Source organism: Aptenodytes patagonicus, chromosome 6, assembly GCF_965638725.1.
Source record: "Aptenodytes patagonicus chromosome 6, bAptPat1.pri.cur, whole genome shotgun sequence".
In the NCBI taxonomy this organism is placed as follows: Eukaryota; Metazoa; Chordata; class Aves; order Sphenisciformes; family Spheniscidae; genus Aptenodytes; species Aptenodytes patagonicus.
The window spans coordinates 23,211,873-23,340,615 of record NC_134954.1 but is presented as its reverse complement, the minus strand read 5'-3'; the positions used below and the strand labels follow the sequence as shown (position 1 = coordinate 23,340,615).

Sequence of the window (128,743 nt, the reverse complement as noted above, 5' to 3'; positions counted from 1 at the left end):
CTGCACATCTGTTTCAGAGAAAGCTGAATAAAGAGGGGTCATTTTTTGAAGAAGGAGAGAAACAAGGGCAAAAACTGCTTTATGGTCTCTTTACAGCCATGAAGCACCACATGATAAGTTCATGTAATATTTATGTGCATCCACATATTTAGAGCATGACAGGGATCCAGTTCATTCTTAGTCTCCCACGTCTTCTCTCGTCCCTCTCCTATCAAAAAACCAAGCCAAGTCCTATTCAGTAATACTTGTGTATGTATTTCTATAGTTATTAGTTACTTGCTAAGCATCAACAGATATCTTGTACTCCACAAAGCACAGAGGTACGTTTAGCGTCCTCCCTCTGAAAGGTTACAGTGTACAGTCACAGGTTTTCATTACTCCTGTGCGTAGTGGGTAACAAAATTCAAGGGAGGAACATTCCTAAAATAATCTGAGAATGATTTTGTCCTAAATAGGATAAATCATTGCAAACTCTAATTCAGAAGTGAAAAAACATGGAGACGAGTGCCAGGTCTGAGCAAAAGGACAAACTGCGCACTAGCTTGTATCACATAAAAGGAGAGCTCCGTATAAAGATCCATTGGAGTGATCCTGGCCACAGTTTTTGACCAATAAGTATAAGAAACCCACTCGAAGTTTATTAGGGAAATGAAGTCCTGTACAGAACACTCAGAGGAACACACAGGTGCATCACACGTTAGCAAAAAGCCCCTAACCAAATGGGTTTTTTCAGGCATGGTAGGACGTTTTCTCTAACGTTCAGCAAGCTCATACATAATCCCATCTCAGAGCTGTGCCGAGATTCTAAATGAAACGGGGATTCTTCCTGTGTGTTTCTGAAACGGAAAAGGACACAAATCGCTATTCAAAATCCATTCCACATAACAGGTGCACAGGATGTTTTGAAGAGATCTAATCTGGATGTTTGTGTAGTTCAGAGGAATTGGTTGTGGGCTCCCAGAAGACAAGACAGTGCTCAGAAATACATTATGCAGATCTTCTAAAAGAGATTATCCTTTTCTTATGTGCTTGTTGATTAAAGATTAAATAGCTTACATGAAAAAATAAATTTCAATTATCACCGTTCTTCAGAATTGCTTCCTCTCTTACAATGGCTGTGGAGATCACATCTTCCTTGGAGCTATTCTATCAGACAGCCTGAAGAAAAGGAATTAAGCCGAAGTTAGATTCTAGAGCACCAGGTGGAAAAAATACTGGCTTTTCATACCAACATGATCTAACTTGTTCTAAAGCAGGTTCATAACTCAAGTATTTAATTTTGAAAGGACTGAACTGGTTATAATGGAAATGCAATCCCAGTCCCTACCAAGGAAAGGTCTGTTCCTGAACACAGGAGCTGCTTTCCAGGGATGCCTTCTCAGTTCCCTGCCCACTCTGTGACCGCAGAGGCAGAGCAGAGGGGTGCAGATACATGTCCAATGCTACACCTACAAAACAGCTGGGAGAGACAGCCTTCAAAATACCCGAAGGAAATGCAAGTAAACGTCTGGTTATTTTTACAGGAATAATATTTTTTGCCCTAGATGCAAGAATGGAAACTGTGGGCCCCAGGCTACATGACTTGTGTCCATTTGCAGAGTACTTTCATCTGGAATGAACAACAAAAAAAATGAATGGTAGTGGAATATTTTAAATACAATTATTTGTATTGCTGTAATCAGTATCTTAGAAACCATGCTAACATACACAATGTGATTGAGCAGCATTCAACTCTGGCAAAACTTTACCGAAGACAGTTGTTTTACATCAGTGATAGATTGGTTTCATTGCATACTATAAACAGTCCCCATTTTTTGGTCTTTTGAGTTTGGCATGAATTCTAAGATGACAATTACAGGAAAATAACAGAAGCCAAGTCATGTCACCTAAGGAAGTTTTCATCAATTTCTGCAGTCAATATCTTGACTAACCTGTTCCTCAGTCAGTCTGTGCTCACTGTCTCTTAGGTTCTTGTGGTTCTGTTTCTATGATGAGATACTTCAAAGCAGGTACTTTGAGACATTATTTCCAGTTCTGCAGATGCAACAGAAACATCGACATTTGTCTGCCCACTAACACGAGGTCCATACCAATAAGTCTCTGCTGACAGCACAGACTCTGATGGCTGAAGGATCAGACTCCCTCTAGTAGGAGCACAGGACTTAAAGGATTTTTTGGGACCTGAAACTCCTGTGTACCAATTAAGAGCAATCATGCGATAACATCTTTTTCATAAATTTTACCATCATCTTAAAACCAGCAGAATTTCTAGGACCTGCTACTTTCTAGAATTTCCCACTGGCGGTTTCCCAGCAGTTGTGAGAGCACTTGCAGCATCTCCAGACCTGCATGTACTTCACAATAAAGGCTCAATGAGTCCCTTCAAAGGATCATGTTCATCTGACTAGGAAAACTAGTCAAAGGACTTCCACGGGTTTCTAGAGATCAGTTTGATCAAATGGATATGCTAATATAATAACTGAAACGGCAAGTTCTCCGAGGACTGAAATTTTCTGGTACTGGATACTCCTAGTATGTCTCCACTGCTGGCTTTTGCCAGTCCTCTGCATTCTTGAGCAAGGCAGTTCTCCTTAAAAAATGCCTTTTCCCCAAGTACCATGTAAAGAAAGTGATTTCACTACTGCTTATTCAAAATGGGTATACTTGTAAAATAACACTGAGGGCTATATAACATTTTATTATTCTATGCACTCAGTGCGTCACATCATTTTGAGATACAAGAATAAAACGCAAGCTTTTCATTCTTTATCTAGCTTTGCTATAGAGTAGCCTTTTTGGCATAAGGTCCAACTTGTTGTAAGGAAAAATATGATTCTGTTCTCTGTGTAATATATTTATTGAAAAAAACCACCTCTCTGATACAATAACTTCATTGGCTGCATAGCTGTTCCCGTAAGAAGCCTATCTGTTTTGGTTCTGCTAATTATATATATACATCTGATCTAATGGAAATAATTTCTACCAGGAACGGTGTATTCCTAACAAGACAATCTGACCTTCACAGATTGGGATCTTTCCAGGTCTAGTTGCCTTAAGCAAGGACAAAGAGTCATTGCTGTTCACAGCAGTTTTGCTAACTACTACACTGATTTAGCTTGCAAGCATAGCGAGTATTGTTCTGCAAGTCTAAAGCACAAGGTTAAGGATATAAAAGTTGTAACTGCAGCAAAGAATAGTGTAACAATATAGACGTTATTTTAAACAACACAGCTTCTGTTTTGAATGGAGACATGAACTGCAGATATAAATTCTACAACAGATCTCAGTCCAACAGCCAAAATAAAAGCAGGGGGACAGTTTCAAAATATAAAAAACAAGGAGAGTACACAATGCTTAAGAAAAAACTCAAGCGAATGATTCGTGGCAAAAAGCATCTGTGTTTTTGCCTGCTGAAGAACAATGCACAAGAAAAAACAATTCCCTCATTTTTATTTGTGTTTCAAATTACATTATAATTTGTGTATGTTTTTTCCTCTGTGTTTGTGCTGGGATGATGAAATACTCAATATTCAGAGTTAGACTGGGATGGTTAGTTGTGGTCAGAACTGAGATCTCTTTTTTAGCCTTCAGTTTACTGAGGTACTCACACAGATTTGTCTCACTTAAAGCAGTCTTTTGAGCAGCCTCGTTGACTTCAGCCCCATTAACTGCTCAAAGCTAGGAATGCACTTTAAATGCCTTCAGTGCTTTAAGTGAATTAGGGCCAAAATTAGGAGGAGGGACTGAGTAAGCCAGCAGGGCTGTAAGCCTTTCCGGAAGACAAAGCAATTTTAAGGGGAAAAACAGTACTGATGTTTTCGAAAATATTAAATTCTCTCTTCTTCAGATCCATGTGGACTTTGCCAAAAGAAAAAAAGAAAGCAGAGGCTGCTGTTGGATTCATTGGCTGGCTGGAAGTCATGAATGCCGTCGTTCACGAACTCCTGCTGTTCCCCAGCGTGGCCGCACATGCCGCTGGCCACGGGGAGTGGTGAGAACCCTCTGCAGGCTGCTTGACTGTTTTTGTGCCAAAGCTTTGGTGAAGGGTTGGAAGGAACAACGCCCCTAGCTGTGTCCAAAAGTATCCCACCTCATATTACAAATACAAAGTGCATTATTCCACTGATGGCTCTCTTTTGACTATTCCTTCAGGCATACAAAGGAGTTGTATGAGCCTGCCATGGTTTGAAAGAACTGACGCCATCCTCGTCCAAGCCATTTAACTGCTTCTGCACCAAAACTGTCAGGGAAGACCTCGGGACTTGTCGGTGCTGCTGCATCAGCGGGCGCCTTTGCCACATGAAAAACAGGACCTGCAGCATCTGCCCTCGAGCACTGAGGGGACCAACAGCTGAGCGCTTGTGAAAAGTTAACGGGCAAGGGGGTGATTAAAGCCAGAGTCCAATCCAAAAGAAAACAAGAGGAATCAAGCCAACACTAGTAGAAATATATCTGTACAGCTCTTCAACAGGTAGACTGGTTATACAGGAGCTTTCCAGCTGGCTAACCTAACACCAGGACCACAAGGCCGACAGATACATTGCCACAACATGTTGTTGGTAACTTGTTTTCCTGTAACAATAATGGGCACAGATCTAACATCAGAAATTACAGCATCTCCGCATCTCTCAACCCACCACTCTCCTGTGTTTGTACACAAGGGGTATTATGGTAAACAGAAATACAGGCTGTGCTTGTTCAGAGATCAGTCACAGACAAACATCTCAGCTTCGTGAGCTTTGGGTTTCCTTTCCCTGACTTGGTGCTGCTTTCTTAGACAATAAGGTAGGGAAAGATTTAGCTATAAACAATCATGTATCACCTCAGTAAGAGGCAAACTCTTCCCCTTTTGTACCAGAGACAGGATTTCTTCGTAGCACAGTCCTCTCTGAGGAATGCTGGGAATACAGTAGGGAAAGCAAATATCAACTGCTTGGTAACACCACCACATGCATTTGCTATGTGACTTCTGCTGAATCTGAGTGATTTAGTATCTGATGTTTGGGAAGCAACTGTCAGAACACCTCATTAAAATACCACCCGTTTTGCAAAGAAAATTGGCAGTACTTGTTGTTTAACTAGCTAATATGTTTAGAGTACATTCTAATCTTCACAATTTCACCAGTACCTAGATATCAAATATTAGAATGTCAAATTTATATTTTTGTTAGCCATGCTTCTAACATCTGAAAGTCTACATGCAGCATTCAGTAGATTGGCAAAGAAATGCTTTCAGTTTTACAAATCCTATATGATTCATATAAGTAACTGTAGGCTACACCGCTTTATATTAGATTAGAGGGACATATCAACTTATCTTCACAAAAGGAATGCTCCAAGTAATAAAATCTGTATAGCTTTGTAACACTGGTACTCATTTTTTTAAAATCACATTTCTTTCAATTGAGCTTTTTCCTTTAAAAAAAAACCCCTGACTTACTAGAAAATCAAAAGCCATTTTATATGCCTTGAATTGTTTTATTACTTTGCCATACTCTCTTGTGACCTGCAGACTAACATGTGAGAAAGTATCAGATTATTGCATTCACAAAGTAGATCTGTGTGGGGAAAATTTGTCTAATGAGATGCATTTTATTAGTCACACCAATCTTAGCATTTGAAAGCTCCCTTAAAAATTGCTAGAGATTACTTCCACTCACATTTGCATCATGAAAGTAAAGACTGATTGTTGATTTGATAACTATGCAACTGAAGACCTGAAAAATTCTATTTATTAAGCTACTAAATATTTAATTCCACACACTATTTCCTAGGGCTCGGGGTATACGCGTCATTTCCCTTGGCAGAGCACTTCAGCTGAATGCTGCGAGATCTGATTAAAAAACCCTGTAAATATAACAGAGAAATGGCACTATCAGTGTAGACATCTATGTGTGCAATGTCATTTCTGGATTAGTTCCCCACTGGTGTCTAAAAATAATGTGGGTAATGATGTGGGGTTTGTCTTTGTATCGGTTCATTTCAATGGCTGCTGAGTGATTGGTAAATACCTTTCTAGCTGGCACGGGGATAATTGCTGTGAATAAATCTGCCTGACATAATTTATGAGAAACCATCTCAGCTGGATTTCTTAGTACTGAGCTTTAGACAACTGGAAGGCGAGCTGCACTACAAAACCATGTCATGCGAAGCAATGCCAGATTTCAAAGCTGCCACTTCAGTGGCCGAGGTCTCAGTGAGCACTGCAGCCTGACCAAGGTTTCCAGCCTATTCCCCACAGCCTGCCAAGACTGCGGGCAACTGCCCACCCTGCGGCACGTGGTGGGGATGGCACATGTGAACAAAGAGCCGGGCATACTTAACCACAGATATTTGGAGACAGAAAGCAGCTCTGGAGCCCTGTCCAACCAAATGCTGCGCACCTTCGCCTGCTGCTGAACTGAAGGGCACGCAGGAAACTAAACACCTCCCAGGAATAGCTCAGCAACCAAAGCTGCCCAAGCTCAGGGTCAGCGACAGGACAAGTTTCAGATATTTCATATAAAAACTTCACTGAATTTCTTCCTCTCTAGTGGTAATTATTCAGGAAGGAAACCCAACCCGTAATACACCATAAATCACCATGGGATTTATGATTTGGGAAATGTCAGCTTCCTGAAGGATGCATTTTATGATTTATACATTAGTGTAACCTGTTGGTGTGGCTTTTACTGTGACAGCTGAAGAAAAATTGGCATTTTCCTCACAATTTAAAGGCATTTAATGTGTCACTTGGATTTGCACTGAATCTTAACTTCTTGACCGAGCTGCTAAGCCCAAGTTAAAATTCCAGCCTTACCATGCTGCATTTTCCATGGGATTTTTCTGCTATCACAAAAACATGAAGTTTATAATTATTCCATTCCGTTTCTTTGGATAAGAAAAGTTAACCTGTAGTGCACCCTATATGCAGCAAACAGCTTACGGAAGAGGCCTTGGTGCAGGCGCGGGGAGGCATGTTTGGCAGTGGCCAGGTGCCAGAGTCGTAACCTCTGCCACTGCTCCATTCTGCTGGCAAAAAGGTGAGAGGAGCCCCCAGCCACCCCCAATAGAAGGACAGACCCTGTACTGTTTTGCAGTGGTTGTGGCCATGACCTATCTTCAAGTAGCCAGCTGTGTTCAAGACCCTACATCCTCCAGCCTTCCACTGACACTGGTCTGAAAAGCTTCCTCTGGCTTCAGATCTGCTGGAGGTAGGGTACCGGGCAAAAAGAAAACAAGGCACACTGCCATTTTCACTATTTTTGGAAAATTCTTTCCAATTCCCATCCTAAAGACTAGCATTTAATTGATGGTTGCAGGGACAGAGCAGAAATGAGGAACTTCATGTCTGACTTGCTTGGAGAAACCTGCACGCACAGTGCTCTCCCTGCTCGGGCCAGTCCCCAGCTCCAGCCACCTCCCCTGTGCCCAAGGGCAAAACAGGGAATGCACAGGAGCTGCCCCCTTCCCCTGGCATTGCCTGCGGCACGAGGGCAGAGGTGGAGGAAGGTGAGCCAGATGAATGACTGCATGAGCTGCTTCCCAACTGATTTCTCCTCCTTTTGCCCAGTAGGTACACTCCCCTCTTTCCCTGGCTTGTAAAGGGACTGTTATTGCAGGTGGAGTTTAAATTTTAGTGCTCAGGATACATTTTTACCATTTCAGACTCAAACAGGCAGGAAAAGCTTTCTTCAGAGGGTGGATGAGGTGGGGAGGCAGCAGTGCAGGAGGCCAGGAGCAACGTGGGACACTCCAACAATGGGTACCTATAGCAGCCCCATAACTGGGGATCATTATTCTCAAGCGCTTGGGTTTTACCATGATGCCCTGGCTGTACCCAAAGACATGGAATCAGCTGTATATTAAATGACACTTTTGGTTGTTCCCCTGTTCTAACTCCTGAAAAACAAATAACTGAACTGCTCAGCTGTGATGAGTGTTCCAGTTGTTGGTTCAGCCCTGAATTTCCTGTTTGAAACCAACTTACTTATCTGAAGATATTGCATTCAAAAACAAATGCTGGCTTGTATGATTTCAGCTTATGTTCTGAGCAAAGTCATACACAGGCTGAAAACATTTTTATTTGATCTGTGTCCTCCGAAAGAACATTAGATCATGCCAGCAAGGAATACAATGGCAAAGCACAAACTGGCTAAAGAAAAAAGGATATGTTCATTAACATAAATTGTTAAAGACTTTCTAAAATTCTGTGTTTATCTAAGATTTAAATAATTTATTTCTTGATCTGACCATTCCAGTTAACCACAAACACTAGATAAAATGGAGCAAGATTATTTCAGTGTCCTCTTTAGAACAAAATGAAGGATTTCTTCAGAATCTTTTCTACATTTTCCCATGCATTAGAAAACTACAACACAACTGAGTATAAGCCAGCCCTGGAATTCGTGCCCTAAAGTCACCCACCCTAAACCGCACCTTCCCCAGCAGAAATACCTACAGATACCTTGCTTTTATCTGTACATACGAGAATTCCCTTTTCTTAAAAACTGGAAAAAGCAAGCCTCAGCAAGGTCGGCAGTTAGTGAAAGGGGACAAAATTCAAGACCAGAAGAGAACAACTTCTGATAAAGCAAAAACATACTAAGGTCAGCAGAGATACACCGAACTGTACCAGCTGAGACTCAGCTGTAAGGAAACAGCATTTATATGAGTGGTAGAGAGCTCCGCACACTGTAAACTTACCACTTCTGAATGCGAGCTGAATCTGCATGATATCAATGCAAGATTTGACACTGTCCTCCTGGAGGGACTGGTTCAGTGTTCCACCGCGTTTTGTAGGCAACTAATCAAGTCATTTTCTCCCTCCTTTTCCAGGTGACTGGCATAAGTTTGCCTGGATTCTATGCCTCGGTGGAGATGACCCCTCCTTTTGCAGTCCGTCTACTTGTGGGAGAACATCAGATGGATCTTTGTTCCTTTCCTTTTCTATAGCTTATATTTTCCTTTTTAAATGAATCCTCTGTGCTGGGGAAAACACACGGTTTAAAAATTACCAGAACAAACCACTTAATTCAAAAAAGCTTTGCAAGCCTTGAAAAGCCATTAAAATGTTACCAAGTTTTATCCAACCAGAAATAAAGTTCGCAAAAACATTCAAAAATTGACACTTCCACGCACAGATCAAAAAAAGTATCTTATTTGTAAGAACACAGCCAGCTTTACTAGCTAGATACGTACTGTAAACACCAAGTCCTTAAAGAAAAGGTAGTGTGAAGAGCAGCAGCTCCTACACTTGTGCTGCAGTACCCTCTTGCGACAGACAGGGCAACTTCAGATTTACAGGGAACCCAGAAGATGCTCTACTGCATCAGTCAACTGAGGCACGAGCTATATCCACAGAAAAAAACTGTGGGTTGCTTTTTTGGGGGTTTGTTTGTTTGTTGGGTTTTTTTAAGAAACTAAATATGCTGTACTTAAAACTTTTCTCAGGAAAGATATATTTAGTGTTTTGGGGTTTTGAAAAAGCTGAGTGTTTCCTCACTCTGGGGTGTCTTTGCCCCTATTCAAATGAATCCTACTAAGTTACAGGAAACGAAGCAGGGCGCCTGAACCTCGCTGTCCCCAGCCTGCGGTACCTGTGTGGACAAGCCAAGAGATGCTAAAAAGTGATTGAGCACTGGCATTTTGGCTACTGCTCACATCACTTGAGTAATTGGGAGCAATAGGTACAGGTAGAAACACGGATTTTGGTGTTCATTTGACATTAATCCTCCCCCACCTTTCTCATTTCTGTAGGTTCTTTACTGAGAACATATTTTGCCCCAGACTGAGCTCCCAGAATTTGCTGATTTTTACTTTCTGCACCTCAGAAGCCAGTTCTGTTATTGATCACAAAAACGGGGGTCAACAATTAGCCTCCTCTTTTCCAGAGCAGCCATAGATTGTATGCACCAGTTAAATCTGGCTCCTACAACAGGTTCAGGCTGTTTCCTAAGCATGAGCCACACACCCGCCTACATCTTCTCACCTCACTTTGTCCATGGTACACAAAACTCATGATATTTGTTACTGCTCAGGTTAGACTGAACTGTTGGGATCACAGTAAATCATCCAACTTCTCCAGGACTTCAGGAGTCAGGTCCCACTACCCAAAATCTTCTCTCCTGCCGAGTCACCCTGGGATGGCTGCATCAGCCTGTGCGCTCCCGCTCCGGGCTGGGGTGGGTGGTTGCCAGCAGATGGCAACCCCTTCCTGCAGTCTCAGGCAACCACCAGTGTGTCTCAGGCGTACAGGCTGTTTGGAAAAAATAGATCTGAATGATAAAAAAAAATACAAATTAAGTGTTTCTATAATGAATTATATTACATATTATTTACATAGGAGAAATATTATTTTGTCCTGGATTTTTGGACACAAACCTCTCCTCTTAGGATACAGAGCCTACAGAAGGAAAACAAAGAACCAGTTCTCCCTTCCTCTCTCACCCACCTATACACACAGATATACACTCCTAGCAAGGTTTTGTTTCTTAAAAACTTGAGAAATGGTTCCTTTTCCATTCTCTTAATGATATATCATAGTCACAGACATCAGAAAATGATTTAAAATAATCACCACGTGAGAAAAGATCCCAATTTAACCACCATTTGGTAGACAGCGCTCTCTGCAACAACCCTGCCTTGGAAAATGTTTCCGTGAGCCACATTTCTGTTACACCACTTCTCTTAACTCCTCCCTTGTTTTTATGGAGCAAAGAATAAACGACAGAACTCATCTGTCTTTCCTCAAAGAATCAGCACGTTTTGCAATGCACCCCAGATGACAAAGGATGTCACACGTAAAATTTTGCCAAAATTGGTGTTATTTTTTGCTATTTTTACCATTTACATATGCTTTTCTACTAGCATGTTCAGAGTAAATGTTGCACATGGTCATACATATGGGATACACACAATGATAGCATTTTGCATGCTTTCATTGCAATGCCAACCTTTTAACAAGCAATTTAACTCAGAGATAACTTAGTTTTATTAAGATAACCACTTAGTAGTCGCTTCAGACAGCGGAGGTGTAAGACACTCACTGCATTGAGCAGGGACTGCACATGTTCTGCTTTCTGAGCTCCAGCCCAGCCTGCAACAACCTGCGGTTCCTCTCCTTTGCCAGGCTGCTCTGGCAGCCCTTCCGCAGCCTTTGCTCCAGCACCCTTCTCTGTTTTCCAGTTCTACATCTCAGCCCGAGGGGCAGCAAGATCCTGCGTAAGACTACACATTTGGTGAGGGAAATAGATTTGAATACGCTTCTCCTACCAAAAAAATTTTACATTTTTTTAATAGGTTATTCTACTTTGTTCTATACATTTATATGCAATCAAGTAAATATTTGTGATGTTAACGAAAGTGGTAGCAGTGGCACAGACTAGAGAAGCAGAGTAATTTGGCTTTACCTTGCCAGCGAAGGCAGATGGGTTTATAAAATCCTCATCCAAAACATAAAAGGCCAATGGTCATTTTTGCAAGGCCTTACTTAGACACAGAAACTCACCACTTTAATTACCCTAGTTTAAGTGAATTGCTGCAAAACGCAGAAATTATTAGTTCAGTAAAAGGGTTTCCTCAGATTCAGGTTACTCTTGTTTCATTTATACTAAACTGAAATAAGCTATCTTTAAACCTCAAAGTGCATGTGACCTTATGTAATTGCTTAAGTGCTTTAAAATCATGCTGCAAGTAAAAGGGCACACAGAAAAGCCCAAAGGCTAGGACAAAAAGGAAAAGATGATATTTTTGAAGATTTTTATAGGGGAATAATCTCTAAAAATAGCCTTTTAATAAGTTATCTTGAAGTTTAAATTTAAAGCAAACTCCATGGAGAGATTGCATATGGACTGTATTCAGTGTGTGGAAGAAAACAACCCTTCTGGGAGTATAAGCAGCTATACTAGATTATATTATTGGCAGCTAACATGAAGTTCCTGTTTTCTGAGTGTACCTCAGAATTACTTATCTATTTTTATCTGACCACCAATGCCTTTGCTAGTTCAGCAGATGCTCTGAACTAGTCATCAAGTTTTCTAGGTTACAAAATCATCAAACGTATTGAAGTCAAAATATTACAGGTGTTACATGGATAGTTACAAACACCAACTGCCAGCAATAGTTTAGAACATACTAAAACCCCAAAAGCAGCACAAATTCACTTACTTTTCCTCTCCAGAGAAACTGATGCTGCTGATAATTGATTCAAGTATGTTCTAATACTAATATTATCATCTGTTATTCATGCAAAATGAGAATTCTAAAATCCCAATGCTTATTTTTATATGAGCATACACGTGGGAAGAAAATACAGAAAATAGTTTAATTTCAAAATATTTTTGAATTTTTCAGACATTCCCTAAGTGGACTTGTTTTTTTCCTGGTAGCTATTTCTGAACCAGCAACGCAAAGTTTAAATGCTGTCAGATGCCAAAGGATGTTTTCTTCTAAATGAATGCTAATTAAATTAGTAGCATAGGTAATTATATTGAATTTAAATTCTGTATGTATTATGTAAGATTCAAGCTGAGACAATTAATATTCAGTGTCATGTTTTTATCTTTCTGTGTTGATATATTAACATATATTTAATTGTGCAAAGTTATTAAATTAACGATCCATAATGTACTGATCATCTCCTTGATGACTCTTTCTGCAGCTCCTTTGCCTTGAGCTATTGATTGTGAACCTCATTGTGCCAGGTCCTCCTCCATCTAATGAAGACTGGTGGCCACATCCCATACATAACATTGCATTGTACATCAATCAGTGTGGTAGAAGAGTTTGCATGTCAGTGCAGGATTTGGTAATATGGCTCTATACACTTTTAAAATAAGCTCAGGTGAATTAAATATGATCCCAGAGAATTCCCATTAGAACAGTGTCCTTCACACACAGCTTAAATTAATCTTTGGATCATCGCTTCTGCTAAGAACTGTCACAAACAATGCCACCCTCTTGTCCTTGCCAACACAATTCTACAGCAGCAGCAGCACTTGTGAAAGAACAATTCTGTCCAAAACCCCCATATGCTGCAGATGCAATTGTCTCCTTGGGGAAAGAACAAGGGCAGCACAAACCATAACACTGAGATTTTAGCCAAATCATGTCATGACCTCAAATGTGGCAACGCACATGGCAATGACAGCATAAAAAACCCTACTTAAAATAGAGTAAAAATAGTCTTAAAAGCCTATTCTTTGGCCTTTGTCCTGTGCCTGACAACTGTCTACATGCCAGCTATAGAGAGAGGGGGCTTTCGTGACACCAGCTCATCTCAAACCGGCCACATGTCATCATGTGGAAACAATTTCCAGCCACTATTTGGCTGGACTGCATTATGGCAACAACAGGTGAGAAGCGCTATTCCTTTTACTCATTGTCAGGGCTACTGGGGCACAAGGCCTCTTGATTGATTTGGGGGGCTAATGACTGACAATGTGTCATGTTTCAGGCTCATACACAAGACTTGTTGACATACAGTATATTTTTAGTTGATCTATTTTTAAGTTAACTTCTGTATTGCGCTTACTGCTGCAAAATCCCTGAACTTCATTCCACATTGCAGTACTGCCACCTTGCACCCCAGTCACTTCAGGGATACTGTTCCAAAAGCATGAAGTTATGTGTATATATAATACATATATGTATATAAAAGTCACTAAGATCAGAGGTTTGGTCTCTTTATGCTATGCCCTGGACTCTGGAATTGGAGTGATGACATAAGAAAACCTTCACACTGAGACACCTGAAAATATTATCCTAGAAAATGTCACGCCGGCCGCGCTGGCACCCAGGGCTCGGTAGCTGGAGCGGTTGCAACACAAGCTGTGATGGCACAGCACAGCACATCCGTGTTCCTGTCCGTCCCGTGACAGCACTGCATGACAACGCTGCACGCGAGCCGCTCTGCAGGGCTCCAGTAATACCCAGTTCCTCTTCTTGAAGTGCTGTTGAAATGTCAGTGTAAGATATGATTTATGTACCTGTACATTTGTAAGACAGCCCAGCCTCATTCCATAGAGGGTGAAAAAAACTTTGGGAGGCAGCAAGCGAGGCTTACGTTGCTCTGAGATTGCAAAATAAAGTGTGAGATCACCTCTGAGCCGAATGGCAACTTTCTGGAGAGTACCCAAGAATCTGAGCCCTGGAACTGCACTGGCAACCTATGTAGTTCCCTCTAGCCTCCCCAAAGTAGCCAATATGCTTTAAAATGTCAATAAATTAACTTTCTCCTATTAAAATAAAAAAGCTTGGACAACTCTCTCCAGGCTAGTAAATAATACTGATGAAAGGAGCTATTTTTGGAGTTCTTGACTGACTTTTGTGAATAGTATAGGAGAGCCTAGGCTTTAAACAACAACAATTTCTGTTCACTCTGGCAAATCATTTATTTGCTTCCTTTTCTGGCTGGGAGAAAGAGCTCTCCCCCTGTTCATCCGAGTATATCCACCAAGCTCATCACAACAGCATCTGACCACAGCAATATCCAACCACAGGATAACAGTCTATCGGCATCCCTACCAATTACAACTCCCAGACACATGAAAGCAAATGATCCCATCAAATAAACAGCCTCATCTTTAAATACTGCATCTGGAAATGCATTTTAAAATTTAGTATGAGATAATATTAACAAATTCCCAGTATTGCACTTATCCCTTATTTAAAAGGCTTAAAATATTTTATCCCCTTCTCCTTGTATAAACCAATTCAAGTTATATAATGTATGTGGATTTACTTTGACTCGATTCCAGATGGCAATATATTATTAAGCCAAGGCTGTACAATTGCAATTTGGTGGAAAACAGGTCAGGATTTTATTACACGTCAAAACTCTCAAACTGCTCTGAATATTTCAAATTAAAAAGGCAAGTAGAAAATAACCCTTGTGTTGGAAGGTTCCTATTGCATTATCTTGCTCATGAATTTATACTGGGTGCATATTTTATCAGTTCTTTTGCTACTTTTCAGCATCCGTACGTGCAATTAGTTATGACAAATCGTGGGACAAACCAGGGCTGGGACCGCACAGATACAGAAGGAGCAGGGTACCAGCACCCTGGCAGCTCCTGCTCTCCCCACCAAGTGAAAGAGCTTCAGCTCAGATCACGCAATGAAAAGACAGTTTCAGGTGAAGAAGGAGCAGAAAGGCAAAGAAGGCATGCAGAGCAAGATCCTACATGCAATGGGCTTGAAGGCTTGTTGGTACCGACTTTGTCTCCAGGCAGGACATTTAAGTCTGACTGTCAGGCGGATGTACGGTTCTCAAAGTTCATTAAAAAAAAGAGAAGAGATCTCTGGAGCAAAAGAGGCTTCCTTCCAGCAATCTGAGGAACATAGTTGCCTTTTCACTCTCTGTCAACATCTCCTTTGAATCAAAAAGCACGCAGAAAGTCAGACTGCTAATTTCCCCTACCAACTCAAGATCGGTCCTCAAGAAATCCACTAAATCCATTAATTTCCAGTCTTATCCTTCTCTTAACAATGCCACCTGTGAACTGTATCAGTGGGCTGCTTGTTTGGACAGATTAGTTCGTCTTATGCTATTACGCTGCTCAGCTACTTCCTGGCCTATATTAATCCTCTCTCTATTATTTTTCTAGCGTAATTAGTGCTGTTAACTAATTTGCTGTTAACAGTTGGTTCCATGTTCATTGAAGGAGATACCAGAACTACGAAGAATCTCTTTGACTCTCCACTGCCAATTTTAAGATTGTTGTGGTTTAACCTGCAGGCAGCTAAACACCACACAGCCATTCACTCACTTCCCCCCACCCCCCACAGCGGGATGGGGGAAAGAATCAGAAAAAAAAAAAGTAAAATTCATGGGTTGATATAAAGACAGTTTAATAGGACAGAAAAGGAAGGGAAAATAATAATAATAATGATAAAAGAATATACAAAATAAGTGATGCACAATGCAATTGCTCACCACCCGTCAACCGATGCCCGGCCAGTCCCCGAGCAGCAGTTGCCGCCCCCCGGCCAACTCCCCCCGGTTTATATACTGAGCATGACGTCACATGGTATGGAATGTCCCTTTGGCCAGTTGGGGTCAGCTGTCCTGGCTGTGCCCCCTCCCAGCTTCTTGTGCACCCCCAGCCTTCTCAGTAGGTAGAGCATGGGAAGCTGAAAAGTCCTTGACTAGTGTAAACACTGCTTAGCAACAACTAAAACATCCGTGTGTTATCAACATTGTTCTCATCCTAAATCCAAAACACAGCACTGTACAAGCTACTAGGAAGAAAATTAACTCTGTCCCAGCCGAAACCAGGACAAACATATATCAAGGAGTCTCTAATAAGCCATGATAGTCATTGAAATCAACCAGCATATTGGCACTTCTCTGATTTTTTCTTTTGGGGAAAAATATCATAACAACATAGATCTTCAACTAAATACAGATCTTAAATTATGGGACTGTCTTTCAGCAAACAATATATCCCAAAACTATACATGGTAGCTGACATTTATGTTCTCATACGCATATCCATTAGTTTCACCACTTTAGGAGCCACCTGAAAACTATTAATGCTGTTAACAGCTAGATGTAGGATCAGTTCCCTGGGGTGGTTCTTCATACTCCGCTGCATTATGCTATAGGGCATAATACACTTGGCACAAGACAGCTTTCACATGCCAGGCTCCTTGGACAAAATACAGTCTCATTGTGCACAGAAAGTCAGTAAGGTCATGTTCACAGATCAAACTGCAAAGGAAAGAGAAATCCAGCTGGACCACTTACAAAATGAAAGTCTTTTATACGTCTGATTCATACTCCCTCACACAAAGAGTATCTTAAATACAAATAAGAGTATGTAACATAAGGAGTTACCCAGAATATAAGCAACTACTGTTTCTGAACTATCCCTTACTATACCATTTTATCTTTGTGTTGTCACAGTGTTGTGTGTATTGATTTCATAAGCAGTAGCTGCTCCAGGAAAAAAAACAAAACCAGATCATTTCATTTCTTATTAAATCTCTTTCCCAACTTGTCTTCTGAATTATTCGTAATGGCCTATTTTTGAATGATCCCTCTACACATTTTGATTTTGATACAACCTGCACCTGTGATTGCTCCCCTACAACATTTGTAGTATTGCTTTTTTAAGGAGAAAAAAAGGACATTTTTTTCAATACACTGCAAGGCTGATCATCTAATGTGAAAAAAAAAATAATGAATGCATATAAAACCTGGAACACTGTCACTCCTGGTTCCAGTAGGCAGTAGAACGTATTACAGAAAGTACCACATTATCTCATATTATCTAATAAGGTAGGAAGACACTGAACACCATATACCCTGTTTTACGCAAGCTGACAGCATCACTGCAGCTAATTTTCATGTCTTCTCTCTAAAGCTTCAGCGGGCGAGCCCAGGGCCCTGGTATCGGGGGCAGGTAAGGGGAGTTACTGCCGTGTCACATTTTAAGGGAATGCAGAGACAGAGCTGCTCTGCTACAGAAACCAGCTGAAAATACATTTCTGTCCAAAACAGAAGGAAAGACAAGGCTGTTCAGAATCAAAGGGGTTCTGGGTATGTACTGGTTTGGGCTGAGTTCCGTGGGAAGGAAGGAAGACAAAGCTCAGCAGGGGACAGATGTAGAGACAAGAAGCAGCTGGAGGAGCAGCCGTGCTTGGCCCTGCAAGAGAGGACTCCACAGGAGAAAGGCTGGATGAAAGAGTCATGAGTAAGAACTGTTTGCCACTTACTTTGTGTATTCTGGTTAACAGAGAAATGGCATTGCACCAAAGATGCATTGATATACCCGATACCATCACTGATTTTTATTTTTTAGGGGAATAGCCTGCTAGACCTGCTTCCCCCAGTTTTGGCTAGCTACGCAGCTCAGAAAGGAGATATGATTGTCCCAGGCAGGAGTGAAACAGCACCAACCCACACCTCGCCACTTCTCAGGACAGGGTGAGAAGAGTTCTTCCACACAGTTTGTGTCTTCTCAGCAATGATGGGATGCTTGACTCCCACACCAAGGTTATGTCAGGCAGGAAAAAGTACAAAATACCTCAAGGTAGCAAAATAAAGGTTTTAGTAGCTCTGTCAACATTATCTTAAACAGTAGAGTTGACTCAGGACAAAACTGCTGAAGTGAAGCAGACAGCTCCCTACGGAGAAGAGACGGGGTGGTAGCGCCTCACATCTTTGTTCAGTTGTAACAAACGATACTTGAAACTGAATAATCAGGCTACTTCCAGTGCAGTGTCCCGCCTTATTTTCAAGTACTGCCAGTGGTTCCTTGGCTTTATAAAAAAGCATGCATAAACCCCTCCCATCTGCAATTAAAATACTTGTAGAGTAAGTGTGGCTCAAGTCTGTCTAAACAGTTGTCATTTATTAACTTATGTTTTATGGCACTAGCACTACTGCTACAATAAGTTAGTCATTTATTTATTCCTGACATTTATTACGCTGTCATAAAATTCAGTATTCTGTATAGTACAGAGAAAATAATTGTCCCATAGCTACTAAAACTTCATGTGTAATAATTTTCAGAACCAGGTGATTATTGTGTAGGCTAAAATCTTACAGAACTGTAGCACTGCAGTGGTACTGATGATCGTTTCCAAATAACTTTAAAAATCCTATTCAAATTCATCTATATTCATCACATTCATTATTTGTGTCTCCTGATATGTGAAAACTCATTGCATCACAAATTAATGGCTTTTCATTGCCACAAATGCATTTCCCCCAGCGCATCTCTGGAGCATCTTTGCATACATCACTACAGTGATGAATTGATCCCTTATACCGCTCAGCTAGTTAAGGATTGTTGCCACAACCAAGACATTGTAAACAATCTTTCTACACGCAAGTCAGACTTGCACATTCTCATTTTTTTATGCACCATCAAATCACCTTCTCAAGGAAAACCACATTTACTGTACAATCTCAGTAAAACATGCTTTGCTACGTAATTCCTCGTTTCCTGGCTGGCACAGGGGAAAGGTGCTGCTGCATTTCCAATGAAGCGCAGCCTGAGGAGTGAGCCAGTTGCTGCACCAATTAAGCTAAGGACTAGAAGCAGGAATCCTCCTATGGGCTCTTATTATGGGACAGATTCCACTGCTGTTTCACAGAGACTATTTGCTCCACATCCAGGAAACATCTCCTCTTCAGTCTGCTTTCCCCACAGCCACTTCAGCAACCTGCCTGGATCCTGACGCAGATTTCCTCCAGAAAGGGAAGCCCAGGACTGCCAGAGGTGAGCGTTCCTGCTGGGACCTCCAGTCAGAGCAGCTCAGCTCCCTCAAGGACTTACCGTGGAGACTAAAATTACTGACTGCACTGATCCCCAGCTCTTGAGAGGACTCATCAGCAACTGCCTTGCCTGTTTCATAAACACGTGACTGAAACTGAGCTTTTAGTTTGAATTAGAAATAAAACCACCAAACATTTTTCTCTGCTGCCATATCCCAAGATTAAACACACTACAACCCCCTAAAGCAAATGCCGTGGAAATAAATTATCCTCTCTGATTCAGTAATACTTGAACGTGTATGTAGGGAATCAAGTACTATAACAAAGTTGCTGATCATCTAACAAAACTAAAGCAGGACCATAGTTAGTATGTTTGGCAAAATTCTTAACCTGAGACCCATGAATCCTTAACAAAGTCAGGCTTCACTGCATTTATCCATCAAAGCTCTTGCCTCTAAACGGGGCTCGGCACACTGCAATCCTATCAAAATAGTAGTATTAAATCATGGGAAGTTAGATGATACAGACTTTTCAATCCCTATCCAACAGTTCACGGATTCAAATACATATGACAAAAGACATGTTCCACCATCTTTTTCCACCTCCTCAGTTACTGTCATTTCCAGGTACAAGTCCCTCCTGCCTTTGTTTTAAAAAGCAGCGGGTGCCTGTCTGACAAGAGCTGCCATACCTGCTGATTTTATTGGCACATACCTTTCATATTCAGAGCAGTGGCTGTGGGAGAGGGGCTTTTGAAAGTTAGCCTTTGTTTCCAAATGCAGATTCATTCATGTTTATTCCACTGAATTTTAATCTAAAGTATAATATTCTGCATATGCCACTCTGATTCTTTTTTCCAGTTTCCAGAAAGTTAAAAGATTTGACAAGGGGCCAAAAGAGACAGAAGTGTCTGAGCTAGTTCCAACTGCACCTAGGGAGCTTCTGCTTTGCTTTACGAAGCTCCTGGTCTCCATAGTTACAAAAAAGTTGAAAAATAATGACCAAGTGTTACCTTAAATGATCCCATCCAGAATGAAAAAATAAAAATGCTCAGAAACTCCCAGTCTGACAGCCCGCTGGAGCGTGACTCCGCTTCTTTCCACTCCTGTGGGCTAACTCCATCCCTCTCTGGATTAGTTGATGCTGGACACTCCCCACTTTGCTCTAGGCAGAGCTAGGATTCAACACATCTCTCTTGCAGCCCAGGATGCAGATTACACTCCCGTGCATGTGCCAGTCTTATTAGGTTTTAATAGACATTATTCGCTTCCTTTGGCTGCCTCAAACCACACAGCTGACAGCTTCGACTTCACACCTACCCTAACACCGTTAGCTAGCAATAGGCACGCAGGAATCGTGCCCAGGCACTGCTGCCATCTCTGCTCTCCCTGCTGTCCTTGCTCAAATCAACAATCTGGTCGCCTGGCAGCTGGGTCCTCCCTGCAGCCAGCCACCAACACCGCCCCAGGCACCCCCAAACCCGGGACAGCCTGCACACTTGTTCTGTGCTTGGGTGGAATAAAAAGCCCAGACAATTCACACCTCTGTGAGGGGCAAAAAGTGACATAAGCTAAGGGACCAGTTTCAAAGCTCCAATAAAGCCCTCTGTCAAAAACAGAACTGGAGGCTGTGATCTGTTAATTAGGCTGATCAAACAGAAGCTAAAATACATACCGTGGAAAGCTAAAGCCACCCTGCAGCTTGCTCCAATACAGATGAAATTTTGTTTTCATTTATAGAAGGACAAAGAACAAAGTCTCTGTCTCAGACTAAAAAAAACCCCAAATAACCAAAAAAACCACAAAACCCAAACCCACCAAAAACCCCAAACCAAAACAACAAAAAACCAAAACCCCAGAACATTTCAGAGACACCCCTGTTGTGCCCCACAACTGCTTGCTCTCTCAGCTGCCCTGGAGCAGCAGGAGCTGTGATGAAGCACAGATGGGAAGAGACTCCTACCGCAGGAAGGACTGACTAACTCCCGCAGACACATGCACACCCAGTTTGGCACAAGGCTCATCTGTATTATAGTGTGTTCAACCCCTCTTTGGCTCTTTCTGTCTGCACCCCGGGGTGTGAATACAAGCAGGAGAGACGTGCTTCACCCAGGGTGGAGGGGAATTGCCCCCAGAAGTCTCCTGCCAGAAGCTAGTAGCTTCACATGTACCACCAAGTAGAGGACATTTGGTCTCTGGTTCTTAAAGATGCTTGCTGTATGCTTTGGCAGATCATTTTTGTTTTCCTACTAGCAACACTAGTTGCTGATGAACAGGTGTATTAAGTCTTGACAACATAATAAATTCACCAGTGCAAAGTGACATACACCAGGGCTGCCACATAGAGAGGCCATATGGATAGGCCAGTGTCAAAAAAAAAAAAAAAAAAGTCCTCAGATGAGGTCTTTTCCAGCAGGATGTTTGCTGGCTGAAGGGGACATTTGACTGGAAAACAGCTTGCTATATTATTTTTCTAAAATCAACCAGAAGTTGTTCAATAACTGTTGGTTTTGGTTTTGTGGGTGTTTTTTGTTTGGGTTTTGGTTTGGGTTTTTTTAGCTCAGTAGCCTGTTTCACAGAAAAGGTATTACAAAACACTTTCTACAACTTTTCCTCTATAGTGTGGACTAGCAAAAAGGAGAGGAACCATGACATAGATGACGGAGAAGAAATTCTAAACAAATTTTGACACCAGAAAATATGTGACTTCACTAAATCTTCCAAACCTGACACCTCTAAGTATCTCCAAATAGATCTATTAAATACATTGAGGTTTGAACCAGTCCCATGGAAATGAAAGGATCCATTTCAGTTTAGAATAGCTAAGAGTATTATTCAGACTTGCACTGACAGGGAAGTAAAAATCCCAAACTGCAAAAGGCAGTAGAATGACAATACAGTTGCTGACAGAAGTCTGTTCTGCAAATATGTGATAGTCCCTGCCAGTGTCTGCAGCAAAGACGTCTGACAGTTGACATAAACTTGCTGTGCAAAAGTCACAAAGCTGGATCTATCCTTAATGTCCGAGCAAGCAACTCATTAAACTTTAATGAATGTATGTTTGGCAGCTATTTAGTTATTCTGCCCAGTTCCATAAAGGCCTTAGTGTTGCTCAGGGAGCCAGCTTAGAACCCCAAACAGTTTCTGTCAACATCCTACCATGCTTTTGCTGTCAGCTCCATCCCATTCCACTGCCTTTGGCCTTTGAATACCTGTTAAGCTCATTTGTACCCAAGAAGCAACAGAGTGGTTTGACAGCGATGGGAGATGACTTTATCACTATGGAAGAGAGCAGCAATAGGATTAATTTCTTACTGAATTGGTTTCAGAATTAGTCAAACTGTTATTTATTTATTTACTGATGATGATGACTGAAATATTATGATAACCAGTTTGGATTTCCCAATTATTTTTCCAGATAAGGTCTCTTCTCTGCAGGAGGAACAGGAACACAACCTCTTACCAGCTCTCAATTTTCACTCATCCCAGCAGAATCTCATGGCAACCTTTTGGTTTTGTTGAAGAGACCATTCAATCAACTATTCTCTTGTCCAGCAACTTTTCTTCAACTTCTTTGATGGAATAGGATAAACAATCATAGAATATTATTAAGGATATATATTTATCCCTTGAATTTTCTCTAGCATTTTTAATTTTTTCATACCACTGCTTCCAAGAAAGGTATTCCCACTACACCAGCAGTGATTTTTATGGCAAGTGATCAGGTTAATTTGTCTATTTTTGGGAAAAAAATGTTTAAATTGATACCTTCTTACATGCTTTTCTTTCATGGCTTTTCCCAGTAATGTTCTCTCTTCTGCCTCCTCTCCGTATCATTTTGTGATGAACCAAGCTGCAGATAACATTTGATCTACGCAGACTACAACAAATCGTGTTTGCATTGGGCCAGATAGCCAGATTTTTCACTACTACATACAACATAATAAAACCTGGCTGCTCTTGGCCAGACAGTCAATTATCTAAATTGAGTTCTAACTATTTATTAACAATCTTCTATTCATCTTTCATTCTGTTTCAGATTTCTCCAAAATCTTTCCCTGTGTGTAAGACTACGTGATTTGTATGCACAGGCTGTGCAATTGAACAGATGGATCTGACAGCAATGGCATATTCTTCCACAAAAATGACAGGATAATAAGTGGAGATCTTGTTAAACTTGGCTACTGTTAACATAACTGTTTGTTTACTAATATTTCACAGCAAGTCAGACTTACTGACAATGCTTTACTTGCCAGTCACTGAATGTATTGGCAGCTGCTTTTTCTTCAGCTTAAAGAAATAAAGAAGAAAAAAGAAACAACAGGACTTTCTAGAGGTAGTCTGGCTTTTTTTTTTTTTCTTAAACATTTCAACTGTCATTGATCAGTAATTGGAATCAAATATATACAGAGAAGCAATTCAGAGCAAAATCACAATACCAAGCAATCTCTTAGAAGTGAAAAACCAGCTTAACTTTTTTTTTTCCTTAGGGAAAAAAGCATCAACTATTTCAGTATGCATTTGTTTTCAACAGGAGACCAGACTTCTATTTAAAAGAGAGTAGCAATGCCAAGTCCAAAAATAGAGGGATTTAGCAGGCCTGGAATCTGACAAACAACACAGTTGAAGGTGTACCTCCCGACTTGTGCTTTCTCTGTTTTTCAGAAGAATTGTGTTCAAGGTAGTCCATAAGGAGTTTTAAAACATTTTGGAATATTCTCCCCGGTCTTTTACTGGAATGGCATAAGTGAACACAAATCCTTTTGGATTCTTTAGTGGTTCTGGGTCTAGGCTGAACCTTGCTATCCTTTCTCTGTTAATACCCATGTAAGAATATCCCAGCCTCTCCCTTCCTCTAGGCCCACCACTCAAGCCATCATCATCATACACACACAATGCAGGTGTAAGAACAGTCACTTATCTGAATGCAGTAGAGCTGTGGCTGCAAACCAGGAAATTTTCTTTGTAATTTAAGGAGATATTGGAGTATTAGAAGACTATTGAGACAATATATTGTCACAAAAGAATGAAGATGAGGATGTAACCTGTTCTTTAGCACTCTGTGCACAAGTGCTGCAGCAGGTAACTCCTGCCCTTAGAGTTTCAATTCCAGCTTTGAAAGTTCAATTCACATTCAGAGGAAGCCATAAAGGCTTTAATGGACTTACACACTGAGTAATCCTGCTTAGTTCAGTATAATGTGATAAAAATATTGTGTGCTTTCTGTTAGGATTATTATTTTTATGTCTAAGTACCAGTCTGTTGTACTCTTATAATGATAAAAACCTGTTGCTCTAAACCAATGTGCAACTTAAAAAGTATAGGCATGAAGCAAATTTCCTTCTGTCAACATCCTGAGAGTATAAGAAAATAAAGATGAGCTCCCCCACGCCTTTCCATATTTGCTCCATCTCTGGAAGTGATAAAATTCCAAAACATAAGGCCTGCATTTCAGGGACCTCACAGCGAACGTGGGCGAGTCAGGGCCAAGCTGGCATTAGAGGGCAGAGCTGGAAGGGTCTGCCTCCTCCTTGCCAGGGTCCAGCTCCTGGAAAAAGGCATTAATATCTTCTAATAAACTTGCTCTCCATGCTTATCAGAAACAAAGAAATCTTCTTCTCCCTCCGTCAAATCCCTTGTTTCTTCTCCTTTGCCCACAGAGGCTAACCTGGCTCTTCAGTACTTGTGTTATTTCTACTTGACTAGCCTGACTGCATCCAGAGCATTTTGATGCATGCACAGGGGAACGAATACCTTTTGGGTGTCTAGGTCCAAGGTGACAAGAGATCACCCAGCAAGCAGAGACTTTTCCAAAGATGCTGCTTAATTACAAGTCATTAGAGAGGTAACAAGTCTGTAGCACCTCAACAACAGTTTTCTTGTCACTATCACATCCTTCTCCTTTACTTTATAGGGATAATTACCTGCAAACTTTCTTTTTGGGAATCCCTTCTAATAGGGGATAATGCAGGCATTATCTTTCAGCATAGCCTGCTTTGATAAGAACCAGCCTTAAACTCACTGGAGTTTAGCAGCAAGCACACATCATCCTCCCTTTCCTCCTTTAGCAATACCTGAAGCAGAAATTCATACCATTCAGAATTATATACTAGCTTGTATTACCAACATCCTACCCACATACCACCACACTGGTTTTGGTGCCTTGGCTCTCTAAGGCAAAAAGATAGCATTTGTCTGGTCTTATTCCTGCTGCATAGGTGATCAGATACATTCTTTTTACTAAATGAAAGGATAGTCTCATTTTATTCATCTGACAAGAACAATCACCTCCTTCTGCCCCCTTCTAGAGTCATAAGGGAGAAAGAAAGATTGTTGGAGACCTCGCCAACACCTACACTGAATACGATGAGGAACCCTGGAAGCTGATGGAGCCTGGGGCTGCCAGTCTGATATGAAACTGACCTCCTTGACAAAGGATTTTCCATACATGCAGCTCCTTAGCTACTGAACTACTCGGGATTACACAGCAAAGTTTTGTTTGGCAGAAACTATAAATCTTTCTAGAACATATATCCATTCAGCAACTGCAGTCTCTGGACTGAATGTTGAGCCTGGCAAGGCTTTAATAGATCAGAAACCCAGAATTGCCATGCTTACAGCATTATTTTCTACAAGTCATACCAGCACTTTCTCCACAATTCTTTCACTTTAGAACAAATAAAAATATATTTGATGTGTACGACCAACGACTAAGAATTTTGATCTAATTTATACTGTTATATAGCTCAAACAAAATACATAAAGTTATTCCTTGTTTAAAGCTTCACATTCAGAATCAGAAATCGGCCGTTGCTTGTATTTATTCATCCTGCTAAGCATTTAGCATCTCTATTAAGTGCAACAGAAGGTGCTGCCAAAACCGTCGAAGAGATAGAAACCATTTCTTTCGGCACTGGACTGAATCCCTCTGCATGATTCCTAGCAAAGACCTACAGCAGTGAAGGGCTTGCATCCTACTGGCCTGATAATGTATGAACTTGAATTACTGGCAAAAGAAACACACACTTTCACATCTTTTGAGCAAAAAAGAAGTGCTTTTCAGCAAGGAAATAAAAGGGACAATTTACTGGACATGTGTGCATCAGGCCTTTTCCCTTCACTCCTGCTGTCAAGTCTAGCAGTACTCCTGCTGCAAAGCTGGCTCAGTACTGTGCTTGGCACGGAGAGACTGAGCATGGAGACCAGAGGCAAGGGAGACTGCTGAGGATTTATCTTTCAAATTAAAAACTATATTAATGAGTAAATCTTGTTTTATCTCATGAAAGCACATATTGGCTTCAGGGACATCCAGAAAGTTTAATTCCTCCGCAACTCACTCTCACACTGTTGTGGATGGGGAAGGATCCCACTGCAACAAAGGTCTTATGGCTCCAGCATTCCCACAACTCGAACGTGGGGTAAATCAATGCAGCAGCTTTAACTCTCGATCACCTGGCATTACTTACGTGGCTCAGACATTTTTGTCTTTGTCCCCTTTACCCCTTGAAGGATGCTGGCAGCCTTATCCCAAACTGCTCTCAGATTTGGTTTTTTATTCCATCAGCAGATCCCCTGTGTTCGCTTCAACCTTTCTAGTTGAGGACAAGATCTCTGGCAAACAGCACACGCTTTCTGGTGACGTTACATTTCTTCATCTGGTGAGATAACATGACAACAGGTTCTCTCTGCTCATGCTTCATAAATACCCTCAAACACTGTGCACTTTGTGTGTGTGTGCAGGACTAAGAGAGCCAGCGCTGCGACTACTGGCTCTGCACTCCAACTTCAGAAAGCTAATGAGTACCCAATTAAAAACAATCACCTTATGCACCCTGCGCATACAGCCAGAGACTGAAGAGCCTCCTCCATAGGGCAATATGCATCCAAGTGGTCTGAACCTTTACCCACTGACTACATAGATCAAAAAAGAAAATCGTAACGATTACCTTCCAGGATTAGGAATGCAGCTGATTAATGCGAAAGCCTCATTTTATGCAAATGCTATGCATAACTAGGTTCTCAGTCAAGCTATAGGAAAAAAGTGGGAGTGCAGGTCAATATCGCTACTATTTATTTAAATTAATTCAAAACAGCACTTGCACCCTCACCCTTAAGAAGACTAGGCCTATATTTTAAATATTTAACATCTTGGTCCCAAGACAAAATAAATACAAGGGTATTAATTACCATCTTCCTTACTCAGCATCACCTTTATTTGAAGACCAGATATGGAAAAGTACAAGAAACCTGAAACGTGTTTTAAATCAAACTTCCATCTCTAGTGTTAGCCTTTTGAACAGCTTTAAAAGAACTGACTCTGGGTAAGTAGTCAAGAAACAGACTCCCATCCTTGCATACATCTGGGGAAACTCCATCAATTTCAGTAGTTACACCCTGGATCCACACTGGCTCAAAGAACCCAAATTTAGCACTTGATTGTATTCCCTTGTTCCGCTGAACTCTGCCCTGCAAGAGGATCCACTTGGATGCAGCTAATTTTTATTTTACTGAAAAAAAAAAAATTAGTAGTGCTGAAACTAAAAAAGTCAAATTAACATGACTTGCAGACTCTGCAACTCTCTATATTGTTTTCTCAGCAGTGTTAATTTTCAGCAGAACTTCTCCACTGAATTTAAAAGTGTCACTTTAGACTAATACATCTTTAACTGAAATAAGATTTTGGCTATGTTTAAGCACTAAAAGAAAGAATCCACTTTAAAAAGCCTGTAAGTCAAATGAGTGCTTGAAAACAAAGTATGAATTAATCACCTGCTTCAAGACATCTATTTCCCTTAAAAATGTGCTTCCTTAAAGACTATTATTCCTTAAAACGGGATCGCATAAATAGTGTCTGACTTTACTGACAAATTTAAGTCTATATCCAGGTGTACTTAAATTAACCATCCAACTAATGCCATTACAGAACACTGCATGAATCAGGAACAACAGAGCTTCAGGGAAATAACTGTCACACAAAGGCGATGGAGCAGATTAATTCAGTGCTTTATCTCCAGCACTGGTCGTAACAGGGAAACAACACAAAGTCCGATGCAATGCTGCATGAATGTTTTGTCCGAGTTGGGAGGCTTTCCTCCTGAAACCTTCTGCTCTCTTGTACCACCGCACAGTGCAAGTGGGAACGGGCAAGGTGCCCTTGACCATCAGTGCCGCAGCCTCCAGGAAGCATGTCACACCACTCATGGAGTACAGAGATGTTCCAGACCCCTGCATTGACCTAAACCCGAAGTTTTGGGCTGTTAGACACCAGAGTTCCCACTCATGGTGTCATTTTGTACGTGGCCATGTTCTCTGCGTGCTGGGATTAGATCTTACTGTTTTGAATATGAAGGAACTATTCCCATGTCTTAGTCTGAAATGGAAGTTCACATTACTTTTAAGTGCACCCACCAGGAAAAACAGGATTTATCTTTATTTGCAAGTGGCTCCGCAAAGTAACTTGCACAAATTCAGAATCTCAAACTCCCTTAGACCATTTTCACCATTCCTTACCCCACGTCTTTGCTGTACACGCATATACATAAACCAAAGCAGCAAAGGCAGGCATTAAATCAACGTAACTCCACTTGCAGAAGAGGCTGACTGTAGTCCTCAGGCTAGATCTGGACCCTAGAAATACTGTTAGGGCTACAGCAGTGACTGAGTCAAGTCATACATAAAGACAAGTCTCTGCTGCAAAGGGTTTACATATTAAAAACCCAACTGTTCCTTAAGCAAAGGACTAATAAAGCCACTGCAATAGCTACAGCTGCCCTCCCTCCCTTCCCTTCCGTGACCCATTCTTATACATACAAATAGATACTTGTACATCTGACATGAAAGTGTTTGCAAACAGAGAGCAAGAGAAGGTGAGGTAATTCAGCTGTAAGCTGTGCCTGGACTGCGAATTCTCCTGTTCGGTCCACAGCTATACCAGATACTAAATTCACATACTAAAGAACACATTTCAACTTCCATGGCCTTTTACAATTAAAAAAATAAAAAATAAAAAAATCCATGCTCAACTAGGCCAGCGCAGGCACTGCCCATTTTCATTTCTTTGTCTGTCAACACGGGACTTTAAAAGATAATCTCTGGTAGAAATTCAATTTATTTCTCCTTTTGCATGCCTAAGCAGATCTGTAATTAGCGCAATCACTTTGCCACACTGTCTCATATGTGTGGACTGAGGGTCCTGAACATTGTTTTCCCTGTTGCAAATAGGAACAGCATTAAAATCTTATCAAAACAAATCCAAATGAGCATCAGTCCAAGAATAAAACTGATCCAACATGCTTCTGAGGGAAATTCTGGCTGTTCTTTCTATGGCTTTCACTTTTTAAAAAATGAAATATTTTATTCTTTTACAACTTAATCTTATTTAAGATGAGAATGGGAAACTAACGAAGAAAGCTCTCTGCCCAAAACATTTTAGGGTAAAAAAATACGTTTCTTACTAGAATGATTTATGATCCTGTAAACAGTAAAATTTGCATAGATGCCTGTTCAGAATGAGATCAGAAAGAAAGACTCAAGGAGGAAGTAGGTACCTAAGCCCAGGGATCTGACCTGTCATTTGAGCCCCTGGTGTGCCTCAAGCTGGGCTCTGGCACGCAGCAGAGCCTGGGATGTAAGGATACCTCCCCAGCTGCTGGCGTGCTCCCCACATGCCCTGCTTTCCCCCCCATAGCCCACACCATGCCCCAGAGCCATGGGGCACACTCAGGGAAGCAGTGCCCAGAAGTGCTGCAGCAAGCCCCAGTGCCCTGCGGCACCAGCTCTCAGTAATCACGGTGATGGACATGGGCAGAATGAGGCACACTAACGACCAGTCACCCTTCTGCAAGGGGAGAGCAACAAAACCAGCCTTGGGCTTGTTAGCATCCAAACAGCATCCACACATCACGTCATGCTTGCCCCTCACAGTAGGAAACTTCGCAGCAGCTGCTTCAAGAACTGCAGTGAAGAAAAACTGAGGGTTTGTTGTGTTATGGTTTGGTGGTTTGGTTTTTTTGGGTTTTTTTTAACTATCTTGGAAAAGCTGAGGCTTCTCTGGACAGCAGTAACCTCACCTCGAGCACTGGGCAGCTCTGCCATCCTTTCAGAGCTGTACAGGCGGACTTTACAAAACCTGATCTTGAAAATACAGAATTAAAATGTTACTCCTAAATGATGAGCATGATTTATCACCTTATCTGATCAACTATATCGGTCACGTCACACCACCTCAGCACTGCTAAAATGCAGCATGACTTGCCAAAACAAAACAAATGCTTTCAAAAATATTGTTCAACTTATTTACTTCTGTTTCTCAGGCGTTCTAATGCCTGAAGTGAACGCTTTCCCCATCCCATTGCCCACACATAAATCACTCCTCTGGCTACCGCTTCACTTCTTGTTTGATACATCAGTGGTGAATCTGACTGGGCAATAAACACCTCCTCAGCCTGTTAGGATGAACAGAAGAAACAGAAAGACTGCCTAACAGGTCTTTTCACCTCTTTGCAGTGCATTTCTATCAGAACATAGGCTCCTCTGCCAAGAGCGAAGAATGTGAAATTGGATCCCTAACACTAGGAGTATTTTGTACTGCTCTTAAAAGCAGGGGCAGTAGATATTCCAGTAAATAGTCACATAAAGGTAACTAGAGACCCTTTTTGCTTTTGAATTATAAAAAATAGAATTTCTTAAAAGTAATATTCCAATCTCATTTTTGCTGCTATTAACTGTTCTCTGCAGATTCTTGAACAGATTAATTTATGCATTCTTTCATAAACTAGAAAAGTAATTTAGGCCTGCTAACCCAGGATGTGAACCACTAGCCTTTACTAGGTGAAAATAATTGCTTATTCCCCTCTTCTGATTTTTCCTGCTAGGCAATAAATGTATGCATTAGATGAGAAACGGTAAACACACCTTCAGCATTCATAACATATTCTTGCTTTTAAAAATATTTGGCAAGACATACTAGAATAGTACAGAACCTTAGTGAAGTAAACAAATTGTTTCTTCCAGCTAATTTAACATGCAGTTAGGATGGAAGACAGCTTGAAAAGGCAGTTTTAGAGGAAAAGAATCCGTTTTCAATTGCTATCGAAGGTATAGGAAACAAAATACTACAGAAGTTAGGAATCTATTAAAAAGCTTTTTTTTTTCTTTCAAGAGAGAGAATTTGAACTGAATAATACTTTTGTTTAATTTTGTGTTCTGTTACTTCATGACCGAGCTTCTGAAATAAGAGTATGAAATAATCAAAGGAGTTATTTGCATTGTTCTCAGCGCACTGGCTTTTCACTTTCATAAAGGTCATTCACTCTTTTGCAAAAGAGAGAAATAACACCCCTTTCAGCAAATGCATAATCTTAACGTGGTCAAAGTTTCCAACAGCACTTAGCCGTTCATGCAATTTATTTATAGCTCCCTCCTTCACTGTGCAAAAGAAATCTTGGCCCTGGCCATTTGATTGATTGTTTAGGAATAGACATACACAACAGCTTGTCATTATTGGTAAGAGTTCCCAGCAATCAATTATTCTGTTCAGAATTAGGAAAAGTGACAGAAAAAATAGCAAATGAAAACATATTCAAATCAACAGGCACTTGCATCCAAGAGTTTAAAAATAATTGGCTGAGGGAGAGAGTTAATTTTTCAATTTTCAACTGTTCAGAAAGTTGCACAGGGCTGAAATAAAATTAATATGTACCGGTATTTAAAAGAGTAAATGCAACAAGAGAGAGAACTCTTGCCTAAGAGACTGCTATAAAAATTGGGCAAAGTAATGAAAGTAATTAAAAAAAAAATTAAGGAAATATTTATTTAGAAAGAGTTAAACAAGGGTAATGTAATTAATACCAAACAAAACGGGACTAAAGAAACTATATTTACCAGACATCTTGGTTTTTATGAATTATAACAGTTCAGTCCATACAGGTAAGAGCGATGATGATAATGTGTGTTTAGTCTTCCATAAAGCATTTAACCAGATGCTTCATGATATTTTCATCAAGAGACTTAAATGATACATGATCATTATGACACTTGCTAGAAGAACACAAAGCTGGTTAGCAGCCAGACCTCCAAATGGAGCTACAGACGCAGCTACCTACTTATCAGCGGTGAGCAAGAGCATTTGTATTGGAGTCCTGTAAGACTTAAGACATTGACCCTGTGCTGTATTGATGACCTGAGAAAAAAAAAAAGTGTTAAATTGGTTATGATTAAGGTTTGCAGAAGACAAAAATTTGAGAAATGCAAAATAATAAACAGCGCATTTCTGAGCTGGACAGCAAGGAAAAATACACATTTCAATGAATCTCAGAAGGAGAAAAATGTAAATTATATTTACAAAAGTAGACCTCCACCCTTCTAAAGAATTAAAAAAATGGTTGGGAGACATGATAGATACCCACTGAACAGATGCTTCAACTGCAATTCTGCAGCCAAAAAAGATTAAATACCCTCACATTATAAATATAAACACAATCTGGTACAAATCATGTTATCTCCATGCTTTCCACTGACATAACTGCCCCTGACATTCTGCAACTGGTTCTGGCACCTACGGTTCTCAAACAGTGCTGGAAACTTTATAACCTTCATGGGAGACCTCCAGGAATGAATAAAATATTTTAAAAAGAGAGACTTCAGGGGTTTGATCCATGTAGGATGTCAAAGAGAAGGCTGTGACTTCATGTTTATGAGAGAGAAACTTGTGTGGTAAGAGCTGTTTCAACTGAGCAGTCAGATAAAACATAATTTCATGCTGGAAAGTGAAGCTAGACAAACCTTAACCAGAAATACTTGTTTTTAAACAGAGAATAATCAGCATTGGAATAAGTTGAAGTTTGCAACAGGTTCTGCACCACAAAAGCCTTCACTACACGGATTTAAAAAAGGTGCAGCCTTGTTCATACATGGTCTAATTAATTTTGGGGAAGGACTAAAAAATGAATGGCCTTATGAATGTCTGAACTGCAGATCACTGGTCTGTTCTATCCATATATCTAAAAATCCTGGCTCTATACAATGCTTCTTGTAATCTATGTACCAGATGCTCACAGAGGTTTAAAGACTGAGATGAGGTCAGAAGTGCTTGGATTTCTTGATACAGTGTCCCTTCATTTTATAATCCAATACACAAGGCTACTGAAGCAAGCATTCTTAGTTTTCCAAAATTGTCCCATTCCAACTGTTATTCAGCATCACATTTTAGCATTGCTGTATAAAGCATATTACCTCCGGGTTAGATTTTCTCTGACACTGCAATCATTTCTGCAGCACAGATTCACAATGAGACAAACTGCTTTCTATAATTCTGAGAGTATCACCACATTAGACCACGACTATGTCACATCACACCAGTTCTGGACTCGTATTACTAATACCCACCAGTGATACCGCATCATCCTCCAGATACGGGAGGATTAGCAGTTTTCAGATGTGCCAGGCCACCTTCATGACAGGAACATCGCCACTGGAGCGGCTGGATTGGCAGCATGCTTCCAGGCTCATAAAAGCATCCCAAAGAGGCTGCCCATTTCCTTCTGGAAATTGGCAGCTACAGAATTAGACTGATCCCCAGACTGTCGTGCAGCAGTCAGCGAGCCCGGCCTCAGCATCAGTTATCCCATCCACTCTCACACAGCTGCTTTCTGGTACACACACAGCAGCATCAGCGATTCCCAGAGGTGTGCATGGACCAAGTATGCCATATTTTCAAGTTTATGCCAAGGATCAGAATTTCACAGAAAAAGTGGATGGTATTTAACCAAAACACACTGCTTTAACATGCCAATAAGTTTATATCTAATAAGGCAAATTTATCCCTAGCATAGCTCCCCTGATCAGACCTTTTAGTTATGCCAGAGATGTGTTTGGCCCAGTACTTAAAAATGAGACGCTGCCTGCAACAGATTGGTATTATACACTAATTACAGTTCTCATCACCATAGGAATGTACTTTTGTTTATATCCCTTCCACTCCATGAAAGAAAATGAAGCTTACTCAGTTAAACTAAAAACTGAAGATATAATAGAAATCTCGAATAGATATAAAAGCCACTGGAATTGAGAATATAACCTGGTACAGAATGCAGTACATCTTTAAAATAATGGGTTTACACCAAGTCACTTCACTGCAGGGTGATGTCTGCCCATCTCCAATTCATCTTAACCTCCCACTTAGCACACAAAAAAGTACTAGCTTATAGTTTGTCAGATAAACGATGTTCTTAACTTTCTGTTCCATCTTTTGTCCTTGCCCTACATTTCTACTATTTGTAAGTTCCAGATTCAGAAGCAATATGGATAGCTTTAAGCAAAGGATAAGTTGTTGTTTATACACACTCTCATCTGGAAAAGAAACAGAAATTTAACTTGAGGTTTCAAGCATCGTTGACATCTGCTGATAGAACGGTTCCTAATTCTGTGAAGACCTTAACCAGATACTTAACAGTAAGCATAGGAATAGCCTAATGGCTTTGGGGATTAAATATACTTTCTGACCTGATATACAAAAAGAAACAGGACTGCACTTGAACTGGACCCTACGCCAGCTGGCAGGAAAACAGAAGGCAGGTCAGCCCTGGGAAGTATTCTTCACCTGCCTATTCTGCAAGGGTAGTATGGATTCTGCTCCTCTGATCTCAAGTTCTTCCTTCCAGAGTCTGAATACTCTCCATTTCTAGTAAGTTAAGAGAGAGATGGTCAAATGATTCTCTTGTAAAGACACCTGGTGCACTTGCTTTAACATAAAATACTAATTTTAATCCAAATGTATTATATGTGCAAAATAATACCATTGACTTTTTAGTACTTTATTTTTACTACTAATCTTTTTTTCTTTTATAATTATGAACATAAAAGCAAGAGACAATGTCTCTGACTTTGGCTTAGGCCCCTCTCCAATTCAAACATTTTATACAGAACACTTGCTTCCAATATTCAGAATACTTCATCACAACATCAAGCTTTTCTGTGCAGACGTAGCTGGTAACACAAGTATCTTCATGCTCCTATACTCACCACTTGCGATTTCTTGCATTCTTCATGCACCAAAGACATACATTCAAGGACCAAATCCATTTCTGAATACAACCTATCAAAATTAAAGTTCTGCAGACTGAAAACTTCTCTCTTATATCACCTTTGCAAACAGACATAAAAATAGTCTGTCTTACCAGTTTTCCATGTCCAGGCCCACAAACTGCCCTACAGATTACTCAAGAAGAGAAATTAATGGCAGTTGACATAAGTACTCTTTGCCTTCTCACCTGTGCTAGTTCACAAGAACTTTGAACATCTTGAATACTCTTGAAAGTTCTTCAAGGCTGAGTATTCCAGCACTGAGAAGTTAGAAGGTTTTGGCACACCCCAATGCTATACCACCAAAAAGAAACTTGTGCAAACAAAATATAGTTTGAACCTCAGTGAGACAGAAAACACAACACTAAGCCCAGTGAGACAGGAAAAACTACCGAGCCAGATCTTCCTTTGGCTTGAGTCTACACTATAGAAATCCTGCCCTGTTTCACTATTCAAATTTCACTTTCACACAAAGAACTGTCCCCATCTGAATTAACTTCTAAAATTAAGAGGAAAGTGTAAGAGATTAAGTCATGAAAGACCACTGTAATAATCTATTCTGCCTGCAACAGACTGGTATTATACACTAATTACAGTTCTCATCACCATAAGAATGTACTTTTGTTTATTATGTTTATTATGACCTCCTGCAGACACCATACAATTTTTCTAAATTAATTCCAATTAAAGCTAGAAACAACCTTCAAGTCAAGATCAGTTTTTTCATCTTTTGCGATGGAGATCATATAATTTGCTCAATTACAAGGCACTTTGAATGGCAGTTATTTCTAAAGAATGTATAGATTCTACTAATACAAATAAATGTATCTGGATACAGTGTGTGAGCATCTGTGGCACACAGCATTCAGCAGAGCAGATCACAGCCTGCACACATCCATTCTTTCACTTTGAAACAGTCTCTAAACTACCACAGCAGACAAGCTACAGGCAAGTTGAAAGTTGAAACCACCCCTCTCTCAGGAAGTACTGGCCCAAGTTCCAACACTCCAAGGCACAGAATTTCTGAACTTCCCTGAAGTTAGAGATGGCTTCAATCACACCTTCCAAATTGTATCACAAGTACTGAGATAGAAATTTAGGTCCAAAGCTTAAGGGATTAATCCAGTATCTGGTTCTGTTCCTCCATGGAAAAATGCTTTTTATTTAGAAAACACACTGTTCTCTCCCAAGTGATCGAAACAACAGCCAGTTGCATCCGTTAGACCCTTAAGGGAACAAAATGGGAATATGCAGGCAGTTAGATATACTTAATAAACATGGCTTCCTATCCAGAAAAGAGAAAGAGCCCAGCTACAGATTTCTAGCTAAGAACCATTACCATCATGTGAAATGACAGAATTTTTTCCCTTTCTAATACCTTATTGCAAGCTCATGACAAGACAGATGTCTGCAATCACTAACTACTGCTAGTTTAAGTGTAATTGTATTTGCTACAGTTTCAGTAAACATGTAACCAAGTGCTTACAAATCTATTTTAATGATGTTTTCAAGAATAATAATACTCCGCATTACAAAAGAAAGGAGGTACATCTTTTACATATAAGAAAAAACTTACAGCAAAGGCAAAGAATATCTTAAAACCAAAATAAAGCTATGTTGTTCCCTACAGGGAAGCTTCAGGTGTTTGAGATTACTCACTCAATTCACTTGCAGCATTCATAGAAAAAGATGAAGACGGACAGTCAAAATACTTACTCTACCACGTCAGCTTTAAATACTCCACTGACTGTCAACAATTTAGCAATAAAATTAAAAATATACAGAAAACAGATCTGCTACTGTACTGAAGCTACATACACAACCAATAGCAAAAATACATAACAAAATATGCAGAAATTAAGTGTTTTCCACTCATAAATGCAGAATTACTCCCACATTCCACTCTGTCCTGTGAGCAAAAAGGAAGACGGCTGTTATTATACCTCAGAGCGGGCAGAAGACACATCTACACATTACTCACAAATTTGGATTAACCCTAATTCTACAAATTGTTTGCAGTAGAATCATGGTTCATACATGGAAACACGTAAAATTAATATTAACAATTAAGTACAAGTCAGAGTGAAAACAGTGATGCTAATGAAGGGTCTCATTCTGAGACCACTGCTTGTTGGGCAGAATGAGTCCTAGTTCAGCAGTCTAACCCCAAGGATGTTACCAATAACAGAAAGCACTATGCTTAGCAGAATTTGCATGAAGGCCAAAAGTGATCACTAAAAATGTTTTTCCCAACAGCAGGATAGGACATCAGGAAAACAGAATATTATTGTATTCATTGCAACGTTAGGCTTTTGAGCAGAGATGTGCTCAACTTAAAAATGACATGCATTACAAATACAAAATGCTACAAATGCTTACTGCATGCAAATAGTCCCCAGACTACTTCACTTTATAATTTCTAAATCAAAGTAATACATACATAAGGATGGAACATGGTTTCTATTTACATAAGCTTTGACAGGAAAGGGCACATTAAATCATGACTGAATCACTAGCATGAAATTGCATTTCTAAATAATTTAAACACTCAAAACAGTATTTCTTGCTAAAAATCCTTCATTTCAATGAAATAGTTTGTAAACATTGAAGATGTACATTTATACAATCTACAGTCTCAGCAGGAAATAAATTTCAGGCTTATCATCGCTACTGGGTTCCAGCTGCAGAACAGAATCGTGTGTATACAACTGGTCGCTACAGCCGTAGTACAAAGCAGCGCATGCACCCTCTGGTATTCCTCGGCCCTCCACGTCCTCCCCAGGGAAGCCATTCAGGTACCTAGCTATGTACGAGCCCGTTGAATGCCTGTTGATAACATGAGGAGATGCTGAGGGCTTGTTCCGAAGGACGACTCCTGCTATGCTACTTGTGTTAGAATATTTTTGCTTGCTGGCAGCCTCCTGCCTCTCCTTGGCACGGCTGGCTATATTCCGCACTCTGCTCTGGCTTCTGGACGAGAGTTTTCTGACCAGCGCTTTTGGGCAGTCTTCATCAATCTGCCTGGAGTACAGCGTTTGACGGCTGTCCTCCTGGTCCAGGGATACCAGCTTCCTCAGCTGTTCTGTCAGAGCATCTGTAGAATGTGGTCTCATATTCTTCATAGCAGCAAGCTTCTTGTCTCTCATGCCTGATGAGATAAAGCTCTTACTTATGTATTGATACTTACTTTCAAAATTGCAGGAAATATCCTCTGATGTCAAGTCACCAAGACTCTTGGATTTGCAAGGGCTAGTCTGCTTGATGGCTGAAGGAGATGGGAAAGCCAAAGCATTTTTGAGCACTGGTGAGTGTATATTGAGCTGGGATCTTTTGGAGGTACACATTACGTTTTTATGCTTATCTGAACGATGATGATACAAAAAGCCAACATTTTCACACGTTGGAAAAGGAAGCTGACTCCCTGCAGTCCTGAAGTTATCCGAACAGTCCAGGGCAGCAGCACAAAGTTCATCAGTTGTACTATTCCCAGAGGTCCTCTCACCACCATGCCCACTGTCCTGTTTTTGCCTCAGTTTCAAAGGGGAAGCCAACTGGCTCATGTCTTCCCTTTTGTACTCGCATGCAGTTACCAAGAGATCTTGAGAATCCCCATCTACTTCTACAAGACTGCTGCTTTCTGAATTTTCACCAGTGGGAGGGTCAACAAGTGTCTCCTCAAAGATGAGGCTATTGAAAGCAAAAGAACTAGCAGATTCGGGGGCTTCCCAGCTTGTTCCACATTTTCTTTTGGGATTTGCATTTAGCAAAGAGAGAGGTGAAGTACAAGGACAGCTAGGCAAGTTATTTTCTATACTGTTTAACTTTTTCTTGCAAACTAATTCACTATGGGTCTTACATTCAGAAGTTGGCGTAAGAGTTGCCTCATGGATAATTGTGTACACAGAATACTCTGCAGTCTCAGGGCTGGAGAACACGGTAGTATCTGGAGTTGAGAATAAAGGGGATTTGATGGATTTTGTGGTAGTAAAGTTGTACGTACATGGACTGTTAAGATCTGCAGTAAGCATGTATGGGTGCGTAGCCATCACACTGAAGGTCTGGCTGCTAGCGCCATGGAGGCTTGAGACTGCAGTAAGATTAGTTTGGTCATCTGTGACATCAAACTGTCCGATCAGAGCTGAGACAGCGCTATCCATCTCGCTCTCATTTGCTAAAGAAACTTCATCTATAAGGCGAGAAATGTCAGTGTCTTGCATGGTTAAAGTGGAGTGCAAATCGGGAAGATCAGAGCAAATAGTAGAAGAAATATCTGTCAAAGAAAGAGGTGCTGCAGTGCTTTTCTTGATGATATCATATTTGTGATTTTCCATCTCTACTTTTTGAGAAAGGGAAGTCCCCACAAGAGTTATTTTCTCCTCTTGAGACCCTTTTGTGTCATCTTTTTTATTGTCTGCACAGTTTTTGTCATTTGTTTTTTCTGTGGAAATTTCAAAATCAGAGCCCTGCATTAGAGGGACAGTTTCATCAGAAAGACTGTTCTTCTGATAGTCTATGAGGTGATTTGTTTCGGCTACACCACTTGCAAAAACTAAATTTTCAGGTTGCTCCTGTAGAGGTGGTACTAAAGAGTCAACTGTGGTCTCCTTCTCATCATTCTCCTTCTTAAATTGAGATGCCAAATTTGAAGTATTTGCTGTTTTCTCAGAACACATAAAACCAGATTCTTTCAAGTTTGTTTCCTTCTCATTTGTATTGTCATCACTGTTGGCTAAATTAAATAAGAAACATATTAGTTCCATACAATATTGTGTTCTGTTTATTAACAACTATTTTGTCCTTAGACAGACAAATGGAGAATGCAAAATTAGGTACAGTTGTGACAGAACTTAATTATGGGGTTGTGCAGGTTTAGTACAAGTTATCTGTGTGATATGAATAAATGGAAAAATACAACTGCAGGCACTTCATTGAAACTTCCTTTGAATGTCTATTACATCAAGCATGTGATGTAATATTTGTTGCAAATAATGTTAATGAGGTACCATATTGTAGCTTGCACATGGTATTACCTTCAGCTGTGTTCCTATTCAGATTTGTACTATAAAGAAGCATGGCAATAAAGACAGAACAAAACAGCTCTGTTAAAAACCATAATACTGTGAAACGAGATGCATGCTTAAAAGAGCTGAGTAAAAAGCATCAAGTAGATGGACTCCAGTGTGTTTTTACACGTAGCCATTGTAAAATGTTACAATTTAAGGATTTAATTTTTGATCTACCAGCATACTGCATTCATAAGAGCAAGATTTTGAATTCCATGAAAAATATGCATTAGAATTTCCTCCACCAAATCTTCTTAGTTGTCTTTATATACCAAATCCGAGCTCCATGACTCACTCTTTTGGAGCTTTTAATTAAGCAGGGACTATAGAAGTAAGCTTGGCATAATATATACTGCTTCTAACATTCGCTAGAAATCAGGTACCCTAGGAAGAAACAAGAGAAGCCCTGATCATTCATTAAACAGTGACTGAACGCCCCCCGGTAGAGTAAGAGCTATTTTTAACAAACATGGCATTAAAAGGCTGATCTCCAAAATCTGAAAAGTTCTCCAAGCTTTCCAGTGTTCCTGTATAAGGATAGAATAGATGTACATTTCTTTGATTTATAGATTTTTTTCTTCTATAAAGAACAGAGGAGAAAATGGACAGCATGCTGTCCACTTGGCATAATTCCAATTGAGACAGTAGAGAAATGTTCAGCTGTAGTATTTTAGCAAGAAAGATCTCTGTTGGACAGCCAGCCCTTTCCATTCTTCATGGCACCCTGCAGTAATGAACACTTCATCTGACTAGTACCTCCCCACGGCTGAAGCCACCTCCCAGTCTAAAATATTTGGGCTGAACTTACTTTCTGAGAATACCCAAACTTATTCCTGTATGTGCACAAGGCTGTGTTGTACCTTTTCTTATCATGATTCAAGGTAAATGCTTCCACAAAAAAAAGGGGCCCAAGTTGCTTTTCTTTATGTCCACCACTAAGCCATGGATGGCCCTGCAGCACAGAGAAGGGAGAAGGTCCCTCAGGGACAGGAGAGGACTCCATCTGGAATTTCATCTTCTTCATGTCTCATTTCTTTATGTCTAAGGCAAGGCCTACAGAAACGCCAACAGACAGGATCTAGTCCTCTCGTAGTTAGAAGAGGCAGGATTCACTCCCTGTGACAGCTTTTTAGGTCATTTCACCAGGACCTGTGTTTTCTGCAAAGGTTATTTTGCTATAAGTGAATACCTGTGACCTCCAAAAAGTGTGGAAGTTTCTTCTAAAAGAATTTTTTGTCTTTGTCTGTAGCATCTTTAGGAAGAAATATCTAAGAAATTATTAAATTTGTTGCAAAGAATGGCTGAGCTGTATCATCTTCACAGGCTTATCAAGAGGATCTTTCAATTTAAAATACAGCATTTCAGAGTTAACTTCCTTTACTAGGAATGTCCTGTCTACAGTTTCGTCTCAGGGTGGCAGAAAAAGAATTGGTTTGATTTTGCTTGCTGTTTCTCCTAAGTAACTTCTTTTACAAGACGATACCCAGATTATCTGTTCCTTCAAAGCCACTAAGGGCAAGTAGAACAAAGGTGGCTTAACAACACGTTCTCATCTGTGCCTGGTAGTTCTCCTATTTTAGGGTGGCTCCTGTGGTTGGTGGAAGCTGCTGCTCCACAGCTGAGAATATCCAGAGCAGCATTTCCATCAACCCCCTGGCCAAGAGAGGTTCTCGGTGTGCTCTCTGCATCTTACCAAGGAAGACAGACTGTACTTCTGGCTGTCCTGCACCAGCTGAGGAAGTGCCCTGCAGAACTAGCTGCAGAAATGCTGCTCTGTCAGAACTGACTAGAAGCTGAGGATCTGGCTAGCTCTGCAGCCTCATGGGGACAGCCTGTACGAGTGTAGGCGCTCTTCCCAAACAAACAAAAACCAGTCCTGGACTAGGGACAAGCTCAGGGTGGAGACACCAGGTCTAATGAATTGCAGCCATTGTATTCAAAGCTTCCTAGACTTATTTAAATATTCCAGTAAATCAAATATTAAGCAGGTCAAACACACTAACTCTCCTGTAGCCATGGGAATAACTGGATTTCAAAACCAGGACTATTATTGCTGAAGACATTTACATAAAAGCTATTTTAAGAACTAAATTGTATTGTGCATCAATAATATAAGATCAAGATTTTATCCTAACACATGCTTTCCATATAACCTAGGTTACTTAATTTGATTAATTTAGGAGGAGAATATCGAGACTGAGGGATACAAAGTTTGACCTACTTTTACCCCTTTTACATCTATTTGAAAGCCTGCATTAGTCTTTACACACACTATTCCCAAAAACATATGCTGCATGCTGTTCTTCATCCTTGAAAACGGAGAGAGAAAACCCACCATGCCAGCAGCTGTTTTCAAAAGTAAACAGACAGTAGCAAACCAGAAATTGATGAAGGTTGGTTCTTAAATTACGAAAAGAAATCTGGCAAGTGTCCTTTTAAGAGCACTTCCAGAAATTATTGTAATTCATTTGCCTAGTTTGGAGAGTAGACAGCTTTCCAGGGTGTCACTTATCAAAGAGTTTAAGGAGCTGTTAAAATGCTACAATCTTAAGCATAGGTGATTTTGCCCAGTAACTCTTTGAGTCAAATAAAACTACTTGCATAGGGACTGCAGAACTAAGCCTTTTAATAGACTATTTCAACTCACTACATCAAAAGTGATTTTGGAAGCATCTTACCAGATGAGTTTTCTTTTCCTTTGGCATCTTGGGCAGTTTCACCTTCTGGGCATGGCAGTCCTACAAGAAGATATTTGTCCACAGGCATAGAAGCAGGACGTGCTTGCAAACTCCGGCTTGTACGCCTTACAACTCCCTCTTTGTCTTTCAAGTCTATTGGTTCAGATGCACTGTCTTTAATTTCAGTAGCTTCCAGAAAACCCATCTTACTTTTCTTTCTACCTTTTGCTGGTGCACTGGCTGTGCGCCGGAGAATTCGATCGCCAATAGATCGCTTCCGTACATAGTGCCCGCTGGTTTCAGCAGAATTGTGCTTAGGATTCTTGTTAAACAACCCTCTGAGTCCTATCAGCTGCTTATTCTGAAAGGACAAGAATAACCACAGTTTCGAGTGAGTTCAGACTATTATATAATGAGAACAACAAAAAGGGCTGCTTTCAGAGCATTTATGAATGATGAAGACAAAGTTAAAAATGCAGCAAAGCAAAAATTCACACCAAGCAATTCACATCTACTCTGACCTATCAGAGTAGGTCAGAGGTCTATTAGGTCTCCATGAATTCATGCATGTCTGTATTTCTCCTCATTAGGATGGCAGCCTGCCACAGTTACAAGAGAGGTTTGCTCAAAGCCTCCTAATCAGAGATGACAAGACTGTAAGAAGTGTACTGCAGTGACAGGCTACACATTAACTTGGGAGTTTTATGCATGGGCTTCATCAAAGCAATATTCAAATGTTTCAGTGTCTGAATGAAGAATGATGTAAGTTTGGTAGTTGCAGATCATGCGAATAAGAACCATTCGAGAAATCTGTACCCAGCAAGTGCAAAGTGCATGCTAATGAAGTCTACCTTTGTGGCTCCTAGAAAGTGCAATATTGTGTAACTGGGATTGAGGATTAAAGGGCTCCACTGAAAGGCAAAAAAACGCAAATACATTTGGCTAATGTTTTCAAGACTGAATAGCAAATAAGGTAGTAGTACATCAGCTGTAAATATAACCCCTCTACACCAAATAATTTAAAACTATTTATTAGTCTAATGTCAGTCTCTCTCAGAAGCTTGACCAGATATCCTCAATTAAAAGGATACAAATGTGCATTCAGCCTTTGTTTATACATTGGAAACAATAATATAGCCCATCATTAAGGCAATATCACCAAGTCATAGAGATCAAATCTCAATGGGTCTTTTATTTCCCCCCCCTCTTCTTTTATCATCATTTGTCTTCCCTATGAAGCTATTCTTTTACTATTTTTCTTGACTATTCTTTGAAGAGCACATGAGCCTAGAGCAATAGCCAAACAGGCTCCCCTGCAGACTATCACCAAAACTGTATGTGATTTCACACATGTACCCAGATGTGTACAGATCTAGGTATATATTGCAGATGCATTCCAAGCTGTTTACTATCGCTTTTCTTTTTACACTGATTTTGGAGTAATGAAGTCTACCTTGAACACTAAAACCTTGTCTTTGTGCACAGAACATGCATGAGTTGGGCACGGTCAGTACTGTTCCCTCCACCGCCTCGCTGCTGTCCTCCCTGGCAGGAGGAACACTTGTGGAGGCAAGAGCAGACAAGTACATTGAAACGCTGGTCCCTGCGCTGAGACAAGGATACCAAGAGTGAGACATCTGTAAACCATCTAAGTGGTTTACAGAGCCATCATTAGATCATTCACTGATCTAATGGGATCAGTGAGGATAAAGGTAGTGGAGTTAAGTGAGGATCTGGACTATACCAAATCTCAGCCCCTAAGCCTTGTCTCTGTTATTTTCTATCTCTGTTCCACTGAGCCTTCCTTGGATTCCACTGAGCTTTCCTTGGTAATCTTGCGGAAAAGCAAAATGTATTCACTAAAACCTAAAAGATTTAAAGCTTAAATTAGCTGCTAAAAATAGCTTGTCAAATACCATATTCTGGTGCAGTTACAGTTCTCAACATTTACTTCTAAAATAAAATTAGTTCAACACACTGAAGAAATGTACTTACTGTATCTAGACGTGATAATTATTAGGTGCTAACAGTAAGAACATTCATAAGTACATGCATGCTAAGACTAGAGTAATGGTATGTTACAGTTTCCTTGCTGATCACCTGCAAAGAACCCACACACATGCTATAAGCTACATCCTTCTGCTTCCTGAGCACTCTGACAGAAGCGTGCCTGCGCTGTAATTGTGGTATCTCAGCTGGATAGAGCCAAATGTTTTACTGGACACGGGTGTGCTGTGAACGGGTGCCCTGGCTCAGTGCTCCTCAGAGAAAACACTATGAATAAGGAATTGCAGTTTGCTTCCTTGAGCATGCTGATGCTTAGCAGTGTATGGAGATACCTATACAGATATGAGTATAAATGAAGACAATCAAGTTGAGGGCAATAAAGAATCAGACATTGTGCTTTTTCATTGCTGTATGATCTGAATAATTTGTTTAAACTTTATTACTGATCAGTGCCAGAGAGCGCTAGGTACTGCTAATCCAGTGTACAGAATGCCATGAACCTAAGCTGTAAGAATCATTTAGAAACCACACAAATCCTCTGAGGTTCTGTGGTACATTTAAATCCATTTTTATCAGAAGAATTAAAACAAAAACAAGTCATAAGAGATGTAAATTTCCAGATATACCTACCTTTCCATAGATCTCATTAATGGTTATATGAACAAATATAGATGCTTCTGTCAGTCCTTCTAAATACACATGACGATAACCTAGTAAAACAAAAATATTGCACCACAAATAATCAATAGTTTGCATTTTATGCACAACTGGCAATGACTGTCTATAAAAGTGAAACATATACAGTAAGCCATCTTATGCCTTTAGTAAAACTTATGTTCTCACAGGTTTTCCAAGCCCCCCAGCACAAATTGCCTCCAAGTTATAAATAAGACACCAGTAGCAATTTCCAAAAGCATAGACGCCCAAACTCCTTCAAGTAATGGTGAATATACCACCTTAAGATACCAGGAGAATTGTCCAAGCTCATACATGAAGTCTCAGAGATATAGGCATATATCCTATGTTGATAACCTCATCTTCAACTTTAAGTTCAAAGGCGTTTGTTCTTCAGTTAGATCTCTAAGTCAAGGAAAACAAATGGGACTAACCAGGCACAAGACTGCTAAAGGCCAGAGTTCTTTGTCCAACAAAGTCTCGCCCAATAGGGTCATGGTCCCAAACAAGAAATCGCACCAAAGCTATTTCAGGCATGTGGATGGTAAAAGTGAGTGTTTCCTCCCAAACAGGATTAAACCCTGTAAAACAAACAAATTTTGGGAAACAAGTCCATAGCAAGCGCTAGCCTCAATTCTCATGATGCATAGCAGGAGGCGTAAGAAACAAGCAGACCAAACACACAAATGAATACTCATTGCTCATCTAGATCTAGATGCTCTCAATCTCCATTCTGTAAGTAATTAAAAGTGAGAGATCTCTCTCTTGGACTGCTTTTACAAACAAAATGGTTCTGGTTGGGTAGCTGGGAGGGATACCGAGGCAAGCTGTTGTTTTGCAAAACTATGGTAGGCTAAAGACAGACCAGAACAAACAGGAACCACTCCCTTTTTTCCCCCCTCATGGTTTTGCAACTACCTATGAGAACTGACGGCCACCTCTCCTGCTGCAACAGACTATCCCACTCTGTTATTCATCTCCTTCCCATGAAGGCTGAGGTGGCAGTGAAACTGCCTAGGACATGATTTGTTTTCATTTCATTTGAAGTTATACATATGTTTTATATAATTAAAAAAAATATTTGGAACTTCTGCATAAAGGAGATTTAAGAACAATCCAGGAGAAAGATATTGTGTTGAACAGTTCTTGTCCTTCACCTCTTGCTTGTCTGTCTCCCTACACTAGAAATTCTGTCTACAAAGCAGAATTAATTTGTTAAAATAATAATCACTTGATTTCATCAGGTAAGAAGCTTTGCAATTTGGAAAGTAATAACAGATACTGAATCATTTATAATTACTTAATATTTTACTCTAAGAAGAGGCAATCAGCTAGATTGTCTTACCATTGTCGTCAACCACCCTGGTTTGATCTTTACAGCAGTCAACAGGTAACCCAATAATTTCCACCTCAACAAAGGGATCTATTATCTATTTTTTAAAAAACAAAGTATTTTAAAAGCAAGCCAATGATACAAGTGAAGGTCATTTTTTAAGGAAATTCATGCAGAGAGTTAATTTAAATTCATATGAGAATTCGAAAACCTTTGATTCACATGAATTTTCAAGCGGCACAACCATTAGAAATGGCTTCATGAAGTGTAGGTTGATATACAGTTTGTAGTAGTCTTAAGAGCTATGGCCAGCTATGACTAATTTTCAAAAAAGTGAAGTCACCCTCAAAATACAAAACAAATCCGTTCTTAAACATCATGTGTAGGATACAGACTCTGTGGGAAAATGTAGTATTTAGTGACCAAAAGCTTGACAATATCTGAAATTTATTGGTGTATTTAAATAAGGAAGAAGTTTCTTTGAGTCACACGCTGCCATATCACTCCAGGACCTCTCATGGAAGCATTTGTTGGTATCAGAGTATCTTACCTCTCCTCTGTCTCCTAACATTGAGTCAGGAGGCTTAGGCAGCTGCTGTCCACTGATGATTTTCAGAATAAGCTGCTTTTTAGGACTGGCAGGAAGTGGATCAGCAGAGTAGGGGTTGAATGTGCCTAGAAGATGACAAGGAATGAGAATTGTAATGAAAAAGATACACAGAATAAATATCACCCCCCAAGATGCATACATATAGCCAGCCATAAGCAAGTAACTTACAGAGCATGCGGCAGCTGTTAATGAATTTTAAAATTCCATTCCACTTTCTTACAACCTTTACTGAGCTGAGCAGTCCTTGTTTACATGATTACAGGACAGAAAGGACCCCTCTAATAGTAGGGTTTTGCAAGATTAAGACTCCTTTGAAAAAGAAACTTTCTTCTGTAAAGTAGTAGCTTCAAAAAAAGCAATAGTTATAACCCAGATCAGCACTCTGATAGTGTTTCTTGCACAGCTGCCCAGACATTAATGAGAACAAGCAACTAGGGTTGAGTAAGCTGCTTCCTGCAGCAACAGTGCATGCTTCAAGTACCCAAACTCCCTCTACCATTTCTCAAGTACCCTTCAATCAATGCCACTACTTCTTATGGCCACATTAAGAAAATTACTTAGAGATGTAGGGGCACAATCAGATCCTAAGTCCTTGAAATATGGAAGGACTGTCATTGCATAACACTGAAAACCACTGACTCCTGTTCTAACAGCATTTTCAGGACTGAACCAATTCCTTTTAAAGAGAACAAAATTCCACCGACTTGCTTGAGAGCTGGACCAAGTCCTGGGTATTTGGTCCTGGGCCACTGCATACCTTGTTCTTCTTGCTTGCAGTTGGCTATCCTAGGACACCCTTTTCTTTTTTTTAAACATGTATTAAGACGGAGCCCTCAAAATATATCTAGAGTAACAGCAAGAGATTGTATGCTGGTACTTACACCGTCTGACAGTTAGACACCATTTTTTAAGGACAAAAAAAAAGCATTCTGAAGCAAAATAAGCTTATAAATTTATGGAAATATGAAAGATTCTACATATGTTCTTATTTTTCTTTCTTGTGTCTTGGCAACTTCACCACGAAGACATTTTCTGAAAGGCTTGACACTTAACAGTAATAAATGTATAGTGGGCCATTACCTTTGCACATCTGCTGAGGTTTGAGGACATAACCACAGTTGCCGTTTACCCTAAATTTTGCATCATTTAATTGCATCACGCGTCCCTCAGATTGGTAGTTTAATGCCACTGTTGAAAGAGAAGACTCAGGTGTAAGGTATTTACTTCACACATACACAAGAAGTGGGAAGTTAAGTTATTCATGCAACACCTACCTAACTGGCAACCAACGTTCCAGTAAGGTAAAGGATTGAAATTGCTGGAGTCAATCCGATAGGCTGATGGATAGACCCTTGTAAGCTGTTTCTGGTTGTAAAGCATAAACTGCTCAGCCTTCTGCTGCACTGCTTGGTGGGCTCTTGTTTCACTGAATGACAGCACATTCCCTGTTGATCCTGTGTGTATTGTTAAATCAACAAACAAGTTACAAAGCAATCCCAGGAGACAGGAGCCTGAACTCAGACCTCAGTTGCACTGGTATTAATCAAGAGGAACATTAGATTTAGTCCAAAGTTACGACGAGAAATTGTCTTGTCACATGCAAGTCGTACATTGCATAACTGAAGGGCACCAGTTTCCCCTTCCCCTTTTGCTCTACCCTCAAGTCTCCAGACTTACAAGGAAAACCAAGCAAGAGCTTACACTAATTGCTAGGGCCTTTTCTTCTGCAGAACCCCAGATATGATTGCTCTGAAGAATCTATAGAGAAATCTACTAATGGCAGTATGATCAAAACTATCTTACTGAAGAGCTTACAGTTGGGAGAAAGATGGGCCCAGCAGGGTTCTGATTTTGCTCTTGTCCTTGTTACACATTAATAGATGCACTCAACACATTTGTCTCTCACAGAGGTTTCTGCAAACTCATCCTTTCTCTAAATAATCCAAGCGATCTTTTCCAATTCATAAGTCTTCCCTCTGAGTATTTTATCCCCTTAGGCAGACCCCCTTTGATCATCTCTGCTGTCTGGGAAAAAGACTGACCAGAAGAGTTTCCTAGGCAAGAGTGCCCAACTTCAAGGGAGCAGTTAGACCAACTCAACTGTACCATCTCTCCATGCCCATCTCTTCAGCTAGGATCAAGAAAGCACATGATCTAGATGAAAGGCAGCTGCAGTACTGTGCTCTGATGAGCAGGCCCTCCTTTCCAGAGGGCCGCGAGCCATCAGATGGGTTCAGCAGTACCACCTAACTGCAGATGGACGGGCGGAAAAAGCTGAGCTGTCTCAGCTCAGAACAACGAGACTGAAACTTTACAAGACTATGTTCTTGTAGGATTTCTTGGACTGTTTCTCCACACTGCTTTCACCCTCCTTAATTTCGCTCATTAAATTCTATTAAATTAGGAATTAATTTTATAGTAATTACAGAATTTCACACAGTTTGTTCACATACATTTAGTGACCTTTCCCACAAATCCCTCTACAACTTTCTCCATTTCCATTTTGTCTCTAACATGCTTAGTGAAACAACTGCACACTTTCTGAACAGGTAACACATCTATTTATCACAATTCAAATCTATCATGTTACTAAATGCTACTTAAAATTGATAATGTTAAAAGATGATGACAAATTCCATAAAACTGTGAAACCAGGAAAGGGTTCTCCCAAAAAAGCTTCATTTTTAAAATTGCTACTAAAACATGAATGTCATAATATTTCCTAGGGAAGGAAAAGGTGGTGCTTTACTCTTTCTCCATATTTAAGTAAATGGGACAGGTAACTAACTACTCTGCTTTTAAAACATCTTTGAAAAACAAGGGAAACCTTGAGAACACAGACATGTTTCCTATCCAAACAGAAAAGTGAAAAAGGCATGTGTAAGTCTCATGCCAGCAGCCTTACCATCATCTACTATATCCTGGGCTGCCACAGAGTTCGTGTACACCACTAGGTCAGACAGAGCTCGGCACAGCTTCACCGTTTTTCTTCGACGAGCCAGTCTGCTGAGTTACATTTAATACATAAAACAAACTGGGAATTTTTCAATATTTAAAGCATATTTCAATCCCCCTTTCTGTTCTTTTCATCAATAAGGAAATAAACAACAGTGAACAGAGAACCACATGTGGCAAACCTCCTTAGAGAGGGCTCCAAGATGACTGTTCCCCTTGTACCTCTATAGTCACACTACACAAACAAAATTTTTCATTTAAAACATAATGAGATAGATAACTGGCTCTTCTCAGCAAAAACAAGGCAGACAGCTTTGAGCTGTATCTGAAAATGGAGCATTTTAGTGACAAAAAAATACATTCTCAATAGCACTTTTTTGATTGCTTTTTCTTTACATTCTCAGATGTAATAAAGTTGGCTGGGCTGTGATGTGCCCTTACTTAGCCTAAACAGTTTTCTTTGAGCACTATTTACAGCATGCAAAATGCAGATTGGCATTTTTCCATTAGAAGAGTATTACTATCACACTTCTTTTCAGTTTAAGGGTAATTGAGTTTGCAACCTATGAAAACTTACACAATCAAAATATCGGGCTCCAGCAGTCACAGCAAAATATACCCCAAAAGCAATGTCATAAATGACCTGCTCTTAAGAACAGACTTCCCTGAGGCAGTGACATATAAATATTGGCAGTAGTAACATGCCTCTAGCTTTAACTGAGCTGTAAAACTATGGTAATTCATAGCTCACCTGTGGAGCTGCCCCATTTCCTTCCCAGAAGAGTTTTGCTGGCTTTCTTCATCATCTGATGCACTATGGTATTTGGATGCTGCCTTCACAGCTTTCTGTCGGGAAAGAATCAAGCGCAGCTGTGTCAGTTTATGGAGTGGTTCTATAAATTCACATTACTGTAATTAACATCAGGTGGGTGGGTGAGCTGCAGCAGGTTTACAGCACAGGACCAGCATCCTACAAGGACACAGAATGACCCCTGGGGGTTTGACAGCAGAAAACCCTGCATGGTACATCAAATGTTTCCATACATGTGGAGAAGGAAAGCCAACGCAAAGCATCTGTGCCCTGATCTCACTCCATCTGATTCCAAGGATCCAAGCCTGCAGCCATGGAGCAGGTTTGTCTGCTGGCTAGCAGACAAATACAAGCCTGAAGATAATTTATTTCTGCAAACTGGCCAGTCCATTGCAGGCCACTGCGTATTCTGCAGTTTCCCTCCCCTGCTCCCGCTTGATGTGAGAAGACAACATTGTTCCACTGTCTCCAGTACACTGGCACTGGTCCTGCTGATATTCTAATGGATCATATAATATTTAACAAACAGCAAGACACAGTAGGATCTAAATGTAGAGTGCATTGCTTCCACCTACCTATGCTCCCCCACCCCCCAATTTAGAAAATTTAACAAATTCATTCATGGAGTTGAGAACAGAGTCTGGGCAAAATTTTCAAACATCTTTCTGCTGCCTTTTGAGCCACACATACAAGCATTCAAATGATTCTACTTTATTACAGTATACAGTAAAGAAAATAGCTATGATAAAAAGATTAAAATCACGAAAGTACCTTTTTTTCATAAGCACCTATTATTTAATAGTTTCCAGTTTCAACAACATTACATCTTTTGTAACAATAACTATAGCTTCAAGTCAGAGTTTCTTCAATTCCCTTCTCATCAAGAGGTAATTAACAATATAACAGAGAGCTCCTTAGCCTTTTGCTCATATGGCTAGATGCTAATTGAGCACAGAATTCTTTTCTCCTGCTGTGATACACCAATAATGTACATAATTTAGTTTTCTGTGTTTAGTGCCGAAATAAAGTTGACTATATTGGAAATCATTTGCATGGTTCAGTTTTGGAATCTGAAGGTCTGTACCGTGGATGTTTCCTGCAGTTAACTTGCAGGAATGGCCAGCCTTAGGGTCTTTGTCCCTCCACTGGCAATTTTTAAAGAGTTTATACATGGATACATTTGGCAGAAAAGCTGGCTGAAAACATTACAAGTCAATATCCCTGGGTGGATAATTCTGTACCTGCAAAAATATCAATAGTAACCATCCTTCCCAGGCATTCCTCTAGCTGGAAAGGCATAAGGGAGAAGTTACTGAACAGCCCTGTTGCCTCAGTCTACAATACAATCATTATTAAAAAAAACCCAAAAAACTATATACACTCATTTTTTTCAGCAGAGACGATTTCAATCCTTGGAGAAGTAAGGAGGGGGCGTCAGCAGAACTGCTACCTTGGACTTCTGGAGGGCAGACTTTGGCCCGTTTAGGAGATTGACAGAGTCCCTTGGGAGGCAGTCCTGAAGGTCAAGGGAGTCCAGGAATGCTGGACATTCTTCAACAAGGAAATCTTAAAGGCACAGGAGCAGGCCATCCCCATGTGCCGAAAGACGAGTCAGTGGGGAAGACAACCAGCCTGGCTGAACAGAGAGCTTTGGCTGGAACTCAGGAAAAAAAGGAGAGCTTCTGACCTTTGGAAGAACTTAATCTGGCTACTGCCATAAAAGACAATAAAAAAAGTTTCTCTAAATACATTAGCAACAAAAGGAGGGCTAAGGAGAATCTCCATCCTTTATTGGATGTGGGGAGGAAACATAGTGACAAAGGATGAGGAAAAGGCTGAGGTACTTAATGCCTTCTTTGCCTTTGTCTATAATAGTAAGACCAGTTGTTCTCCGGGTACCCAGCCCCCTGAGCTGGAAGACAGGGAGCAGAATGAAGCCCCCATAATCCAAGGGGAAATGGTTAGCGACCTGCTACACCACTTAGACACACACAAGTCCATGGGGACAGATCGGATCCACCCAAGAGTACTGAGGGAGCTGGCAGAATTGCTCACCAAACCACTTTCAATCCTTTATCAGCAGTCCTGGTTAACCGGGGAGGTCCCAGTTGACTGGAGGTTAGCAAATGTGACGCCCATCTACAAGAAGGGCCGGAAGGAGGATCTGGGGAACTACAGGCCTCTCAGTCTGACCTTGGTGCCAGGGACGGTTATGGAGCAGATCATCCTGAGTGCCATCACACGGCACATACAGGACAACCAGGTGATCAGGCCCAGTCAGCATGGATTTATGAAAGGCAGGTCCTGCTTGACTAACCTGATCTCCTTCTATGACAAGGTGACCCACCTAGTGGATGAGGGAAAGGCTGTGGATGTGGTCTACCTAGACTTTAGTAAAGCCTTTGACACCATTTCTCACAGCATTCTCCTGGAGAAACTGGCTGCTCATGGCTTGGACAGGCATACTCTTCACTGGGTAAAAAGCTGGCTGGATGGCTGGGCCCAGAGAGTTGTGGTGAATGGAGTTAAATCCAGTTGGCAGCCGGTCACAAGTGGTGTTCCCCACGGCTTGGTATTGGGGCCAGTTCTGTTTAATATCTTTATCAATGATCTGGATGAGGGGATTGAGTGCACCCTCAGTACGTTTGCACATGACACCAAGTTGGGTGGGAGTGTTGATCTGCTTGAGGGTAGGAAGGCTCTACAGAGGGATGTGGACAGGCTGGATCGATGGGCCGAAGCCAATTGTATGGGTTCAACAAGACTAAGTGCCGGGTCCTGAACATGTGTCACAACAACCCCATGCAACACTACAGGCTTGGGGAAGAGTGGCTGGAAAGCTGCCTGGTGGAAAAGGACCTGGGGGTGTTGGTCAACAGCCAGCTAAATATGAGCCAGTAGCGTGCCCAAGTGGCCAATAATATCCTGGCTTGTATCAGAAATAGTGTGGCCAGCAGGACTAGGGGAGTGATTGTCCCCCTGTACCCAGCACTGGTGAGGCCGCACCTCAAATACTGTGTTCAGTTTTGGGCCCCTCACTGCAAGAAAGACATTGAGGTGCTGGAGCGTGTCCAAAGAAGGGCAATGAAGCTGGTGAAGGGTCTAGAGCACAAGTCTTATGAGGAGCAGCTGAGGGAACTGGGGTTGTTTAGCCTGGAGAAAGGAGGCTCAGGGGAGACCTTCTTGCTCTCTACAACTACCTGAAAGGAGGTTGTAATGAGGTGGGTGTCAATCTCTTCTCCCAAGTAACAAGCGATAAGACAAGAGGAAATGGCCTCAAGTTGTGCCAGAGGAGGTTTAGCTTGGATATTAGGAAAAATTTCTTCACCAAAAGGGTAGTCAAGCATTGGAACAGGCTGCCCAGGGAAGTAGTTGAGTCACCATCCCTGGAGGTATTTAAAACGTGCAGATGTGGCGCTTAGGGACATGGTTTAGTACTGGACTTGTCAGTGCTAGGTTAATGGTTGGACTTGATGATCTTAAAGGTCTTTTCCAACCTAAACGATTCCATGATTCTATTAATGGGCTTTCCAACATGCTATATCCATTAGGATAACTAGTTGAAGTAATTAAATTATTGACATACTTTCCAGCCCTCAGTGTAACCAGCAGTTTTTAGTGGCTGACTTTTGTCTGTGACATCTCATTCCACAGCATTTGTTTTCCTATCAGCGAGCACAGGTTACAATGTGGTGTCCACTATCATGCATAATAGGTACTTGCAGATCTCAACACAAACTGAGTGAATAATGTGCACTTAGCTAAAGCTGCTGAAAGAGGTATGACCACTTTAAACTGATGTAAGCTTATAATCGAAGTGTAAATGTGAGTCCTGGTATTGTCTGCCTAGAGAATTTTTGATGGCTCCTAGCTGGCTTCAGGGCAGATGAGCTGGTGGCTGATTAAGTTCTATGAAGTATTTCATAATTGCTGTTTTTCCTAAACTGCTGCCCAGATTATCAATTACAGAGTGTAATCCGTGCTCTGATGCAGCTTTCACCATGGATAGCACTGAAGAGGAATACAGGTGTCTAGTAGCCTGAGAGCAGAGGAAGCCACTGGTGGCACAGTGACTCAGCTGTAGACCTGCCACATGCCTCTCTCACGACAAGCCTATCTGCTGATTTACTTACTTGGTATTTGCTAATTGACTCTGGGAGGAAGGAAACTTTCAGTTGAATCAGCTCATGCTGAGGCTACATGTTCAATAAATCCAAGCCTCGAGGCACTGTGGAAGTGTGGGAATAGGGGAGGCGGATGACAGGAACACATTTGTCAGGATATGGGAATGGGAGAAAACATGGGCACACTATCCCTTTTGGTGGCCACTATCTGTCCAGCTGTAAAATGAAACCTCACACTCATTTGAATTATATTAGCTCTTGCTTGGTTCGATAGAGCCACCACAGTGAAGACCCAGCGAAGCAGACAATTTGACCTAGCAGCTACACAAATGTATAAATACTATATGCAAAACCACGAAGAGATCAGAACACATTTTTACAAAGCAGGAGCCCAGAGCCAGTACTCAGTCACAGCAGTCCCTTAAAGTGAGTGGAAAGACAGTAAAAGCACACTCTGCCTGGCACTGCTCAGGGTATGAAACAGGGTAAAACTGGACTGTGAATGAAACAAACATTGTCAGCTGTGTGGACAGAGGTCTGGAAAACAAGAGTACACCAAGGCATTTGTCTACATTGTTCTTCTGCTGCAAGTTTGATCAGAAAATCAGCAATTCCACATCACTAGTAAAGATGATCTTTTTGGTCAGGCAAGATGTTTGAGTTTGCATGATCATTTTTAAAGGGTTCTCCATACTGCTAGCAGCTATATTCTTCTGAATAGCAATAAATATACCAAGTGTAATCACGTAGTCTTTCCTCACTGCCCCCATACACACCATGCTTGTCTCAAGCAATAAAATATACCCAGTGTCTCTAGAATGCTGTCAGATCTAGAACATCAAACTGAGTCTCTCATTTTACTTACTTTGTGTTTACCGAAGTTGCTCATTAATGATCGACTGTGAGACTTTTTTCCACCTTCTTTTGTGTCCAGGTTCTGTGCAGAGAGAGTGCAACAAAAAGTGTGACTAAATACCTTCAGAAGTACCTTTAAGGAGTCTGCTACAGTCTCTAAAAGACATAGTTTCAACCTAATATAAGTTTTCATATATAAGTATGTCACCCTGATTCACTATTACAAGAGTATAGTGATTGCACATGAGAACAAAATATACTGATCTGTGAACACAAATTGAAATCCAAAATCTCATTACAGGACTTTTCTAATTTCTTTATATACTTGATAGCTTAGCAATCCTCTAACAGTAAGGAAAAATATTAACACTAACACTCAAGACAACAACCAGCCATGTAGAAAAAACAGTCTAGAAAAAACAGACAAGCAACAACAAAACACAACAACATTTGAAAGTGTACTTGAAAATAGCCACACAGGAAAAGCAGGGGGGGGCAGCCGGCCGGAATCTCCCCTAACAGATAAATTTGGACTTTTCATAGGCAGCCTGAAGTCAGAGTTTCACATTTATAACCAGGCCCCTAGACATCGGTCTGATAATTCCTGGCAGCATCTAGCTTTTTCTGTCAGAAAAACACATCCCTTCATCTTCTAAAGAGCACAACAAAGACCTAAAGGTGCTGAAGAATATTCCCCCAGTGTTTCAGCAAGTCCTTTGAACTCAAGTTACTCCCTGTTCAGTGCTGAGTTGGAATTCACTTCTGGCTATCATAACAATAAGGGCACTAGATGGTTTCTTCAGGTCCAAGAAAGTCAATAACCTCTGTATCTACCTTCAAAGGTTTGTTCCTAGCTCACGCTGAAAGTCTGTAAAACGTAGAAGAAAACCTTAGCAGATAAAGTACTTGTCTCCCTCAGATAAGAGTGAGAGTTGACAGTTTCAACAGCAAATCCAAACTAGTATCAGGCCTGCCTGACAGTACCGTACACATTGCCTTCCTCCCTCCCCACAAAAAACCCCATTTGATAATTACTGGAGATTAGTACATAAACTTGCATTGTGAATGCTTTTTTGCCCCCTTTTATTTTTAAATAATAGCAAGTCTTTGGGAAAATGAAAGGCACATCAGTGACAAAGTAAAGGAAAATGAGATTTGACCAGCAAAAAGAAAAATTTCCCAACAGATCACTTTCTGGGACATGAATTACACAGTAACTACTAGAAAAGAGCTTTACAACACCACCAAACAAAGCTAGCTAATGAGTTACAGAATTACCAAACCATCACAATGTTTAACCATTTAGTTTTCTCCCATCCAGATCAACAGTTGATAAAAATTAATTTTCCAGTTGTTTTAACTTACTATTACTAATTGTTCAGCTCTATATTACTTTAAGACCCTTGAAAACAAGTCACATACAATCAGTCTTCACAGAGGACTGTTGCAGCAAGGGAAGAGAACTCTAAATGTCCCTTAATAATGTAAAATAAGTCAATTAGAAAATTCTATGACTTTATGTTATTAACTGACAGATGTTTTAATAACACAGTTGCATTACTGAAGTATTTTCAGTATTCTGGTCATGTCAATGACATGTAATGGGTAATCTCAGGCATCATATCCAACACAAACACCTTATGGAAATTTGTGTTCTTTAAACAAAACTCCCTGGCCCCTCAAATGCTAGCTAGGGGCCAATCATTTCTCCAGATACCAGAGGACATACCAAATGTAATTATTCTAACTCAAAATAACATTGAAATGGCTCATATCTGATCATATTTACTAACATGGGGAGTTTGCTCTCTGAAATCCCACTTTTCTGACCTCATGAAGGCCAAAGGGAACAAGCAAGCTGACTCTGTTCTCACACTGCGAAGCCACAGTCTGAAAATAACCCTTCCGTCGGGTCAGATGGCTCCGTCCTTCGCATTCTTACAGCCTCTTCCCACCACAATGCAGCTTTGACCAGATGTCTCAAGCATCAGCACAAGCCGAGTACATTTTCTGTAGTCAAGCCTGGCTTCAGGCAAAACTCTCATAGGTCCAGCCTTGGAGAAAGAGATTGATAAGAACTACAGAAACCTTACAGAGTGGGAAGATGTGCAGAAAGCAGAGGTACATGTACTTGACCTTTAAGACTACACTGGTTACAAAGCAGGCACATCCCCCACAGAACGATTCACTCTGTAATTTAACATAACTGGGGTTTGCATCCGGTTGAGGTGAAAGTACAGTAACTGTGGATTCAAGGTACTAACTGTCTATTGACGTACTCAAAATTCCGACACATTTTACTGTTTTACAAAAATAGTTTTATGTCAAAAAGGAAAAGAAACATACCATTCTTGATATAAAACAGTCTGGGCATGAAAAAACAGAACCTTGCTTAGGGCAGTAAAAGCACAATCCTGTTTAGTGCTGTACAAAACAGCCATCAGCATTACAGTCAGACAATGCTTTCAGTTATCACGGCCAGTCTTGACAGGACTAAGGCAACAGAAAAAGGATCTTTCCCCAATAACCTAGACACAAACCAAATTGTTTGACACATGCTTGCAATATTGGTACTTACTGAATTAGTTGCTTCCAAGTCTTACAAGGAATAAACCAGATTAGAACATACTGAAACCACATACTCTTCACATTTGACCATTTAAATTCTCTAATCAGATATTTTCCTGAAATTGTTCCAAATTTTCATTTTGGATAAAACAAACTCTCAGAAGTTGCTAATAAGTTATCAGCTTTCTCATCTGAAAAATGTGCAATACACATTGCATTGTCTAATATTCAACAGAGCATGTGAAGAGGAAAAACCCACATACCTGTTTCAGGTTAACATTTAAACCCTCATGAGTTGCCTTTAGCAGTGCTCTCACAGTGAAGCTGTCAGGATCTTCTTTGTCCCTGATTTGGGATTCTTTTATCAGAGATTCCAGTTTTGTTCTTATAAAAGATTCCACCTGGTGCTCAGTTGCACCATTACTCTGAAACACATTAAGAAATCCAGTTAAAGTAGATTATTATGTCCATCACTTCTGGGACAGCCTGAAGGAGCATTACACATGCTTCAGGCCACACAGTGCTCCCAACATTTCCTTTCTCTGTACAAGAAAAAGGTTCTTGCGTAATCCTGCCTGATTTTGCCTTTTCTATTGGTGTCTTTTACTGCAATTTCCATTTTCTTCTTTAGCTGTCCTGACACATAATCTACTCTGCCTCACCAAACACAGTCCACCATGTAGATCACCCCAGAACATGGCCCTGGTGTTAGCTCTTTGTTTCAAAACAGTCACAAGTCTGACCTCCTCTTTCAGAAGATGGCATGAATTCTCAGCTAATGCACTTACATGCTTTCTTCAAAATATCAGACAATCCAAAATATCAGACATCACTAGATTCCTGCTCCAAATGGCAAGACAGAGGAAGCAATTACCGTTAACAACAATTGTATGGACTACACAGACACAAACTAGTCTCTTAGGTAAGGCGCTTAAAATAAAAATGGATCTTCTAGAACAATAGTGCGCACCTAGCGTTCCTCTGTCCATGGGGTGTAAGACCTCTCCTGAGACAGGAGAGGAAAGCAACTGTTCCATCCTAGCATATTCCCTTTCTAGTCCCAAAGACATACTGTGTTTTGCACTGGCTTTAAGGACTGCCAAATTTTGTCCTAGGTCTTTCTGTTGAAGAAAGCATCATCTCATCAGAAGTGCTCAAGCCACGTTAGTAAAGCATGTGTGGAGCACACAGACTGCTCCTATTGAACAGCATGTAACAATGAATCACGCATTATGTTGGTTCAGAACTGGTTAAGCAATTTTATCTCATCTTACTATACCCATAATTAGAGTTATGTTCATTCAATATATTCTTTTTCCCCTGAACTTACACCTGTGGAAGTTTGTACCTGTGCTTAATCATATTCCTAAAGATTTATGGGACTGGGAGTCTTCAAGCTTCCTCAGAAATTAGTTAATGCCAAATATTTCCAATTCTGTAGTAAATACTAACAGAAATATAACATTCTGAGTCATTGAGCGAGCTGATTTTATCCTATGCTTCAAGCGTTCACTGCAGGGCTGTACTTCTGTACGAGACTGTCTCGTGGAACATACAGGTTGAATGAAATCCAAGCGCAATCTAACCTCTAAATAATTAAGAAATTAATTAATCATGATTTTGTCCAGTAGCATAAAGAGGGTTTGTTTATCTAGGGGGGTGGGGATCAAATCAGCCCTTCTGTGTGGTTTACTTGAATCTCCAAAAAGATGTTGCTGACACTAGCATTTTAGCAGCATCAGGGTAGGGGAAGAACCAGCATAAACATACACTTCCTCTAAACCAGTTCAGATGGGGACTTCTGTTACCTGTAAAGCAAATCCCAAGCTATTCTGAAAAACCTTCAATTGCTAATAGCAGGCATAAATGATACAGACAAATTAAAAGCTCAATATGTAAACCAAAACCAGTTAATGAGAACTACAGATAAGTGTTTCTGTGCGGCAACAAGACAAACTCACTGGGCTACATTCAAAAGTGGAGATAAACACTATACTTGCTAAATATTAATTTGAATTTGATCTATTCTTGCTGCATCTCCCTAAATAGTATTTATTTTGTTCAAAAGTTTTAACTGGTGAAGCAAGGCTGCCTCCTGACTATAAAAAAAGCACCTGCTGGATAACGTGTATTAGCATTGCACACCAGTTTCAGTTTTTAGCAAACACATGTGTTAATAAAATTAACAGCAGAAAAATAAACGAGGACTTAAGAAATAAAGGGAACAGATAGCAATCTTCAGTGTCAAAAAATAAGAAACAGAAGGATTGAAAATAATAATGTTTCACACCTCAATTTTTTTTTTCATTTGTATGTGTCCTTTCATAATATTAACCTAGAAATCCTGTAGCAATTCCATCATGCCATTGCTTTGAGTACTACACATTTGTATCTGAAAAAAGTCTAGCATGCTTACGGTGCTGGCATCAATGTTTTCAGTCTAGTGTACCTAAAGTACTTAAATCTGTTATTTATATGATTTAAATTCCAAAGCGTGCATTTCTGAACAATGTCATTCCATATCTAAATGTGAAATTATATAACTTCTGCATCTTAATGACCTGACTTAGAAATCAAAGTTAAAAACTATAATCTGCTAATAACTGTAAGTAGAATTATGGAGCATGCACATAAGAAATATAGAGATGGAACAGTTCTGGGAACTGTGTATATGCACATACATAGCAGGGCTTTAATTTGCAGTCATCTTCAATTTCATCAGCACTATCCTCATCTGAAACTTCTCCTTCCTCAGCATCTGCTCCAAGACTGTATGGCAACTTTTTACCCTAAAATGAGGAAAAAATATTCACAATAAATGCACACGTGGTCAGTGTTATTTAGTGCAAAGACCAAAATAGCCCATTCCTCAACTCTTCCTTATGTGAACTGTGACCAGAGTTTAGAATTCATTTTCAGAGTCTCATGCAAACTGGCTCCAGATTATCACAGGTGATAATGTAAGTATTTCTGGAAGAGTTTGTTACTGAAAGACCTTTGCAAGCTCTTTCAAAAAAAGCATACCATCTCCCATCTCTGGAGCAAGCCAGCAAGTGCCCAAAAGATTTGAGTTGACTCCCAGATATTTCAAGCTTACGCTTGGCAAGCAGACTGTTGTATACTTAAAATAAAACTCAAAAAAATCAGAAGCTGAGATTTTGTTACAGGCTCTTCATCAGAACAGAAAATGCAGACACAAAAGAACTCACTGCAAGCAGCCATCAACATGAAGAAAGCAGCAAAGCCTATTTTAATATTGCATGCTCATGCAAGGGTGTAGTCAGCAATCCAAAATTAGTTGCTAATCCAGTACTGTGAATGTCATATACCTCCATTAGAAAGGAACTACTTTAATTCCATGTCTAGTTTCCAACATCTGATTAGAGTGGTGAGCATCAAACAGAGGTTATTGGCTACTTCTGGTAAAAAAAAAAACAGGCTCCGACAGATCAATTATCCTTTCTAGAACATTCATCCTGAATTCTCCTGTATGATTGCTTATAGCAAAGCCCACAGAATCACAGAACCTTAGAAATGTTGGCTATGGGACCTCTGAAGGTCTCTGGTCCAATCTGCTACTAAAGGAGGATCATCACCAGCTCTCGATTAGCTTTGCTTTGACGAGTCTTGCAAACTTTCAAGGGTGGAGACTCCCCCAGCCCTCTGGGCAGCATCTTCCCATGCTGCACTACCCACAGCCAAAAAAAGCTTTTCCTGCCATCCAATCTGCACCTCCCAAGCTGTAACTTATGGCCATCGCCTCTTGTTTTACCATCGGTTACTTAATAAATCACCTATTAAACTTCTGTGTTATTACTTCTGTGTCTTCCTCACTGATTGCAGAAATGTTTGCAGTCTACATGTTTCATCAGTGACAGAGGTAGATAAGAATTGCACTCAGATTTCTGCAGAAATGAAGAGGATTGATTTATAGATTGCATTTTGAAATTACTACTGCTGCCCTGCTAATGAGTGGGTCAAATTCACTTCACGCTGGGACCTTTATACTGGCTTAAATCCATAAGTATCATTAGAATTACTCTTTGTATATATACACTAGCAAGATGAAAATTATGCCATTACTTGAAGTTGTTTGGCTAACGAATCAATACTGTGTTTCAAAGGAAAATGTATAAAACAGAGCAAAATAATAGCAAAAAGATGAGAAACTGGCTTACTTCTCAAAAAGATGCTGATTCCTAACTATGATTTTACCTTTTCCAACAGGGCTGCTTACATTGAGCAGGAGATAGGGCTTTGTGAAAAGATACTGTGATGATTAAAATAGTATTCCTCATTCTGAAAACATTAGCTCAGCTCCACACTGTTCTGTAACTACTCTCAGGGTTTCAGCACTGTTAGCTGAAGAATCAAACTAAAGTTACGAACTCAAATGTGCTAGGAAGACCAGCTCAAAAGTTCATGTAGGAACAGCACAATACCAAACATCTCTTGCCTTTCGTGCACTGACATAGTATTTCAAGCCAGGTTTGCCGGGTTTTGTTGCATGACTGACATTACATACTATTCTGTTTGACTCCCTAAAACACCAACACTACATGCTTGCATAGTTCCTTAACTAGCAGTTACACAAGAAAACCGATTCAGTGAAATTCAAAATCACAGCTGAGCACTCAAAGGTTTTCTAATTCAGAGTCAGCTTTGTACTATACATTGAAATATGTTCAAACCAACATCAAAGCAAAATTGTGAATCCTTGTAGCCAGCTTGATACAGAGGATAGAGGGCAGAAAAAACAGTATCTCAAGAGCTCACAGCGAAGCAATTGCCTCCATGTGTCAAAGTAAATTAGACAATCTAATAAGCCACAACTCTATTAATCATCCTTTCAAAGGTCTGCCTTGCATTTCTTTCTTATTATATCCATCTTGGTCTTTGAAATTCCTTTCAGAGCAAATCCATTTATACTGAGAGGCTCAAACAATTAATCTTGCATACAACACTAACTACAGTGCTCAAGGGCCTCCTCTCTCGCTGCTCCTTACAGCCACCTCCTAAGTGCTCTTCTTTCATAAACACAGCTGATGAACCATGAAAATAGTTTCATTTCATGAACTACTGCTCATAGCAGGGTGAGGGGGAAATGCAAGAAAATGCAAGAAATTTTCAGACGCTTTTATATTACTCCAAAATACTTTGTTCAAGGAGGGACTGTAGGACAATGTTTAGATACTATAGGGATATGAACCATACAGAACGATATCCACTAATAACAAATGAGACAAATGTCAAAAAACAGGAAAATATCAGGTTCAGGTAACTGTGTCACAGTTCCTTCTATTCATAACGATGCATTTTATATAATTTTTCTGCTCTCCTGACTCGGTGCTAAGATTTAAAAATAAGCACCTCTGACTTTAAGACTCTCAGATAAGATGCTTAAGAAACAGAATTTTCTTTCCACTGCTATTGATATCACCTCCCTGTTGAAACACTTACAGAAGTACTCCGGGACACTCGCCAAATCCAAGGTAAACTCTGTTTCAGTGTCTCTGAAAAAGCTCAGAATTTTAACTCACTTAGTACATCTGTACTATTCCATGTGTACTGCTGAACTAGTTCTCCAAAGCCAAAGAAAATCCACGATAAATATCACATGCTGACTTTTGTTGCATTTTGAACACGCCGCCAGTAGCAAGTTACCTTCACTAGGATTTTCCCTTTCAAATTTTGAGGACTAGGAAGCTGTCTGGAATCTCCAGCGATTACAGATGACAAGTCGAGTTTGTCACCAAATATCTCCTTCAAGTACTGAGCGATCTTCTTTTGCTGTTGAATACTGCAATGGTTTTCAATAGACAGTATCACTGGAAACCTAGAAAACAAAACCCCCAGAAATTGTCATAACTGTGTTTTAAAAGAGAAGACCTGCACAGCTTACCACATAAACTGATTTAAGCAGTTTGCTTTTACATTGTCAGTAGTCTGGAAACAAACACACTTTGGGAGGAAGGACTCTGCACATGAACTCCCAAATCCCTGCTCTGTCAGAATCCCTCAGATAATCCCTGCAGGCGATTCTTCCCTCTCCTTCCAACCCTACTCACTAGCGCACAGGGTGACAAAGTTTCAAACCAATGATCACCGAGCACGAGGCACAGAGAAACTTGCAATAAAGCTCATCAGCAATACAAAGCTTTTTTGTTCCATGCAGATGAGAGAAGTTACACTATTCCTTTGCAAGCCACATATATTTTCCCTTTATTCTCTCTAAACTACTCAAAATTCTATACACCCACTCATGATTTGCAACTATTGTATATATATGGTTTAACTCCATGATTTTCATAATAAACTGTTATATAGTACCATGGCAAACAAAACAGAATCTGAACATTACGCCACATTTCAGTATTTCCTCATACTATGTATGAGACAGCTTTTCAATTTTCCTACTGAAATAAAGTATTTGCCTTAGGTAGAGCCTGTTATGCTATTGATTTTTAAGGAGAATTTCCCTATGGATTTGAGTGGGAAGTTCTGTTCCAACAAAGGACCAAAATAATCTTAGACACTCAACAGTCTCGGACTGTTCAAGATATTACGGAGTTTACAATGCATGAAAGGTCTTTCTAACTTAGGTTGAACTTTCTAACTTGATTGATGGAAAGAGCTCATGCAGTTGAACAATAAATATGACACAGGCAATAAACAGGGGAACAGAATCAACTTTATAATTTCTCAATGTGTTTAAAGGAATATACGTACTTCCTGATGTTGATTTTGACATGGGATTAACTATACAAAATAGACAGGTGTAACTTCAAAACTGACTCTACACTTACTCATTTTTGATGAAGGCATATTTATTGATAGTTTCTGCCACATCACGGAGGAGTATTTTAGAAGTAAGAGTATAGCCATGGTGCACTACCGGCTCTCCATCTGGACCATCCCAGCAATCCACTATTAAGATAAAAAAAGCTATGCGTTAAGAGACACCCATGATCTTATACACTTCTGCTGATCTTGCTTGCCAGCAGAACTCATGTACACCACTCAATCGTGCAAGTGTCAACAAGTTTCATTCAATCTATTATGACCTACCAATTGAGTTAAGACTAACAAGACAGTCTTTTCTTATATCAAATGAGAAATCTGCAACCTAAAACTGGTTTTTCCGCTTATATTAAACTGAGTTTTTTTCCTCCTATATTAAATTTCAAAGGTGTAATAGGTCAAATAATGTTTACAGCTATTTCTTGGGAAAGCAGCTTCTGCTTCTGAAGACAAATTATTTAAAAACAATTTAGTCTTTTTCCACTCCCAATTAAACTTGCAGTTTTATAATTGACTATAATAAGAGTAGCATCAAATCCATCACATGTATAATGGACTAGGACAGTAATACTTTTCCTAATGAATTACTGTACCCTGAATTTACAGCAAACTTGTCACTGCTGTTGTCTCTACAGGAAGTTAAAAACTTCACAAAGAGAAAGCTACACAGCTAGTACCTAAGCTGTACAGTATCTACAACAGTTTTCAGGTTAAGCAAAATAACACGCTACTGTGTGTTTTAGTGAACTTTCCTACAGAAGGAAAAGTACAGCGATAGACCACCCAATTTTCTCAGGTTCACTTTCTCTAATTCATTTTCAAATTCAGATTAACAAATTGTTCTTCCAGAGATGAGTTTTGTAATATTAGTCATAAGAAATTAACAGTGAGTTTAAGTTTGTCAAAAGACCTTATTCCACCCAAAATCTTGAAAAGAAAAATACTAATGTTTTGTTATTATTTAAATCATGCAGAACTTAAACAAGAATTCAACACGATTTCCAGGCTATCAGACAAACCAGCATCTTGTTTTCTTCCACTAGCATCCAGCCAATGAAACAGCATCCTACCTCTCTATCGTGGCAAACCAAAACCAAGTTTCTCAGCTCTAAGATGGTGAGAGAAATAGATACACAGCTGTGCTGATAGAAGGCACTATTTGCTCACTTCCTCCTACAGGCACTTTTCATCTTCCCTTTGCATCTGCAGGAGGAACTGTATAGGCAAACACCTGCTTTCCCATTCATCTTATGAAAGAAAAAGGTCTTTGCTGGCTCAGCTCATTCTGAACGATGTGGATTAGGAAGCACTCCTGTGAAGCGGTAACCTCCAGCACAGGGGAACCACAGAGCCGAACAACCAGGGCTGCTCTGCTGGAACTGCAGGGCCCCAAACAGATGCCTGTTTATTGCCTTACTGGGGCTTATGCAACAAAAAAATGCTTCACATAAACATGAGACAATGGAAAACTTGCACTGAGAAAAGCATAACAATACAGCAGCAGGCAGGACAAAACAGTGATGTCTATGAAGTTTGTCTGAGAGGGTCATTCCCAATAGAAAAATTCCTGTTTAGACTGCTAGAAAACAGGAGTTTACCACTGAAGTTAATCAGACAGTGAAGCATTAATGCTTTGAGTTTGCCACTGACTTTGCGCTTAAAAGAAATATCCATCGTACTTCCCACAACCAGCAAGTTACACTAAAAATATACCTTCAATACATCGACAACCATCTTGCAGCACTCGTGCATACATCTCCACTCTGGACTGGGACAGCAGTTGGTCTCCTGTCAGGTATGTATTGTGAGATGAAGCAATGAAGTAGTTACAAAGGGGTTGATCCATATCCTGATGCACTTCGCAATGCAGTGGATTAAATATATCACAAGCAGGACTGCGCATGAAGTTGGTGAAACCTTTGAATAAAGAGAAACAGTTTTGCCACGGACGCAGTGTATCTTAACAAGCGAATGATTTGCACTCTAACACTTTCTTCTGTTTATGCTTGTCAGTGCTAACTTGTGTCTCCAAAACCTCTGAATCACATCGCAGGGATTAATCTTCCTGTACCCCATGTTTTCAGCATATTAACTGCTGTCTGTGGCTTGCCTGGTTCTCTGCAAACTAAAGAGGCTGCACAGACTCAGTCCATTACTGGCACACGCATAGGTATTTTTTTTTGAAGCCTATGGAAGTTCTGACACCTTTTCCCCAGACAATTTTCAAACAGCTTTGAACTAGAAAAGGAAATACAATCTAGAAAGACACATTTATGGGGGGGGGGGAAGAATCAACAAGCATTTGCAAAACATGACATTGAGCTAAGCCTCTACAGAAATTAATTAACAACCAATAGTAAAAAAAGAAAGTAGGATTCTAAGAGAAGCATAAAAGTAATGAATAGTAGCTATATGAGAAGACTGAAAAAACCCTACAGATCAATACAGCCACTGCCCAACCTATTTTCAGATCAGATGTTTCATCCAGACCCTCAAAAGGGTCTCAAAAATATGACAAAATATGACAAAAACACACATGTAAAATTTCTCTGAAACCCTGGAGAAGCTCCTTACACTAAACCCAGTGCACAGACTAAGACAAGTATGCTCAAACTGCCTTCTGCAGTTCAGACAAAACCACTCCGCTAATAAGCAGAACAGAATAAGGTGTTACTGGTTTTGTTAGAATTGGTGGAAGAAAATATCCTCCCTCACAATTATTCAGTGAGATAAAAATGATCTCTTCATCTAGATGCTACTGCAAACAGACAGTATGCAGCTAAACCATGAGTCATTACTGTTAGAAAAACTGTCTTCTCCTCCTTCTCAAACTGGTATCCCCTACGCCCTCTTGATTCTTGTTAAAGCAGCAGTATAAAGGAGAAATTGGGTCAAATGCTTAGGCAGCATCAGTCTGCATTTCCTGGGATGCTAAATTGTGCCTTGGAGGGTGAGTGACCCACTTAGAGCAATACAGCTGGGTAGGTGGAAGGGAGGGAACCTCAGCCTCATGTTCAGCAAGATGTAAAGGATTTGAGATGCGCACCATGTATCCCTCAATGGACCCTTGTGATGGTAACAGGTAAGAGCTATCCTGTTCTGCTCCATCACAAGTGTGATGTCTTGTAAATAAGAGGAAGCAGAGGAAATGCATCAAATACTGGGCAGCAGAAGAGATGTAGGATATGACACCCTCAAGAGTATAGGTTTGGTATTCTGCAGATCTGCCAGGACTTCATGCTGCTGTTGATGCCCCATGGGTCCCAAGCTGAGAAGCAATCTTCAGAAGGTAGCAACAGTGTCAAGAACAAAAGAAAAGAACACACTCCTACGAAAGTTAAAGAAAGATCCTGACAATTTATACAGATCACAGGACAGAAACAGAAGCCAAACTGACATACTGACTTGGAAGCAAATGCTTTTGTCGAGTTTATTGCTGACACTCAGGCTCTGTCCCAGTGCCACTCTTTTGCTGTAAATGAGCACTACTCCCACTGAAGATACCGTGTATACAAGGTAGCAGCCACCCAAAGGGCTGCACTGCAGCACAGAGAGCAGGGGAGCCCATGCTAGCCAATTCACTAATCTGGCCAATTCCACTCTAGTTTACAGTTTTCTCTATGCTGCAAGTTTATGTGAGATGATGGTACTTGGTTTATATCCCTGTAAATCCATAACCCTGTAAACCCAGCAACGAACAGAGAAAGTTTTAAAAACACCTCCTTTGAGAATGAGAAATGCAAAATATTTCCAAAGGTTAGTGGAAACAATACCAACCCTGAAAGCAACTAAAACGTAAAAGAAGCAGCAGTAAGATTAAAAGGAACAGAAATGCTTTCAGAAATAATTTTTTAAAATGTCACAGCCTGTTCATTTTGCTTTCCTTATGTCAGTTTAAATACAGTGCAGTCACACTGCAAGCTTGTTTAAGATCTGGGAGACCATACCCAGGATTTAAGGACTATGCGGAGGAAGATTTCTCCTCCCCCCCACCCCAAAATCACCACGTAAATTGTTTTACCTCATGAAAGCTATCTTCTGGGCAAATTAACATGCTACAGCATTTAATCTATTTCATTCCAATTCAGATTTTGATTTGATACTAAGTTGGATTCTGAATAAATATACCACTTAAAATTGCTTTAGCAAACAAGGTGAATAAGGTATTAAACCCCAAAGAAAATACAACTATCCATTTTTTATTTCACATAAGCATAAATCAATGGATTGTACAGGAGCAATTCCAGATCTAGAGACAGAACAGAATGAAAACTTTGCTTTTATTACTTCAGTTAGAACAGGCTATAGTATAAAATACGTAGTATAGAATGTTTTATGTTTGCATTTTACAAATACACAGTTAGCAATAAATTAATGCAAGCCTGAGGCATTCACATTACTGTACGATGGCTATGATGTATCGCTGTACAACACTAGCTGCTAATTCACCCCACCTACTCTCATGTCTCCCATGTCTCACAAAAATGCACCTACACTACTGACTGATCTTCTGTGTAACTTTGTATCACAGTCAGATATTATAAGCTACACCAAAATGCTGTTAAAGCTTTTCTATTCCACTACAGTATATCAAGACAAAACTAATTTTGAAATAAAAAACTTTACCTTCAATCCCAAGAACGTTTTGCTTCTTGTTTTCTTCTGATACTTCAAACTTCTGTATTATGTCAAGACAATATTCTGGCGTCACATTATTCATCTGCACAAAAATGACAGTGTTGGTGTCTTTTTTCTATCATATCACCGGCATGTCAAAATCTACTTTAGGCTTCTGGGTCCAGCTGAAAAACCTTATGATCAAACATTGAGTTCAGTCAAATATGAATAGGACAGTCAGTAACACTACTGTAAAAGGACTTTAAGGTTTTGAATTTAGTTTTGTCAGTGCTGCACAAGCCTCATGGCTCTTACCTTTAAGGAGAAAAATAGGAGTGAGAGGTAGTGATCACTTAAAAGCTGTGTCATTTTAGTTTAAAGATGAAAATTAGCTGTTAAGTACACTTAATAATGGTTGTACTGGGCAATAGTGCTGAAATGAGAACTATGAAGTTATATTCTTTAATATAATCTACTTAAACATGCAAAAAGATTTGGCAGGGTTTGATTTCATTTTCATGCATTTTCCAGTTCTGTGATTTCATTATTTCCAAGAGAGTTCACTGTAATATACAGGCTATGAGATAAATAATTAGATTCTGAAATGAAAAACAGCAGTTCTTCTGAAACAAGTAAGAGTTTTGTCATCAGCCTCAACTAGCCCACAACTGAAGTCCTAACTGACTAGTGGGGCCAGAGTATCACCATACACTTACACTTCCTCTAAAATTAAAGGAAAGAAGTAGCTTCCTTCACTCATCTCATCTTTTCTCACTCCCCTGCCCCCTGTAAGTTGTAGAGAACCAAAATGAGAACTAAGATTGGGTGTATTTCATTTCCTCCACTAATAATATCACAGGATGGCAATGATGACACTAAAACCTTTGGCAGCTTATTTGAACCATTATTCTGTCTCCTGTTTGCACCCTGCATCCTTTGCCAAAGTCAGCTCAAACACCCTGACATGTGGAGCAGTCTGGAAGCAAAGGAACATGCAGTCCCCTCTCTTAGATAGTGTGTCATCTCTGTTAACATGACTGCTTCAGGCAAATGCAGAAGGGAGGTTAGTCATCCTGCAGATTACACAATATTTATTGTTTAAGTCCGAAAATGGTCCCTCTGTGAACTGTTCTCTTACTAATGGACTTCTCTTTCAGATGGCAAAACCAATTCCATTTATCCCACTGTGTCTGTAGCCTTTGATGAATTTGCACTTTCCATTATTTCCCGTTGTCATGGTTTAATTTCAGTCGGCAACTAAGCACCACGCAGCCGCTCGCTCACTCCCCCCCACCCGGTGGGATGGGGGAAGAGAATTGGAAGAGCACAAGTTAGAAAAACTCGTGGGTTGAGATAAAAACAGTTTAATAATTGAAATAAAATGATAATAATAATATGATAATAATAATAATACACAAAGCAAGTGATGCACAGTACAATTGCTCACCACCCGCCGACCAATGCCCAGCCAGTCCCCGAGCAGCGGCCCCCCCGGCCAGCTTTCCCCAGTTCATGTACTGAGCATGACATCACATGGTATGGAATGTCCCTTTGGCCAGTTTGGCTGTGCCCCCTCCCAGCTTCTTGTGCACCTCCAGCCTTCTCAGTCAGTAGAGCATGGGAAGCTGAAAAGTCCTTGGCTAGCGTAAGCACTACCTAGCAACAACTAAAACATCGGTGCGTTATCAACTTTGTTCTCATCCTAAATCCAAAACACCATACCAGCTACTAGAAAGGAAATTAACTCTATCCCTGCCGAAACCAGGACACCCGTAGCTCAGTATTCCCAGCATCAGCATTCAGCTGTATGGAAATCTAAAAGTAGGTTGACTCTCTTGATCTGGTCTTCTCTAAGGGCCTGATCCTGCCAAATGCCGAGTTCCTCCTAAGAAATGTGGGTGCCATGACTGACCGTATCTCGTAACACCTAAAAGGCTACAGCTTAAGTATGAAAAATTACCAGAGGAGGGGAAAATCTAGACATGTCAACATTAGAAGTATAGTAACAGAAGGCAAGCAAGTGAGCAGTTCAACTCATATGGTGACTCAAGCTGAAAAACTTGGAGATGTTTTCCAGCCTTTCTCCCCTTCACCTTTCCCTCTGTTTTTTCTCTTGCACAGGGAAAGCATGGCTCAGCCCATTTCCTTCTCCAAAAATTTTATTTATATGTCCTAGCTAAGCCAACAATCATGAGACACCTGCAGGAATTACACAGGATAATGGGAATGAGAACAATTCAGTAGAGAAAATAACTGATTATCCTAGCTCAAGTAGATGTTGCTGTTTGATTGCAAACACTGTTCATTGCAGGCCCTTCTTCAGCACAAGCTGGCTAGAATTAACTTTTTCATTATCCCACATGGCTCCTTGATGGCTGAGTGGCAGGGTACTTGTGTGCTCTAGGAATGAAAGGGTCTAATCTAGTCCAAAGCTGCATCTGCTAGGGAAAAGTCCACTGATTTGTGCTTTTTAACTGTAGCTTAAGAGAGCTGATGACTTCGGCTACTAATTTAAACTTGTTTTCATTAAGCTTTAAAGTATTCTACTAGAAATAATATCAAATAGCAATGATCATTGTTGATGGCTGAATATTTAGATACATGGATTACTGAAGATGGGCAATAGTGGAGCTTCCAGAATCTCTTAGATACGGGGTTACTTTCTATATTCCTAGTTAAAAGCTTTAATCTTGATGCAGACATGTTCTATAAAAGAGTATCAGCCTTTGAATGACTGATAAGACCTTGATTTTTAAGTAAATGAACTAGCAATTAATTTTCCTAAAATAAGATCCTACAAAACTACAAAAAAGCAACACTAGCCCTGATCTTCAGTGAAGAAGTAGGAAAAAGAAGGGAGAAATCACTTTTGATTTTACCAGTCTCCTTGGAAGCAGGTCAGACAAATCTATAGCCAAAAATCTAACATTATCTGAAGCTGCAGCACACTGCAGTGTCAGGTAACAGGAGAGTCCTCTTCTGTAAAGGCCCACAAGCTAAGAATGGGAATTGTTCTCATTTTCCATTCTCATGGGAAAGGAAATAAGAGAAAGAAATGTAAAGCAGAAAAGTTGGGGGGGGGGGGGAAAGGGAGAAGTTAGAAAAGTGCAATGCTAATGACAGGTGTTCCTAGACATGATGCCAACCCACCAGTGTGTCAACAGCGCTCTGATGGTTTAGGCTTTAGTTGTTCATAGTTAACCATTCTATAAGAACAATCAAAATATAAGTAATCAAAGCAAAGACATTCTTCCAATTTCAGTGCAAAATGTCAATGTAAAATGTCATGACATATCAAGTCACCACATAAATCAGTATACTGATTATCCTTTTGTGTAAGCATGAGAGAGGGAGGAAGGCATCAGCCTTGTTGCTGCAATAAGGGTTTTTTGCAGAAAGCAGCAAGGATTGACCAGGCATGATGATCCGGTATCGTCTTCCTTGTCTGATATCAACAAGCTCCACAGTCTCTCCTCTTTTCAAAGTCCATGTACCAACACTGATATTCTTACAATTTCCTATTCCTTTTGGGATTCTGGTTCCTGATATCCTTCAGTACACATTGTTTCAGATCATAGCCGACATTCAGATATACCGACATTCCCTGGCATATACTGTCTCATTATATTCCTTTAAAACTTCTTCCAAGAGAACAGGTATAGTTGTTTCAAAACATTTGTTTTCTAAAAGTGTACTTAATCCCCACTTCTTACCACTTTTTCCTCACATTTTCACTATTCACCGCATCACTAGTTATTCCTGTGATACTGTATCATTAGTGTAGACAAGTAATAAGAGTAAACTTACTCTCTCAAGCAGGCTTAACTCAAAATGCGCTAACCCACATTGAATAATTAAGTAAAAGCTTTGCATAATTATATGTGCATGTTCCGAGGGTGTAATTGTTATAAAATTACTTCTCCTCTTCAGTTCAATTAAAATGAGCGGGGGCATTAATTTTTGCCACCAGTTTCATTTGGGCTGCATATAGCAGCAGCCTTTTTAACTACAGAAGATACTAGCTTGGTACCAATACGATGGCGTGGTATTAACATTTCTATCTGGTTCCTGTCACTCGGGAGTATGACAGGGCGCATCATACAATATGCAGCACTTCCCTAGAGCATGCACGGAACACTGCTGGAGGGAAGATCTCAGAGGGCTTTCCTTTTTCTCAGGACAGATGAAAACTGTATTGCAAAGTAAGTGATCCATGGTAAGGCAGCAGGTGGCAAGCAGGCACACGGGAAACCTCACCCTCAGAAAACCAAAACTAAACATTTCAGGTTTGTAACACCAAAGCAGCCTTGTAACTGCATAAAACCATCAGCACAAGAGTCAAAAAGGTCTCTGCTATGACTGAAATAAAAACACTTGATGTGATATGGATACAGCAGAAAGGAGGAGGGAAGGACAGATGCTGCAGCAGCAATCAGACAACAGCCGCAGGCTGGCTGACCCCCAAACACAGGGCAGCATCACTATGGAGCTCCCAAGTCCAGGGCAGAATGAGGTCATGCACTCTACGATGTAGGTCCAGAATGGCTAGCAACTGCAAAGCTGCTCTTTAACAGGGAAGACGATGTTTGTAGAGCCTATTTCACTCAAGCCCCACTACTCAAAGACAAGTATGAGACAAGCTCTGTCAGTCAAAAGAGCCTGGAGGTCCTGCTGCGGAAGCAATCTGTCATGTAGCAGGAGATCAATTTCCGGGGAGGACCAGCTCAGGCAATGATACTGTTTTACTAAGAAAGGACACTCCCAAAGGGACAACACTCAGGCATGACTGGACATCCAAGGATATTCTTCCCTCACAGCCACTTGTGCTAAGAGGATTGCAGGACCAGAAGTCATTCCAGGAAACCAGACTACTTCCTGCTCTTCTGACATTTGAAGCCATATAATTGCAATTTCAATAGCAATGACCTGAGTTTAACTGCATCTAAGTGGAAATAATCTGTTTCACAAGCTCTGGGGTGAAGGCAACAGGGAGCTCCCCTAAGAAAAAAAAAAAGCTAGCTTAGCAAATTAACAAAAAACCTAAACCCCTTTTATTCTATCCTCAGGCTGCAGAATATTTAAAAGTCTTGCCAAAACAGTAGCAGATGGAGTTGGACAGACTGTCCACAGATTTCCAAGAAGCCAGACAACAGCAAAAACGGAATGCTGTTTGAAGGCACTTGAGACCTGCATTATGATTTGAACCATTATCAGCTTTTGAAGGCAATCTTGCCTTACCTGAGGACATTGTTATCATGTGTGTGTTCTGAAAACATTGAAGGGTAAATCTGCTCTAACACTGTTAATACTGGGAAGTGGGAAGACCAGAGGGAAGAGGTAAAGGAAGTGCAAGGTGCTTCTGAAGTATGCTGCTGATAGGTTCATGCTTTTAATCTTTTTTTTTGGGGGGGTGGAGGGGTGGAGAAATAATGTTGAGCAGAGCATTTATAGCCAACAGCCCTGTCTGCATTCAGCATTTTAAGTAGCGTGTAGACAGAGGAGAGGATGCAGTATGCCAGACTTGACAGTCAACTTGTTTTTCCTGCTGCATCAGTAGTTTCGTAATATCCTCGTGCACCCACAAAGACAGCTCTTCTGCCTCTTTCACATGTTTTTCTTCCTGCTCCAGGTCCCCGAGTGCCCTCTCATACCATTGCTCTTCAGCTGTTCCTGGGCACTTCAGCATCTCCATGAACATGTCCTCCCTGAAGCATTTCTTTGCTTTCTCATCAGTGTCAACCTTGCTGCTGCTGCTGCTGTCAAGGGTGCTCCACTGAAGGGCACCCAAGTAGAAGGCAGCGATTAAAAATGAAACAAAAGAAAAAACAGCGAGCTCAGAAGACTGAGGGCAATAGCAAAAAGGGAAAAACATAAAAACATTTTGTGCTTTAAAGTTGTAATTAGCAGAATTGCCAGGACCAGATTGCTTGCAGGAATCTGTGTGTCGAGGCTATCACAGCAAGATCAGCAACGTGATAGTGCTCCATGTTTCAAGGAGGAGGAAGAAAGAACCGGGGAGTCGTACATGCCAGGGAATTGCCACAATGGCCAACAGGGGGAAATTCAGCAACCAAATAGCACAGACTGTTGAGATTTTATGCTAGGGATAACTCAGAAAAAGCAGTCATCGCAGACAGGATCCCAGAATGGCACGGGAGATTATCCAATGATTGCAGGCAAAACATAGCATCTATACCCAGGAAGCTCAAGCAGGTTGGAATGTTAGTATTTATTTTTGTGAGGTTGTTTTGGAACAATACTCTGCAAGGACGCACGGGGTGAGCAAACAATCCAGGACCAATTGCCAAAAGCAAACAAGAGTCCTACATTCTTTCTGTGCTCCTCACTGTCCAATGTACAAATTCTCTCCATGGGTTCCACAGACAATTTTTGTAGTAATTCAGTCTCTTTCAAGGTGGGCATGAAAATATCCACTGGAGCAAGTTATTTAGGAACGGCAAGAGATTTTTTTGTTCAGCAAGTTCGTTCATAAGCACATCAGAGGAAAATCTCCAATCTCGGCCCAACTTTGCTTCTTAAGTTACTTACGCTTCTTTTCATTTTTATTTTTCTTTTTACAATTCCTTATCAGTGCATCTGTTCCTGCAGTTCCCTGAACCCCACCTCTCTCAATTGCTTCTCTTTGAGGAGCTTCAGATAGAAGTGCAACCTTTGGATGCGAAATTTTCTTTGCGTAAGTCGCACACATCTGTGAGGAATGCCTGGAAAACAGACTTTCCTGAAGAAAAACTGGGAAAGAAGGCAGAAGGGGAAAAAAGGATAGAATCTAGGACACCTCGCCCTTGGCCAGGTTGGTGCAATATCCCACTTTGTATTATATCACAAAAGCGTAATCTTCCCTTTAAAATTTAATAAAGATTTAGGCCACATTTAAGAGGTGGTTCTTTGTCAATATTTCAACTGCAGTCTTAATAAAAGCAACAGTCCTTATAATTACTGCTACTACTGATACTTGGGAATTCCTGGGATACATAACAGTATTGTAGGATTCAACTTCGCTTACAGGAAAGGATATGCAAACACAAAGACTCATCTTAACGTGTTACTACATCAAGCCATGCACAGGCAAACCACTTGTAGATAATCAGAAATAGTTTGCTCTTCTTATTTTGTCATGTGTTTCTAGCTTTAAAACATATCATGTATCATCCTACTTTAGAGTACATCTGCCAAGACCTTTACTCATGAAAGGCATCTCCTGGAAATATAAACGTCCCCTCACAACACCAATAAACAATCCAGACAAGCTATGCAAGAGAAAGCAACCATGCTAAGACACACGATAATCAGCTGTAACTAAGTATGAATGTTACTTGAATGCCATTATAAACTAACAAACATTAACCATATTGCCCTACACTTGCCTTTCTTCCGCGAGAGAGTCTGAACAAGTTCAAACTCTTTCTAGAAGCATTTAAAAAAACAATAAAGCATTTAGATTTCTTTTTTGTTACAACATCTGTTCTTTCCCCCCTGCCCCAAGCTAAAATTTTCCATAAAATTCTTTCCCTATACTTGAATGTATTTATATGTACATATATATGGATGCATAGTATTCCCAAACCTTTTGTTCCACCTTTAGAAACTGAGCAAGTTCTTCAACAGTGAGGTGATCCTTCTTGTCACTGTAGCTTAAAAGCAATAAGTAGAGATCTCGCCGTAAGGACATCATCTTGTAAAACACTGAAAATTCTTCAAAATTTAGGGTTCCTTGGTTCTCATCTGTGTCTGCTTCCTAAGAGATAAAGACACTCAGGTAAGCATACTAAACACAGGTGAATTCAGGGAACAAAGCAGAACGGGATTTATGTCCATGAACAGAAATTTAATAAATTCTAGTCTGCAAGACTCCGTTCAGACTCAAATCCTAGTAGGCTAAAATAACTGCAAAATTATATACCATCTATTGGATTTTTTGGTGAAAACAGTTACTACACTAAAGCCACAGGTTCCCTATGAAAGTCTCAATTCCATCTTTAGTTTTGAATTTGTTTCCCATTTAAAGAGGCTCACCCTGGACTTTATTCTGATCTCTGTTACTCTCCTGTATGCCCTGCAGTTATCCTGGATTAAAACATAGCAAGGAACATAAGAGTTTCACCCTGTGGCTTCCTCTAACAGCAGAGTCTGACATTTTAAAACATTCAGGACAATACCAGTGTCTTAAATTTACGTTAATTCAAACTGCAACACTCTCAGCCCCCTGTCAGCACTCTGTAGGGGGGACAAGTCTGCAGCAGCAATAAGGCTCCACACCAAAATATATGCCCAATGGCCCCAGTCTTGATGGCAGTTTTTGTTTATCCTCAGAGATAGGAAGAGAAGAAAACAGTACTTAACACATGTTAATACAAGCTTTTTACTGTGAACATCTGCCTAAGAGGATTGCTTTGGATTTTCAAAACAAATAATATATTCTGGAGAACTGCTGTCAAACATTATGTAGGTCTCCATGAAAAACGAACTTCAGGGAAGCTACAACTGTTGCTAAGTTTGAGGCTGTAAGCAGATAATGGAGACAAAGTGAAATAAATGTTTAGAAATGTGCTATTAGTTCCCATGAATAATGTCCTTCATTCATAGCTGTATATGTTTTTTCTCTGTAGTTAAACCCCCTTGCCATTCCCAAGTCACATTCTGTTAAAAATGGTGCTTCCTTCTGTTCAGGTCAGAACACCTTCTGTGTGTAAAAGAGTCCTTTTAACACTGACTTGACTTTGAACCTGTTGGCTTGCCTCTACACTGGTATACCAAATACAAGTTCTTCTACAGATGGAGGGTATCCTCATCCTGCTATCACTTCTTCCTTCTCAAGAAAGCTCTTCCAGTTGGTGCCCAACCTCACTCCTATAGAAGACGAGCTTGTCTAACATCAGATGCAATGAACACATCTCTGGCCTGCTTTGCTTTCCAAGGATCCAGTTTTACTTTCCCTTCACATAAATCACTCCACTTTAAAGCACTTCTTCGAACAGGAACCAATCTTTACACCAGTGACTCCTAGTACGTACACACAACTAAAGTAGCAGCCCCATACTCTATTCCCAGATGCAGGACCTGGACTGCTTCATAAGCCTGGCCACCCCCGTGGAGCCACAGGTGCTCCCCCAGGCTGGGGGCTGTTTGTGCCATGTCCGAAACAGTAACGCCAAGTCACACAAACAGTACCACCTGAGCAGATCAAGTGCAAGAACAGTGCACAGTAGCTAGACGTAGGGGCAAGGATTTGTCCCAGAGTTACTCTGCCATTCCCTTTATCCTGCGCTAAGTCCTGGAAGTCCATAGGACTGCTAGCATAAAGCATTGCTAGTGGGGTAAGGCCTTTAGGATTGAGCCCTGAATGACTAACAGTAAACAAACCTTCAACACTCCTTCTATATTTGACCTTAATAACTTTAATCATGCCTGTGAGGTCTAGGATATTATCTCAGGTATAGGCTGGCAGCAACTGCAGCAAAATAAAAATAAGTAAACCAGTTCATTTTTAACCAAAAGTTGCCTCTGATTATACAAAGGCTGATGGTTGCTAGAGCGCCCTACTTCATTATTAGACACTTTAAAAGTGCCAAGTGAACTACATTTTCTTCCTCTCAGTACACGGCTTTACAATTCTCTGCCTCTCCTGCAGCAGTCAACAATATCAGCAAAACCCGAGGGTCTCAGGGAGCTGCATTTCATTACACCTTGTTAGTGCTACTGTCATTGAGCTATAAACTCGGATCACAGCAAGTAAGCTGAGAAGAAAATAATTCCCAGCTACCTGGTGTCAAATGGGATTTTAAATCATTTTATATCTACTACATATCTTAAATGACATTTCTAATCTGTGGGAACAAGTACAACCCAAATTCACCTCCGCAACACAACCCCACCAGTTTCCACACTTCTCAGGTCTTTGGGGAGTAATTTATACTCCATAGATATACCCCTAATGCAGATTTTATGCCAAACAAAGCACTTTTGACCATAGAAGATTCTTCAACTTCCCCATGTTTTATAGCAAACCAGCTTTTGGCTGGTACTGTTTTTGAAGAGTTAAGAAAATTTTATTTTGCTCTCCATTATGTCCTTAGCTTCTCTTTCCTTTCCTACAGTAAACACTAGAGCTGGTGGAAAATGGTAACTGTTTTCAGACAACAGAAGTAAAAAATTGATTCTGGTTAAGTAAGAGGAAGTAGTTAAAAAAAAACCCTAATTACTTTCATAACGGTAGTTTCTATTAAACAATTTTCCATAAAGGAAACGAAAAAAGATTTCAATAGAAACAGAGTAACTTCATTGTTCATCAATGCCAGCATAGAAGAATTCAGTTCACAGAGGTGAAAACAGTAATACATCTGAAAAAATAATATTAATAAATTGTCTTCTATGTGGTTCATGTCATTAAAACAATGTTCTGGTGCATCTTTGTCTACAAAAAGGGAGGACTTAGAAAAGGTCTGTGAGGTGTTGGAAAGGACAGAGTTTAAGTCCCAATTTGCAGATCCTATTCCAGATCTGTCCAGGAATAGATCATAACTGGCACTATCTTACCACAACAATGCTGTGTGTTAGAGGCCACCAACCTGAAACATCTGCCGGACCTTCCTGCGGGGCAGGTTAACATTTAGTTTATGCATCAGCTGGTGGATCTCTTCAATATTCAGCAGGCCATCTCCATTCTTGTCAGCCTCCTCAAAGGTCTGTTTAACCCAGCTGCAAACATGTCAAGGAGAAGTACAAGAGGGTGATTTCCTCACAGAGGAGGGAGGCAGAGTGGTTGGGCAGGTAAGGGACAAGACTCGTACTCAGGAGAACAAGACCCTGCCCCAGCTCTTCTGGGCAGGGGGATAATTCTCCTTAGCAGAGGACCTTAACATCTTCCAGGAAGAAGAACTGAGCATTATTCAATCCAGCCTTCACAAACATGTCTTTTTCAAGTCAGTGTCTCTGGGCAAAAGACTTCCCACAGCCTGTATTAGAGCTATTGGGGTACACCATGAAATAAAGTCATTGCTGGCAAAGATCTGGTGCTATCTACATGGTTCTCCCCACACTGATGCCAAACCAAAGCATTTTTACTACTGTATGCCTTCTGGTACAATTTGCTATTGTACCTCCCACCTGGTGCAACTAAGACTGTTGACCTCCATGGAGGTCTGAGGGCTACTGGTTTCATGACTCGACTCAAAGGAATCAAACTCAATAACCATTTGTATCAGGGATGACGTTAATCTAGTGCAAGAGGATGGAATAAGGAAGATTCTGTGAAATCAGCCCAAGTACACTAGTTGGAACTGGTACAGGGTCATTTTGTCTGCAGTCTCCCAGCTGCCACATTTGATAATGTAAACAAGACTTGAAGTGATGTTTCACCAGTAGAGAGCATACAGCAGCTTGGAAAAGTCATGGATAAATATAGCAAGCTGAGTATGTGTGCAACAGAACATGCAATATATCCCCCAAATGGATCTGTGCCTATCTTGTATGAGAACTAAACTCTGAAAATATAAATTAAAAATACCTGAAGTGTGTATATTCTCCAGAAGGAGTATTTACAAGTGACCACTGTAGATTTCTGCATGGCAGAAAAGACAGGTTACAATTTTAATCAAGATGGGTTTGTTGGGTGGGGTGGTTTTTTTTGTTTTAGGGAAGAGTGTTCTTTGTTTTTAACATACTAGTCAGCACTGTTGTGAAAGAAAGCATATCAAGAAAATATTCAATGGACATGATCTTTACAAGAAGTTAATTTTGGTTACTAGGCTACAACGAACATTTAAGGAGCTTTAAAGATTTGTGCTCCTGACATTGGAGGTTGAGCAGTACACACAGATACCCGACATACACCAAGAGAAACAGAGATGGCGAGGAGTTACTAGTCAGTTTACTGAGAGACTACCAAAAACGTTAAGGTTTCACCTGTGCAGAGGCTAACAAATTCAAGTTTTCAATTAGTAATATCTTGAAAACAGTGTCTTCTAATGGACCTTGCAATTTGCAGCAAAAGCGTAAAAGCACAGTTGGGCAAATAGAAGATGACAGAAATCCTGAAATCATGCTGGGGTTAGTATTTATTGAGATGACGAGAAACGACTGTTTTGACCCTTCGATAAGAATTTCACTAACAAAATGCAAGACATCCCCTGACTTCAATGGAGTTTAATCCAATCCCTAAGGCACAGCTGATGTTTTATTGCACAGATAAGTGTCCATGTCAAACTCGTAACTCAAGTTTCCATTGCAATCAATGGCAAGGTTTCTGGTCACTTAATAGGAGGTGAAAGGACACCCTACGCTAAAGTCACTAAAAAACAAGCCAGAAATACTGAATTACAAAGCTGGAGCTCAGGCTCATAAAAGGATACTGATCATGTGTTCTCTGTCGCTTAGCGAGCGAGTCCTCATCACTTATTCCAGCCATCAAATATTTCAGTCCTGTGATCCAAGTGCGAGCTTCCTCTGGATTAGATGTAATCAGATCCAGTGACTCCATGTGGTTGCCATGGTAAATGGTAAAGCAACAGCTTGGGTCAAAGTTCCCCTCTGCATGGCGGTGGAAGATTTCAGACTGCCGGCCTTCGGTGACTTTGTAAATGGAATCAATGACAACTGTGGGGAAAAGGGAAAACAAAAATTGACATGCTTGGATAGTCACCCAATTTCTTTCTGCTTTTGAGCAATTCTGAATTATTCAGGCTAAAAGTCATTAAACGTTTTTTAATATAACATCTTCACATCCAAAAGGGCTTTTTGATTTCAAGGCTTATCCTTGCTCTGGCCATGCCATGTGCACAGTACAGCTGCCTCGAAGGCAGGCCAGTGCAGGTACAGGCAGGTTACAGCAAAGCTCTTTGAGCACTCCCTGCTACATCAGAGGCACGGATGTATCCCTGCTACAAAGTCGAGCACGAGGAGACAAATGCCAAGTGTCTTCCATCAATCAGTGAAACACTGCGTAGCTCCAAAGGGACTACACCCACCACAGCCTTGCTTTCTACAGCAGGAAGACAGGGATACCCATTGCTGTGCTAGGGTAACATGGCTCCCAATGCCATGGCTCCAAACAGCTATGCTGTTGAACACAGCAGCTCTTAAGCACTACACACTGGCCCAAAAACATCAACTGTCACTATCTGTAGCCTTCCCAACTGCTTGTTTTTAATCTCAAGCCTCCGTGACAGTTCCGTGAATTTCTAGTCCTTATTTCATTCAATAAACCACTAATTTGAATTTCCAATTTAAAACAGTGCAGCAGGAATGGTTTCAATGAGAAATAATGCTACACAATAACTTCAAGATGTAATAATGCCTAAAGAAAACTATCACAGTTAAGATTAAGAAACCTCAATCTAAACTTTTCTAGGTTCTGTATTTAAATTTGTGATGTATACATTGAAAAGAGTTCAGCATAGTTTGTTATCAAGTCACTCTTCAGTTTGCTCATAATTCATATAAACCTATGGAAAGTGTTGACATCTGACTGAACTATACTCCCTTTCATAATCCTGAACTTCTAGTAGGTGGTTAAACTCTCCTCACACTCTTGAAAACCTTCATGTAAGTATCACATCACATTTAAAATAAGCATCAAAAAGCATTTATTTAATTGATCCAAGAAATACTGTTCAGTTTTCCCTCTGTAATTCAGATTCTAATACTGAACTGCCCAAGAAATTAAAAGAAACATTAAAAGTTTACTTTTTGCCTTTTCGCTTTTTCTGGACGGTCTCCATCGGATGCAGGTCCTGTGCTCATCCAGGTAGAAGAGACGAACTAGCCCTTTGGTTCCACTCTTCAGCTTAACCATCTGAGTCCCAGACTGCATAACACTCATGCATCTTTCAACTGCAAAGCAGAACAGAATAAATTCAACTAAATGGCCATATAATTCCACTAATAAAATGACCTATTGGCTTTCCAACATCTGCTAAGCATATACATTTTTTGACTTGCACCTTTAATGACAGGAACTAGTCATTGCTGTGTAAGAGACATTATTTCTTCTTTGTCACAACTAGCTTGTCCACATAGGAAAATAAAAAAAAGTCATTTGTCAAAACACCTTCACGACAAAGGAGGCAAAGAAAACTTCACCATATATTGAAGGAAAATATTTTAGTTGTTCCATGCTTACTTCCTTTAAATATTTTTATATTATTATACACAGTACTGTAATTTTAAATCAGCACTGCAAATTTTGAATGGTGAGACTATCATTCAAACTCCAGATTCGTTTTGGCTCGGTAATCCTTTATCTTATATCCTGTGCTTTTGACACTGTTAGAACTGTTAACAGAATTATAAATACACAGTCCCTCCCCTCCCTACTACACACATTTACACCCTCTCCATCCTGCTACCAAATTTCAATCACATACTGTGATGACTTCCTTTTATCCACCCATCCCATCCGGGATGATAAGGCTTTGTTTCTGTGTGTTTTGACTAAAATACACCCATCTCTTCCACTTCATCTCACATCTTCCCTCCTACAGTTTTCCAAACGCTAAGATCAAAATAGCATTTCCTCTTGATCTCAGTATATATCCATGCTCTTAAAATTACCTTCTCCTGTTTTCATCCATTCACAGTCTCACCTCACTTGATATCACTCCAAATTCACCTCCCAGATGATTTGTTTACACTCTGGCTGGCTCCCAAATATTATCTGGGTCTGTCTTTATTTCTTCTTATCACCCTTCTTCTCTTCACCACTTCTCTCTTCAGTACTCCTCTTGGTATCACAACAAAGACTAATACACCCTCCCACTCCTCTCGACCAGAGCTAGGATTTGTTTTCTCAGCTCCTGACACCTCCTTAGCTCCCACAGCAAGCAGCACAAGCAGCACAAGTGGCTGTGGACTCAGCACCACCTGAAACCCCAGTGCTCCCATATGAAAAAGCACATTGTGGTGGCCCTGCTCAGTTTGTCTCCACGGCAGAAGTGTGGCCAGAACACTTCAAGCAGAGACCCACACAACCCTGAGGTCATCAATGAAGGAGGACAAGCCTGCTGCTCCTTCCAAAGTGCCTCTGGGTCAGATGCAGTCAGAGCAGCATCCTAAACATTAGTCAAACATGGGGCAAACAGACGTTTTTGCTGGACCCTGGCTCCCTCGCACAAAGCCCTTTTTGTTGGCAAGCCAAACTCCACAACAAATAACCGCATCAGAAGTGGTGTTTTTGCTGAGTTGTCGTCTTTCTTGGAGTAACGAGGACTCGGGTTGAGTCGGATTTCAGCAGAACCGAACTCTGCTGAAAGCATCACAGCTATGCATGAGTGCAATAAATTTGTCCTTTATTATGCCCATAAAAATATGGCCTTCTCTGAAATCATCACACATACCAAATCAGTGTGTGGGTTTTGAAGTGCTTTAAGATGAGCCAGAAAAGTGACATAAATCAAGCCAGAAAAGATGTTATACAGTATCCACATGTTGACTGTGGCAGTTTTAACTTGTATCTATCCGAAGATGCACAAAGTACCAGGAAGACAAGCCTTTACACCATGAGGGATGGAAAACTCAGAACCTTAAAGAAGAAAGATTAAATGAAGCAAAAATAAGTTACTACATATATATATATATGTACATACACGCACACCTTCTCTTGACAGACTGAGCCTTTTACTTTGGAACTGAGTTTAGATCAAGTTTGCCTTGGATTCATAACTAACAAACAAACAAGAATTGTCCTCCAGCACAGAAATAAGGCTCTCCATAAGAAAAGGTTGTACCAGTGTGTGTGGATACGGAAATGTGAACTGATACATTAGCCTGGCATACAAAGTGCATGCATGTATTTATTTCACTATTAGAGTGACCAACTGCAACAGGATTTTGGCTCAGGAAAAGGTTTAGCAACAAGCTACTCAACACAGAAAATCTGCTTCTTTGCACCTAAGCCTATCAGTTATTAATAAAAGTCTTACAAAAATAACTAATTCTCACATAAATCTATTCTCATCAGCTCAGTTGTCACAGAAAAAAAAAAACTGATTTCACTAAGACGTTGTTGAGGACTGCTAGCAAAAGGCAGAAGAAAGAGGACTACATGTCTTTAATGTAAGAAAAGCAGAAAATGGGCCACAGATAATTACAGCCAACAAAACTGGGGGGGTGGGGGGAGATCATAAAAGGCAATCCAGTTTCTTCTTCAATGTTTCAATTGCCTAAACATTTCTACATCACATTTGTATGTGAAATGAATCTATAACAATTACATGTTTTCAGATAGACTTCAGAATCAAAGTTATATGGAATAGATTTTAAAACACTTTTTTCACAAATAGAGAAGAGTGGAAGAAATCCAGTTCCTGCCAAATATCTCAACATTCTCCATTTCTCAGATGCCATCTGCAATAATTCTAGTGCCCAAGTAAGCACCATCTTTTCTAGTTCCAAGAAAATACCATCAGAATGCAAACATTTAAAGAAGAATAGTAAATGTGTAAGAGAGTTCATTGCATCATCCCTACTGTGTAGGTGTTAATAACAGAAAGAATCCACTTTAAAGAACGGACTACAGTAATAGAAATGCCACACCATTCATAGGCCCATTAGATTTCAACTCTGCAAACCATTTACAAAATACACCATCCTCTCCTCTAAGCTATTTATAAAATATAAGCACACAAAGAAACAAAAAGTCTTTTTCAAATCTATTCCTAATATGCTAATTTCAGTCTCCAGCCAGACATTCACAAGAGATAGACACCACACATTAGCATCTGAATAAGGTGAAGTTATTGAACAGAGCCAGTTCAGAATAAAGCTCAAGAGCAGCAATTCAAGAATGCTTTCGCTAAGGAATAGGAAAACTGGTTCCAGAAAAATATTTAATCCTCTAGATAAACCACAAACACTGAGTAAATGAAGCAGCTCCTCGATGCAGACGTATATTACAATTTGAGAAAGCAAGACATGGTTTCCATTATATGGTATTTTTCTAACACAAGGACTAGCTGTGCATTTTTTTGGCCAAAGTCTGAAAATTAATTAAGTTAAACTAGAATACAATGTAATTTACGTGTTACAAGGACAAAGAAAGTTAATTTGGAAATTCAAATAAAATATTATGCTTATGCATTGTATATTTAAAGCTTTACTTTCAAATAAAAAAAATCTGAAAACTACAAAGTCACTTCTGTTTCCAGAGTTATGCAAACTTATTCTTGACAGTCTAAAATCATCCTAAGAGACATCCTGTAGTTTAACGGGTTTTAACAATATTGAAATACCAGTCTATTTTTTCCTCCCAAAATAACCATTTAAAGCAAAACAGACCTGAATTCAAAGAGCATTTTTTAATTTTTAGTTCAAGTGATGATAATCATTCTTAGTAGTACACACATCTCCTTTTCCAAAGGAGCTGCCTCTCTATCGAATGGTAAACCAGATACAAACCCATCTGTGCCAGCTGGACTTTTTATGAAGTGGCCACACTCCCCAGCACATGGTAGACCTCTGAAGCCAGGAGGAAAGCCATCCGAGCCCCAGGTAAGTTCAGATGTTACTTGAAATCTTGCACGTTAGGCAGACGCTATTTATTCTACCTGACAACACTGCTCTTCGCTGCTGAATAAATCAAGCTGCTGCCTGGGAACACTAAGCTGGAACTCTGACCACTAACCATACGCGGCCTTATGTTCAAAAAGCACTCTAATCCGCCCCAAATCAGTCAATGCTACCTTCCGTCCAACTCTGCTCTAATCTATCCCCATGTGCAATCAGGTCTTTAATAACAAGGGAATAGCTTAGCACTGCACCCTGCAAGAATCTCTCGCAAAGATTTACAGCTCTGTTCACAGGTTTAACAGCTATTCCCTGTATGAGTCCTGTTTTTCAATAGTTTGCAATTAATTTAGTTTAATTCTCAACAGTGATAGTCATGACGTGCACATCTGCCTGCTGTTGCGCTTTACTACAAAGCCTTTAAGGCATGCCTGACCCTTTAGTTGATACTAGACAGAAAATATTTAGGGAATTAAAACATTATCCCTGGAAGCACTTTCAGTAAAATAAAAATGCACTTTGATATACAGGGCACATCACAGCAGTGAAACAAACATCCCCCCCCCAAAACATGTTCATCCAAGATTAAATATGCTGGTCACTTCACAACTGGAGCCAACAGGCAGGCACTGTGCAGGAGCAGCACCGGCACCGGAAGGACACCAGCTGGGATGCTCAGTGTGCGCCAGCTGCTCCATCGCCCGCACGCGACAGCAAACACAGCACCAAGATTCTCTGAGTTATTCCAACTCCTGAACACTTGGTCTTGCTGTGCCCTCAGCCCTGAATAGCTTCCCCAACCCTTCATTTCAGTCACGTAACCCTGAAAAGAAGCAACAGCAGCAGCGGGTTTGAGATTTTTTTGATGCTATATTTTGGGGGTTAGCCTTTGAAGATAATACTATTACCTAACCATTAGTGGCAAAACTCTCTATTGCCAAAAGCCTACAGCAAAATCTTGATGGAGTACAGGTTTTGGGTGAACAGGGGTTTATTTCACTTTTTTAGCCAGTTTCAGTGGGATTTCACTTTAAAAAACATTCTTTTTTCCACCATTGCCTTCAAAGAACCATTACTTGCAAAGAGATGATGTTAACTATTTGAACAAACAAACAAACAAAAAAAAGCTCAAGGCCCCATAGGTTTTACTCACACATGCAAAGTTTCAGCTAAATAACTTCCATGCTTGTCCTAAGTTTACTCACAGCAGCCTGTTGCCACAGTGGCACTCAGCTTACCCTGAGCAGAATCTCACCTGCATTTCCTTAAACTTCCATGAGACAGCACAAGAAAGCCATTAGACAATGTACATAGGTCTTTAAATGAGTTATTAATTCAATTTCAGGCCAGCCAGTAAAACCTATTTTGGCAAAGGGCAGTGTGTGCAACTGCTACATGCAAACAGCTCAAGTGTTCACAGCAAACCCTTAGTAAGTTAATACAGTAGGCCCTTAACAAAAATACAGTAGGATATGAATATATTTAATAGCTTTAGGAAGTGTCCTACAACTGAGTATAAAGATTACACATTCAAGTTGTGAGACAGATTGTCTTTTAAAAAAAAAAAAATTTACTGCTGTCCACAAAAACAGTTTGGGTTTTTTTCCCCCATTACATTACTATACGTTAAGAAATTAATATTTCAAAGTGCAACTGAAATAAAGGTTTAGTCTCATGTCTTGCTTTTATGGACTTAATGTTACAGCCATCTGAAAAACCAGAAAGATTAAATAACGTATAAAGAGCATTACCAAACAATGAGAAACGTAATTATGAAAGAGGATATAGGCTGTGTTTCTAAATTATATGCAGCAAGCTGTATTAAGCCAACATTAAGCTTGAGGAGATAAAGAAACCCATAAACCGCAGAAGTTACTTTCTCAATTGCAACATCAGCTCTTCTCCCCTACATTCAAGATTCTTGGTTTTACTATATACTTTGCAGGTATATTGTTTGCTTCTCTCTTCAGAGACAAAAGAACCAAAAGACCCCCCCACTACCACCACCATGTGCTGTTCCCACCCATGTGCATTGCCAGGACTTCTGCAGACCTCTCCTGTGGTTCATTGTGCTGCGGTATCCCAAGAACCTTAACAGGATCCTACCTCACCTTAGGGTAACTGCTCTTCACTACAGAAAGCATGGTTTATCTTACTTTGTTTAACCCCCAAATGCCACCATAGTAATTCTCTCAAGTTTTCAGATTTAAAACCCCCAACATTCCAGAAACCAAACTCTGAGTGAGGCTGTTATACAAAAAGCAGATGGTTGGTGGGCGACAGAGGAGTCACAGCATGCTCCCATCAATGGAATCATATATATGGATCCAGCTTGGAGTCCATTTTTTACTGATGTAGATGCACATTCCCAGAAGCAGGCACTGAAGAAGCATGCAAAGAAAAAGCATGCACCCCCCTGAACTAGACAACAGCATGCAATTAAGTTATCATGATCCAAGTAGTGAAGATACTCTAGATGCGATCACAAAAAACATTCCCAGTTGTCTGAACTCTTCTCATCATCCTACTTGGCAGCCATGTATTCATCATGAGTATGCTGCAAGTTTGCCTTTACACTAATGCCATTAAAAGCCATCTACTCCCTACCCCCATACCCCAGAGAGCACATTTTACCTAAATCCCATAGAACAGCACTAATATCCAGCACACCACACAGCTTACCACTAATGTCATCAAATTGTTGATAGCTGTTTTGTTATGCAACAGCCAAAAAGCCTAGGAAAGCGCCCAGGAAAGCAGAGACCACAGAGGCAGGTCTGGGGGAATCAACCATTTTTAATAGCCACATCTCATATTTTATGCCAGTTTTTAATTTGCTTTGCAGCAACTCTTCCAACCCCTCACAGAATTTTACATTAAGCTTCTTACAGTGGATTTAATCATAATCTCTGTGAAGTTCATGGGCACAAGATAGACAATCTCTCACACTTCTTCAAATCTCAAGAAATCCTCAAGGAAGTCACACACACCAGCAGAGACACCAAAGGCTGGTGCTAGTCCTTGCAAGGCCCAGCTGAAAACAGCCCAGGTATTTCATTTCAGCCCTCAAGAAGGTAGAGAATCAAAACAAGTAGAGTAACCAGCAAAACACAAACTGTGACTACTCAAAACAATTGTGAATCACCTACAATCAATGAAAAGCATTAAATCTGAAAAACAACTCATGCTTGTAAATTCACTAAATAATATGCAAACAAAAAAAAGGGGTGAAGCTTAAGAACAAAAACATATACTACCCAGAAGGGAAAAAAAACCCCAACACAAAACTATCAGTATAGTTTTAACTCTTTGTAGGTCTGGGAAATAGGCTGGTGTTGTCTTTTTTCCTTAAAAAAGAAAAAGAAAAAACTTGGGAGCAGTAACTCCTAGAAGTTATGTTTATGAGTAATTCATATTTCATAGTAACTGCTGTTTCAGCCTACCATATTGAGATTGCTGGCTTAATGCTTCTAGGATGATCAATTTAACTCATCTTCTTTTCATATTACAAGTGGAAAGTTTTTGCTGTATGCCTTCTCCACAGCTGATCCTTGACAATAGTTACTCTCGCCATGGGAGCACCCAGAGTCCTTTCCCAGACTAAGGCTCCCTCCTCTTTTGCACTTAGAGATCAGAAAGGAACCAGAAGCATCAAAACAAAGACCTGGCACTACAACAGAATCCCAAAAGAATTTTAATCATCCTTATTCATAAATCTTGTTCCTACAGTCAGAGTATCTTCTACAGAGTACTGTGCAATACAGGAAATGACTTGCTGGAACACTGTCTATTTACAGGGCCTATGATCCCCTTTTTGAGATCTACACTTCAGTATAGCAACTGAAATCCGAGAGAGCAGCCCCCAGATACAATGAATAATGCATGTTTTCCACCTCTGCTCAAGGATACCTTCCTTCTGCTACCTCAGCAGACTTCTAATTATTGTCTTCAAGAAATTAGCCCAGGTTTCATTCAAACAGCACTTTGAAAAGCAGCTGATGAACAGATCGTTCAGCAGGTGCAGCTTCTCTGCAGTCCTGCTGGACACTTAACACTGCTGAAGCATTCTGAGGGCCTGAGTGGTCACAAGGCTTCGGGACCCCAGCTCTAAGTCTCATCCATAAAGCACCACCTTTGACAGGCCACTTCTTGCCAACACAGAGCCGAGACCGACTGTGTGACAGCTTACAGGGGAATGTTATTGCTACTGGTTCCTGAAATACAATAAATATCTCTGAGATCTCCTCTTCTTCCTTCAGAAATAGATTGCATCAAAGCTGCTCATTTTGAGAGCTCTGGTGCCACTGCAACCCAGCATGACTGAGGACTGCGAGTTTTCCATTAAGACTATGGAATTAGTTCTTTATCAACACTGAAAAGCACAATCATTTAACCACAGACCTGGCCAACTGCCAAAACACATTGTCACATCATTAGAGTGAACAAAAAAATACAGATTTATTAAGCAAACACAGTTAACAAGTTTCACATCCTAATCCTCATTACTGCGTGAGGATCCCTCAGCAGGGAGGGCACAGCAATTGATTACGACACTATAGAGCAAGTGGAAGAAGCAGCAGACAGGCAGAAACGGAGGAGGATAGTTTCCACTACACCCGCCAACAAGCATGATGAGTGGACAGGTCTGTACGCACTGCTGTGACAGCCTCAGTAGCACGTTTCAGGACAAGCAAAGGGCAGAGAGGCATTTGGCTTCTTGTGCAGCATCCTCACACTGCCATAACCATTCGCAAGGAATACAAGACAATCATTCTGTGGGTCTGTGGCCATGTCTCCAAAGGAAACCCTAGTGTCTCCCGTTTGCTAGGCAAGCTTTTGCTCAGGTACCAGAAAGAATGGCAATAACTCACTCAAAGGAGCTCAGCTGAGTCACCTGTGCATGCTCCTCAGCAGTGCTAAGACAGGAGCACCTCCTCTGAGGCCTCACAGCAACCGATAAGGAACAGCCTGAAAGGCATCCCAGGAACTACGCCTCTGGATGCAGAGGTCACAGTGGGAAACAGTAAGCCACAAGCTCTTTCTCTTCCAGAATCCCATGTCTGCCCCTAAAAATCAGTAAGTACATAAAGAAGGATCATATGTCCGAGAACCAAGCATGTCTTGTTCTAAGCCTGCCTCTGTTGTACATTAAATGTCATCCTTGCTCCTCGATCCTTTACATACTACCTAGGACTTCAATGAAATACAATTCCCACCACAACATATTGAGCTGAGTCAGATCCCCTCACTGCCCACCCCAAAAAAATTATGCCATTCCTTTATATCTTACCCCCACCTTAACTTCTTCAACAAAACAAAAATAGAAAAGCCCCACCAGAATACCCTTCATAAAGCTTGCTCCTGTACCCACACAGGAAACATGCAGAGGATAAACTGTCCCAGCTTCAGCACAAATAGTGAATTCTGATGTCTGCACATTTATCAGCAAACAGCAATATGTCACAGCAATCTTGGCACCTGTACAGCATCACAGCCTGGTGAGGGGAATAAATCACAGGGCACAAGAGCAGCTGTAGCTGCAGGATGAAGTGGGTGGAAGAGGGATCCAGTCCCCAGGACCTGGAGTGCACTCGTCACACTGGGCTGTGACAGCGGCTGGGCTGTAGGGAGCATTGCTTCCCCTTCAGGCTGCCAAATAAATCCACATCTGGGCTCGATTAGAGAGTAGGAGGGGAAAAAGCAGAGTAGAACTGAAGGTGGAGTTAATTAACCTTTAAAAGTAATGAATGAAGACTACAGTGCAACTGATGATATGAACTAATTTATTCACACTCCTCAGAAACAGTCATTTTGCTAAAGAAACATGTTCATCTATCTATTCTATTCTCAAATTACCTCATCAACAGTGAGTCATCTGTGAACAAACAATTAACTGACAGTCTCAAACACCAAAGTAATTTTATTACCAAAAATGATGATGTTTTGTGCATCTGAGTTTCATGCTGATCAATGTTTCTATGGGTAACATGTGAAAATGTCTCCAAATCAGTATCTGTTATACTGCTGAGGATACCAATAACCTGATGTAGAACAGGCACAAACTTCCTCACCTACAGCTGGGTTTCCTGTCACTTGCATAAAAAAAAAGCCAGCTTATGGTTTCCCATAACTTTAATTTCAGTCATCCAAGAAGCACACACCCCAGCACAAAATGCTGCCTGCATACTAACAGGCTGTCCTCCAAGACAGGAGCTTCTTAAGTGACTACTTCAAAAATGTATGGTAAAGAGGAAAAATAAGCACACACATTTCCTCTTGCAGGTAAGCTCAGTGCTGGAAAAAACTGTGAACTTTTCTTGCAGCAAGCTCCCTTCACCAACCCCTGGTTTCACCAAGCTACTGCATGCCATGACACTGACACCATTAACATTGATCCCAAAATAGTATTTGGCCATTTTAGTCTTCATCAAAGCAGTGAAAGAGTTACTCCAACAATTTTAAGTTTACACCACATAGGATCAGAAAGGCACTGTTCTTCAGCAAACTTTAAGAACCTTTTCAGTTTCACACGATGACGGTGTTCTGTAGATTTATTGAAACAAGAGTATATTTAATTCATAAGCCCCCCCCCCAAAAAAAAAAAAAGAATACAAAGTAGTTGACAAGCATATAACCTAGTTACTAGTTGGTCTACCCTGCCCTTGGGTCTGCAGAAGCAGATTAGATAGCTCTCATGGAGCCATCAGCATTCAGCACCCTCTGAAACCTCACTGGTGCCACAGAAGGCACCTGGCACTCCACAGTGCCACACCACAGCAACACTCCTTTCAGGCTGGCAGGCGAGGCGTTTCACTTCATGCAGGGTAACATCCTAAGAACATACCAAACAACCCAGAGGCTTTAAACCTTTCAAAGATGCTATACGCATATACTAATTTATTGTGAGTGCATATAACGCTGTTTCAAGCTATTATTGGAATTAAACCTGTGGAAGGCCAAGTTCTTCACAGAAGGAGGTTGATGCCTTTAATATCCACTCAGAACAGTATGCCGTTCTGAGCTAATTCCTTTATATATCACTTACTAGTCTAGAGTCTATACTTGTTTTACAGGTGCTTGGGTAGATGTAAAGATACAAGAGTCCTAAAGAAGCACTAATAATGAATGACCTTAAAAGGCTGCTGCGATAGTCCCCATGAATGTAGTTCACTGCTGTTTCTCTGCTTAACTGTACCAACCGCAACCCTAGTGTTCTGCTAAAGCAGTAACAAAAAGATAACTCCAAAGTACCATGACCCATCAGCCTAAGACCCAGACCCATAACCAAGGGAAGCCTGTACCGCTCCTCCAGTGCCATGCCCGCTAACATCCCGCTGCCAATACCTCTTTGAGCACAAGCATGTTTCCCATTCACAGTGGTTAGCAGTTGCATACAAACTTACGGCCAAACCACTGGCAGGCGCAGAGCTGCTGTGTCCTGCAAGTGCTCATTGCAGAGCCAAGTCAGATGGTCAGCCAGTAACAGCACACACGTTACCCACCTGTTCAGTTATTCCTTTATCCAGGTGCTATCATACGAGCACTCGTATGTGCATAAATTGTGTGAGGGGTGTGATCCTGCTGTTACCAGTATCAGTGCTGGCAGGCCTAAGTAATCACCAGCCTGAGTAAGGGGGAGATCAGGCACTCAGCCTTCTTCCACCACCCAAGCATGTGAATATATTCCTGTCTACAAAACACAACATCTAAAGTCTGTGCTTGCGCGGTGCCGTGTCAGCCCTCCTGTGTGTGGGGGACACCCCAGGAGCCCACCTGTGACCCCCCACGCACTGCTGCAATGCCACCAAAGCAGCCAAACCTGAATGCAAGGGACACTGTGTTGTACTCATTGCTTCTGCATCCTTTAACCACCTCCACCAGACAGAGAAATGGCAGTGCTACTAACTGAAAAAGGCAGGGGGGGGTTGGACTAGATGACCTTTAGAGGTCCCTTCCAACCCAAACTATTCTATGATTAACAGAAATTTAGCCAGCTATATTAACAACTGCCAAGGAAAATGGACTGCAAAATGACCTCAAACAGAATTTCACCATCAACTGAGTACTTCGGTATGAAATGTGTTTATCTACACATACACACACATTTACACGAGCTTCAAAAATTAAACCTGACGCTTTTCTTCTAGGACTGTTCCAAGAAAACCCCTTGAAATAAGCTAGCTCTTGTAAATTATTAAATGGGGACATATCAATTACCTTCTGCGTCTCAGAAAGCAGATGGAGTAACACCTGGTCTCCTTTACCTAATCATATGCATCAAAGCTCAAAGTACAGTTTTGTGTAACTGAAACCTCCAAAATAAAATACAGCATTTGGAACTGTAGCATATCAACTCCAACACAGGAGGCCCTTCCCTAAGAGGATATACAAATAACTGACTTTCTTAAAATAGTCTCAATTTCTTATACAATAGCTGGTGTCTATTTCCAGTAACTTTCCCTAGTTAAAAAATATTTATCAAATAAAATTATCCATGCTAAATACAAAGAAAAAAAAGAAATCAGTATATATCGACCCCCAACACTGGCCTTAATTTTTTTTTAACATGCTTCATAGTGGGCAAAACGATATTTCAAAATATGGTCCATGACTTTTGGTAGCTTTATTTTAGATTAGTTTGTTTGTTCATTTTTAAATTATAGATAATCTTGTTAGAAAATGTCTTCTGAACTACCCAGTTTTGACAAGTGAGCTCTTTGCTAAGTGTATTTTGTAAGTTTTTTCTTTAAAAGCACATAACCCAACATTATTAATAATGAGCAAAATACAAAAATAAGTTTTATCTACCATGATTTCTCCTTCTTCCTACAGCACTTACTCTATATCCACTTAGAGGCTTAAACTAATTACCACTTTCCATCCAGCACTGATTTAAATCGAACAAAATCAGACATTATAAACTACAAGTTACTGAAGAAAGTTATTCAAGATGTCTTCCTTTTTTGTATCATTCTCCTACAATTTTTGAAAAGACACATCTTTCTGATCAAACAGCATTGGATGAGAATTTTACACATCATTTGCATATGTGTTATACTATTTAAGTGCTACTAGAAGAAAAAAATACAGAAACTCTTTTCCATAGACAGCTATGCCACAGCAAAATGACCAATAGATGAAAAAGTCAAGAATGGTTATTTTAAAAGGCAAATACATTTGTAATAATTTAAGATAACACACAAGTGCAGTTTGTCCATATCATAGGAGCAGTACCTCACATACAATCCACATGTTTTCATGGAGAAATGTACTTTCAAGTCAATACAAAAATACCAAGTTTTCCTCTTAAATATTCAGGAATATAGATATACATTTTTCATACTAATAATGTCCACATAAATACTGTATGTAACTTACCAATCATAAGGATAAAGTTACCTGATTTTTCTATAAGCACTTCCAGAAACATTATGAGCTCTTCCTACAGTAATTCCAAACTCAAACATCCTTACCTTTTTCTGGACTTAAGTTTTTATATACTTCAAGGTCTGCCATTAAATTTGTAACTCATGCATTATTGACAAGTAGAATGGAAATTCGCATTGACAGAAAGCCTCAATTTAATCTTCATGTCTCCAGAGCTAAAACATTTGGAAAGCAATCCTTAGAAGTACAGGAAAACATTGCCAGCACTGCTCTTTACGAGGAATGATGAAATCTTCGTGGCCCATAATACAAAGACAGGAAAGCACAAATCCAGAGACAATACTAGGCAACTTTCTTCAAAACCGAAAAGCACAGCCTGAGAGGGAAGCTGGAAGCATCTGCTCTGTGCTGCTGCTGCTGGAATGCAGGAGCAGTGACCACTTTTGGTATGAGACACGCATGCATAGCACAGCGATTAAGATGCTCCAGGCATTAAGCGTATGTAATGCCTGGGAAGAGCAGCTCTATAGGCAAGAGCAAGGAAATCCTGCTGGCACCTGGGGAGGCCGGTCAGGAACGGATTACCATACTCCAGTTAAAGAACGGGAGAGTGATGCAGGCTGAATGCAGAAGAGAAAAAACCACCCTCACTCCAGAGTAACTCCCAGCATCTGCAGCCATGGGATTCTGCAAGGTGGAAGGAGAGAACCTCTGTGGACTGCACTCCTTTTCCCCAGGTTTTGTGCCCCCTCCTCCTGTCTCTGTCACTAACTTGAAGGAGAAGAGCCAATCTGCAGAATCAAGCCAGTTAGAGCACAAAGCATGCAAATGGTTTAGTCTGTGCATCACTGAGCATTTGATTTCGTAAGAACAAGTAGTCTCCTGCAAGATGCTGAACACTAACTCTCCCAGTAGCTATAAAAAATTACCATGCTAGTGGCTAAATACTGTGCTTGTTTAAGCCAATTCAATGCTACTGAAAGCAGTATGTTTATAGTCAGTGTGAAACAATGGGCAGAAACATTCAGACTTGCATAAATTGCACTTACTTATGATGGAGCCCAAGGGGACACAGTGCTGGAAAGCATGGCAAGAATAAAGTAGGCTCCATACATAATGCTTCACATCTTCGATTTATTGCGTTTTCTAACTGTTTCACTATTCAGCTGGCTTTTACACAGTGACATTTACATCAGCACACCAAAGGAACCCCCAGCTATATTCTTAAAGATTGTGACAGCAATAGGACAGAATTTGTCTGGCACATGCTAGGAAAAAGTTACATGATAGACAGTATGACTGAGAGGAGGGAAAAAAACCCAAAACCACCCCCCTCCATAGTTCTACATGCCCGTAGAACTTGAGTGAGTTGGGAGACAAGATACAAGTGGAGTTGACACGTTTTACTGACTGAGAAATCATTATTTCTTAGCTGTTGCTAACAAACAGTAAGACTTCCCACAGTCACCACATGTCACGATAGATCACAGCACACTGCAAGATACATGTTGTCTATATCTAGCAACCTATAAAATGAGACAACCCCCTCAAACCCACTGTAGGATCATTCTTGGCTGCACTCAAAGTCTGTGCTTCTAATCACACTTTCAGATGAGGATGGCAGGAGTCATGCTCTACAGAGAGAAGTGTCACTTATTCTCAATTATAACAAGGGAAATGGAACAGCTACATCATCATCCCACCACTGGTTCACACGATTAATGGATGAAGTCATCACTCTGAAGCCTCTAGATAGTTATCAATACATTTACATTAAAATGAATTGACATGTTATAGTTGCAATTCAACAACAAAAAATAAACTGTCACCACTCTATAGTTTAATTATTGATATATCAGATTGCACTTGATAATGTGTTAAGTGCAAATTACTCCACACTCCTATTATTCTATTAATTATGAGGAGCTATACACAAGCATCTTTAACACCAAAGCTGCTCTGTAAGAAACCTTGCGCAATCATTAATACATTCCTTATTATTTTGTCTTCAAAATAAAGTTCATTTTAAAAACAGAAGTGCTTAAATGCTATATGGCTTTAGAAATTAGTGTGCTATATGGGTTAGCAAGAACATTACAGCAAACAAATGAAGACTTCTATGTAATTTAGGAGACATATGCCAAATGGTATGAAAGTACTTGTAGGTTTATTCAACCTCAAAAAAAAAAAAAAATCACCATGACAACTCTTCACTGACAACCCAGGTTTTGCATCTAATCCCTAGCCCTGTCAGTCAGAATCAAATCTGAAACCAGTGTGTCCTTGAAGACACACTACATTAGAGTTTGACTGTCTGCAAAGGAAAAAAGTCAAAAGGCAACTAGTTCACTTTATACCATCTGACACTGCACCTACATCTTACTTAAGCAGTGGCTGACCCTCACACCTTTCCAGTTCGCTTCGCTTTCACATACATGCCCTGTTCTCAGGGGGATCACAACGCTCCTACTGGGAGTGCTCTGCAGAGCCCACAGCACACAAAGTTCTATCAAAGTCTCAGAGTTGATGGTGACAAGCAAGCTTTCCGAATACAAAATTGTTATTCTGTTACCTGTATTTGATTAACATCAATGATCACCATAAGACAACAGTACATATTTTCAACAGCCACTACTGTTTCATAGGTATCGCACAATCCCAAGGTAAGGTTCGGCAGGAAAGGTAACAGACTTGCTTGTATGCCTGTTCTTCCTACTTACATTTTCTGCCCCGTAAGCCCTTCCTTGGGAGACCTTTGCCAATGCCTTGAATGCTTAAAAGTCTGGGGTTTTGGTTTTTAAGCTGGTTTCAAGGAACACGTGAACCATCCTCCAAGCCTCATCTCACCGATAGCTTTTGACAATCTCAGCTACAAAAGCACTAAAATTTATTAAAAAGATGTTCATTCACTCAAAAACCATCTCCCCCAGGCTAATATTATTTTCCAGTCTTCTTAATTTGCTGTTCAAAAAAAGCTCTGTCATTAAACCACTGGAATTATTTTTAGATAAGACAGCAAGTACCTCCAGGTACAAAGCAGTGTCAAAGCACTACCCCTTTTTTAATGAAATGACAGGGGATTTAAAGCTTTCTTGTAATATCGGAAAACTGTAATTCTTCTCTTCTATGCACAGTTACAGATACGTTTTTATTTAAAATACAGCGTAGTTCAGCTCACAGCTTCTGGCTGAGATGAGGGAGATGTGGCCTGTTTTGCACCAAAAGCAATGCCAGAGGGACGAAACGGTGCTGGCTTGTCTTGGGGTATAGTTGCCAAACCAATGCCTATTTTTAGCTACCTGGAAGAAAAGATACGTTAAACCTGCCACCAAGGCACTCCCAGCTCATCCATGCAAGGGAATAGCCCACGGGATAACCAGCAGATATTCCCACAGCAAAATGGATGACCAACAGGACAGACAGACAGCTGCAGGAATTGCTATGCTCAAGGCCTCTCCTCCCCAGGCAGCTCAAGTCTGTTGGGCTACAAAACCAGATAAAAACTCCCTTGAAAAGCACGGAAGATACACGTATGCCATGTAAACCTGAACCGGTAATTCCAGGGTAAAAATCCTGCCTCATGCTTGCTGCTATAGGTTGGACGGGATGCAGAGAGGCCACGCAGGGCTGTACCCACACGAACTCAGAGGCCTCCTTCAAGGGCCGACAGCCCTGTGCTTGGCAGGGCTGAGCAGCCATGGTCCGAGCTATCTGCTGGAGAACCAGCTGCAGTGCAGCCCTGACCGTGCACTGAGACATGGGAGATTGCTTTCCCTCCCCACAGCCTGGCAGCACCTGAACCTGCCTGTGGCACTGGGCAGCTGCCACATACCCATTCACAATTAAAGAGAATTTATCACTAAAAGCATCAGCCTTTGCCAAATTGCCAAAAACGGAAGCCAAATTTTTGAACACTAAAAACCATACCTCACAAGGCTTAGGTTACTGGACAGAGACGCGACAGTGCAAGTTCTACTGCAAAATATTCATTTTCCAGTAAGTGAGAATAGGATTTAACTAATATTTTTGAAATTGCAGCATCAGAAGAATATTAATTTTCTGGCTCATCAGTTTCTCCTTTTTCACTGTCAAAATAGCTGGAAACTGGTACAAAGACTAATTCTACTAAAGAGCAAGAAAAGCTGATTAGAGAACTTCCACCTCTTACAGTAAATAGATAATGAAATAAGATAACATCTTCATATTCATCATCCAAATTTAATCTTAGACCTAAACTGTAATACAACCTCCTCGTGAAAAGTCAGCTAGCAATGCATAAAACTTCATATTAGCTGCACGAAAAACTTGTCATTTTTATCAGATTAAAGCTTTTATCAACTCTACTCATTCGTCATTAATGAAGACATGGTTCTTTGGAAAGCTGACAAATATACAAAGATGGACGGGGAAAAACACTTGGCATTAGAACTCAACTGCCTGATACACCAGCTCAAGACAGATCCCACACATCAAACTCCTCCTTTCACCAAAGGATGCATCTAGTGATAGACACAGGGTTCTTAAAGGTAGTTACACATTCAGCAAAGCACCAAGAGGCAGTTTCTTCAGGCATTTTAGGCACTTTTTTAATCTATGTGAACTTTAATAAACAAATTCTTTAACGCCCTTCTTGCATATACATTTTCAGTTACAGCTGGTTGTCTCAAGGAATGAATTGTAGCTATTTCGCTACATAAATCAGAATATAAACCAAAATATAAATTACTGCACTATTAACTTGTCCTGCTTTCCCAAGCATCATTATAAAACTTAAATTGAAGCTGACTATTAAGATATAAGCCTGAATTCTGCAGTCTACATACGGCATCTTTAGCACTGTAGCCTCAAGCATAGGGCTCACATGAGGCTTCAGCAGAGCTAATTATAAAGCATTGCCCATCAGCAAACATCAAGCCTAACATATACGTGCAATTCAGCAAAGATTTAATATTGTTCCCTCAAAACTCTTGTGCTCTAATAACCAAAATAGACCATTTTACTGTCTAAAAAGTAAAACATAATGCATTTTATTTTCCCATTCATTGGGCACAAAAGTTCAAGATCACCGAAGCAAAAAAATGCTACAAGAACTTGCCAAAAGCTCAGCTTCTCAGACTGAAATGAATGGAAAAACACTGCAATAACACCTGCCATAAGCAATCTCTTGTGAAGCTATCCAAAACTGGTTGTGTAACAGCAGTAGGTGTTCATCTAATAAAGGTGGTACACAATTGCATCCATTACATCTGGGAAATCTTTGAGATGATCTCTCAAAATAAGCAATTGCCTTGGACTAAGTCTCTCTCTCTCCTCCCCCTCAACTTGGGACGTATACAAGTAGGTGATTTGGAAGAACCTTTTGAAGGATGAGCTGGATATTCCTGAAACAAGAGACTAAGCGCACATGCAGGAATCAGCAGTCAGCAATTTCCCCTGCAAGTTCGCTGGGACAGACAGTTCACTGCACATTGTCAGATGGCAAAACAGTTACTGAAAAATATTATTTGCTTAGTGCCAGCATGAGACAAATGTTTGAGTGGCCATTTGAAGTAAGTGGAAGTACTGATATCCATGGCAGCACTGTACCAAAGCTGCGCTGCAGTGGCTCAGGACCTCAATATTGAAGTCTAGAATCAAGTTCCCATTCTTGCTGCTTTCCCTTTCCCAGGGGCAGAAGGGCGTGTTAACCGCCACAATGTTCTCCATCCATTTCCTCAGTAAGACACTAGAAGGCAGACATTCAAAGCTACCAAAATGCCTAACATGACTTAAGAACCTATCTACCTTACAGGCTTGGCCCTCTGTCGTGGTTTAACCCCGACCGGCAACTAAGCACCACACAGCCACTCGCTCACTCCCCCCTGGTGGGATGGGGGAGAGAATCAGAAGAGTAAAAGTAAGAAAACTCGTGGTTGAGATAAAAACAGTTTAATAGGTAAAGCAAAAGCTGCGCACGTGTCGTGGTTTAATCTCAGTCAGCAATTAAGCACCACGCAGCCGCTCGCTCACTCCCCCCCACCCGGTGGGATGGGGGAGAGAATTGGAAGAGCACAAGTTAGAAAGACTCGTGGGTTGAGATAAAAACAGTTTAATAATTGAAATAAAATGATAATAATAATATGATAATAATAATAATAATACACAAAACAAGTGATGCACAGCACAATTGCTCACCACCCGCTGACCGATGCCCAGCCAGTCCCCGAGCAGCGGCCCCCCCGGCCAGCTTTTCCCAGTTTATGTACTGAGCATGACGTCACATGGTATGGAATGTCCCTTTGGCCAGTTTGGCTGTGCCCCCTCCCAGCTTCTTGTGCACCTCCAGCCTCCTCAGTCAGTAGAGCATGGGAAGCTGAAAAGTCCTTGGCTAGTGTAAGCATTACCTAGCAACAACTAAAACACCGGTGTGTTATCAACTTTGTTCTCATCCTAAATCCAAAACACTGTACCAGCTACTAGAAAGGAAATTAACTCTATCCCTGCCGAAACCAGGACAATATCCACCCCTTATTCTATACCATTTGCATCATGCTCAAGTCTCACATTTTCCAGTACATTTTCATTAATCACCACCCCTTTTTATATATATATATACACACATACACAGATATCATTCCCTTCATCTGTGGGCCATCCCTCTAAAATGTTCGGTGAGTTCATTTAGTCCATGACTTCAGGCTCCATCTGTCATAATAATCTTTCAGGGCAGGAAAAATGGAGATGGTATGTGGTGTTGGATTGTTTCAGGTTGAAGTCAGTTCTGGTACCATCATCACTGTGCTTTGCTTGGTTTCACTGAAGTTATTCTTCATTAATCTGGGTGATTCTTATTATAACAACATTAGTATGGCATATAATATTATTAGTATTATTAGTATATCTGTGTATTATTAGTATAACTATTATAACTATAATTAGTACTTAACATCACATAATTCAGATCATTGGCTATTCTCACCCAAAATCAAATCCCCTTGAGGCACACATCGGACTTCCCCATCCTTCCGCATTATCCACCAAGTGCACCCAGGTCCTTGAGCAAAAGCAATCCCACGGATGGGTCTGCCTCTGCCCGAGGCAGGAATAACCCAGACTGTCTTCCCCAGCATATTTTTTATGTGCACTACAGGGACTTTATTCCCATCTACAGTACGTAAAAGTTCTGACTGGGCAGGGCCTGCTCGATTGGCAGATCCCCGAGTGTTGACTAACCAGGTGGCCTTTGCTAAATGTGTATCCCAATGTTTGAACGTCCCACCACCCATTGCTCTCAGCGTAGTCTTTAACAGTCCATTGTATCGTTCAATTTTCCCAGAAGCTGGTGCATGATAGGGGATGTGATACACCCACTCAATGCCGTGCTCTTTGGCCCAGGTGTCTATGAGGTTGTTTCGGAAATGAGTCCCATTGTCTGACTCAATTCTTTCTGGGGTGCCATGTCGCCATAGGACTTGCTTTTCAAGGCCCAGGATAGTGTTCCGGGCAGTGGCATGGGGTACGGGATATGTTTCCAGCCATCCGGTGGTTGCCTCCACCATTGTAAGCACGTGGCGCTTGCCTTGGCGGGTTTGTGGGAGTGTGATATAATCGATCTGCCAGGCCTCCCCATATTTATATTTCAACCATCGTCCTCCATACCAAAAAGGCTTTAACCGTTTGGCTTGCTTGATTGCAGCACATGTTTCGCATTCATGGATAACCTGTGCAATAGTGTCCATGGTCAAGTCCACCCCTCGATCACGAGCCCATCTGTATGTTGCATCTCTTCCTTGGTGACCTGAGGTGTCATGGGCCCACCGAGCTAGAAATAATTCACCTTTATGTTGCCAGTCCAGATCCACCTGAGCCACTTCAATCTTAGCAGCCTGATCCACCTGCTGGTTGTTTTGATGTTCTTCAGTGGCCCGACTCTTGGGTACGTGAGCATCTACGTGACGGACTTTTACAACCAGGTTCTCCACCCGGGCAGCAATATCTTGCCACAATGCGGCAGCCCAGATGGGTTTGCCTCTGCGCTGCCAGTTGCTCTGCTTCCATTGCTGCAACCACCCCCACAGGGCATTTGCCACCATCCATGAGTCAGTATAGAGATAGAGCACTGGCCACTTTTCTCGATCAGCAATGTCTAAAGCCAGCTGGATGGCCTTTACTTCTGCAAATTGGCTTGATTCACCTTCTCCTTCAGCCGTTTCTACAACTTGTCGCATAGGACTCCATACAGCAGCTTTCCACCTCCGATGCTTTCCCACAAGACGACAGGACCCATCAGTGAACAGGGCATATTGCTTCTCATTTTCTGGTAGTTCATTATACATTGGGGCCTCTTCAGCACGCGTTACCTCCTCCTCTGGCAATATTCCAAAATCTTTGCCCTCTGGCCAATCCATGATCACTTCCAGAATTCCTGGGCGACTGGGGTTTCCTATTCGAGCCCGTTGTGTGATTAGTGCGACCCACTTACTCCATGTAGCATCAGTTGCATGATGTGTACAGGGGACCCTCCCTCTGAACATCCAGCCCAGCACCGGCAGTCGGGGTGCCAGGAGGAGCTGTGCTTCAGTGCCGATCACTTCTGAAGCAGCTCGAACCCCTTCATATGCTGCTAATATCTCTTTTTCAGTTGGAGTATAGCGGGCCTCGGATCCTCTGTATCCCCGACTCCAAAACCCTAGGGGTCGACCTCGAGTCTCCCCTGGTGCTTTCTGCCAGAGGCTCCAGGTAGGGCCGTTCTCCCCGGCTGCGGTATAGAGCACATTTTTTACCTCTTGCCCTGCCCGGACTGGCCCCAGGGCTACTGCATGAACTATCTCCCGTTTAATTTGTTCAAAAGCTTGTCGTTGCTCAGGGCCCCATTTGAAATCGTTCTTCTTCCGGGTCACTTGATAGAGAGGGTTTACAATCAGACTGTAATTTGGAATGTGCATTCTCCAAAAACCCACCACGCCTAAGAAAGCTTGTGTTTCTTTTTTGCTAGTTGGTGGAGACATGGCTGTTATTTTGTTGATCACATCTATTGGGATCTGACGACGTCCATCTTGCCATTTTATTCCTAAAAACTGGATCTCCTGTGCAGGTCCCTTGACCTTACTTTGTTTTATGGCAAAACCGGCCTTCAGCAGGATTTGGACTATTTCCTTCCCTTTTTCAAAAACTTCTTCTGCTGTGTTGCCCCACACGATGATATCATCAATGTATTGCAGGTGTTCTGGAGCTCCACCCTGTTCTAATGCAGTCTGGATCAGTCCATGGTAAATGGTAGGGCTGTGTTTCCACCCCTGGGGCAGTCGGTTCCAGGTGTACTGAACGCCCCTCCAAGTGAAAGCAAACTGTGGCCTGCACTCTGCTGCCAAAGGGATTGAGAAAAATGCATTAGCAGTATCAATTGTGGCATACCACTTGGCTGCCTTTGATTCCAATTCATATTGAAGTTCTAGCATGTCTGGCACAGCAGCACTCAGCGGTGGCGTGACTTCATTTAGGCCACGATAGTCTACTGTTAGTCTCCACTCTCCATTAGACTTCCGCACTGGCCATATGGGACTGTTAAAGGGTGAGTGGGTCTTGCTGATCACTCCTTGGCTCTCCAGTCGACGAATCAGCTCATGAATGGGAATCAGGGAGTCTCGGTTGGTGCGATATTGCCGCCGGTGCACTGTGGTGGTAGCGATTGGCACTTGTTGGTCTTCGACCTTCAGCAACCCCACAACAGAAGGGTCCTCCGAGAGACCAGGCAAGGTGGACAGCTGTTTAATCTCCTCCGTCTCCAAGGCAGCTATACCAAAAGCCCACCTGTACCCTTTTGGGTCCTTGAAATACCCTCTCCTGAGGTAGTCTATGCCAAGGATGCACGGAGCATCTGGGCCAGTCACAATGGGGTGCTTTTGCCACCCATTCCCAGTTAGACTCACTTCGGCTTCCAATACAGATAGCTGTTGGGATCCCCCCGTCACCCCAGAAATATAGATGGGTTCTGTTCCTATATATCTTGATGGCATTAGGGTACACTGTGCACCGGTGTCTACCAGAGCCTTATACTTCTGTGGGTCTGATGTGCCAGGCCACCGAATCCACACAGTCCAGTAAACCCGGTTGTCCCTTTCCTCCCCCTGGCTGGAGGCAGGGCCCCTCTAATCCTCATCACAGTACTCGTTTCTCATTTCTTGTACGTATGAGTCAGAAGTTTCTTCATTAAGATCAAGAGTAAGATCAGCCCTTCTACTCTCTCTGGGGAACTGCCCGCTGGAAACTGGAGCAGCAATTTTCCTGGAAGAACCTCTTTCTGTGATTGTTTTCCCTTGTAATTCACGTACCCGTGCCCCTAGGGCTGCAGTAGGTTTCCCATCCCACTTCCTCATGTCCTCTCCGTGGTCACGCAGGTAAAACCATAGGGTGCCCCGTGGTGTGTATCCTTTATATTCTCTCTCTTGAGCAAAAGAACGCTTACTTCTAATAGCCGAGATACTGGTCCGTACAGGTGAGGAGTAGGACCTATCCTCTCTGAGTTGCTGGATCTCCCGGGACAGTTTTTCGGACAGTTTCTCCACAGCCGAGACGATGGAGGAAGAAAGACTTTCCTCGTATTGCCGGAGTTGACTAGCCAATTCATCCACTGTTTGTTCCTCTCCATCTTTCCAGGTTATCACTGCCAATGAATTGGCGTATGACGATGGTGCGCTCCTTATAAACTTCCGCCACATGGGTCGTGTGCACTTGACTTCGTCTGGATCTTTGGATAGTTGTTCATTGTTCAGGTCATCATAAATCACCTCCAGCACAGCTAATTCTCTCAGAAACTGGATACCCTTCTCCATGGTGGCCCACTTGCTTGGGCGACATATGACATCTTCCTTAAAGGGATACCTTTCCTTCACGCTTGACAAGAGTCGCCTCCAAAGGCTGAGGATACGTGTCCCTTTTCCAATTGCTTTATCAATGCCCCCTTCCCTAGAAAGGGATCCCAGCTGCTTGGCTTCCCTACCCTCTAATTCCAGGCTACTGGCCCCATTATCCCAGCATCGGAGCAGCCAGGTGACAATATGCTCACCTGGACGGCGGCTGAAATCTTTTCGTATATCTCGCAGCTCACTCAGGGATAGAGATCGGGTGGTCACTGTCTCGTTTATGAGTTCTTCCTCTTCCTCCTCCCCGATCAGCGGCCGGCTTTCCTCCTCCCGTTCTCGTGATGGTCCTTCTCTAGGGTCATCTGTCTCGTATACTTCTTCCTCCGGTTCCCTTTTAGAAGAAGCTTCTTCCTCCCTTACTAAACGAGCTGACTTCCGCTTCCAAGATTTCTTCTTGTGTACAGGGGCGACTGATACTGGCACAGGCTCGTTCTTTGGTTCAGCCACAGGGCGTGTTGCTGGGGTTGGAGTGGCCGCAGTGCAAGTGCATGTCACCGGAGTCTGAGTGGCCGCAGGGCCTGTTGCCGGGGTTGGAGTGGCCGCAGTGCATGTCGCCGGGGTTGGAGTGGCCGCAGTGCATGTCGCCGGGGTTGGAGTGGCCGCAGTGCATGTCGCCGGGGTTGGAGTGGCCGCAGTGCAAGTGCATGTCGCCGGGGTCGGAGTGGCCGCAGTGCATGTCGCCGGGGTTGGAGTGGCCGCAGTGCAAGTGCATGTCGCCGGGGTCGGAGTGGCCGCAGTGCATGTCGCCGGGGTTGGAGTGGCCGCAGGGCCTGTCGCCGGGGTTGGAGTGGCCGCAGGGCCTGTCGCCGGGGTTGGAGTGGCCGCAGGGCCTGTCGCCGGGGTTGGAGTGGCCGCAGGGCCTGTCGCCGGGGTTGGAGTGGCCGTAGTGCGTGTTGCCCGGGTTTGAGTGGCTGCACGGCCTGTTGCCCGGGTCTGAGTGGCCGCAGTGCGTGTCGTTTTACTGTCAGAGCCAGAGACCTTCTCTTCCCTTTGAGGGCACTGAATGGTGTTGAACAGGGCTCAGTAGGCATGGGCCAGGCCCCAGCACGTTGCAATGAGTTGCATCTCTCTAGAGTTGCCAGGGTGACAGCATACTTTTTCCAAATATTCTACTAACTTTTCAGGATTCTGCACTTGCTCAGGGGTGAAGTTCCAAAACACTGGGGGTGCCCATTGGCCTAGGTACTTGCCCATCTTGTCCCACACACCCTGCCACTCATAATTATTCAGCCTTGGGGCAGATCTCTGGATGATATTCTTAAATTGCTTACCAACTTTAGACAAAACCGAAACAATATTCCCAAGAAGTATTAATAGAAGTATCTTAACTGCCCAAGGATGCTCAAAATACTGAAAAATTACTGTAATGAAGGAGGAAACATCATAGAAGAAGGTAGTGACACTGCCATTCTGTATTTCCTCCGTAAAAAAACTCTCAGAAAAGTTACTGCAATTGCTAGTTGTCTCCACGATATGGTATCCATGGTACAGTAACGGCTTCATTGCGAAGTTTACATACCACAGAAACGTCAAGGTCAATGTTCTAAAAACAAACCTCACAAGCGAGACATTACTATTCACTGCAGACCACAGCAAACTGCAAAACCCAACACCAATCTTTAACATGTACAGCAGGAAAAAGAGCGCGATGCAGATTATACAAATCAATATCGAGAACAGAGAAACCAACATTGTGACCCTCAACTATTAACAGATATAAGTTCCTTAATACACTCCGGTTAATCTGTTATTATCTCAAACCCTTCGTGCCCCACGTTGGGCGCCAAAAAGGACTGTCGTGGTTTAATCTCAGTCAGCAATTAAGCACCACGCAGCCGCTCGCTCACTCCCCCCCACCCGGTGGGATGGGGGAGAGAATTGGAAGAGCACAAGTTAGAAAGACTCGTGGGTTGAGATAAAAACAGTTTAATAATTGAAATAAAATGATAATAATAATATGATAATAATAATAATAATACACAAAACAAGTGATGCACAGCACAATTGCTCACCACCCGCTGACCGATGCCCAGCCAGTCCCCGAGCAGCGGCCCCCCCGGCCAGCTTTTCCCAGTTTATGTACTGAGCATGACGTCACATGGTATGGAATGTCCCTTTGGCCAGTTTGGCTGTGCCCCCTCCCAGCTTCTTGTGCACCTCCAGCCTCCTCAGTCAGTAGAGCATGGGAAGCTGAAAAGTCCTTGGCTAGTGTAAGCATTACCTAGCAACAACTAAAACACCGGTGTGTTATCAACTTTGTTCTCATCCTAAATCCAAAACACTGTACCAGCTACTAGAAAGGAAATTAACTCTATCCCTGCCGAAACCAGGACAGCACGCAAGCAAAGCAAAAAACACTGCTTCCCATCGGCAGGCAGGTGTTCAGCCATCTCCAGGAAAGCAGGGCTCCACCACACGTAACCGTTAATTAGGAAGACCATCACTCCAAACACATCACATTAGGAACGCCATCACTCCGAACACCACCCCCCCCCCCCTTCCTCCTCCTTCCCCCAGCTTTATATGCTGAGCATGATGTCACATGGTGTGGGATATCCCTTTGGTCTGTTGGGGTCAGCTGTCCCAGCTGTGTCCCCTCCCAGCTTCTTGTGCACCCCCAGCCTACTCGCTGGTGGGGTGGTGTGAGAAGCAGAAGAGGCCTTGACTCTGTGTGAGCACTGCTCAGCAGTAACTAAAACATCCCTGTGTTATCAATGCTGTTTCCAGCACAAATCCAAAACATGGCCCTGTACCAGCTGCTATGAAGAAAATTAACTCTATCCCAGCCAAAACCAGCACACCCTCAGTTCAGTACATCCAGTCAACCGTCTTTCAAAGGTGAAGTAATTGAGCAACCAAACCTGCCCCATCCATTACAGTCTGAATGTGGCAAGGTTGCATGAAATCACTGTTTCCCTTCAAGCAGAAAGTTTACACCAACCAATATAAAATTTGGAGTTAATTCCTACAGATGGTCATAAGCGTGCGTGAATTCCAAAAAACTTCAGAAAAAAAAACTTAGCAGATGTGAAGTTAATAAAGGCAATTATCTAGATGCAGCTTCTGGCTGGGGAAGTACTTATGTTGCTGACCAGCAGGCACTAGAAGTGTGTGCCACAGGAAGGGTTATTACATACACAGTGGGTTTTTTTTCCCCTTTATACTTTTAGCCCCAAACATCTGCTAGCAAAGTAGATGGATGTTTGGTCTGACAACACAGCCATTCCTACATTGTTATTGCCAGCAAACAAACAAAATATGATCCACATTTACAGCTTGAAAACCCTGAGAAAATTAAAAAAAAATCTTTTTCCAAGACTAGAAGCATGATTTACTTTGTATTTTGGCACTGTTTACAACAGGACAGAAAAGAAAGTGGGTTCATCAAGTCCTTAAGGCTATTCCGAACATTATAATTGCTTATCTGCTCTATTCTACAGAAACTGCTAAAATAGCTTAAACCCAGATGTGTCTTCAGTTTGTTATTCTCTGTGTGCACACACTGTGCTGTATCTCGCTGTTACTGACGAAAACTGACATTTTTGCTTCTAGGCAGGTAAGACTTCCTAGAATACAAGACACAGCAGCAACCTCCACTTCTGTAACCAAAAATTTCAGACATAAACAGATAAGAATTTTAACATCCTGCAAATGCAGCTATTAGCAGCTTTTCCTAATAAAATTATAAAATTATGAGAAATCCTTAGGCAATTTTGATGCATATAGTACTTCAGCATTACACGTATGAATGTTCAGTCATTACTCAAAGACAACCCATTAAAGCCCTGTGGAAAGGCACACAGTTGTGTATCAATACTTCTTCTTGCCTAACAACATGCAAGCATCTCAAAGCATCATTATAATGTGGTAGAGAGCAGCCTGATCTGCATACAGCAGCATTTTCCGGAATAGAATGGAAACACTGCTGTTTGTATTTGCTGTTCACGGTACACAGGAATTGAATTGGTACCACTTAAATAATTCTCCAGCCTTATACTCACATTAGTCAATATATTGCTTGCTGCTAATTACATTTACAACTTCAGAGCAAGAGCACAGATAGAATGTTTTAACAATTTTTCCAAAACTTACCAATCTCCACCTCAAAGTACCTTAGTTTTTCCTATGTCTATTTATATACTCATGGACAATTTTCAATTTGCTCTTGTGCCAACTTTCCCCATCAGTTCAAATAAGCCTTTTCTTCCCTGAGCTTTCCCTTTGCAATGCATTTACAGTCAGCAGTCACATCCCCTCTCAATCTTTGATTTTCCAAGCTAAACAGATCAGACTCATCTCATCTCCACTTCAGTAGTCCTTTTCTCTGCCTGCTCCCGAGCTCCCCCTGCTCGAATACTGCTGACCATAACTGCATTAGGCTGGGCCTTGCAGGACTAACACTTTCATCTTACTCCACGACACTCAAAATTGCATCCACCTTCAACTAATGCATCACACAAGCAAGGTGCTGTCCTCCTGTTGCCATATCTCATATGCTTTGTCCTCCACCACCTCCTTGCTTGGAGCTGATGGTCTCCCACATTGGAGCAGAAGCATTCACTGCTTGTCTTCCAAGCGAGGTTCTTTGACATTCACGCAGAGGCACAGTGCTCTCCAACAGGTTATACCTGCAGTGCTGCAGCCTCATTTGGGCATTTCTGCTCTAAGTTGGGGTTTTTTTCCCCCTTTGGTTGTTTTTTTGGGGTTGTTTTTAGGGTTTTTTGGTTGGTTTTGGGTTTTGTTGTTGTTGTTGTTGTTGTTTTTCCCCACAAAACAAGATGTTTAAACTACTCCCAGTAAACACAGAGCTTCAGCATTCTTATTTATGCAGTCCACAAGAGTTTCTTACATTTAAACACCTCAGCTGGAGGTGAACAAATTAAATACCATCTATTCAGGTTCTTAAAGCAATGCAGGTCCCAGAAGGGTATGAAGGAAACACAAGAGATGAACACAGCTGAGCAGCAAACTTCATATTGTGTGCCTCTGTAGACACTTCCAGTCCTGAAGTGTCTGCAGAGAAAGATGTTCCTATGCTTTTTAAGAACATCAGCTCATACAGTGGGATATTTTTATCCAGCTGGCTTGCACCTGAGGTGCAACAGTTCTTCCAGATTACAGGTTCAATTACAAATAATAACCGTGCCACTGTAATGCGACCTTCCGGACAAGCCAATGCAACCGAATTAGTCCATTGCTCTGAACGAAAGAGTGCAGTTTAGATAATATGAGCAAGACTGAATTAACATGACATCCTACCAATAGCGGTCAAGTGCCTATTGACACAGGTCTGGAAAGAGGTGGAGAGGCCAGAAGATAAAATTAGAAACTGAGAGAATTAATTACAATTATGGAAACGCAATTGAAACAAAAGGTTCGTATTTCTGAGAGAACTTAAGAAGAAAAGATAATTGGCGTAAGTAACTGACTCTAGTAAGATAAGTATGAACAGCTACTTTAGAACAGCTGAGACAAAATCAGCTATTTGCTAAACATGTCACAGCTTCTTTCTGTTTAACAATTACAGAATATTAGCATTCATAAATGTAGAAAAATAAGGCAATCAACAGCTCTGTGTGCTTGCTCCCTGAAGAGCCATGCTCTCAATGTCAGAATATGAAACTATAATAGAAATAACTACAAAAAAATCATGAAAACACTGTGTAAATTAGAATTAATAGACACTAGAGCTGGACACATACAACCCAAACACTGAAATGTCAGCAAATCACAAGGGGCTGGATCACAGTACCTTCTCTGATAACAGATAATACCCTTCCCACAGAGTTCACATTAGATTTTCTTTCCTCATTTCCCAGTGGTGTAAAAAAGTTTTAAACAAGTACAATTTCCTTACATCTGTTGGAGGAAATATGGTCTCAGACACAGGTACGTCCCAATTTAGTTGTTAGCATTTGCTTAGTGATGCAAAGGCCAAAGTTCACTGCTCAGACCCACTTGGTCTCTTTGAGAGAGGCAAGGAGGATGGGTCAATCTTAACTGCAAGGCTACCATCAGGAGCGGGGGGGGACAAGCACCCAGCCCGCTCACCCTGACCCATCCCACTGCCCTTTGTCAGGACCTACAGGATCAGAAGGCTCACTGACAAAAATCAAATCCTTAAAAAGCTCCATCAACCCTTTTATTTATATCAGCACAGTCCCATAGGAAACCAACTTCCCTCAAGCATCAGGAGCAACATGCTAATTCCTGGGGACATGCGCACACCTCCTATGTCATGCTGTTGGGAATTGCCACCTCTGTCACTGTCCAGCAGGGACTTCAGCTCCCTCCATATACGCAGAGTGAAAGTAACTGTCACTGCAGTGTCTTGCTTAGGTTGAAGAGACAAATGGGAAGCCCTGAAGGATTCTGTCAGGGAAAAATAATTAATCCTGTCTGGTCATGAAAGAAAGACAAATAAATTAAGACATAGAATCTTTCTGGTCTAGGATTCCTGCTAATTATGTCTTCTACTTTAGACGATTATCACTTTGCAGACTCATCACTCAATAGCTGTTCATGGATTACTGGAATTTGTGCTAATGGATCATTATCCAGCCTTCGCGCCATTAGCAGCATAAAGACATCATGCTGCTCTATAATAAAATACCACCTCAAGTCACAGAGTATGGACCAGACTTTTCTATCACTTGATCTGGAATAGCAAAACTGCAAATACACATCCAAAACATAGCTGCTCCAGTTATACACTCAAGCTAGAGAGCAGACTGCTGCCTGGAGAGAAGTGTGATTAACAGGCTTTTACCAAAACACTGCAAGAGTGCTCAGAGTCAGCGAAGGGGGGCCTGCATGAAGACATCTGGGAGACAACTCTCTCCTTCCACAATGTCAGAGAGAACTCGGAAGGAACATGATCCCACCAAAATCAGTGGGATCGCACGAGTGGCCTGATAAATCCCAGGAACGAATCTCAGTTTCATTTGAGAAGCAGAACAGTTGTGCCTGGAGATGACAGGTTCACCAATGACAGATTTGTGAACCATCTTCCCTGTAATGCCTGTCCCAAGTGTAGCGCACAGATGAATCAATATGACAATGTCACTGCCAGACTGACTTACAGAAAAGTTATTAACATTCTTCTGGTGTCCCAAATAGAACTAGCAGTGCCTATGGGCAGGAAAAAAGCAGCACAGGGGAAAATGGTGTTATATCTGAATAGGCTTTCGTTAAGAAGATGCACAAGTTGACAAATGATTAATTCTCCCACTAAACCATTAGCTTCATCGATGGCGACATAACCACAGTGACAAAAACACAGATACAGTTTGGTTTACAGTGGGTTGCATCGTAGTTCTGTGAGCTGCAAACTTCTCCAGCTTCCTGACAAACACAGTGAAAATGGAGAGGTAGATTCTTTAGGGAAAAAAGTTACCTTTGCTTTTGAAAAAGATGAGTATTTCTATCTTTAATTTATAGGCATTCCACACTGCTGTTAATACTGCCATAAATTTGCCCTAAAGTGACAGTTTTTAATCACTGACCTCAAAGGGAATAAGGAATACAAAATTTGGGCCTTTCAGAAAGAGCATTAGCAAGTCACTCCCCCAGTAGGACAGGCAGAGGTCCAGCAGTCTTATTAGACTAGACCTGCATAAGTCTATTCCAGGCAGGGACGGCTCCTGAATCCTGGTGGTCCCTCACCCACTGCAGGAGCACCAGGCTGGGCTCAGCACTGCTCCTTACCCCATGCCCAGGGGTAAAGCTACCCAGCAAAAGGAGAGAAACCTGCATGGGGAATGCACGTACTCTCTAGTTAGGCTGATATATCAAGTTTTAAGCATACAAAAATAGGTCCTGAAAAAAAAGTATTTTACATCAAGATGTCTTCAGAGTATTTCCCAACTTTGCTATTGGAAGGATACATGCTATGATAATTCAGTTGTTGAAGTAATCTGTAATGGCAAGAGACTAAGATGTGAGGGGTTGATAGGGGACTAATTAGGGATCGCTATTAGGCATCTATTTTGCACAAACATCTGATCAATGCTTGGAAGTCAAGCTCTTCCTGACACTTTCAACTCCTCCTCACTAGGAGCGCAAAAGATGCATACCTGCAGATTTCGTGGGAGCAGTTCTAGAAATGCCTCATGAGGAAATATTTAAGTGTAAGGCAGTGCTGGACCATGTGAACACAATTAATCCATTTCACTCCAAAATACAATCACCATCTACACCCAGAGCAACTCTGCCTGCTGCCTATGCTCCAACTGCTGCTTTTCTCCAGCCTTTAATGCTTTAGTTAGAGCTCGAGCTGTTTCCCTGCCGGGAGCACCTGCGTGTCGGTGGCCTCACCCAAAAGGGAAGGGCGGAAGCGCATTCCTAAACCAAACCGCGGGGAAGAGCTCTCGGCGCAGAGCCCCTCTGCCTGCCCGGAGCCGCGGCCGGTGTGTGCGGAGGAGGGACCCCGCGGCCGCCCGGGCGGGGCCGAGCACCGGCAGCACCGGGGGGCGGCGGTCCCAGAGCGCCCCCTGGCGCGCCCGCGCGGCGCCGCCGGCAGCCAGCCCGTGTCCGTGTCCGTGCCCGCCCCCCCCCTCCCCCCCCCAGTGGGGCGGCGGCAGCCCCGGGCTGCCCCACCCGAAGAGCCAGCATGCCAGCTGGTGGTTATAACCCGCAGCATGCCATAGCCAGCCTGGCCTTTGCACCCACTTTGAGCCACCGCATGGTAAAAGCATGGCCGAAGCGAGGCTTGTGCGGGACTGATTGCTAATTGGCCCTGAGAGAAGCATTACCAACAACATACACCTACGCCGCTCAGAAGTTTCAGTTGCATCTGACAGTAGGAAACACAAGAAGCCAAAAATATAAGATAACTTGTAACTTACCATGAAATACACCATTGTCCACTAAGAAGTGCCTGCAGTACTGCAGACAGCTTTTCTTATCCAGACTCCAGTAACTCATTGTAAGATGACTTTCTGCTCACCATCAAAGGCAGCGACCCTACAAAGTGAAACAGAGTATGGATAATTATGAGTTAATTTACAAGAAATGCATAACTACTGCAAGCACTATAAGAGTATTTATTTGCACCCTTTATGCAAAATAGTTCATTAGCTTCATACAAAGCATTACAACAAATGTAGTCCTTCACTCTCCAAACATGCCCATCTCCAAGGATTTACAGGCAAAGGGTGCAGGTAGATCACTTGGACCAAGCTAGAGACGGACTGTCAGCGATGCTCACAACTAGCAAGTTTAAGGCTGCTGAAGTGAGCCCACTCTACCCAGCAGTCGCTGCACCCACGATGATGTTGTTACAGTCAACCCCCACAGCCCCTGTAGGCTATTGTGGGGCCATGAAGAGGTCATCAATTTAATGATGCTGTCCCATATTTAACGAACTACAGACATCGTACAATACCACAGAACTATAAATTCTCCCCAGTGAAGGTTACCAAAAAAAAAAAAGTGAATCAAAAGTAATTACCTCCTGATTTTGGGACCACAGAGTAGCATTATGTGGATGCAGAGCCCCCTCAGCACTCCCCCTGCACCAGCACACCCCTGCCCTTGGCAGAGATTCACCTGTTGGAGCTTGAGATGAACTCTCCTGGGGACAGGCAGTTTGAGCAGCACCTTTGAGGAGGCGCAGGTACATCAGCCATGCAAAATTTGTGCACTCCAGCCCCAAGGGATCCCAGCTTTGCACAGGGAAGAGATGCTCTCAGAGCGTCAATGCTGCCCTGTGCTGGAGCACGGGATAAATTGTCAGTCTACTTTACCATCTTTTCTGCTTCCCCTGCCTCCATTACATCCCCATTGCACAGCTAATCACCAACAGGACCAAACAGAGCAAGTGGCAGCAATACCCTTCCCAGAAAATGCCACCAGCTGAGGACACTCCAGAGCACCTGGGAGCCTTGATGGCTGCTTGAACCAAGCATCTTTATCAGCAGGCAGAAGCCCACATTGCTGCACAGGAGGAAGATTGGGATTCATCTCTGAACCACTGCACTCTTTTCAGAGGCAGACTGCAGAGAACTTACCAGGACAACACAGCAGCCGGGCAGCAACCCTTCCCAGCTCGGGTCTGTGCCAGCCCCTGCCTTCCCTGCTTGCCTGCCAGGGCTGAGGCTCCCAGCACTGTCACAGGACGAGTTTTGCCTCTAACACCAGCAGCATCAGAGGCAAGCCCATCAAAGTATTCATGGGTAATTTGCCGCAGATGCTATCACCAGTAAGTGCTGGGAGTGGAGAGCAGAATTTTTGGACACAGGCCCCAGAGCTCTGCTAGGCCAAGCCCCCAACCGCCAATTTTCCTTGGGTCCAGCCAATAATATTTATAAACCAGTTAAAATGGAAATGCACAGCAAGCCAGCACAAGACAAAGACCAGCCAAGTGAAGGGAACAGAGTGGCTGAAGCCAATCGCTGACAAAGAGGTGAGAAACAAAAACAACCCCCCTTCAGCCTCGGGAGCATTTCCATCACAGCCACTCCGCTGTTCCACTGCAGCAATCTGGGACAATGGGAACAATCGGAACAATTATTTTCAGAGACCTAAACAGCAGAAGTTAACTCATTAATAAGCTGGTGGTTATAACTCAAGACAAGGCTGTATTTGTTTGAGTCATTTCATTGAACTTCCATTCAAAGAATTTCAGCCTTTTGTTTTGCAAGTTGGACCTTACAAAAGTCCATCCCACCCAGCAGGATTTAATATGCACAGTTATGGTTACAGCCAAACAAACCAGTATTTCATATTTCTTTGATATTTGCTGCTGGAAAAAAACAAAACAAAAAACCCATGGACTCCTTGATCTCCTGTTTGGACACCAAATCCTTTCACTGGATCCTCCTTCTCCCTTTGCTATTTTATCAAGTTCAAGACTCACATTTCAGCAATCCAGATACCCCTTCCTGTTACAAGCCTGCTTTGGTCTCCCATTTTATCTCACTCCCACCTTCACTCTGGTCAACCCAGCTGCTTTCTCACCCACGCTTGGCACAAACAACACCAACTGTCTTTATCCAAGCAAACCACGAGCAGGATGTAAGGACGCTGCCGTTCAAGCCTCGTCATAAAACTACTTCCAAGGGGGACCTCGTAACAAATCCCCCCAGATGAAATACCACAGCATGCTGTAAATGCCCAGACTGCAACTCTGCTGAGGAACGCAGATCTATTTTGCTCAAGTGATTTCAAAACAAAAAGGAAAAAAAGTAACCTTAAATCACAGCCAACAGGACTCATAGTATCCTTAATGACCAGTTTAGCTACAATCATTTTCTGGGACCCAATGACTGTACTCAGCTATAAGGGAAAAGAAGAATCTGGAGAACTTTTCCCCTTCCCCATGCATTAGTGTGATGAATGCTATCTCCTGCAGCTGTCCTCCTGGTGAAGGTGAAGCAGCTGATCATGAAGAGCCCAGAAATATCTGCTGTTTCTGGTCCACCTGGAAACAACCCCAGTCCCATCTCTATTGGGATTGCAATGGCAATGGCTGAGCAGACATCCTCTCCCCTGCCATCATCCCAGCCACTTCTGTCAGTCATCAGGTACCTCTCAATTGATTCAACTCACAAACTCAGGAAAAAAAGCAGGCTGTTCCTGGAAGGCTTGCAAGCTGAATGAGCTCAGAGAAAGTTCAACAACATTGGCACTGTGAAGGGGTAGCAGCATCTTGCAACCTGGAGGCAAGGTAGAGGGGAGATGGCTTCCCCTTCTCCCACTAGTGAGCTGCTGGATCAGATGGGCTCTCAGACACCCCAGCCAGGGCTGCTCCAGTCTGGAAGGTGGCGAGGTTTTCTTCTGCAGGAGAACCAGCTAGCATGGGGCTGAAGCCAACAGCTTGGTGAAAAAGTGTAAACTGGTGTTTATGTTTACTTGCACTGTTGATCAGTGCAAGTATTAGAGACTGTTAAGCAAATACTAATCTGATATCTACCATGTTTCTGTTGCAAGTTTGTGAGGAGGCTGTTCAGTTGCAGATGTTGGATTTTCCTCTCCATTGTTGCCTCTGTGAGGAGAGATGGTCTGAATGATCCACTGCAGGTGCGAGCCAAAAACACCTGTTTCTGTTTTGCTCTATCTTAAAAACATCACAGTCTCCATTACAGTATGTGTTTTGGGTATGGCCCATGTATTGTTTATACTAAAGGCATATTTTACTAAAATTTGTAATGCTAAGCAGTAATACCCGTTAACCTCTGCCAGACTTCATCTTCCACATTTCTTGGACTTTTGCCCTTGCCAAGCCATGAGCTTTCACTATAGCTTGCCATAACTGGGTCCACTCTTCTAGCGTTAATTAGTAAGGCACAAGCTGTTAGTTACTTTAAATGTGTTGGAATAATTCTACCATCATAGTCCAGCCTACTGCCAGGCTTTTCACTTTAGGATATAAAAAATACAAGTGGCACCATATTTTAATTAAGAAAATCGTATCAAATATTCATCACTAAGAATTTACACAAAATAAAAAGAGATCTTATCTCCTGCTCAGCTCCCACACAGAACTCATGTCACAGGGGGAGATTTATGGGGAAAATGTTGCTGTTGAGATATAGATATAGATATATATATATATATATGCAGTGCGCCTGAAAGAAACCCTTCGGCCCCCTCCCTTTCATGGCTCATGCCGATACAATACTCCTTTGTTCTTGCACAAAGGGTTCTCCCGCACCACCACAGTGGCCCCTTGGAACAAAGGTTCTCCCTGGCACATCAGGGATGAAGGCAGAATCCCAAAGTGGCTGCATCAGCTGACACAAACATTCTGTAAGAAAACCTTCCTAAGAAACACCAGCAGTTATTTGTATGGCCCTCAAAGTTACTTGCTTTCTCGGTTACAGAACTCTGGGAGAGCCCAGCCAGGATCACGCCTTCCTGTATTGTACCAAATAAAGCAAAAAAAAAAAAGACCCCAACCAACCACACACTTTGGGCCAAATACCATCATTTCAAATGAACGTGCACTTAGGAACTTAACTGTACACAAATTTGCACCATTTCAACAATGACGACACAGTAGAAAAAGAACATCCTGTTTATGTCATAGACCAGAATGTTACACAGGCTATACCTGTATAACTTATTTTATACATGTAGAATAAGCTATATGAGTAAAAAGTGCCAGTAAGCATATAATTATGTTTAAATAGGAAAGGACTGTACCACCAAAACTATTTTGGCAAAAAGTTACCGAAATCCTGAACAGATACAAATCCGAGTTCAAAATTAGTTTGTGTGGTTACTTGACTACACAACCAATTCAGAGAGTTGAAAACACTCCTAACTTTTCCGCTGTGCAGGTTTCTCAACTTTCTCTTTCATGACAAGCAAAATTCCTGCAGATTCAGCCCTGAGCCTGGCACATTCATTCCAAGAGGTAAAGTAATCAGTGCTTCACTACCTGAGCAGAGAGATGTTACTCCAGCGTGTCAAGAATCCATCTACTTTATATCTGGGTAAAGTGTATTAGCATGTAAGTTGAGCAAGGGAGTCCATTATGGGGTCTGCAGAAACATGAGAACTTGAAGGAACTGTATCTTCTATTTTAGCTGATTTCCATTAAACATGTGTCAGCTGTTGTATTTTAGTACTTTGAGTGGTGTTCCATAAGAGATGTCCTTCCAAAGAGGAGAGCAAGAACTATGATTAGTTCTACTGAACTGTACTTTACAAAAGAGTTATTAATGGAAGTAAACTGATTTTGCTCAAAGAAATTTGATACAAAAAAAAATAAGTTAAACTTATGTACGCATGTGTGTATGCATGCATATACATGTCTGTGTAGATATAGATGGACAAGAAGAACAAATATGCCTTTTTTTTGTTCTCAAGATAGTGGGTGAACATCTTACAAAGAAAGTTTTCTTATATGCATACTTTATGAAATCATTTGATTATAAAAGTTGTAGAGATGAATGTATAAGACACTTCTGAACTTAGCAGAGGATGCATATGCTCTGCCTATGTTGTGATAGATGCTCCTTATTACAAGCAGCTTAACACCAAGAACACAACACCTGACACCCCCTGGTCTCACAGTATTCTGCAGTTTCCCCTCTTACACAGAAATACCCCATGCTTTAGTGAGTTGTGCAGAGAAGTAGGACACTCATTCCAGGGAATCACAATGCATTATACCAGCAGCTGGGGGGTGAGCAGCACTTGAGCAAAACATGTTCTCAGCTCAGACTGACTGTTACGGTTAGCAGTAAACTATTTCAGAAAGTAGCAGCATAATCTAAATATTTATCTGCAATATTTAACCTGGACACTGTGCAGGTCCTGAATGTGAAGAGGGTATTAAGCACATGTCCATTTAGCACCAGACAGGAACTCTGTGCACAGCTCTCTTGAGAACACTCAGACAAATTAATTGGTAGTTAAGTGAGCAGTAACAGGGTGGAGAGATCGCTAATCTCACCTTTTCTCAGCTGCCCTCTCCCCTTCTTGTTTCTGAAGCACTTCAACAGATAACATTATTAAGTCCATCAGATAGTATGAATGGTTCCTACTAACGGGACAGATACCGCAGTTCACCAATACTTGCCTCTGACAAAACCACAGCTCCAGTTTCAGAGCTCCCTGTTCCAGTATCTACTCAGTGAACACATGTTGAAAGTATAATTTATAAAAAAAATTATTCCTTTCCTTAGCACAAAATGGTGTATGGTAAAACCAAATATTTTGTAAAAAGTTCTACCAAAATTCAAAAAAGTGCACGTGCCTGGCAATTCTGCCTTCAACAGAAAAGAAAGTCCAGAAAACACTGAATATTCAGAGGGCTCTAGATTTTGGAAGCTTGCACCTATTTCAGATATCTGTTAATGATAACTTTTACAGTGAAAAATAGTCCAGAGATACTGGGGGCTACAAGTGACAAAGGAAAGGTATAATAAAAGAAAAAAAAAAAAGGTTAGAAATGAGAAGAGCAATACAGAGTCAAGGAAAGGACACACTAAGTGTGTGATTGGAAATAATACTGTATTAGCTCCAGATATGGCCAGAGAGCACTCTTATAAGCATTAGAGACATCTGTATGGGAGGGTGGAAAGACCATCTGGCTGGCACTAAGTAGCAGGAATATACTGTCCAGAGAGAAACACTGGTCTTCAATCTGGCAGCTGTGATTGTGGTGGGGGCACCCAGAATACCTGCTGACTGCCATCACGTGCATCCAGTTAGCTTCTAGTTATTGCAAACAGAAAAAATAAACACCAAATCACAGTACAAATACTACTTTCAACTTTCCTTGGAGAACACTGAGGTAGTATTCAAAAGCTAAGCAATTTTGCTTCACAACAGATCTATATATATTATTAGAACAGAGATAACTGATTTACTTTAAGTTTGAGAGTAAGCAAAAGACTCGCTTGCACACCTCAGGAACAGAATGAGGGCTGCCCAGACGGGATCATTTGTCTTTCTGTACAATCTCTTATTCCTACAGAGATATGTTCCAGATCAAGCTCTACATCACTTCTAAAGGTGCCAGCAGCACTCAGCAGCTCGGCAAACACATTGCAGTGGAAATCAGAGAAGACCAGACACTTATCCTAGAACATGCTCTCAATAGTCCAAGGGCTCAGCCCTTTGTTATACTAATATTATGAAATAACAGATACTGAAGAGAGGGAGTGAAGTCATTTGAAATTCTGTTTACAACACAACAGGCAACCAGGAAAATTTATGCTCTCACCAACTTTCTTTCCCTGGAGCATGTTAAAATATGCTGCAGGATTTCTCCTAGGTTGGTTTATCAGTAGCCATCAACTGGAACTTCTTTCCAGGCTTTATACATTAGAAAAAGAGCTGCTGTTTCCAGTTCATGCTTTTACTTTCTAAAGAAAGTATCAACAAATCCTCTGGTGGAACAACCTTCAAGCTTCCAGAGACCAGCTGCTGCACAACATGGGCTGTATTTTTTTTAAACAGTATCCACAAAACAAAGTAGCCATCAGATGAAAAGCTTAGCCATAGTTAGACCTGAAAACCGAATCTGAAGAGATTATAAAATCCTAATATGACAATATTTCATGGGACATCCACCCATCTGCAGTCTTGGGCTTCTTACTTCACTAAGCCACTAACAGTCACCCAAATATTGCTAAGCACTTAAGCTGGTCTGAATTCATGCAGATTTAGATTAAACTGTCATACAAACCCAGGCTCTAAGGGTTCCAAACATAATCTGTGCAAATCTCCATTTAATCAGCATCAAATATCTACATTCACTCAAAATAACGTGCATAAATGTTGCTAAAGTTATATGTATGCCATGCAGAATAGGCAAGGCATATTAGCTGCACCAAATAAAAGATCTATACTGCTGATACAGAAAGACATTTTTGCCCACAAATTAGTGTCACTCTTCTAATTTAAAAAACAAAGTTTCACCTACGTGTGGTGTAAACTATTTCATAAATGTATGGATACTTTACAGAATTTAAAGTATCTTCTTGTATAAACAAAAAGCTTCAAAAGTACCTCAAAGTTACACTCCCTTTTCAACAGCAAGTATTTATCCATAAATATCACCAGCATGAAAAAAAGATTATTGATAATACTTGGTAATAGAAAAGAAAAACATCCACTATCTGATCCTTTTCTTATTTTGCTAGGAATTGGTCTCGAGGAATAAAATACGAGATTTTTGTTTGGTTTATTTTTCTGCCAGATCAGTTTCCATGTGCCATGAGAACAGCTGTGCTGGCACAATGCTGGCAGTAAAGGTGTCAGAGTGTGCAAGCCAGCACGGTAGCAAAGAAAAATTTGCTGTGGATTTCGCTGGGAGCAATTGGAAACTCTTAGAAGTCAGAGTTGACTATTCAAAGGGAAAAGGTCACAAGAGAGTTTGGATTTGGGATACAGATGTTGCACTTACATGCTCTTTAGACAGATGAGGTTTGTGAAAATGCAGATTTATTTTTCTTTTAACCTGGTATTTTGGCTATTCCCCCAGTAGAGCATTAAACACTAATCTTAGTCATACATCATTCACCAGATGAAGACAGACTCTGATGTCAGTTTGCTTAAGTGTTTGAGGAAGCTCCTTCTAAATATTTGTTCATTTTACAGCAACTAACAATCTACATCAGCAAGCCAGAAATAGGATTATCATCACTGACATTGCTACTGCCACATCAGACCACAACTCTCATCATTGTACCCTACTAGTTCAGTCCCTTGTCCCAGTACCAACGCTCTGCCGGGGACACTCAGGAAACTGTACCCAGCTTCACTTGGCTAGCGCTGAAGGTACAGAAAGCAGGCCGCAGCGGCTGCACATCTCCCTCCTAATGGCACTAGCAATCTGTGAGGTTCAGCCTAACCCTAATAGCATTTAATTTGGATTATGCTAGAGGACTGATGCCCGCAATTTGCTCCATAAACTACCCTTTCATTTTCCAGGAGAGGAGCAGGTAGACTTCACTGCACAGCACTGTACGCACCGTCTGGCCGACAAGTTACCAAGCACCCATTCGCCCCCCTGTGTAGCCCACTCAGTGCAGGCAGGAGGCCAGTCAAGCTGTGTTAGCCTGTATAATGGACAACTTTCTTATCTGTCCTACCCACAGCTAACAAACAGCAAACTTTAATCCTTCTGTGGCTGTTAATTCTGATGGAGCTTTTGTTTCAAGTTATTTCTCTGCTCTTTCTGGGAAGTCATGAAAAGCATGTGTCAGCACAACTTGCTGCTGAGGAAGGCATTAGAAAGGATTTGAACTGACTCCCCATGGCAACAGACCCTGAAAGGGAATTAGCATTTGCTCCCCATTCCTCAAGAAGCCTAAATGGAATTTGTTTTTCTCCTATTTAAGGAATTATTTCCAGGAGGGCGGCATGCTGCTGCCTCTATCACTCAGCAGGCACCGCTTCAGAAGACACCTACCTTGCACACCCTGTTTTCAGCATAACAGTCATCCCACCAGACATAGAACTGATAAATACGAATAAGTGTACATGAATGTTTTCCTTACACAAGCTTTCCAGTACTCTGCACACCTTTCTGCTGCTTTTGCCAGCTTTCTGCATTAGTGACTGTACCAAGTCACTAATGCAAACCATTTTTTTGTTTTGCTGCACAAAGGTTTTCAAACTCCAGATGTTGAACGCAAGAGTCTTTCTACACTGGAGATTTTAATCTACAGAGAGACAATTCACGTCGTGAACCACATTGGCAATGCTATTTTTTTATGCATCATCAACAATACATCTTCAAATTCTATTATACTCCGAGATTCTTTTATATTTTCTCCAATTTCTTCCATAAACACCACCACTCCCTTCAAAGTAGGCAGAGGAATGTACAGCAAGCCCAGAACTGTCAACTCCAAGACCCATCCACCCCAAGATGAATGGTCCCAAAGTCAGGGGAATTGATTCATCTCAGAGATAGTTAGTGAACTCACAGAGATTTCTAGCTCATGCCTCAAATCTCCAGGTAAAAACTGGGACAATTTTACTTCCCATGCTGGAGATGATAAATTTCCACGGACTCCAATGAATTACACTACTGCACATGGTCAAGAAAAACTCCCATTCACACCACTCAGTCCGGTGGTGCTGATGCTGACTAGGGTGAACTATTGAAAGTGTCAGCGGAAGGAGACTGATGGTCTCCCAAGAACACATCCAGCAGTGCTTTTAGCTGAAGCTTTGGTTAGCACTGCTTCACCACGTGCATCTCTGCCTGGAGTGTGAAACATAAAAGGCAAGTGAAGGGAGTAGATGTTCTCACAGAGATTCAACACAGCAAGAAATTTACTGAACAGCTGTTAATAACATCTTTAAGATGTTCTGAAAATACCTGGAGCAGACCTTAAGACCTTTTCCCAACAGCAAGATGATGCTTTAAAGACATGAAGTTGTGATAATGAACGTGAAGTGCAAGCTTACTTTGTTCTTGCCTATCATTATTTTAGAAAATAATAATTCTGTTTCTAGAAATTAAAATAAATGTTTCTCTGCCGTAGGTCATTTCACAGCTTTAAGAAGGACCTCTTCTTCCTCAACAGATCAGCAGAAACATACCCTGTAAAAAGCAGGTGGTACGCAGCACACCAGATCAACACTGAGAGTATCCATCTCTCACTAGGAGTAAATATTTAATAATTTGGACAAGTCATTTTCAGACACACTGTTAACATATGAGATCCTATTCCTTGTAATGGGCAACACTGCCATTTCAATAGCTGAAACAGCTTTTGCTGAACTTACAGCTATTGCTATAACCTATGAAACCCTGGATGTTGCTCAGCTGTAGCACAGAATAATTCAAACAATGCGACAAAATATGAAGATAAAAATAAGATGCCTGGAAAGGACTTGTGCCAACACAGCCAGCCATGTGCATGGATGATCTGCATCGTGTATGATATTTGGCTACTTGTTGATTGATATGAAGTCCCCCAAAGAGCAGACATTTCATACAACAAGACCCTTTTGCCAATATTCTTCCATTTTTTCTTGTGGGGACACTACCAAGTTCACTGCCAACCAACGTGTCAATCACCCATGGCTGGAACTAGGACCAAGCAAAGAATATGGGAAACACATTGATATGAGGCTCAGCAATGCCCATTTTCGACCCATGCAGTTACAGTCGACGCATCCCATACTCCATCTCAGTGACACGCTTGGTCATGCTCAGTGGGCATGGGTACGCGAACTTTGTGTCAGTTCCAATAAATCAAGTCTGTAATGGAGCACGGACTGCTTTACACAACAGCTTGTCTCTACTTGAAATTTCCTGCAAGCAACCTTGAGTTATTTCAAGTTGAAGAGACTCACATGGACATCTCTTGCCGAGAATGATACACTGCTTTAATGCACATGGCCAAATGCCCTTGAAGCAGTTTTGCATTGTTCACTGGTGGACCTGAGCCTCTGGAGGGACACATGTTGCATCCCCAGCATCGTGTCCCTGGCTTTTTCTAGCACTGCCGCAGGCGTCTGCTTCCAAACTGCTGTCAGCAGCTCTGCCCACCTCTCCCTTCCACTCCTCTGTACTCCCAGTGCTCTTGTGGGAGCCTTAATAAGTGCCTATCCACAGTAGGGGGTATTTCCTCACCTTCTCAGTCTCCCAACCTGCCTCTCCATCTCTCAAATGCATGCTCCACATCACTCTCAGCTACCTAGGTACAACTGGATAGTGCTTCTGTAATGCCAGATGACCAGCAAAAGGCTTCGTGAGTCAGGAAAGCAGAGGGCAAGGTCAGATCTCTGAAGTAATGATAATACCCTCAGTAGCCACAGAGACTGGAACAAGGAAAGCACCTTTGTTACAGAAAACAACTCCAGTTTTCTAAAATAAACAAGAAAGAAAGAAGAAGAAAAAAAAAAAAAAGAGTTCACAGACACCCCCTCCTGGCAATTAGATCAAGTCGGCACTAACGTTGGCCAACCTCCGCAGTACTCCAGTGGAAGCACCTTCTGCTTATGGACTTGGAAGCAACGACAGATTTATCCCTAGCACAGTCCAAACCCGGTGGTTCAAACCAATTAATCTCTGGCACATTGCTCAGCCCTGCTCCACCACCCAGGGGAACCACACTTTGCTGGTTAGTGGCTTT

The 128,743-nt window shown here is 41.3% G+C and overlaps 1 protein-coding gene across 2 annotated transcripts; it reads right to left on the bottom strand.

Moving 5' to 3' along the window:
• Positions 1-36,798: 36,798 nt before the first annotated feature.
• PLCH1 (phospholipase C eta 1) lies at positions 36,799-117,113 on the bottom strand. Of its 2 annotated transcripts, XM_076341492.1 has the most exons (23): positions 117,035-117,113; positions 84,085-84,231; positions 82,752-82,995; positions 80,970-81,099; positions 77,969-78,139; positions 70,393-70,486; positions 67,480-67,683; positions 65,772-65,892; positions 64,630-64,801; positions 61,647-61,754; positions 59,229-59,390; positions 56,408-56,479; positions 51,359-51,453; positions 50,558-50,655; positions 48,927-49,106; positions 48,733-48,840; positions 47,593-47,717; positions 47,055-47,139; positions 46,144-46,290; positions 45,665-45,744; positions 43,879-43,938; positions 43,028-43,388; positions 36,799-40,015 (listed from the first exon to the last, which is right to left on the bottom strand). In XM_076341492.1, exons 1-23 carry the CDS (start codon positions 117,111-117,113, stop codon positions 37,914-37,916), a joined length of 5,145 nt encoding a protein of 1,714 aa, XP_076197607.1. In that variant the 3' UTR covers positions 36,799-37,913. The 2 variants fall into 2 exon arrangements, with proteins under 2 accessions (XP_076197607.1, XP_076197606.1); XM_076341491.1 differs by lacking the exon at positions 43,879-43,938.
• Between the last annotated feature and the right edge of the window lie 11,630 nt (positions 117,114-128,743).

Bases quoted from the DNA above. Each gene is read 5' to 3' on its own strand.
- PLCH1 (XM_076341492.1), bottom strand. From the start codon at position 117,113: ATGAGTTACTGGAGTCTGGATAAGAAAAGCTGTCTGCAGTACTGCAGG. The intron at 64,802-65,771 runs GTAAGTGTAGAG...TTTGTTTTCTAG, and splicing joins TATGCCTTCATCAAAAATGA to GTTTCCAGTGATACTGTCTA. The intron at 43,389-43,878 runs GTAGACTTCATT...TTGTCCTTTCAG, and splicing joins ACTTTCTAGGAGCCACAAAG to AATAAGCAGCTGATAGGACT.